Source organism: Diospyros lotus, chromosome 8 (assembly GCF_014633365.1).
Source record: "Diospyros lotus cultivar Yz01 chromosome 8, ASM1463336v1, whole genome shotgun sequence".
NCBI lineage: Eukaryota > Viridiplantae > Streptophyta > Magnoliopsida > Ericales > Ebenaceae > Diospyros > Diospyros lotus.
The window spans coordinates 30456063-30585849 of NC_068345.1; the positions used below are offsets into that span (position 1 = coordinate 30456063).

Consider the following 129787-nt stretch of genomic DNA (forward strand, 5'->3'; position numbering starts at 1 on the left):
GTTCTTCTTTACTGAAAATGAATAATATTATTCCTAAATTATAAAAAAAAAAAAAATTGAGCAAATAAAGGAATGAACAAAAAATTAAAATGATAATGATCAACGTGAGCACTTACTACACATTGATTCTTATTTATACACTAACAAACTAAAATATTAATTCAGCTAACAAACCAATAGCTTTGAATTATCCAAATAACAAACTAACAACTTTGAATTATTTTAGCAGAAGTTTTGTTGATTGATTAATTCAATCAACGCACTTAGACTTGATTCAATCAATTGTGCTGTTGATTCATGCTATATCTTCTTGGACTATCTTTTGGTTTGAATTTGCTCACTTCAAATCATTTTGATCACTCAAGTCTCAAACTCTCTCAACTAATTTTGAAATTATTGTGAGGATTCTCACAATTTCTATTGCTAACCTATATATGATGTATTGCTAGTAATTATAATTAACAAAAACCAAACACCAAAAAGTAAAAAGAAAAAATAATCTATCTTACGGACCATTTTCCATTTTTGAAAACATTGGGGTTTCGACACTTAATGTTTTTCACGAGAAAAACTCTATTGTCGATGAACAATGAGTGTCGAAACCCATCATTTCTAGCAATGATGGGTCCTAAGTCCAGAGCCAAAAAGAGAGAAAAGGAGGATGGTGATGATGATTTGAGGAATGGCTCAATTTGACCCTCAATTTGTTGAACCTATATTCGGCCATCAATTTTCACAAGTTTGTAAAGAATAAGAAATCAAACTAGCAGCAACTCTCTCTCTCTCTCTCTCTCACACAGACACACACACAAAGAAAAAAACAAAGAAAGAAAGAAGCAACAATGGCAATTTTGGCAATGGCTTTCACCACAAACAATGGGATCCAAAATCTTGCAGCTCTTCCAATGACTATTGTTGTTGTTGTGGTTCTTCTTCTTCTTCTTCTTTATCGAAACTTACCTATAGCTGGACCAATTAACTTCTAACAATACCATGGTGAGTTGCAAACCCATTGCTAAAAGATAATGGGTCCTTCTTCCCCACCCATCATTTTTAGTGAAGATTATTAGATTAATCAACTTAATTTAATTTATTTAGGGTTTAATAAACGTCATTTGTGATGAAAATGTGGTGAGCAAAGTATACAAAACACAAGGATCTCTAAAGTCATTTTTGAATCACTGAAATTATCGTGCAAATGACCTAAATAGAGGGAGTTTAGGTGCTATTTACCCTTTTTAAAAGTTTACAAATAAGTAAATTATACTAATCTCTCTCAAGTGAGTTGACTTCTGAGCTAAAATGACTTTGAGTCAAATCTGTTTTGTGAATTGATATTTTACAAATAAAAAATATTATACTAATCTATCTAGATATTAGGTCAAATTAAATGCACCTCTTCTTTATTTTGAAAATTTATAGTAATCTTTTTGTTATTAAAAAAATAATATATAAATTACACTAGACATACATAAAAGTTAACAAAAAAACACAAACATGTCCCATATTTGAAAAGTCACAAAAATCTCCCTTGTTATTAATTTATTGTATAATTTAACAAATTTATCTTAATTTTTAAATTTTCCCCTCTCTCTCTCTCTCTCGTAAAGAGACGGTGCCCTACCTCTCAATCCATTTTAAATCACACTCCTCTAACTTGTTATTTATTAATTGTCAAAATTTATAATCATAGTTGCAAATTAGATCACCACTCAAACTAATTGGGATTTCAATCACAATTGGAAGAACCTAGCAAATTATGTTTGATGCAATTTGATTTTGATTTAAAATTTAAATTTACCTTTATTAATGAACTATAAATAGGGTTAGACGTTGTTTTAAATGTCATTCTTATAAAAAATGAACGTGTCTCTCAATTTAAAAATATACAATATTAGTTGACTCTCTTAAAAATAGAAAAGATAAAATTTTGTTTTAACTCAAAAAATAGGACTAATTTAACATTCCATTCTTTTATATTTAATGAAGTATAGATATCGATAGAGCTATCTCAATTTAAAATTATGAAAACTCAATTAGCCTCTTATTAAGTGCCAATTTGACAATTAACCCAAATTAAGCATCTATTTTCTTTCAAATTTGTCTTAAGTGCAAACTTTAAAACACTTAAATCAAATACCCCCATTATCTTATGAAATTTATTTCTCTTTAAACTTTGACGATCCTTTAGTGCAAGAAAAACATATATTGGGTAAGTTATCACATTCAAAACTCTTATTACATATAACATAAAGTATTATTGGTTCCTTAGAGTATGGCCACTCAAGAAGAGGTGAATTAACAGATTAAATTTTTTCTTAATTTTAATAAATATTTTTAATTAATAATTTTATTGAAAATATATATTTGATAAAGATAATAAATTATATTTGAGATTAATAATAAAGGTAAGTCACGAGATATAACAAAAATAAATATAATGAGACACAATACAATTTATAGTGGTTCGGTGTCTTTAGACACATCTAGTCCACTCTCTCAATATCTAACCACCCTTGGGGTTCCATTAAAATAATTTCACCAAGATTTTTACACTACTCTCATCTTAAAAGTTAGATTACAACGGATTCTAGGCAACCACTACACCAATGTTTTATTCCTATCATACCTTGAAAACTAGATTCACTTAAATTTTAATGATTCTAGGAAATATATACAATCCACAATGGTAATTTAAATGTTAAAAATAATTTGTCCACACTTTGACACAAATAAGCAATTAAAAACAAATTATACAAATCAATAATATTTAAATAAATAAATAAATTTATAATCTCAAATGGAAAAGTTTGGATTTGTCGTAGAAAACTTGAAGAACTTTTATTCTGTTGCCTTGTGGCTTTTTGGTGGATGTGCAATAATATTTCAAAAATCTCGGATTATTTAGAAGTTTGGCTTGAGAGCTTTCAAGTGCTTTGGATATGCAATAGAAGCAGTTAGATACTCAAAAAATGAGTTTGAGGGGTATTTATAGGCATTTTGGACACTTTTCCAACAGTAAAAAATTTGACCGTTATAGGCAAAAAAAAGTTTAGTATAGCTTAAATTTAATATGTGCACACATTTAACTAAAGAAGTTTGTAGATCAACTAGCAAGGGAAAGTAATGATTAAGTAGAGGTCTTGGGTCAAATCCAAACCCATGCACTTAGTTATTAAAATATTTTTTAAGATATATATGTTATAAAAATATTATATAAATTAATTAAATTTTTAATAAAAAATAATATTTTTGATATTACATATGATGTATAAAAAATAGAGAGGAATTCATAATTATCCTATTTCAAATGTATAAAATCGTTTTTGTACTTTTTATAGAAAAAAAAATATTTTTGATTATTCAAACAAACTAATTACGCCCTATAACCACTTTTATGCAAGATACTAGAAATACCCTTAATGAGATTTTAAAATAGAAAACCCACATTGTCTTTAGCTTCATTTACCAAAATACCATTATCTTTTTCATATAACCTTTCTTCTCTCTCCTCTTCCAACATTCACGTTACTCTATTTCTCTCCATTATCAAACTATCAAAACTCAGTCATTTTTCATACATTCAATCTTTTTGTTGGTTGGGTCATTCAATCTTCTTCATCAATCGTAACGACCTTACTAAAGTCCCATTCAACAAATTTCTTTCTCTCTAACAAATAATTTCACTTAATCTCAAGATATAGATTTGATTTGTTTTTGTTTTGTTTTTTAAAATAATGTTTGTCTTCACATTGCTCATTAAGGCTATGTAAAATGATTGTGGTTGTGAGCAGAATATATTTTGATAGATACCATTCCAAATCTATACTAATTTGGGGGGGGAAAAAATTCGGAACTGCAAATCGTTATCGAGTTTTGTGGCCCACAAAGCCCGATCGGGTTTTGTTCCTTATTAAGCTCGATTGGGCTTTGAGAGCCACAAAATCTGATTGGGCTTTGCAAAAAAAAAGAAAAAAATCGGGCTTTCTAGGCCACAAAATTCGCCCATCGGGCTTTGTTGCCCATAAGGCCCGATCGGGGCTTTGTGGCCTACAAAGACCGAAAATAATTTTTTTAATTTTTCTTGATTTTTCCTTGAAATTATTGTGTTCCATTAGTACTAAAATAACTTTTTTTAATTTTATTGGGTTAATTGAATGTATATATCACAACAAATATCATTATCTTTCACTTTGTGTGAGGATGTCCATCCACTATCAACACAACCAATACATGATTAATTGTTCTAGTTAATATTTGATAAAACAAAGATAATGCTATGATAATAAATTTACTCAAGAATAAAAGTATAATTTCTTAACAATAATTTATTTTTTGAAACTACTAGTGGATAACTTGAAAAAATTCCATTGCAAAAAAAAAAAAAAAAAAATCAGGTTTTGTGGCCCACAAAGCCTGAAATTTTTTTCTTTTAATTTTTCTTGATTTTTCCTTCAAATTAATGTGTTTCATTAGCACTAAAAAGATGTTTTTCTACGTTTATTGGGTTAATTGAATGTATATATCACAACAAACATCAATATCTTTCACTTTGTGTGAGAATTTCCATCCAGTATCAACACAACTAATACATGATTAATTGTTTTAGCTAATATTGGACAAAACAAAGATAATGCTATGATAATAAACTTATTCAAGAATAAAAGTGTAATTTCTTAACAATAATTTATTTTTTGAGACTACTAATGGACAACTTAAAAAAATCTCATTGCAAAAAAAAAATAAAAAATCGGGCTTTGTGGCCCACAAAACCTCGCCATCGGGCTTTGTGGCCCACAAAGCCCGAAAATGAATTCTTTTTAATTTTTCTTGATTTTTCCTTCAAATTAGTGTGTTCCATTCGCATTAAAATAATATTTTTTACGTTTATTGGGTTAATTGAATGTATATATAACAACAAACATTATTATCATTCACTTTGTGTTAGGATATCCATCCACTATCAATACAACCAATACATAATTAATTGTTATAACTAATATTGAAAAAAACAAAGATAATGCTATGATAATAAACTTACTCAAGAATAAAAGTGTAATTTCTTAACAATAATTTATTTTTTGAGACGACTAGTAGGCAATTTGAAAAAATCCCATTGGAAAAAAAAAAAAAAAGGCTTTGTGGGCCACAAAACCCAGCCATTGGGCTTTGTTTTGTTGCCCACAAGACCCGATCGAGCTTTATGGCCCACAAAGCTCGCCATCGGGCTTTGTGGCCTAGAAAGTCCGCCATTAGGCCTTGTGGGCAACAAAGCCTGATGGTCAGGATTTGTGACCCACAAAGTTTGAAAATAATTTTTTTTAATTTTTCTTGATATTTTTTTCAAATTAATGTGTTCCATTAATAGTAAAATAATGTCTTTTTACATTTATTGGGTTATTTGAATGTATATATCACAACAAACATCATTATCTTTCACTTTGTATGAGGATGTTCATCTACTATTAACACAACCAATACATGATTAAGTGTTCTAGTTAATATTAGATAAAACAAAGATAATGTTATGATAATAAACTTACTCAAGAACAAAAGTGTAATTTCTTAATAATAATTTATTTTTTGAGGCTACTAGTGGGCAACTTGAAAAAATTCCATTCAAAAAAAAAAAAAAAAACGAGCTTTGTGGCCCACAAAACCCCGCCATCGGGCTTTGTGGCCCATAAAGTCCTTCATCAAGCTTTGTGGCCCACAAAGCCCGGAAATGAATTTTTTTAATTTTTCTTGATTTTTCTTTTAAATTAATGTGTTTCATTAGCACTAAAATGATGTTTTTTTATGTTTATTGGGTTAATTGAATATACATATCACAACAAACATCATTATCTTTCACTTTGTGTAAGGATATCCATCCACTATCAACATAACTAATACATGATTAATTGTTCTAATTAATATTAAACAAAACAAAGATAATGTTATGATAATAAACTTACTCAAGAATAAAAGTGTAATTTCTTAACAATAATTTATTTTTTGAGACTACTAGTGGACAACTTGAAAAAATCTCATTGCAAAAAAAAAAAAAAAAAAAAAAAAAAATCGGGCTTTGTGGCCCACAAAACCCACCCATCGCGCTTTGTTGCCCACAAAGTCCGCTATCGGGCTTTATGGCCCACAAAGCCTGGAAATATTTTTTTTTTAATTTTTCTTGATTTTTCCTTCAAATTAGTGTGTTCTATTAACACTAAAATGATGTTTTTTTACGTTTATTGGGTTAATTGAATGTATATATAACAACAAACATTATTATTTTTCACTTTGTGTGAGGATGTCCATCCGCTATCAACACAACCAATACATGATTAATTGTTCTAACTAATATTGGACAAAACAAAGATAATGCTATAATAATAAACTTATTCAAGAATAAAAGTGTAATTTCTTAACAATAATTTATTTTTTGAGACTATTAGTGGGCAACTTGAAAAAAATCCCATTGCAAAAAAAAAAAAAAAATCAAGTTTTGTGGCCCACAAAACTCGGCCATCAGGCTCTGTGGTTCACAAAGCCCGAAAATATATATATTTTTTATTTTTTCTTTATTTTTCCTTCAAATTAGTGTGTTTCATTAACACTAAAATGAGGTCTTTTTACGTTTATTGGGTTAATTGAAAGTATATATCACAATAAACGTTATTATCTTTCACTTTGTGTGAGGATGTCCATCCACTATTAACACAACCAATACATGATTAATTGTTCTAATTAATATTTGACAAAACAAGGATAATGCTATGATAATAAATTTATTCAAAAATAAAAGTGTAATTTCTTAACAATAATTTATTTTTTTAGACAACTAGTGGACAACTTGAAAAAATCTCACTGCCAAAAAAAAACCCGACCATTGAGCTTTGTTGCCGACAAGGCCCGATCGGGCTTTATGGCCCACAAAACTCGGCCATCCGGCTTTGTGGCCTACAAAACTCGAAAATGATTTTTTTTTTAATTTTTCTTGATTTTTTCTTCAAATTAGTGTATTCCATTAGCACTAAAATGATGTTTTTTTTTACGTTTATTGAGTTAATTGAATGTATATATCACAACAAATATCATTATCTTTCATTTTGTGTTAGGATGCCCATCCACTATCAACACAACCAATACATGATTAATTATTCTAATTAATATTAGACAAAATAAAGATAATGTTATGGTAATAAACTTACTCAAGAATAAAAGTGTAATTTCTTAACAATAATTTATTTTTTGAGACTACTAGTAGACAACTTGAAAAAAACCAAAAAAAAAAAAAAAGGGGCTTTATGGGCCACAAGACCCAGCTATTGGGTTTTGTTGCCCACAAGGCCCGATCAAGCTTTGTGGCCCACAAAGCCTAGAAATGAATGTTTTTAATTCTTCTTAATTTTTTTTTCGAATTAGTGTGTTCCATTAGCATTAAAAATTAAAAAAATAATAATTATTAAAAAATTATTTAGTAATAAATTATATTTTTAGGGGGAATCAAACGTGGTTCGAGACCCAACTAGTTATTAAATTACTAAAAAATAATAGTAATTATTAGAAAATAATAATAATTTAATAATTGAAAATTTATTATTATAATTATGATTTGCAATTATTGTTACAATTGAAAAATAAAATAATAATCATTGAATAACAATTTTTCAATTATTTATTTAATAATTCATATATATTTAAACATTTCAATTATTATTATTTATTTAATTTTATTTATATGTAATAATACATATATATTTAATAATAAAAAAGGGATGGGGGATTTCGTGGGTTCAAGACCCGCCCAGTATTAAATTATTAAAAATAAGAATTAGTATTGAGAAATAATAATAATACTCTAATAGTTAAAAATTTATTATTATAATTACGAGGGGTTTCTCGGATTTGATTGTGGGGTTAAATAAAAATTTAACCCTTTTGTTTGTTTTGTATTGAGGGTTATTTGGTAATTTATTGTCATTATTTTTATTCTTAGTTTTTAATTAAAGTGGGGTGTTAAAAAGTCAAAGGTTGGGGTGAAAAGTGATAAAGTGACTATGTTTTACAACTATTTGTTTGTAGGGGGTAAAAACGTTTTTTTGTCAAAAAGGTGCTAAAAACAAATTTTGTATTTGTGCAGAGTTGTTTTTTGCAATTTTCACTTTGCTTGTAGGGGGTAAAAATGTTTTTTTGTCAAAAAAAAAGGCTAAAAATGAATTTTGTATTTATGCGGGTTTGTTTTTTGCAATTTTCACTAAAGAATATTTAATAAATTAATATTAAAAATATATTTAAAAAATAGTTTTAATAGAAAATAATATTTTTGATTATGCATATGCTATGAAAATATTTAATAAATTAATCTAAAAAATATTTAAAAATATTTTTAACAGAAAATAATATTTTTGGTAATACATATGTTATGAAAAAAATATTTTATAAATTAATAAAAAATAATTTGATATTATAATTAATATATTTAAGAAAAATACTCTTTTTGTTAATCATTAAAAATACTATAATTTGTATATTAAAAATTATTTTTTATTAATCATTAAAACTTAATTAATATGAACAAATTGACTCAATAAGTATTAACATATCAATTATGACAACATAGTTGGTATTTTTTAATAATACACTTAGTACATGCACGGCCAAATAACAACCTTTAACTGAAATAAAGTTAAAAGTAAGGTACATTAGTATGAAAAATTTAAATTTTTTCACATTTTTATGATTTTATTTAAAAATTTTAATTTTGACAATAAAATTCCAATTTAATCAATTGATTGTAATTTTGTCTACAAGCCGAATCTGATTCAAGAAGCATCCATGACCCGCTGACATGCCGAATCTGATTCAAGAAGCATCCATGACCCGCTGACATGGCATGTCACCTGATATTTTAAAATATTTTAAGTGAATTTTACATGCACACATGTACAAAAAAATGATATTAAATATATATATATATATATGCACAAAGAGAATGAAGTAAGCTGAAGATAGCGACGATGACGATGACGGTGATGACGATGGTTATGATGGCAAACGACGATAGCCATGACTGATTTGGAAGCTAAAGGTGACAATCGATCTCGACTTTCTCCTACTCACAGTGACAACGACCGATTTGGAAGCTGGACTGGCCATCGATCGAGGCTTCCTCCTGCTCAAGGCCATCTCACAAAAAGTGACTGACAACCTTCTGCTCTTGCCGGTCGATGACGTCCTTTGCTGGTTGCCTCACCCTCATCATCGATAGCTTAAGTTGGCCCCATTGACGTCAATGATCGGCCATCAAGCTTCTAGATTCAACCTTCTTCCAGATCAGCCTCTATCGCCACCTCCAATTTCTAGATTGGTTGTCGCCTTTAGCCCCAGCATCGTCGCCTATAATCGTCTTTCGTTGTCGTCATCTGTGTCCTTCGTCTACCTTTTTTGTAAATATATCTATAACACACACACATATATATATATAATATGTATTTAATATTATTTTATTTTTTTTACATGTGTACATATGGAGCCCATTTAAAATGTTTTAAAATGTCAAGTGATATGCCCGTCAGCGAGTTTTGGACACCTCTTGAATCAATTTTGGATAGTGGATAAAATTACAACCAATTGATTAAATTGAGACTTTATTGTAAAAATTAAAATTTTTAGCTAAAATCACAAAAACACGAAAAATTTTAAATGTCTCATCTTAATAACCTTAAAAGTAATCATACAAATCACTTACTGTGTGGTCAAAATGATACAATAAACCACTACATATCCACAATTGTACTTTATAAAGTCAAGTGTCTTTTAACTTTATAAAAGCTGTAACATATTGTGCTTTCAAGAGAAGCTTCTATGTCTTCTTAAAGTTGATGAAGAATTGAAAGTAAGGGCCTATTTGATTGCCCTCATTTTCTATGGAAAATGAGTGATATTTTATTCTTGGTAATAAAATAGTTTCGATAATACTATATAAAAATCAATCTCTACTATATGGATTATATGAATGAGAAAATAAATTTGTAATATATGAATTTTGAAGCAAGGTATGAAAACCTATAGAAGAAATATTGAGTATAGTTGAGTGAGGTTTGTTTCAAAATATACTTTTGATAATCTCAACTTGCTTTCAAAAAGATCAAAATGAGGATTTGTTAAGTTTTCAATGTTTTCAAAAAGATAGTCGACTATGTGGTTTAATGCTGTTGACTATGCCTAAAAATAGTCGACTATGTTATAAGGATAGTCGACTATGCATAAGGATAGTCAACTATGCTAGTTTGATCTGTCGACTATTTAAGGCATTTATCGACTATTTTTGGATCTGTCGACTATCATATAAGGATAGTTGATTATGGCTTTTCATCTGTCGACTATTTTTTTTCTTAAAATTTAAAATCCTCTTCATATTTTTACATCTGTCGACTATGCATATGTATCTGTCGACTATGAGATTTTTGTGTTAGCAATAGTCGACTATCATTTTCAGTCTGTCGACTATGCTCAGCTTTATTTAATGAAATAGTCGACTAACCTATTTTCTTTGTCGACTATGTGTTTCACAGAAACTTATAACGACTAGTTTTTGGCGCATTAAATGCTCGCCCAACCACCCACAACGGTCCAAATTTTGAACTTGCCCACCATCAACTATAAATAGGTGGTTGAAGACGCATTGAAGGCTGGTGGAAAATATTAAATATCTTAAACTACCGTGCCTTCACTGTTACATCGAGCTTTTAACTTTTTCTCTCTGTATTTCCATTTAAGAGGCTTTGATATCTTACTGTTCTATTCTTTTAAGCCTCGATCATTTATTTAAAGAGAGAGCTTATAACTAAGAGTTGTACTCTTAGAATCTCTACTTCATTTTCTGTATTTTTCCTAGTAGTAGCTAGATGAGTCATTAAATTGGGAGGTTGTACACTGCCTAGTCAAGGACTAGAGGACCTGCTCATATTGAGTAGGGAGTTTGATAGTGAAATTGGTTTTAAAATCCATAGTGGATAGCTAAGGTAGTGGACTAAGCTTGGAAGGCTGAACCACTATAAATCTGTGTTTTCAATGCTCTTCATCTTTTCTCTTTTATGTTTGCATCCTTGCTCTATTGACTTTTCTTATTCATTGATAAGATTTCATTTTTTATTCTTCTTTATACGAAAGTATTTTTACTTCTCAAAAGAATATTTTTAATTACACCAATTCACCCCCGCTCTTGGTGTGTGCCATATCAGTTCAATTCTATCAATTGATATCAGAGTAAGGTTCCCTTGTTTTATCGGTTTAACAACCTAGGGAAAAAGATCTTGTTATATGGATCATTTTGCCTCATCATCTCAATCCGAGGGTCTAAGCACCACTCGTCCCCCATTCTTTGATGGAACTAACTATAACTACTGGAAAATAAGAATGCAGATTTATTTGATGCAGGACTCAAGTTTAATGCAAGCTGTTTATAAGGACATGAAGTTAGCTGACATGGAGAAAATTGAGACCTGGACACCAGAAGAAAGAAGAAATATGGAGATAAATGCTAAAGCCATGAATACTCTTATCTGTGCACTGAGCTTAGAGGAATTCAACAGAGTGTCAATGTGCAAAACAGCTAAGGAAATTTGGGACAAGTTAAAGGTAACACATGAAGGAACCAATCAAGTAAAAGAAACGAAAATCAATCTTCTTGTCCATGATTATGAGTTATTTTCTATGAAGGAAGACGAATCTATAAAGGATATGTACACTAGATTCAATGACATTGTTACTACTTTAGAAGCCTTAGGTAAAACATTTACAAATGGAGAAAGAGTTAGAAAAATTTTAAGAAGTTTACCCAGATCATGGGAATCCAAAGTCACTGCTATAATAGAAGCTAAGGACTTAGATACACTTCCATTTGACAACTTGCTAGGTTCTTTAATGACACATGAAATAATGATGAAAATAAATGAAGTTGATGATTCCAAGAAAAACAAAAATGTAGCATTTAAAATTGAGGAAGAAGATAAAAACTCTCAAAGTAAAGATGGTGATTTTGCACCGTTAGCTAGGAAATTTAGGAAATTTATGAAGAAAGGTAGTTTTAATCAAAGGAGAACATTTTGGAAAGAAAAAGATCAAAAAGAGTCTAATCCATCTAATGAGCTTTGATGTTTTGAATGTAAGAAGCTAGGTTACATTAGAAGTCACTGCCCTCAACTGAAAAAGATGGATCACAAGGAAAGAAAAATGAAGAAGAAGGCTCTAGCTGCATGGGGTGAATAAGAGCTCTCATCAAGTGATGAATCACAAGATGAAGAAGTTGCCAACATTTGTTTTATGGCCAATATTAAAGACGAGGTAAACTCTCAGCATCTTAACTCAATTTCTGAATTTACATTTGAAGAACTTCATGATGCATTCAATGAGTTGCTAGGTGAATGTGAGCATATGAATGAGAAAAATAGTGATTTAAAAAGAGAATTAAATTCTTTAGAAAATAAGATAAATGATCTGAAAAACAAAATAGGAATATTGGAAAATGAAAGAGACAGTCTAAGTACTGAAAAGGAAAATCTCTTGAAAGAAAACAAAGACATGAAGGAATCTTTAGAAAAATTAGTTAAATGTAAAAATAAACTAGAAATGATACTGGGAGCTCAAAGAAATTTTGGAAATAAACAAGGAATTGGATTTGACCCATTCCAAGCAAGCTCCAACAAAACAGTGTTTGTTAAAGCATCAAACCAAAAATTTATTCAAAGAATTCAAACCAAAGTTTTCAAAAAGAGGTATTACCTGTCACTAATGTGGAAAAGATGGTCACTTAGTCAACAAATGCTTCATACGAAAATTTTCTCAAAAATTCAAACAAGTTTGGGTTCCTAAGGATGTAGTATCTTCTAACAAGAATGGACCCAAGATGATGTGGGTACCAAAGGGAATAACGTGAATGATTTCTTGTGTAGGCTGCTTTGGTTTCAAATGATTCAAGGAGCAAGTGGTTCCTTGACAGTGGGTGCTCAAGGCACATGACAGGAGATCAAGATCTTCTCAACAACTTCGTTTTCAAGGAATGAGGTAAGGTTTTCTATGGTGACAACTCTCAAGGTAAGATCATAGGTATGGGCTCTATTTCTTTTGAAAATATTACATTATAAAATGTATTTCTTGTTGATGGTCTTAAACATAATTTGATTAGCATTAGTCAACTGTGTGATTTAAGTTATGAAGTTTGTTTTGATACTAATTCTTGTAAAGTTGTTTGCTCCAAGACAAAAGAAACAAAATTAAAAGGAAATAGAATAGGAAACATCTATCTCACATTTTTAGAATCACCAAAAATGGAGAACTGATTAGTTGCAAATTCATCTCAAAATTCCTGGTTGTGGCATAGTAGGTTAGGGCATGCTAGTATGAACCTAATAAACAAGTTAGTAAAACATGATCTTGTTATTGGATTGCCTAAGCTTAAATTTGAAAGAGATCACATTTGTGGCACTTGCATGAAAGGTAAGCAAATTAGTGTATCATTCAAACCAATAAATGAAGTATCAACATCTAGACCTCTAACACTACTTCACTTAGACTTGTTTGGTCCAATGAGAAGTCTAATCTTAGGAGGTAAACAATATGTTTTGGTAATAGTAGATGATTATTCTAGATTCACATGGGTCATTTTTCTTGCATCCAAAAATGAAACCTTTAAGTCATTTGAAATATTTAGTAAAAGAATTCAAAGAGAAAAAGGCTTTTGTATTTCAAAAATTAGAAATGATCATGGAGGAGAATTTGAAAATGAATTTTTCAAACTGTTTTGTGAAGAAAATGGAATAGATCATAACTTCTCTTGTGCTAGGACTCCCCAACAAAATGGTGTAGTAGAAAGAAAGAATAGATCCTAACAAGAAATGGCTAGAACAATACTTTGTGATAAAAATCTTCCTAAATACTTTTGGGCAGAAGCTGTGCATACTGCCTGCCATATTCTAAATAGAGTTTCAATGAGGCCATTATTGAAAAAGACTCCATATGAATTATTTAAAGGAAGAAAGCCTAACATAAGTCATTTCCATGTCTTTGGTAGCACTTGCTATATTCTCAATAATGGAAAAGAATCACTAGGTAAATTTGATGCTAAAAGTGATCAAGGTATATTTCTAGGATATTCATTTCAAAGTAAAGGTTATAGGGTATTCAACAAAAGAACCTTAGTAATAGAGGAAACAATTCAAGTAATAGTTGATGACATAAGCATTGAAACTCCAAAACTTAAGGAAGATGGTGAAAATGAAGTAACCCAAAATTTTGAAAAACTTTCAATAGAGCAAAATGAATCTAATACTCAAGAAAATGATCTGTTTGAAGGAGAACAAGAGCATCAAGTAGAAAGAGAACTAACATTTCCAAGAGAAAGGAAATATGTCAAAAAGAATGAAATCATAGGAGATCCATCCAAAGGCATTAGAACCAGATTTTCCATTAGAAATGAATGCCAATATGCTGCCTTCCTATCTCAAGTTGAACCTAAAAATATCAAAGAAGCTTTAGAAGATAAAAATTGGATTATAGCCATGCAAGAAGAATTAAATCAATTTGAATGAAATGGAGTTTGGAAATTAGTGCCAAGACCAAAAGATTATCCTATTATAGGCACAAAATGGGTATTTAGAAATAAGATGGATGAAAATGGAATTGTAACTAGAAACAAAGCAAGGCTAGTGGCTCAAGGTTATAGCTAAGAAAAAGGTATTGACTATGATGAAACCTATGCCCCTGTTGCTAGGTTAGAAGCAATAAGAATGTTGTTAGCATTTGCTTGTTACAAAAACTTCAAATTATATCAAATGGATGTTAAGAGTGCTTTCTTAAAAGGGTATATTAATGAAGAAGTCTATGTAGAACAACCCCCTGGTTTTGAAAATCACAAGTATGAAGATCATGTGTTCAAGTTGTCTAAAGCTTTATATGGTCTAAAACAAGCCCCTAGAGCATGGTATGAGAGACTTAGTAAGTTTCTCTTAGAAAAAGGATTTAAAAGAGGCCAAATAGATACAACCTTATTCATAAGAAGCCATGATAAGGACATCTTATTAGTTCAAATATATGTAGATGACATCATATTTGGATCTACAAATAAATCTCTATGTGATCAATTTGCAAATCTTATGCAAGGAGAATTTGAGGTGAGTATGATAGGTGAACTTAAGTACTTTCTAGGATTACAAATAAAACAAGAAAAAGAAGGTATATATATATATATATCTCAACAAAAATACATAAGAGATCTTCTCAAGAGGTTTGATGTTCAAGATTGTAAACCTATGGCTACACCTATGAGTAGTTCTCAAAGCCTAGATAAAGATGAATTAGGGAAGGCTGTAGATAACAAGCTTTATAGAAATATGATTGGCTCTTTGCTTTATTTAACAGCTAGTAGACCTGATATTATGTTTAGTGTGTGCTTATGTGCTAGGTTCCAATCTAATCTCAAAGAATCTCACTTGAAAGCAGTTAAAAGAATCTTGAGATACCTAAAAGGAACTACAAATCTAGAACTCTTTTATGCAAAATCAAATATTTTTGATCTAACAGTATACACTGATGCAGATTATGATGGATGTAAAATAGATAGAAAAAGTACAAGTGGTTCATGTCAATTATTAGAAAATTATTTGGTATCTTGGTCAAGTAAAAAGCAAAATATAGAGGCTCTATCATCTACTGAGGCAGAGTATGTAGCAGTTGGAAATTGTTGTGCTCAAATATTGTGGATGAAATACCGAGTAGAAGACTATGGCATAAGACTTCAAAACATCCCAATAAAATGTGACAATACTTATCATAAGAGAAAGTCGAATAAAAAGTTTAAGACCAACATTGGGGATTCTCATATGGAAATCACATTGATGCTAATCCGAGATCAGTTTAAAATTCCTTTAGATGGAGAGGATTATGCCTTTTGGACTCAAGATTTTGTTCAGGCCAGTAAAGAAGTCATAGGAGATGACTCTCTTACAACTAAAATATCTGACACATCAAGTATGGACTTGAACACTAGGATTCTTCATCTTATTTGTTGTAAGATGATTTACCCTAGAAATGGAAGTTTCTCTCTTGTTACGAGACTTGACTTGTGGCTACTCCAATGCATTAAGGCTAAGAAAAGGCCAAAACTATGTTTACTAATGATAAATCTGATGATAGACTCATTTTCAACCAAAACTAGGTCACTTCCCTATGGTATGGCAGTCAGTGTTTTACTGGATAGTCTGGTTGGGAATATGGACAGTGCTAGAAAAGTATATCTTAGTCTCTCTCAACACATAAATGACAAGACACCCATTAGAATTGGTTATGCAAATAAGGATGGGGAATGGGTTAAAGTAGACAAACCTGAAAACCCTAGAAAGAAGAGAAGATCAGAAGGACCATCTTCATCTCATGAAGACTTAGTGGTTCAAGGTATGACAGATCTAAAATTAGACATATCAAGAGTTGAAGCCAGTCTGCAAGAAGTCAGGTTAGATCTACAGAGTCTTTATCAGCAACAAGAAGATCTATCTTCTTAGATGGGGCATCTTATTCAGATGCTATCCTCTTAGTTTCCTCCACCTGCTGCATCTCCATCCATTCCATCAGTTGCCTCTCCTTCATCAGCTCAGTCTTCTCCTTCATCCATCTCTCCAGATGTTTAGATAATGCCCTCTGTAATACCCGGTATTACATGGTATTGAGAATAAATAATTTTTGATTATTTTGAAAGGAACTCGGGTGGTTCGGGAAGCCCAAGGATCGGTTTCGAGAAATTAATTAATAAAATTGTCGAATTGGCGGCAGGGAGTGCCTCGGGACTTGGATGTCTAGGGAAGAGGGCAAGAGATTGGTGAGCGTCTCAAGATGAGGATAGTGACACTGGCAGCGATCCGATCGAGAATAATTTTCGGAATAAATTCTATATGAGCCTGAGTGGGTGCCTATACCGAATAGTCAGAGGGGACTTTCTGGTAGCTGGGGGGACCCTAGGGGTGGTTCGGTTTTCTGAGTAAGGCAACCCTTAAGTGTTTTCAGGTCAAATAAAGGTCCCGGGCAGGCACAGGGATGAAATCGATATTCCCGAGTAAATGTCGATAATTAATTTTTGAGAAATTAAGTTATTATGTGGCTTTGATGATAAATAATTAAAACTTGGAGGGTCCAAGTGTAATTATAAAATTCCCCAAGTGCAATTATTAATTTCTAAAGTGGAGTTATGAGATATGTGGGGGTTAAATGTGTAATATAATTATATATATATATATATAAATAGGCGTGAGGAAGCTTCCTTGAAGCTTCGCGCCTCTGATATTGAAATGGTCGAAATAGTCAGCTCGTGTGAGGTGGAGAAGTGGCCGAGAGTTGAGATTAAAGAGGGGCAATTGAGGAATTTTGGAAATTGCTTAGATTTTTAAGGGGATGCCCGAGCTTGCTGGGCAAGCTTCCTCAGTACCCCTCCCTATGAAATTTTGAACCAGAGAGTGCGAGAAAGAGAGTGAGATCGAGAGAGAGTTTGATCGAGCATTTGAAAAAGGGAGATCGTGGGAGAGTGCTGGCCGAGGCATCGCGAGATTGAGAGATCGAGATCTAGAGAGATGAGGGCGGCTGGTCGCTAGCTGGTTTAAGGCGGCCATGGCTGATGCTACCGAAACAGCTGTGTTATGAAGCTGCAACAATGGCGACTGAGGGCGGCAGCGTTTGATGGCGGCGGAAGGCGGAAGCGGTCGAAGCTAGCCGAGTTGAGGCCGATGAAGGCCGAAGGCAGCAAAGGCGAGCGGCCATGGCAGCAGCTTCGCTGCTGTTCCAGCTGCTGGTTAGCGGTAGGGGATGCACGGAGGAGGCTGTGGCAGTCGCAAGGGCTCGAGAAAGCATCCGAGATGGCCGGAGGCGCGGCCATTACAGCGCGAAGCTGCTGTTGCAGCAGCTAGGCGCGGCCATGGCAGCGCACAGCAGCTGCAAATGGCGAGCAAAGGCAGTGGCTGGGGCACTCGAGGAGGCTGGTCAGGGGCAGCACGGTGCGGCTGGTGGTGGCCATTGAGGGCGGTGCTGCGAACGGTGGCTGGCGCGAGGCCAGGCGGCGGCTGGTGGGCAGTCGTGCGCAGCAGCTGGCGCGGCCCTGTATGTGCACGGGGAAGAAGCAGCCGCGGAGAGGAGAAATGGAGGAGAAGATGAACAGTGAAGAAGAAATAAAAAAAAAAAAAGAAATGAAAATCTGGAAAAAATAGGAAAAATAGCCGAAAAATCCAGAAAAATTGGGGGAAAGTCCTGGAAATTAATTTGGGACTCGAGGAGTGGGCCAGAGGTTCGGTATATGAATCCGAGGGCTTTATGGCGGTCCAATAGGCGATGCCAATGTGGGCGATAAGCCGATTTTCTCTTCCAGACTAACTGAGGTGAGTTAATTAACTCTTTTCAAAATACTTCCTTATGTGAGATATTAAATTGTGTAGAGTAATTAATTGTTGAATTAAACCTTGGGTCGGGGGTTGTTTGGAATTTATTGATGGCTGGCGTATGCCGTGGTTAGTATTGATGGTGATTTTGCGATGTGTGGTGAAATTGAGGGCATTGGGTTAATGCCGGATGTTAATGGGTTGGGTTTTTGTGTGTTTGTCCCTAGATTCGACCGGGAAGGCGATAATCCTAGAAGAGCTCGAAGTTCGGGCTGGCGTTCTCGCCGAGGCAGAGATAAGGCTTCGAGCCAGGTAAGGGATGGCCCCACGTGGAGGTGGCCTTGCAAGTTAGTAAATGTGCTTGATAATGTTTTTATGTTGCATTGGCATGTAGTGGTTATATCTTGTGTGATGCAAGCTCTAGTGGACCTGTGGCCATAAGGAGGACTAGTGTGGTGGGGGGCTGATAGGTTGATGCCTCAAACCCTAGTGGGTTGTGAGGATGAGTGGACCTAGCCTCATTAGCATGCATTGGCATACATAAACATGATTATATTCATATTTACATGCATTGCACCCTTACTGAGTCTTTATGACTCATGAGGTTTTACCTCATGTGTAGATGATGCAAGTCCGGATGCAAGCAGGGATGGCGCCGGGAGGCCGTTGTGGCAACTAGCTGAGTTGCCCGAGTTATGTATTTTTAATATTGCTTGTATGTAGCCAGGGGGCGTGGTGTATGTATACCCTTGTGAGTAAATGTCTGTGTTTTGAGCTTAAATGTATTTAATTGTGTAATCATCATAGTGTGATAGATGATTGTGAGATTGCTTGTTGAATGTGGCATAGTCGGTAAAGCCAAGTTTCGAACCGAGTCAAGATAAGCAAGGTATGTTCTCATAAATCCCCAATACTCAGCGAAGTGTTTGTATGCTAGCCTTGTGCCTGGGTCACCTCTGGCTTGCTATGGGGTGAGCTGAAGAGAGGTGAAGTTCACTCGGGTTTCGGGTCTTGGTCCGCTGGATTTTTTCTTATTTGAATTGGGACTGATTCCTGAGTGGAGCGAAGGGAAGGACGAAGCCTAGTTCCCACCTAGGGCGTTTCCTGTTGAAACATAGTCCAACCCTTCAGTTGAGGTTGTCGGGTGAGTAATCTGGTCGATTATTTACCGGTGGCGCCCGTAAGTGGGAGCGGGTCGTTACACCCTCATCATACATTCCATTTTACTTTTGCTTTATGTATGCTTATTTTGGCAGATTTACCTGTTGTTTTATGGTTTGTTGAACTCCAACATCTCTTGATGAATGACTGTTTTAGTATTGTCATTTTACTCTTATAAATGTATGCTTCAATCTGATTGCATGGTTTAGTTGAATTCTCTCTATGTACAACTTGGTTTCAGGGGGAGCCTCACTGTGTTTCAAAAATGGGGAGTATTAATCTTTTTGATTTTGACAAAAAGGGGGAGATAAAATGAATGAATTGATTTTCATATTTGTTTTTGTCATCATCAAAAAAGGGAGATTAATATTTTATTCTTAGTAATAAAATAGTTTTGATAATAACTATATGAAAATCAATCTCCACTATATGGATTATATGAATGAGAAAATAAATTTGTAATATATGAATTTTGAAGCAAGGTATGAAAACCTATAGAAGAAATATTGAGTATGCTTGAGTGATGTTTGTTTCAAAATATACTTTTGATAATCTCAACTTGCTTTCAAAAAGATCAAAATGAGGATTTGTTAAGTTTTCAATGTTTTCAAAAGGATAGTCGACTATGTGGTTTAATGCTGTTGACTATGCCTAAAAATAGTCGACTATGTTATAAGGATAGTCGACTATGCATAAGGATAGTCGACTATGCTGGTTTGATCTGTCGACTATTTAAGGCATCTGTCAACTATTTTTGGATCCGTCGACTATCATATAAGGATAGTCGACTATGGCTTTTCATCTGTCGACTATTTTTGTTCTTAAAATTTAAAACTCTCTTCATATTTTTACATCTGTCGACTATGCATATGTATCTGTCGACTATGGGATTTTTGTCTTAGCAATAGTCGACTATCATTTTTTGTCTGTTGACTATGCTCAGCTTTGTTTAATGAAATAATCGACTAACTTATTTTCTCTGTCGACTATGTGTTTCACAGAAACTTATAACGGCTAGTTTTTGGCGCATTAAATGCTCGCCCAACCACCCACAACAGTCCAAATTTTGAACTTGCCCACCATCAACTATAAATAGGTGGTTGAAGACGCATTGAAGGCTAGTGGAAAATATTAAATATCTTAAACTACCGTGCCTTCACTGTTACATCGAGCTTTTAACTTTTTCTCTCTGTATTTCCATTTAAGAGGCTTTGATATCTTATTGTTCTATTCTTTTAAGCCTCAATCATTCATTTAAAGAGAGAGCTTGTAACTAAGAGTTGTACTCTTAGAATCTCTACTTCATTTTCTGTATTTTTCCTAGCAGTAGCTAGAGGATCTATTAAATTGGGAGGTTGTACATTGCTTAGTCAAGGACTAGAGGACCTGCTCATATTGAGTAGGGGGTTTGATAGTGAAATTGGTTTTAAAATCCTTAGTGGATAGCTAAGGTAGTGGACTAAGCTTGGAAGGTTGAACCACTATAAATTTGTGTCTTCACTGCTATTCATCTTTTCTCTTTTATGTTTGCATCCTTGCTCTATTGACTTTGCTTATTCATTGATAAGATTTCATTTTTTATTCTTCTCCATACGAAAGTATTTTTACTTCCCAAAAGAATATTTTTAATTATACCAATTCACCATCCCTCTTGATGTGTGCCATATCAGTTCAATTCTATCAATGAGTATTTTTCATCCAACTTCTAACTTTGGCAGTGTTTGATTGCACTTATTTTCTAGGAAAATTAAGTTCCCATTTTCGGTCACGTGATGCTCTTTTCTAGCTTTTGCGGGAAATGATTTTCCTAGGAGGGGGGCTTGTTTTCCATTTCCAGACAATTCAATCATCGCGCGCACAACACATTTGCTTTTGTCCACCTCGATTTCTTTAGTTCCTCTCCCATTCGAGCATGCTTCATCCCCTTTCTCTTTGTTGCCATCCATCGCCAAAGTCGAGCCCCGACACGGGTTTCGTCGCCATCTCCGACTTCTTGTGAGTCGCCATCCACCGCCGAAGACGAGCTCTGTCTTGGGTTTCGTCGCCATCTCCACAGAAGAGAGAGAAAGAGAGAGACTCACAGTGACGATGACAATGTTGTGGCTGACCCAGATGGCGACGATGGGGTTGGAGGAGCCGATGGTGCAGAAGATCGACGATGGGGTTGGAGGAGCTGATGGTGTAGAAGATCAACGATGGGGTTGGAGGAGCAGATGGCGAGGATCTGGTTGTTGGCCATGGTCACGGGAGATCGACGCTTACCCAGAAGATTGACGTGGGGTTGTCGACCTGATCTTCTACACCTTCAGAAACGCCTAGCAACGGCGGTGGCGGGAGGGAGATGCGAGATGGAGACAAAGAGGGTGAGAAAGTGGGTTTGGGGGTGAGAGAAGGTGAGATCGTGGTTTTGTAATTTTTGGGTTTATTTTTATTTTATTTTATTGTTATATTTTATCATAAATTAATAAATAGAGTGTTTATTATTATTTTTAATTTTTTGTGATAAATAAAATGTATAGAAATGAAAAATAAAAATTATCAAATTCTATAGAAAATATTACCAATCAAACAACAAAAGATGGAAAATAACATCATTTTCTAAGTAAAAAATTATATCAATCAAATAGCTTAAACTCCTAATTTCTAGGAATTCATTTTTCCTACAATTCAATTATCTGGAATTCATTTTTTTTCACTTAAATTTCACCCTTACAATCAAATGCACCTAAGTATCTTTTTGGCTTTACAAGAGATATGGCATTTTTTTTGTTTTTTAAGGAGTTTTTTTAACCTTTTGAAATAAAATGTTGGTGGATGCTCACAATTGGTGTTTAGGTAAATTAGAGGTAGAGATTTCAAGTGGTTTGAGGGTAGTCCTGTGTAGATTTTATTTGGCTAAAAATAAGTTATTGTAGTTTTATTTGGTCAAATTATTAAAAAAAATATATAAATTTTGTCTCGTATATCAATTATAATAAATTTTAACTTTTATTAAATATATATTTAAACTTTTTATAACTATAACAATTACATAATATTGTCAATTTTAAATTAACGACACAACTTTTTGTCTAAAAAATTAAATTTTTATTTTTACAAAAATTTATTCAAAATAAGAAAAATGAGAAAATTCAAAAGAAGCAAAAGATACAGTATTTTTTTACAAAAATAATATTCTTTTTCCACATCTTGTATAATTTTCATTTGACTACAATTCATATCTAATTCCTCTCTCTCAACTTCCTCTTCCATTGTTAATTGTCAACAACCGTTACATGGACAAGCATAATCTATTTATCTCCTGGATAAATTTGAATTGTTTAAAATTAAAAAATTTAAAATACACAAAAAAATAAAATTAAAAAAAATTGATCAATCCAAGACAATACATAATTACTTTGTTTATATTACATTGCTTAGAAATTTTGATTTAGAACTTATATTATCTTAGAAATTAGAAATTTAGTATAAATGAGTTATGGTTTAAAATATTATTAATTAAGTTAAAAATGTAATTGTTTACAATAATAATTATCTGAATTTTTAAATGAATATTGTTTTCTTTTTTAGATAAAAAGAATACAATAGAGAAAGAAGAGAGAGAGAGAGGAAGTTAATTATCGACAAAAATGATTTTATTGTGTTTTTAATTTTTATTTTTTCTAATATCAACTTTAGATTTTTAATTTGTATTAAATATGTATTGTCACTAGTCTATTATTAAAAATATTTTTTAATTGTTAATGCATTTCTCTCAATTAAATGATATAGTTTTTAAAAGAATAAATTAGTCAATAAAGTGACTTGAAATGTAACATTGCTTTCCTCCAATTCTCTCACCAACTAAATAAAATACACTAAATTAGATAGATAGAGATATGTAAATTAAGAATTTGATACTTTCATCATAGTGAATATACGTCATATTAAGGATTATTAACTTTTTAGCCAACGATTTTGACAAAAGACATATAATGACACAAATTCGAAACAAATTAAAAGTGGTGCTAGTATTAAGAAGAATTAAAAAGGACTATATAATTGAAAACACAACAAAAATGGATATTTGTGGTAATTAACCCAAAAAAATGAAAGATATAGAAAACATAAAGAGGTGAATCATGTTTAATAAGAAATTAAACAAGAGATGAAGACATAAAATCTAAAAAAATAGAGTCGTTTGGCTGGAAGATTTTTCTCTTTTCTCTTATTCAGGTTTATATAAAATTAAAAAATATATCTTAATCATAGTGTAAGATGTGACGCTTATCACCGTATATGTTTGTGGGACTAAGGTGTCACATTCGTGACAATAATTATAACTCAAATTAAATTTTTTAATAATAAATAATCTTTATAATTATGTTTGGAAGTTGTTATATTAATCAGCTCACTTTCACTTTTTTCTCAAGGTAAAAAAAAAATAATAACCAAACCCCCCTTGCAAATCTTTCCTTGATGGGCATCCGCCACCACCTTGAGCGACTTTAATTCTAGGACTTGTTGATCACACAAACAACTGCTGGTAAATGGTAATGGAACAACTACTTGAACAAAGACATGATGATTAGACCTCATACCAAACTCCTCATAAGATACTAGTGCTTCTGTTTAAAACGAGTGTTACGTATTAGTCACCAACTTCCTAAGTTTAAAAACGGCAAATGACTAACCAGTCTACAAAATACCCTTTTAAGTGTCCTAAAATAAAATGGCACTCCACCCAGAGTAGACAGGCTTAAGGAAAATGTTAGAGAGCCCGACAAGTTTATTGACGGATTTATCGAAAGGGGATCATTTTGCCCCCACGCCCTGCTCTCCCCCTTCCCTCTCTGCGTGTCTCCCCTCCTTACTATGATCGTCGCTCGCTTCTCCCCTAGGCCTCGCTATAGTCGCTTGGCCTTGTCTCCGTCGTCTCGCCGACAGTCGTTGCATCGACTGTCGGCGAGGCAAGGCGGCGAGGCGACGGAGACGAGGTCGAGCGACTGCAGCGAGGCGTAGAGGAGAGGCGAGCGGCAGCCATGGCAGGCAGGGCAGACGCGTAGAGCGAGGGGGGCAGTGGCCTACTTTACAAATTTGTAAAGTGAGCAGGGGTAAAATCGTCTTTTTACCCCTTCTATATGAGCCGCTGGATAGACCCGTCGGGCCCTGTAGAACGACTCGAGACTTAAATATGTCTCATCGGTTTGAATTGGAGGGTAGCCTTTGGCAAGAGATTTTGACTGTCATTTGTTAAGTTTAAATCGGATTTAAGAAGAACGAGATTAATGATGTTTTAATTGATAATTATTTACAGTGATTTAAATGGCCTTTTTTATGCATAACGTGAGTAATCACGTGTTAGCCTGAGAACAAAACCTAAAGTCTTTTTTATACTAATTTAAATTAAATAGAATGCTTAACATTTATTTGCTTGCCCGAGTGGGCTTTTGATCTCGATGCAATCAATCAATTGTGTCAACTCACTAGAGTAAAATTATAATTTTATTCCCATTTGTTTTTTAAATAAATAAAAAATTCTTATTAATCAATATAATTAACTAATTTTGTTAGTAGTTATATGGAGATCTTTTATTAAGATGCATAGAAATTTAGCTAGCCGATTTAACCCTTTGTCAATCGAGTAGACATTTGTCGGTCGATACAATTGATTGATTATATTAACAGCTATATCGAGATTCTTTATCAAATAGATATCGACTGATTACGTTAGCAGCTATATCGAGGTCCTTATCAAACAGACGTGGAGATTCAGCTGAGCTAGTCCACCGATTGCCAACTGGATCGACCAAATAATCATTATCTATTTATATATATAAATATATATTTGGTAAGAAAATAAAATAAAAGAAAAAAAATAAAACAATAGTAGTGAGATCTGTACGAATATGACCATAAACCTTTCCTTTGCCCCACTGTATATATATATATAAATATATAAAATAATGCACGAATAAACGTATCAGTATCATATTCTTGCACTACAAGCACAGAAAGAGAAACAAACCGAGAAAGTTTCCTGAAAGTTTCTGCTTTTCCTTGGTTTCCTTCCGGTGGCCAGATGAAGAAGAGCAGAGAACTCTTCCCAATTTCAAATGCAACAAACCAGACTGAGGATTGCCCAGATTTCTGCGGTCCGCGCTGCCCATACGATTGCCCATACTTCTATGTCACGCCTCCGCCACCGTCGCCTCCATCTCCTCAGCCGCTTTCAGCAGGGCAAGCCCGGGTACTCTCACCGTACGCGATCATCGTCGCCACCGTACTCGCCAGCATCTTTCTTCTCGTCGGCTATTACGTGCTCGTCGTGAAGTACTGCTCCGGCTGGAACCCTTTCAGGGCACGGCCAAGGCAAGCAGATGGCCGAGATGAAGAAGACTTTGTGGATGAAAATCAGGGGCCCGCCATCGACCACCCGATCTGGTACATCAACACAGTCGGTCTCCAGCTGTCCGTCATCAACTCAATCACAGTCTTCAAGTACACGAAATCTGAGCCTCTGATCGATGGAAGCGATTGTGCGGTTTGTTTGAGTGAGTTTCAAGAAGGCGAGACTCTTCGGCTGTTGCCGAAATGCAGTCACGCGTTTCACATTCCTTGCATCGACACTTGGTTGAGATCACACACCACTTGCCCCATCTGCCGTGCCGGAATTTTGTCAAACACCTCGACTGCAACTCCTCCTCCTCCTCCTTCAAATGACCACAGTTCTTCCAATTCAACTCCGGCGGAGGAGACGCAGGCGAGGAATCCTGAGACCAATGGTCCATTAACCGACAACCGGGTCGGCGAAATTGAGGTTTCTGAAATAGAGGCTGAAGTTGAAGGCCAATTCCCGCATGCTTCTGAAACAAAGGATTGTGTGAATATGGTCATGGGGGATAAGAGACAACTGGTGAGGTCCGTTTCAATGGATTGTTGTTGTTCTTCTTCCTCTTCTTCTTCGGCTTTCCGTGTGGATGAACCGGAAGACAAATGGGTTAGTGTCAGAGAATATGGAGAATCCAGTTCGGGTAGTGTTGGATCAGGAGATTGTGGAAATTCAAGGATGAGTGCAGAGTGTGTGCAGAAGAGTTCCATGTCAATGAATAGATCATTCTCATGCCGTGGCAACTTTTTCATATCAAGGAATGGTCGGAGCTCAAGTTCTGTTTTTCCGCTGTAAATGTAATTCTCTGCAAATGCAAATGCAATGCTTTTAATAAAGAAGGTAGATAGTGGAGCACTCTTACATTTCCTGGGAATAAATGTCATTTCCAGGAAATTAGTGTAATGGGAGACAATAATCATAATAATAATACTTGAATAAAGACAAAATTGATAAGAAAAAGGTGCTTTTATGTCATATATTTCTTTTAAGCTACACTTTTAGCATTTAAACACACATTTATTAATTGATAAAATATTTCAATATACAATATATATATATATATATATATTTAATACTAACCAATAAACCAAATGGTAATGGACTTACTTTTTTTTATTATTTAAAATTTTTGATAACATAATTTAGTTTGTAAATCTTGAGAAATAAGGGGCTTACCCTTTGGTTTCAATTTGTGATATAAAAATGCCTTAAACCAAATCCTAAATTGTACTGTAGTGTATATTTAATATACTCTTTAGTCTTAGATAGAAATTATAAAATATATTAACTTTTTAAAATTATATTATCACACTAATTTACTACTTAACAATTGATTTTATTATTTGCTACAAGGGGGGCAAAAGTCAAAATTTTAATTATTTTGTAATTTTTTAATAAGTGGATTACATTTTTTTTTTCATCTTTTAGTGAAGTAAGAATAGAATTAAGCTAAAATTTAGCCTACAAATGAGAAAGTAAGAACAAGTTAGTTAGTATGGACTTGGGCTCAATTCAACTTAATCTCTGAGTCAGGGTCTAGATTTATTTATTTTGAGCACAAATTTAAAAAAAAGACTTTTATATTGACATTAACATTAAGTTTTTAAGGTAAAAATATAATTACCACCCCTAAATTTGGGTATAATTATAGAGACCTCTCTTTTATTTTGAAAAATTATAAAAATTTTATGTGAAGTTAAAATTTTTATTCATAATAATATTAACTTTTTATTTTTCGAATCATATTGGGATTCGTGATGAACTCGTGATAAGATTAATATTCATTGCGAACCTCAAAAATTCAGGTGACTAGAAGACAAAAAAAAAAATAAAAAAATAAATAAAGTTAATTTATTTATAATAATTAAAATAATCTCTGTAATTTCTAAAATTAGATAGAAAATCTGCGTAATTGTGGTAACCTCATCCTCAAGAGTTAGTATAGTTTACTTCCTCCTCTTAATTTCTTTATAAACATTTGCATCAAGAATAACGTACTCAAAAAGCAAAAAAACCTACCGATGCGGGGCCTTTATCACCTAAGCTCAAGTATACCGAGATTTGAATGTTCTTAGGATATTACTGGCTCCAGCCGACCAGTTTCAACTAGGTTGACCAATTGAAGTATGCCACGTCATCAATCTACTTAGAACGAGCACCTTCGACTTTCACTCAGTCCCTCCCCCCTCCTTAATTACGGACCTTAACCCTAAAATAAACAAAAATAAGTAATTCGTGAAATTGGGGCAGGGCCGCTCTGTTGCCGCCTCGTCACTTCTCGTTTCTCAGAGCCCGGCGACTTCCCGGCGGCGTCATCGATCAGGTACAACCACCACTACCACATACCACATACCACATATGCACGCATGCATATATATATATGTGTATATATATATATATCTGTTTGTATAATTTATTCGGCAATCGCATTTTACTCTCGGTTTCTGAATTTTATAGTTAGAACCGTGGATACGAACTCATGCATGGTTATGTATTGATACGTAGGCTTGTGAAATCTTACTATGTCAGGTAGGCGTTTATAGCAATTTTTAAAATCAAGAGTTTCCGGTTCTAGGGCTTTCGGCGCCTAGAACAACTGAGCGGTGCATTTGGGTTTCCTGCACTTGCTACCATTTTCGCAATCGATTTAATAAAAAACATCGCTGAATGATCTGCGAAGAATGCTATTATAACTTGGCCAGTATAATTTGCAATCTAAAGATTTATCAACTAGTTACAATTTTCTTCGTTGTCTCTGGAACCGTACGAGTGAAATGCTACACGTATTATTTCGCCCTTGGGACCAAAGCGTTTAGATTGAATTTGGCTATTGTTCTTAGATTTGATCTTTGGAGAAAGAGCCACATTTCATGCCATTTAACGGAAATCATGTGTTGGCATTCAAGATGATTTAAGCCCCATGATGTAAAAAAATATGCTTCCTTCGCATTACATTAGAGTTAATGGCTTTAGCTTATTATCTTTCATGATCATATAAACAAGAAATTACAAGCCTGCGAACCATTTATATTTGAATTTGATAACTAATCTTGTTTTTCATTTTCTTATGAACCCAGACCATGCAAGAATGCATACGAAAACATCTGAACTGGTGTAGGAATCTGTGGCAATCTGTTCAAACTTTAAGCACTGAATGTTAAACTTCTTAAAATTTGAGAAGAAGAGCAAGAAGAGGAAACTGAAGCTTAGGCATAAGAAGTCATACCCATAAAGACATGCATCATACAACACAGAAAACTGGTTCTAGGTACTCCTCCTAAGTAGTTTTAGGGTCCCTCTTTGTACAAAGTTTACTGCCTTTTGGCATTTTCTTTCTATATAGTTACTTATTGTGGGAAAAAAAGGGTCCCAATACTTTTTAATCTACATCAAAATATAACCACTGCATCATTTATATAAGTTGGTTAAAGTTGGCGGCAAGCAAACTTCATAACTAGATCTTCTTGCTGGCCAAAATAAGACATTGTTGCAACCAATGATTGTAGCAAAACTTGTCAGATCATGTGGTTGTGCATCCAAACAATAGCACTACAATGGCAACCTACTTTAGAGCTTGTAGGAGAGAAAGATCTCATTAAATATAATTAATCCAAAATCTATGATATTTAACGTTTTAAAACATCTTAATATAATAAAAAAGAGTTCATTTGTGGGTGCATTGCTTAATTAATGCAAATAAAAATAAACTAAAATAAGCACAATGAGAATGAAATAACTATGAAATTTGTGTTGTTGTTTCTAACATGTGGATTTTTTTCTTTTTATAAGTCTAAAATCCTTGAAGGTCAATATTCAACTTTTTTGGTTTTATTAGAATTCAGTTTAGAAGTTCATTTACCAGGAAGAAAAAGTGCAACCATCCAGTTTTAGTGGCTACAATGAGTTGTGCCAGTTATGATGTGCTGTATGTCACGATTTAGGCTAGTTACATTTTATTTTTATTTTTGCAAAATTGTATTAGTTAGTTATTTACAGATTAGAGATAGTTATGTAGTGTTTAGGAGCAGTTATTGGTAGTGGGGGAGTGGTAACTACCACAAATAACTGCTGGTCAGCTTCCTATATAAAGCTGTAACCTCTTTGCTAATTTTATTTTTTTTGAATGAATTAAAAGTTATTCCCTTCTCTCTGAAATTCTCCCTTTCTTTCTCAATTTCTCTCTAATTCTCCCCTTTCTCCCGTCTCTCTCTCTCTATTTTCCTATCTAATCCTCCATCTCTCTCTCAGTTATTCTCCCTTATTCTGTTTGATTCTTCCCCATTTCTCTCTATTTCTCCTATTCTCCTAATTCTATCTTCAAGATAATCACAAGTCAGGCTCAGGTTCCTGACAAATTGGTATCAGAGCCAGGTTCTTGGCTGGATCTAGGCATTTTCACTGAAGAATTTGCAGGAAGGAAGGAAAAGCTGGTTCTTGGAAGTAGTTCAAAGGCAGTGATTGGAATTTAGGGGTAGTTACGTTGGCTGTTCAGGGTGAAGTTGGAAGAAATTGATTGAGGAAATGGCAGAGGGAACCCACACAAAGCAAATAGAGGCAAGGCTGGAGGCTATGGAGATGGGTTTGTGACAGACTCAGGAAGAGTTGGGTCGTTGCCAGGAGGAGAACACCACCACCAATGCCGCCACCAGAGAGGTTGTGCAATTGCTGGAGAAGGAAGTAGCTAACATGGGCCACAGGTTGGATGGGATCTTGAGGATGTTTTCCAAGATGCCCCAAGCCAGCCTGTTGGAAAATTTTCGTCCAAGAGCCGTGTCAGAACCAATCTTGACACGAGTAGGCATTCTTCCTCATGCTTCCACGTCATAGAAGATGAGAAACAACCGGTAATAGACCCGGCATTCCAGGTAAGGGGATCCCACCCAAATCACCAACACACACTTCTACCTAGGTTGGAAATTCCCATATTTGAAGGTGTCGGACTCAGGTAGTGGGTTAGGAGGTGTGAGAGGTTTTTCCAATATTATAATGTGGCCGAGACTCAGAAGATTAACCTTGCAGCAGCTTACTTAAATGACATGGCTGATGCTTGGTTCCAAGGATGGAGCAAGGTGAGGGTGGAGGCAAACTGGACCCAATTTGTGGAAGACCTCTGTAACAGGTTTGGGGAGAAATCTAAGGCTTATACAATTGAGGAGTTCAATAAGTTGAAACAGAAAGGATTGGTATTAGACTACCAGGTCTGCTTTGAGGAACTGAGGTCCCTAATGTTGAATGCACAACCAACCTTGACAGAATAGTATTGCGTTTCCAGCTTTATGAGCGGTTTAAAAGATGAACTGAGGCCCACAGTTAAGATGATGCACAGCTTGCAACTGTTAAGCAGGTTGCCGAGAAGGCAATATTACAAGAAATGGCCTTGGAAGCAATCTTTAAAAGTCATCACATCCCAGTAGAAATTCAACCTTCAACAGATCAGCAGTTGGAAGAAAATCTGGGGACTGAAACATCAGGATGGAATACTAGGGTTAATACTTTAGCAAAATCCTTGGCCATGGATCAAAGGAGGCAGCAAGGGTTGTGCTATAGGTGTGGAGAGAAATTCAGTCTAGGCCACCAGTGCAAAAGGGAATTGCTGTATATGGAAGGATTGGATGAAGGTGAAGAAGAGAGAGATGCTGCTGGGATTGGATGATGCAGTGGGCTAGACGATGAGATTTCTTGGGGACAAGAAATCTTTAAGTGGGAGGGAATGTCATGGTTTAGGCAAGTTACATGTTATTTTTATTTCTGCAAAATTGTATTAGTTATTTAAAGATTAGAGATAGTTGTGTAGTGTTTAGGAGCAGTTATTGGTAGGGGGGGAGTGGTAACTACCACAAATAACTGTTGGTCAGCTTCCTATATAAAGCTGTAACCTCTTGGCTGATTTTATGTTTTTTGGATGAATTAAAAGTTATTCCCTTCTCTCTCAGTTTCTCTCTAATTCTTCCCTTTCTCCCGTCTCTCTCTCTCTCTCTCTCTCTCTCTCTCTCTCTCTGTTATTCTCCCTTATTCTGTTTGATTCTTCCCCATTTCTCTCTATTTCTCCTATTCTCCTGATTCTATCTTCAAGATAATCACAAGTCAGGCTCAGCCGCTCAAGTTCCTGACACTGTACCTTTGAAGTTTATGTAAATATTGAACAGTTGAATTTCTATAGACCCTGTGGAAAGATCATTCAGCTTATATATCTGTCTGATTCTCTTGTATTATCAAGTGGTTTTATATTTTTTTCTGATCCTCAAGGGGATCTATGACTTAACAGTTATTGGATGCTCCAAGAGATGGGATCAAGTGCTGGGATACTACTAGTAGCCAAATAGAATTACTGAAGGTGAGGTAGAGAGTAAAACTGTCTGAAAGAGAGTAACTAGAGAACACTTTGGCAGTGTGAAGGATGCTGAGTATTTACCATGCATCTCAGTAGTTTGTTCACCTTTTTATAGGTGATGAAGGAGATTCTAACAATCTTCTCGTGAGATGAGGGGAGGGTGGTTGTGCCATCTCATAAAATTTTGGAAGTGGTTAGAAAAGGTTCCAAATATGAAGAAAGGTCTTGATTTGGTGGCAAGGGCTCAAGGTTTACAGGACCTTGGACTCAAGAAGAAGGATCCAAATGATGAGGGAGATTGGGTTTAAGAATGGGGTTTCAACCTTGAAGGGCCTTAGGAGGGGAAGGCCCATGATTGAGAGGACTTGGGTTCTAGGAAAGATACTAAGGGGCTGTTTAGTTGTGGAAAACACCCCCAGTTTTCAAGAAAATTACTCCACAGAAAAAGGAAAATTAGAAAACTTGTTCAAATACAAAAACTTTCCAAATAGAAAATGGAGAATTGGAAAATGTAGTTTTTCAAAATTGAACTAAATTTGGAAAAATCCTAAAATGTGTATTCTAAGTTTTCCTTATTAAATTTGGAGAATTGGAAAATGCGGTTGTCACGTTCCTAGGGTTTACCTAGGACTGAGAATGGAATTATGGAATAAATTGGGAGTGAGTCTGGAGTGAGAGAATAGAAAGGGAGGGAGAAATCAAGAGGAAGAGGGAGAATTTAGAAGAATTGAGAGAGAGAAACAAAATTCAAATTCATTCATAAGCTGCCTAGTCTCTACTCTTTAGCCTATTTATAGGCTGTTTCATCCTTTCAGTTAGTGACAAACTGGAAGTACAATCCTATAACAGCCTAAGGTACAATAAAGAAAATTACATGTAAAAGAACAATTACTCCTAATGCCCTTAGGGTCGTGACAGTGGTTTTCCAAAATTTTTCCACAAATCATCTCCATCTCCTTCTCTAATACAATTTATATAAAGAAATTTAAATGTCTCTCCTATTTTTGAACATATGTTTCAATTTTTTAATTGGAAATTACTTTTCTATAGAAAATGAAAACTAGAGATTTTATAGAAAATTGGAGATAGAAAACTAGAAATCATTTTATACAACTAAATGGCCCCTAACATTTTGCCTATAAGTCCCCTAGGAAAAAAGAGACTATCATTTTGCCTATGTATGCATGTGCTTGTAATGATGATTGAACAAGTGATGCACATCTGGTCGAGGGTTCATTTTCCCAACCTTTCTTTTTTTTTTTTTTTAGTTTTTCCCAACCTTTCACACTCTTCATTTCTTTTCACACTCTTGATTTCTTGTGCTTTTCAAACCCTATAAAGGGGAATAAGGAGTTTTCACTTGTTGCAATCCACTTTTCCTTCCTTCAAGAGCTCACTCGAGATTGTTCTCATGCTTCAAGCCCCCACTAGGTAGTTTTTTTTAGTTTTATTTTTCTATTTTATTTACAATCGGTTTTTTCTTTGTGAGCAAGAGAATATGGCCCAAGGAACTGGTTTTGGCACCAGTGTGGCTTTGGCTGAGAGGAGCTGCTTCTAAAACAATTAAAGAGTAGCTTGGCTTGCATACAAGTAGCCATTAGATGGTTGAGTTGTCTTGAAGTCTGGTTCAGATGGGCTAATCCATATCAATGAGTACTTTGAACAAGCCCAAGTGATCAACCCTTCTGTTCACTCAATTCTAATAGATAAGACCCAGATGCGGGCTACCTGGGTGGTGATTTGGAATCTTTTTGTTTTGACCGATAGCGGGTTTTCTTCCATTGAATATCATCCAATATGGTTGCTTGACAGTCTGACTATGGCCAGGATATGCCACTTGATCACTTGAGTTATTTTTGTGTCCTCTGGAGGGTCACATGCCTGCACTTCTCAAATTGTGCAGCAAATGGGCTTCACATCTTCTGCTTGAGTGGCTGATGGACTCTTGCAGCCAAGATCATAGGTTCTGGACTTTTAGTTTTTCTAGCCATTTGTCAAAGGGATGTTTGAAGTGATTAAAGCACCCAGTGTTGAAGGATGACTAGCCTCTTTGCCTCACTAACAAAATAGGTTAGATGAAGATTAGGGGGTCTGCTTTTGAAATTCCAATCTACTTCACTTGATGGGGAACAAGGGTGGCCACCTTTGCAGGTCCTGTAATCTGATTTATTAGGTCATTTACAAATGAGTCTTGAGGAAGCTCACTCTATTACTAAGGCAAAGAGGATGAGGTTCTTTTGCCCAGACTGTTTTTTGGGCCAATTATGGCACACATGTGCTAACATTCTCGCTTGAGTTTTCTCACTCTCAGTTAATGAAGGTTACTTGACCTAGTGCTCAAGGCCACTGGAATAATCTTTCTGTGGAAAAGAAGAAGGATATTGCCTGTTTGTCTGAAGGCCTCCTTACCCTTAAGACACTGAAGCTGCAGTTTCTTGAAAACAAGATGCTCCTAAATATGGTTCACTCAATCAAGGGAGTGCTTAAGTTCTTCCTCCCTCATATGCAGCTGAGTGGAGTCCCCTATTGGCACTAAGGGTGTTGCTGGCTGAAGCACCCCCTGGGGCTGAAGGAATGGGGCCAGAGCCAAATCTGCCAGTATCTCCATGCCTCAAACCTCTAATGTTGCCCAAGAGGCTCTATCTCACGTCTCCTTAATTCCAACTGGCTTGGTTGGTGAAGACTGGAATGGCCTCCTTGCCACTCTTGAGTGCTTTGCCCCCACATGACGCTGATTTAAGTTTTAATGAAGTACAGGAAGTGTGGTGGAGGGTTCTTTGGTCCCTTGAGGAACTAAGTCAATGGCCTTCTTGCTGGATCTCTATGCATGGTGAAATGAACCTTTTCCTAGCCTTTGTGTTTCTGTAATGAGGTTGAGGGTAGTTGCCCTTTCTTAGCATATTAAGAATTTTGCTTGGAGTTTTTTGACTAGGTCATCCCAGGAGCTAATGGATCATGATTATAGATTGGCATACCACATATAAGCCTTGTCCATTGGCAACCCGAAAGTGACAATGAGCCTCAGGATGTGCTCTTGAGCATTGGCTCTCTTTCTATCAAATTTCATGAACTCAGGCACGGTAGGGTTCTCAAGATTTGGGTCGATTGTTGTTTCCATGCAGTATTACAGGTACAGGTTGAATTCCTCCTTGTGGATACCTTGTCCCTGCTCTAACAGGGCTGTGCCTTGCCCTGTACTTTGATCAAGTGTCCACAGGTTGCCTGGGGTTCAAATACTCCTTCCCAGCATGTGATAGCTCCAACTGCTCTGCCACTTGTAGTTGTGAAGGCAGGGACTTAGTTGCGATGGTGCTGGAGGCTCCTGGTTTTGTCAAAATGCCACTAGAGCATATCATAGTAGTTGCATGGTGGCCAAGTTTTTTGCAAACAATTACGTCATAGTAGCATACAGATTTCCACAGGGTCCTGAATTGTGACAGTACTCTTCCATCAATGGGTTGTTTGGCTGGTGGCATTAGCTGGTCCATCAGTCACAAGGTTACAACCATGGCCTTTTTTAAGGTGCTGTCGTGGAATAGAAGTATTAATCCCCTGTGCAGTAGATGATGGGTGGTACTCTCAGAAATGGGAATCAATTGCTCGATACTTGTATTTCCTATGCAGAACTACTAGAGGTGAGAAGGTATGGAGGAATGGAAACAGTTTGGAAGAGGGTTATCAGTTATGAGAGAGTTTGGGTAGAGTGATTAGTTCTGAATGCTCATCATGCATTGGTCTGTTCACCTATATATCGGTGATAAGAGGAGGTTCTATCAATCTTGTTAGATGGGAAAGGGTTGTCGCACCACTTATAAAATCCAAGAAGCTGTTAAAAAAAGGTTAAGAATGCCAGGTAGCACCCTGGGATGGTCTATTATGACCATGTGGGGTGATCACTGCCCTGGAATCTCTCTCTCTCTCTCTCTGATTGGTTGTGGGCCAAAACCCTCAACTGGGGGACAATACTCATGACAGATCTTCATCTCTTATCTCCAAACCATCGTGATTTCAAGGGTATTGGGAAATATCTCAAGGTTCTAGGGAACTTGGACCAGGGAAAATGGATCCCAAGGTCAAGGGACCTAGGGCTCAAGTAAAGGAATCCCCAAGGATGGGGCACCTTGGGTTCAAGGTGAAGGTCCTGAGATCAAGTGGTCTTGAATTTAAGAGAAGTAAACCAACAACAGTTTTGTCCAACTGACTTACATTTGCATTGCATACCATCTATGTAATACCTTAATTTAGTTGCACTGCTAGATGGAGAAGCTGGCAATGCATGTCTTGCAGTATTAGATTCAAATAATAGTCCTCTCATTTTCTTGGTGACTTAAGCACCGCATATCATGCTTGCTAATTTATGAGATCATGATTTTGTAGAAGTTTGATTCTTATGTCAACATTTATTTGTGCTACACGGTTAACACGTCAGTGATGGTGACATGTTTTCAATCAACCCGCCCATATGTCTCTTGTGTGACGGTGATCATGTTTTCAAGCTGTTATCCTCCATACAACATGATAATGGTTTGGAATTCCGGGCTTGCTCCTGTTTCTGTTTGAGTTCTTATTTTGTTGGTTCCTTTGTTTTCTTGTGCATGTGGTTGTGTATTTCAAATGATGAAATCTAAAAAATAAAAATGACAAGGACAGTTTTTGAGATTTTTAGTATATTTTAAGTTTCTAAATTTAAAGACCATGGTTACCTGCATGATCACTGAATAATGCGCAGGAATATCATTCAGATATAAAATCAGTAATGCATTTACAATCCGACCATATAGAGCTTCTGTATTTTGTAGGAAATTTAATCATATCTGCTGCCTGCCTCCTAAAAGAAGTGTCTGGACAGTGTGAGTTAATTGGGCTTGTCTAATTTGCTTGTGTAAACTTTTAATATATGACATTCTTACCATCGCCAATTACAATATAAATTATTTGATCAAAGGTGAAAATTGTGTTTATTCATTGTGCTCTGAACTTAAAGGTGTGCTGCAGTTGTCTCCTATGTGCAACGAACTGGTTTGTGGCAAAGATCATCCTCTCTGTTGGTTGTTCTTCCTGATTCAGTAGTTGCCTTTGTTGATATAGGTATATTTAACATTGTTCTTTTAGAAGTTTCTTCCCCATTTTTGACAATTTTTTTAATGGTAGATGGATGGTGAAGCCATTGAATGCCAACCCAAGCAGGAGCGTTTAAGGACCAGATGGACAGCACCACTTGATAAGATATTTGCAGACTTGGTGGTGGAGCAGATTCAACTGGGGAATAGGCCAAACAATGTTTTTGACAAGAAAACATGGAACCACATACGCGATGAATTCAACAAGCGCACAGATCTTAACTTCAACAACAACCAATTGAGGAAGCACTTGGATGTTTTACGGACACGATACTATAATGTGAAGTCTTCTTTTGATCAAAATGATTTTGTCATGGATGATTCTTGTTGCATTGGGTTTGACCTGTGGGAAGAAATTGGGGTAAAATTTCTTTCCTCCTAATTCTGTTCCTTATTAGTTGGCATTCATGTGACTTCTGGTGCATTTGCTTAGTGCAGGCACAAACTAAGCCTGAGACAACCAAGATCAAGGAATGTCCCATCTATGAGCAGCTATGCACAATATTTGCAGACTCGGGAGCTGATGGAAAGTATGCCCAATCTAGTCACTATGAAGAGTTGGACAGATCTCTTGGATTAGAGCCTGTGAAGTTTAAATGTATAGAAAGTGGAATTTCACCAGACAAATTTCCATCGTCCTCGAAAGTTTTGCTACAAGAGGCAACTTCAGCACAAAACACAAACAAGAATATGGGGGAGAAAAAGAGGAAGCGTTCTCTAGACACAGGCCCTGTTACAGGGCAAACCCGCAGGGAACAAGAAATGAACGAACTCATGGCAAATGCTATGTTCGATATGCTTGCTGCTTCAAGGTTGAGAGTTGTTGCAATGCAGAATCAAGAGGATAGATTCACTATAACTAACTGCATTAAAGCCTTGGATGAGATTGAAGCAGCAGAAGAGATTGGAAGTCATCTCTACTTTGCTGCCTTGGACCTCTTTGAGGATCCCAATCTAAGAGAGACCTTCATTTCTCTTAAAAGCAACAACATTAGGCTGGCATGGTTGCACGGGAAATGTGGTAATGCCAACTTTAACTTCAGCAGTTGACGTTTGAGCTACTTATGACCAGAGGATAATTTTTCAGCGCCAAGTTTTTGTTCCCAGTGAATGTTAGTTGGTTGTATAGAAACGGTCGTTGGCCAGAGCTGATAAGGAAAGATGTTTGGATAAACGAGAGGAACTAGATTTTGCTGGTTGCTGGTTTAGAGGATGACTTCGGAGCAGCCAACCGAATGCAATTACACAAACTTGTATAGGATGGTGCAATTTTTGGGAACTAAGTTAAGCTGACTGATGTTCGAACTAGTTCGGAACTGAGGGATCAAGGGCGGGCTTTAATGATTCTCTGGGCTGGAGAAGAGCTTGAGAACATGGCGCTGGTGATAATTACTCCTCTTCTTTTTGGCTCCCTTGTGTACATAATTTCATTACACATACCAGTTAGAGCAGTGGTCTTGTTTATTTGGTCCAAACTGCCTGGATCCGATCTGGATGCAACATGCATCTCTACTTTCTGATACTATAGTATAGTTAAGCCAGTAAGGACGAATATTAAACAAGTAAAACGGATGTAAAAAAAAAAATGGCCAAAATTCTGTCTTTCCCTGGCTAATATACAGACAGCAGTTGCCCAAAATCAATAAATAAAATATTAACATAGTCTTCCATTCCATTCCATTCCATTCCATTCAAGACTCAAGACCGCCCCATTTATTTTAACAGCGGACTTTCCACCTCATCATTAGAGTGACGCAGCGCAAAATATGGCAGGATACAAGATATTTTTCAACTTTCCCATACATCATCGGTAATCCTTAAAACATGTTAAATGCTGCAAAATTGGTTGCAAGACAACAAATTTCCCATTGAATGACGCTAATACACAACAACTATCTTTAATACTAGGCACTGGAAAACAATACAACAATAAATTTTTCTGAAATTTGCTCTATCCGATGCGATGGACCAAATAAGAAAAAAATGCTTCTGTTCCTTCTACTTTTCTCCTAGGGTATAGAAACCCAGCATTTCTTCTTCAACAGGATGAGTTTCACCTACTATTACAAGGCAATGTAGAGGAGAACCAAAGTCAACCAAGAGCAGTTGCTTCATCGATCCTGCAACTACCATCTGATCCTCGCTTCCCAGTCGAGCAAGACCAACACAAGAGGTATCTTCATTGTATGCTGCAAATTGCAAAAATGAGAACATATTATTCGCTCTGGAGTACTGCAGCAAGTAATTATAAATTCATCAACAATTGCACCTTACCCTAAATGAGTTAGGGTTGGTGGCACTGGATTCAAGACGTCAATTCACTTATGAATAGAGGAAAGAAAATTTCTGTAAGAGACCAAATTAAAATGCTACAATCTTCAGTATATTACAATGTGATATTGGTTTCCGGACAAGACAGAATCCCACACTTGATATATATGGAACACAAAGTTGAAATTGCCTATGCACAGCAACTGCCACCAAGATATCACATTGAAAATACACTTCAAATGGATGAGGCCAAACAGAAGAAATGAACCTATATTCTAAATGGGCAATTACTGGCCTTATGTGTTAATTAGATGACCATACATCCCAGAATCATGACATTAGTATACTAGCTGGTTAAATGAAATACATATATAAAATAGGAGCATCCATCCTTGGGACTGTTTGGGCCTTGATTTGAGAACAAATGTAATTAAAATGGGACGCTGCATAACTAATAGTCTCAACAAAATTGCTATAATGTTATGCAACATAGTTATACAAATTTCAATCCAGACTGTGGGGGATCAATTCAAATTGAAAGAAAGAAAAAAGAAAAAAAGATCCTTCTTGTAGGATCTTAATAGGATTGGTAAAGGATCGCATAACGAGCAGAATCAGGATCTTAAACAACCATACTTAACCCAAAATATTGGGATAAAACGTGACTTATAGATGATCCATTTTTTGGTTACCTTGTGGCCCCAATGGACCATTGCCCAACAACAATAACAACATAACAGATCCTAAATCCCACAGGTGAAGTCACATAGATTTTAGCTCACCAATCATCTGTATCAGTCTATCTATGACCATATCTTCTATAAGGTTATTATAATTTATGCTATGTTAGGAGTTTCTCCCCAAATTTTTCTTAACCTTTTTCTACCTCTTTTGCAATAAATTTCTTCCGTTTTCATCCACTCTCTTCACAAGAGCATTTACTGATCTTCATCTTACATAATCAAGCCATCTTAATTGTGTCTCACACGTCAAATTCTCAATAGGAGCTACTCTAATCTTATTATGGACGACACGATTTCTAATTTGTTCATGTTTTGTATGACCACATATCTGCTGTCACATTACCATTTTAATTACACTCATATCTTGCACATCTTAGAATTTTACTACCCACCACGATATATAATAGAGCTGGTCTTATAGTGATTCAAGGGATCATTGCTGAAATTAAGAAGATACAGAAAGTTATCTCTTTAAGCAAAATTCAAAGCCTTTGCCAAGCACCTCCCAACCAAGAGCAGCCCAAGTACATGGTGATACTTATATGGCCAAACAATGACTGTAATATCCTTATCTTAGTTAACCTTGCATTTGGCACATGTTAATACTTAATTGTCCAATATGCCATTTACAAAAATGGTCTTGTAGCAGCATAATAAAACATTTTTTAGTTTTAAAGGAATTTTATAATAGCATAAAATATAGGATACACTTCTACTTGAGCAGTCATGCCTTAATTCTATGAGTAACACGCTCAATAATCTCTCGTTCTTTTTGAACAATTGATCCAAGACATACTGACATTTTCTAAGAATATTTTGATCCTCAAATATCACAACAACATCATCCACACTTCTATTTCTACTAGCCTTATATTCTCTGTGCTCAATTTTTAGCTTGCTCAACTCAAATCCTTTGAATTTAAGGTGCCTCTCCATCATTCGAACTTGGTATTCATGCTTTCTTTTGTCTCATCTATCAAGATAATATCACCAAAACATAATGTATGCCAAAAAATATCTTCTTGGATCTCCTTTGTGATTTCATGCATTACAAGAACAAAGAGGTAAAAGTTTAGTGTGCAAATCCTTAGTATAACTCAAATGTAATTGGAAACATTTCAATATGCCCTCCACAAACCCTAACCTATGTTTTTGTGTGATGATACATCATGTTATTCACTTGGATATAAGTAATTCAAACTCTTCTTCTCTAAAATTCTTCACAACACTTCTTTTAGGGACTTCGTATCATAGGTTTTTTCCAAGTCTATAAACACCACAATACAAATCCTTTTACTTATCTCTAAATGTCTTCATTAGATACCTCATTAATTAGATAGTTTCCCTACCAAGCATGCATGAGTGATTTTCGCAGACCTTGGTTTCTCCTCTCAACCTTAGGTCAATCACCCTCTCTTTTAAGTTTCATAGTTTCGCTTATTAACTTGATCTCCCTATAAAATTCAGAACTTTGAACATTTCCTCTATTCCTATAAGTGGGCATTGGTGCTATTTTTTTCACTCATCAGGCATCATCTTTGATTTAAGGATCACGATAAATGATTGCATTAACTAAAATGCCATCTTTTATGCATTTCTATGTTTCTAAAAGGATAGACATTCTGAATGCAAGAGGCTTCCTGTTTTGCGAGGGGGATGGTTGTTTCTTGTATATAGCCCAACCCTTGCTTTGCACAAAAAGCTATTTTCACAACTCGAAACCATGACTTATCAAAAAGGAGCAACCTTATCATTGCTACCAAGTCTTGGCCTCATTCATTTTTATGCTTCTATAAGAATATTATTAAATCTAATTACTTTACATTCTTTTATCCTCTTTCATAACTTGCTTTACTTTGTTTTGGACAATTACATCTTTCAAGATGTCTCAAAATAATATTTATTTCTCCAAATTCATAACTTCGAAAAATTTCCACCTCTCCTTAATTGCCCCTCATTTATCAACACCTTTAGATTTTCATCTTTTATATATTTCACATGGCTCCCTTCTCGTTCTTTCTCTTTCTTTAGCCCACTCATATCTCTTTCTCAGCCTTTTTTGTGTTAAGTCGGAGGAACAAATTTTCATAAGCTTTTGACCTTGCTTCACTGGCTGCCTTCTAAGCTTTCTTTTTGCAAAAAAAAAATATACATCTTCATATTGTTTTCCATTATGGCACAATGAAGAGTCTTGTAACAAGCCCTCTTGGTTTTTATTATTTCTCGTACATCTTCACTGTAACACCATAACTCTTTTTGGTTTAGGACTTATCTATTTGTCAGCCAAAACAATTTTTGCTGTGTATAGCAGTATGTCAGAATTGAATCTGACAGAGGGGAATTCTCCTCGAAATTGGGGAGAATCAGGGAAAGGGGGAAAGAACAGAGAGGGAATTGAGAGGGGGAGAATTAGGGAAAGGGGGAAAGAACAGAGAGGTAATTGAGAGAGAGAGAGAGAGAATTAGATGGGAGAAATGGATCAGTTCTATTTCCAGGATGATCCTTAGGAGTGGCATCAGTCATTATTTATACTGATCTGACTCTCGAAAGGCACCAACTGCTGCCTCAAGTTCAATTGTTACAAATTATTTGAAAGTTGAAATAGGCCTAACTGCCTAACTGAAATTCCCGCCTACCTAACTCGCCAATTACAGCCATTGTACCATGACACAGTAACCATCTTAAGCTGATTTGTTGGAACATCTAATTAATTTATGGTAGTTCCAAGAAGGAAAATACTATTCTTACAGGACTGTGTCAGGAGCTTGTCCTGACCTAGGAAAAGAGAAAGAAGAGGGAGAAAAATAGATAAATTAGGGAGAAACATAGAGAATAGAGAGGGAGAATTGAAGAGAGGGACAGGAATTCAGATTCTAATTTCTCAACTCCTTCAATACAGTATTGAGTAGCTTTATTTAGCTACTCTTTATTCAGTTTTCAGTTACATGTTGTAACTGAAATAACTGAAAATTTACAGTTGTCCTGCAACTAATCAACTGAAATAACAGCTGCTAACTACTCCTGGGAATTAATCTGCTACAACTGGCTCTCCTCTAAGCCCAATACACCTGAGGTCTTGACAGACTGTTGTGCAGAAAACTTTATAAGAATAATGTGGCCAGATGCTGCTTTTACAAAATTATAAGCTCCATTGGTGGTGGGTATTTTCTTTTTAAGTGAAATGACTACATGACATGCCATCATTTCGTACAACATAAAGTTTTTTTTTTTTTCTGTAAATAAGAAATGTATTAAACAAAACCAGCACAAAAGCATCTACAACAATAGCCGGGGCATTCCCTGCGCAGAACAAAACAAAACAAAAAACCAATGAAACACTTCTGGAATACAGCACAGCAAGCAACAACTAAACAAGCCTCAAACAGACAAGGCAAATACACCAGCTGGCAAAAGAAGATGAATTTTAAGCAAAGCTAAAACCTCATTAAATGAGCTACAATCAAAAACAAAAATGACAAAAGTAAATACTCACCAGATTCTCCACGAATTTGTTCAACCTCCAGCAGCTGCTCAATTGCGGTCTTTATTGTCATATACCTTGGTGGCTCATACTGCTTTTTACCCCTGATGATATTGTTAGGGAAGACCAGTAAAATTAGTTTAAGCTGTAGCACTGAAGCCTCATACTAACGGAATGCACAAAATCAATCTGAATTCTGACCTGCACAAGGATTCCAGTGAGGGCTCCTTCACACGTATATCTGTGTTTTAAGATATTCCAATAAGTTATAAATATATAGGGATAAAAAGTAAGGAAAATTAAGGAATACCCAAAAATTATAATAATAATAAAAAAAATCTTCTTCACAATCTTTTATAGACAAGGCATGCCCATAAAGAATAAGATGCAGAATATAAAATTTCAGTGCAATAGAAAAAGGAAATGAAAATTCTTATTCTCTGACTAATGCACTGGAGGCACATATCAGTGATGTTAAGTTATACAATTCAATTCCTTAACTCAAATAGTTGCATTTCTACAAAGTAGGGAAGCAGAGATATTCTTGCAGTAAGAGAGGAACTAACTATCATTCTAATTTAAAGAGGTTCAAAATGAACCAAATCTCTTTAACTAAGATTCAAACCTACAGTTTCACTTGTCAGTCATTCTAGATAAAATCTTTAAATATTGGATTGATTCACAAAGGCGAGACTACATATTTTATCTTAAAAGTTTCTCACAGAAGAAACCGGAGTGTTGTGCATATATATGCCACATTATTCCTCATCCATCTGAAGTTAGTACGATGTTGAGCAAGCTAGAATGACATGCATTGCATTGTGTCCCTGTTGACTAAGAATCCTATCCATTGGTACTGCTATTCATCAGTCTGTTCGTCCTCAATACTCCATTCATGTTGACAATGTCTTATATCAATTTAAAACGAATAATTTGTGATTGCTTGAAAAGGCTCACATACAAAACATCAAGAAATAATTAACTGAAGCAAGAGATTTTATCAATTAGATTTAGAAGCTGAAATTCAGCTTGAACATCAATCTGTTCAGGAAGACCTACCATAACAAGACTCAATTAGGCCCATTGATTCATAATAATTTTGCAAGAGATTCAATTAACCAGACTCAGAAGCTGAAGTTCAAATCAGACCATCAGTCTGTTTAAGAAGACCGATCATAACATGAGTCAACTAGGCCCATTGATTTGTAAGCAATTTTCCTGTAGCCTTTTGGTATTATCAAACTCCCCTTGAAGTCTAAATTACCACTCTGAGCCCTTACAATACACATATATCTGTTCTTCCTAAAGTCTAAATTGCATTTCCTAAAATCTGTACATGCTGTTCATTAAACAATGAGAACTAACACAGACATATCACATTAGCATCTAACAGGTTTTTTAGTTGTGGAAATGTTTTCAGTTTTCTATCTCCATTTTTCTATAGAATCTCTAATTTTCATTTTCCATAAAAAATTTGAAAAAAGTTTCAAATGTTAGAAGTATGGAACACTAATGGGAATATATGTTCAAAAATGAGAGAGGAGGTTTTTCTTTTCTGTAACTTATGTTAGAGGAGGAGGTGGAGATGATTTGGGAAAATTTTGGTGGAGAATAACATTTTCCAAGTCTCCAAATTAGGAAGGAAAATTCGGAGAACTCATGTGAGGAATTTTTCAAGTCTAGTTCAATTTTGGAGAACTGAGTTTTCCAAATTTTATTTTCTATTTAGAAGATTTTTGTATTTGAATGATTTTTCTAATTTTTCATTTGTTGTGGAGTAATTTTCCAGAAAACTGGGGTTGTCTTCCAAAACTGAACAACCTCTAAATGTTTCCATAATGGTAACTATATAGCATAAGCACTGTCACTATGAAAACATATTTTTACCTAACAAGCATAGAGTGTGCAATCCAAGCTTGCGATTTCTTTGAATCTTCTCATAGAAACTGTCAGGCCTCCATGTTTCTGTAAAGAATGGTATGGAAACTGTCTCCCCATAACGGTAGAGCTGTAGACCACAAACTCCAATTGCATTCATCACTGATGCATTGTGTATAACCTTGACATCCACCTCTAATTTCTTTGCACGAACAACAAGATCAGTGTGTGTTGTAGCGCTACGATTTAGCATAGAACAAGAGATGGAAAGTAGAGATGGCAGTTAGCAAACTTAAAGAAGAACAACCACTCACTTCCTAGTGCTCCTAAAGAACATAATTCACCTACTTAAAGCATTCTCCCATGCTTCATAAATACAATAACTATATGACAATACACACTTCAAAAAATCAAATGCATAAGGGGGCGCAAACCCCAAATAGACTAACGCTAAGGCCCAAGTACACAGAGAAAACAATAGTAACAAATTAATCAACTGATCACGAATAAAAAAGCAGCATCATGATCAGATGTTTGGGCGCACATCACCTGTAGAAGCCAATTCAAGAAAATGAATAACAATGTCATTACCCAAAAGGATCTCCAACAACCAGGAAAGCAACATCGGCCTCACGAGCTTCCAACAAAACGTCGTCGATTTTTTCCTCCACAGTTTCTCGGTCTGCCAGCGTAACTGGCTTCCCATACAGTTTTTCCTGTACACAAATCGAAATATGCAGAGAACAAAAAGGAAAAAAAAAAAAACAAAAAAATGAAAACAATCGATACCCATTGAATTAAAACTCAAAAACTCATTTGTTTAGGAGATGATGATATTGAAGAAAAGGGTTCTGCAACATCAAACAGGTCAAAGTTCGGAAATTAGCGGGCTTCAAGTAGCGAAAATTGGAAGCCGGTCGGCGGAGAACGAACCAGAGTGGAGAGACCATCGGAAGAGAGGCCGAAAGAGAGGAGAGAAGTGTAGGCCTCCACGTACACTTTCTGACATTTCTTCACGGCTTCGAGGCCCCTCAAAGTAATGTCTTTCTCGTCTCCCAATCCCAGACCAATTATATACAACATTGCCACAATCTCTTTCTATATTCCTCTCGTACTGACGATCGAAAACCTCAAAATTATCAGGCTCCTGACCACTACCAGGATCAGCAAAACCCTACTTGGAGCCAGAGAGAGAGAGGGCGGGAAGTTAAACCCTAACGAAATGGTTAATCAAAAGAGATCAAAGAAACGATTTTGTGAAGCCCTCTCATGTGCAGTCGATATGTCCGAGTGGTTAAGGAGACAGACTTGAAATCTGTTGGGCTTCGCCCGCGCAGGTTCGAACCCTGCTGTCGACGCAAACCTTGTTTTCGTGTTTTGACACCGTGTTTTATGTGTTTACTTGCTCAATTTGATTTGCTTCGATATTCCTAAAGCAGTTGACCTTTTCCACCTTCAATGGATTGGTTAATTTAATTTTTTAAATTCAAAAAAAAAAAAAAAAAAACCCACCATTGTTTTTGTATTCTATAAGAGAGAAGGGCGATAACATGCTGTTTTATGAGATGCATGCTCATTTGGATGATCTTGCTTTGATCATACACCCAAAAGAATTGCAGCTACAAGGGAGAAGGCCCACTGTATTTACTTGATATCAGATTTTACATCAGAAGAAGCCCATGTTAAACAACTCGATGCATTACAAGATGTGCAATGAGAAAAGAAAGAAAAATTAGAATTAAACAAAGAAAAGGGGAGAGAAAAAAAAGATGTGCCCCTTGAACAAGCTATCAACTGCGTGCAGTCCAGGAACCATCATTACAGTCATCTTTGTCAACTCAGTCGTCGTCCTTGAATTCTCTGTTCAACACCAAAACACACTCCAACAATGAAGAATTCGAAACTCCTTCAAAGAAATCAATCAACAACACAAAAAGAACACTCGGCAACTAATTAACGGAACTGATTCAGCAAGAGGGTTGTAACTGTGCAAGTTCCATTTTTGTTGTGTGATTGTTCCATTATAATAGCAGGGTAATAATGTTCTGTTTTGCAGGAGTGGATACTGATACTCAAAGACAGTCGGACTGACTCTCTCGTATCAAATTATTTGGTGAACTGTCAGACGCTGGATCCAAATAGGTATCACAAGACAGGAGTCCTGGCACAAAGTCTCGTACCTGCGATCGAGGTAGCGGGGTTGGATGCCGGTGCCCTGACATGTGGTGCATGTCAAAGAGCCAGCACCGTCACAGTTGATGCATGCTGACACTTCTTTCTCGCCCCCACCAAGCTCTACGGTCACAGATCCTGACCCCAAGCAGAATCTGCACCTTTCTGGAGAGTAAAATTTTAGCATCATTATAGCGGGGATTTAATTTCACAATAAGCCTCTAATTCTAGCATCCTACTAGTAACCAAGTAGCCATAGTTCCAAAATTTACAAGTCCTGCACTTGGATAACTGCTCGAAAATCTGGAGGGGCATGATAATTCATCTAGTGGCTCTGGGAAGATAATTTGCTTTGAGTAGCATTTCAAGGAAAAGTAGTATATTTGGAAGATTTGATAAACCAATAATAAGCCATTATGGCATAGAATCTGTTAGGTAATCTAAAAAGATCAGGATTGAGAAAGCCAGCCCAACAGATAACTGACATTCACAAACCACTCTGAATTATTTTGTGCCAAAGCATTGACTTGAAGGACAAAAAAAATATGCATCAGTCCCACGGAGATAACATATTGAGTATGTCACTACTTTAAGTAGGTATGCGCTCATAAAATTGAATAACAAAGAGGAAAGAACCTGCTCTTGCTTCCTTGTCAACGATAACGACCAATAAAAGAACAAACTGTTTTCCTATGTAACCATGAGCAGACTCCTCTGCACCCAGAAAGAACGTCTGCTCACAGATTATCGAGATATTTAAAATATGCCATACAACACATAATTACAGGAGACGGGGCTGGAAAAACAAAGGCTTCCCTGTGCATAAAAAACTTAGTTACTGTGTAAATGGGTCCTCTATTTTATGCAATAGATTTCTTGAATCGGTATTGGATTAAAGCCTCAACTAAGAAATTAAGGGAGAACGCGTGGTAAAACTCCAGTTAAACTGAGTAATGCTACATCTAAATGATCAAATCATAAAGGGGAAGGGAATAATCAATCATTTGCTCACTGATAGATAGTGATAGTATAGTGCCTTTGCAGCAATTGGTTGGCACGCTACCAACCGAGATATTGGGTTTAAAAAAGAAACACTTGCTCGCTCAGCAAAAGAATAAACAACTAAATAACGAAGACATATCAAGCTTTTATCAATTATCATACCATGTGGAGTCGATCATTTTTGTCTGTGGCTTTGGCTTTATTTTTTGCAAACTTGAGTATCAATCAATTGGCACTGAAGCTTAAAGGCATGCAGGCTCCATTGACTAACAATATGAAGGGAAAGCATGAGAGGTGGAGAATCACTTACGAGCGCCTGAACCGCTGCAAGGGAAGCACGCCTGAGTGTTCTCTCGCTTTGCCTGCACCATATTTACTTTGGCCTTTTTAGCTGACCAATAAACTAAAACTCTTACTAAAAGAGCAAATTAATTACACTCACAGCTTACTAGTGTTTGAACCAAAAAGACATAGTTCCAGAGCAAGGTGCTAAACATACTAGAATAAAATAACAAAAATTCAGTAAGAATAAAGTAACAAAGCCGACAAATATCAGCACATGATCCCTCTGAACTCTAAAGCATCTTTTAGTTAAATTAGTGAGTGAAAATGAAATGCAAAAGCTCAGATTCAGCTCATGCTGCGACCTAATCTGTCTCGAATTCTGAAACAAAGTTACACTAATTTCATCCAAAATCACACGAGATAAAAGTAAAATTCGGTAAAGGAGGAGGAATTACGGCATTGTCAATCTGGGTTTCATAGAAAACCGGAATCCCAATCCCCACAGCAACGCTCACAAGCCCCACTGACACTGCCACCACCTGCAAATTCGGCCATTACCCACAAATATTGAAATAATAGATGAAAATAATCTTGCAAGGAAAAGATAGGATCTGCAAATGAAAAGAAGGAAGGAGAGAAAAAGGAATGGAGAAATATAAACTAGTATAGTTTACGGTGTTTTGATCAAGATCAATTGCTTTGATAGATGGATAAGACAGTGGGGAAGGGCGGTGGTTGAAGCGGGACTTGGGAGAGGAAGAAGAAGAGAGCTTGAGAGGGCAACAGAGGAATGGGGAGTGAAGCCGAGCAACTAGTGATGGCGCTGTTGACATTTCCTTCTCCTCCTCCTCCTGCTTCGTATATAATATGTGCTAATCTCTATCGCTGGCCTTCGTTTCTTTGATAGGATTCAACAGAGGTCTCTTTTACTCTGAGACTTTGCGAGAGAGACGAATCACCGATTCAGGACAGTTGATCCAACTGCTGCGGTGGCGTTGGATCGTGTGGGGTTAGAATCCGTATCAGCCACAGGAATTTGGTGGGTCAAATCTATCCGTTTTCAATAATTTTTGTTTTTTTTTTTAGGATGATAAGCCGCAATTATCATTACTGAATGTATTGGGAAAATGTATGAGAGCAAGAGAGAGGCAGTCACAGATTTCAAAGGGTTGAGAAGGAATTAAATTGTGACAGATATGTCTACTTATATATGTGTGGATAATAGCCCCAATCAAATAATTAGAGTTTTTCTCCTAATAGAATACCTTTAAGTAGTTACCTTAATTGGGGCTTAGCATGATCCTCTTAATTGTGATGAATTTACAAGTTGTTTGATGAAAAACCACTCTCTTGTTTTAGTTGTATAAGTAGTAAAGTATTATGTATGAATTTTTTTTATCATGGAAAAGATAATATATATCATGTGAGTTGACACAAAAAAGAAATACATTTCTAATTTCTTTTTATGAGACTAACTCCTAAAATCTTTATTTTCTTTTATTTTGTCTTTATTAAAAAACACTTTTCTTTGTCACATCCATCAGTTCATTAGGTTCACCTACAACATTTTCAGGGAATTAATTTGATTTCTCTTTCAAAGAGAAGGCGATTAAAGATAATCTAAGAGATGTATTATTAACTGTCTTCGTTTAATCTAATTCATACAGCTGCCGACTTGTCTAATTTTAAAGTTCTTTCTCTACCTTTGCTCACAAATCCAAGTTCCCATGCATAAACATAAGGTCTCGGGTTAGGTTGGATTGCAGTGTTGTATATATAATATGGATGACAACCATGAATGAGATGAGAAGAAGAAAGAAGGCCACTTGGGTAAGCTAGTAGGGAAGACGAACTGGAATTGAAATTGAGAGGACAATCCACCAAAAGCCATCATATAAATTAAAGCTGATGAAAATGGTGCCCGCATATGCCCTTTTAACAATGTCCACTTTTTACACATATTTCGCTCTCACAAACCAGAATCCAAGGTTTAACTAATTAGCAACAACCCATGTCCCGTAAACTCTCAAATACATGCTTGCTTGCTTCTCCTTCTTCTTCTTCTTCTTCTTTAGTTTTCACCTTTGATGGCTCTGTATCTTTATTCATTGTCACCCTTTTGGCCTCTCATCCCCATATTCCTTTGGTCACTGCTTTTGCAAGCATTTATTAGAAAGCTCATTCCGCAGAATATAATTGTGCCTTGTAACCTAAGCATCCCCTTGTTGAAGATGATGATGATCACCATGACCATGAATATCATGATCACCCAAAAAAAGGATAGATACTTATTGTGTTGATGAGAATCTTACGTTGATTTCGGGTGTGAGTTGAAAAGAGTTGTAATTCAAAAAGTAAGGGATATCTTCTGTTCTTTATTTGTTAGATCATTTTTAAGACAAAATAATATAATTTATGTTTATATACATTTTAAATTAAAATGAACAATATATTGCTTGCCTCCAATGGTTGATAAGAGAAAGAAACACAAGATTAGAGTCAAAAAGATTTATACTCAGAATTCAATTCTTTGCTCAAGCCCAGAGGTAATGCTTGCCAAAAACCTCTTGTCAACAGAAAAGAATGTTTAATAAGTTGGGCAATGCATTCAAACTTGCTGATGATTGATGTCAAATTTGGTAGAGTAGAGAACTTTGTAAGAAGTCCACCCACTTTCATTTATTGCCTTGTTAAGTTTTTAAAAGGTTTTTGACAGGGGGCTTTAAAATATTGCTAATTAGTTTGGTGGCCATAATTGGCCAGTGTACCCGAGTAAATTAAGGAGGGCGAGAGTGACGGCAAAGCAAAAGGGGAGGGGCTATCCTGAAGAACGTGGTTAGAAAACAAAGGAAGGATATAAAAATTGTAGAAAGGACAAAAGTTGGGGGCTGAAGTGTTATTATTTAAAATATTTAGGAATGAATTACAGGGACCTCTTCTGCAGACAGACGATGTTCATTATCTATCCATAACGATTTTGATTGATACTTTGCCCAATATTCGGCTCCCCCCTGATCCTTGCTGGCTACTTAACTTTTTATCACAAAGGCAGCGTTCCCGGCCGTCACCCTCCGTGACAGAGTAAAGTCACCAGAAACGCGATTTTGACCAAAATGACCTTCACTGGGGCGCCTCACTTCATCCGGTGTGGGGCCGAACCGAAAAATCCGACCCGGGGGGTGGGCGAGGAGCTACCTGTCTCCTCCTCGACGGGTTAGTAAATCATTTCTCGAAATTGTTTTCCACCACTTAAGGAACGTTAGCTAGGCCGTGATAAGGTACAACAGAAACACGTTGCGTCTGTTCTTAATTGGACGGATTGGGACACGTGGGATTTTGATCACGGTGATGATTCCCGGGTACCCACTGTATGAACGTGATCCGCGACCAGAGATCATCTCCTTATCCGTCACTACGGAACTCAAAGTCACATTTTACGATTGCGATTAAAACGCAGTAAACAAATCCGAAGGCAGAGAGAGAGAGAGAGAGAGAGAGAGAGAGAGAGGCGATTTTAAAAACGACACAAATCTGAGCTTCAGTCTTTTATCACACTCTCTCTCTCTCTCTTTACATTTTTCATTCTCTCCGCCGACCTAATAACGGTTCGCCGTCGTATGCCGGCGGCGCGGCTCTTCCGTACGCGGCCATCGTCTTGAACCTCTCGGCAGCCGCCGTGATCTCTGCGCTTCTTCGCTCATTTTCGCTTTATGCGAGTCTTCCCTCCTCTTTGTTGTTTCCACTAGAATAAGTGACGCGGTACTGATCGATTTCTCGCTCATTTTGTCAGTTTCTTGTGTATTTCTCTATTATTTTAAGCTTGAATTCGTTTGTGAGATTTATTTCGCTTACGGTGCAAAGGTTTTTCTCGGCGTTCTTTGGTTGGGATTGAGATTCGTAGGAAGATTGTTTTTAGGGCTTTTTTCTTTGTTTTTTTGCGGAGTTTTGCGTTGTTATCGGTAATCTTTTGAACTTCTTGGGTATGTTTTCAGTAAATTTAGGGCATTGTTTTGCCCTAGTTTCTTGTACTTGTAATGTGATGCCACTCAAATGATTTGATTTTTGTGGCTAGCTTTCCATGATATCTTTGTAACTCGTTTGGTTACTGAGAAAAAGAGGACAAGAATAAGTCAGCTATTTTGATTTTCTTTTTCTTTTTTTCATTTCATTTCTTTTTTCTTTTTGTTTTTCGGGTGAGGATTAGGTGACATATAATGTACTTCTGAGGGCAAAAAAAAAAGCGGCATTAAATGCTAGATTAGAGTTTGAGTTCCTTGTCTTATTTTTCCTCTGTTTTCTTGGCGGCCAGACGGCTTAATTTGCAATTTACACCCTTTCCCGTTATGCAGCAATTATAATTTGATTTACACCTAAATATTCTTGGTTTGAATTTAGAGATGGGAATTTTCTTAGCTAATTGTTTTCTTTTTGTGCTAGGCATACAAAAATGATTGGATCCTTTCTTACCCGAGGACTTGTGTATGTTGTCCATGAACATACCCATTTCATAAAGCTGCATCGCTCCGACCTTGTGATCGCAACTATTTAAAATGTTAATACTTCGTTTTGCAGGATGGTTTTTGGTTATGCCTATCCCGCATATGAATGCTACAAAACTGTGGAAAAGAATAAACCGGATATTGAGCAACTTCGTTTTTGGTGCCAGTATTGGTATTTACTTGGTGTAGTTTTTCTCATCAAGAGTATTCGAGCAAACTTGCCTAGTAAAAATGCGTTAATTTTGGATATTTCAGGATCTTAGTTGCTATTTTGACAGTTTGTGAAAGAGTTGGTGATACTTTTGTCTCATGGTAAGGAAATCCTTACTTGAGCACAAAAATATGGTTTATGTATTGATTGACTTTCTATTACATTAGGATAATTATCTTATTCTTCGCTGTGAAGGGTTCCAATGTACAGTGAAGCCAAGCTGGCATTCTTTATATATTTGTGGTACCCCAAAACTAAGGTATTAATCTTACTTCCTGTGACTCAAATTGAAAGTGTAGTTCTCTAACTGTGTTTATCTCCTTTGTATTAAATCTCTTCTTTCTCCTTAATTGTTTTAGGGAACAACATATGTCTACGATTCGTTCTTTAGACCATACATTGCAAAGCATGAGACAGAAATTGATCGGAACTTGTTGGAACTGAAGACAAGGGCTGGAGATATTGCAGTTTCGTATTGGCAAAGAGCTGCAAGCTATGGTCAGACCAGAATTTTTGAGATTCTGCAATATATTGCTGCACAATCCACACCAAGACCTCCTAAGGTATGCATTGCCACTATTTATCCCTTTATATGGGCCACCATGAAAATCATCTTAATTCTGGGTTTTTCAAGTTTGATTTAAGCGCATGCAACTGCATTGAAACATTAATGGGATATTAGTAATCTGATGAAGTTTTTATCCACAGGGCTGATGTATGAATTTTTTTAGGGAACCATGTTTGCTGGCCTTTTCAGGTCAATGAATTAAAACTGGTTGCTTTCTGTTAAAAAAAAATCATGCAATTTATAAAGAGTATACTTGGGATGGGAACCATATGTTTAACATGTAGCCAAAGTAACGCTGATTGTGATACAAATTCACATTCTAAAAATTGTACAACATTAACAATAATAATAACATATCAAACCATGATCCCGTTATGTGGAGTTGACTATTGACAACATAAATTCTAGCTGGTGAGCCATTTTAATCTATGGCCTCATATGAGGCCTTACATAACTCATATCATACGTAAGAGTCACATTCTAAATATTGTGATGCAATCAAAATCATGTCATGCTGCAATGTATGCCACACTTTCTTTTACACTTCTCCCGACGGTATCCTTCCCATCCCTTTATTAGGCTGGCTGGGCTTCCCAGCAGATGTCAGGCTAGCTCTTTATCAGATTGGGACCATTGTGTGGATGCACAATTGTGTCTCTCATCTTCCTTAATTAAATGCAGTATCGATTTTGTTAATTTTTTTACAGAAATGTCATTGGGACCAATTTTTTAATCTTCTGTCAATTAAGAACCTATGTCCATGGAGTAAAAATTCTGCAACCCCTCTGTGACACCCCCCGCCCCACCCCATAAAAAAAAAAGAAGAAAAATAGTTGATGATAGATATGTTGCATAGCCTTGGATGGGATTTGTTCACCGACATATATGCCCTATGCTTGAAAATTGTCGGCTTCATGTAAAAAAAGTATTACAGCATAAAGGAAAAACCTTTTTGAAAGGAAAGGGAGGGCCCAATTAGTGGCTGGAATAGTACTGCTCGTGTCCGAATTGTTGTGCATAATTGATGCTGCAATGACTGTCAATGTATCTGTATGTTATTTGCGCCCTTATTTTGTACTAATACTTAGCTTTTTCACCTCTATTTTGTGCATCAAACCAGAGGACAACCACCAAAACTCCTGCTTCTAGTGAAGAACCACCTTCTACTTCTAGCAAATCCTCAAGTGAGAATGAAAAAGAGGAAGCAGAAGAATTGGCTCCACAAGCACTTAAAGTAACCCCCACTGTGGCAGGCTTGAATGCACAAAAAGACACCTCAGTTCAACAGCCTGATGAAACCTCCAGCCAGTTAGATTCAAATGAATCTGAGGCAATGCAGATTGAATCAGCACCCATTGCAGCAGCAGCGAAAGAAAATGCGAGCCCTCCTGCCCAAGAGACGAACATCATGGGAGAAGTTGTTCGGGCTACGCGTGGCAGATTGAGGAAAACCCGTTCTACAGCAAGCCGTTAAATAATGGGGCCGGCACCTTCCCCAGGATAGCTATAGCTTGCAATATGTGAGTATTTAGGCAATAGGTGAAAATGCTGATTTGAATTCTTGACGTTGTGTACATTTGTCGTTTCTTATTCTATTGGTTCCTTTGTGTCCATGATTTCCATCAAGATGAGTTGAAGAAGGGAGGAGCTTTAACTCCCAGAGGGGAGGGGGGGGGGGGGGGTGTTTAAATGTAGCGAGACACTCTCAGAGTAAGCCTTGCTATCTGATGTGTGATCTTATAAGAAAATATGTCACGATTTAGAATAAAATTTGTACATTTGAGAGGCTTACAGAAGGTAATCTGATTAGAAAATTAGGATCCGGTTGATGCCTTGGAGAAAAGCCTCATTTAAATTTCATCAGTGACACTCTCGCAGCACTGACTGAAATCTTTTGCATGTTAGTTAACTTGCCCAGTCTTTCACAAACAGGCGCATCAGATTACCGTTAGCCTTTATTATGGGGGGGTCTGACAGTCCTTGCAATGTTGCCAAGAGCAATGAAATCATACAGCTGGTCGGGCCTTCGTAGTTAGTGGCAGTCGTTCGAGAACTGCCCCACGCTCATTTGATTTTTCAATGCCTTCCGGGACCCACACGCCTACTGAGCTAAAGAGGGAAGAAAGTAATTAGGAATGAGAATGGAGCTGACGGGCATTTGGGGGTAACTATGGAATAAGAATGGAGATTCTTTTTTAAATGGTCTCCTTAGCCATCTTATTCCTAGAGCTATATTGAGAAGATAAATTGCATGATATATCTGAATAATTAAGATGGTAAGTCTTGACATCACTGATGTCACTTTTAAGGTCCTTTCCTAAAAAAAAATATTATGCTTTCTTCAAAATCGAATACCCATTAAAAAATTTCAGACAAATTTTTAGTCTGTCTCTTTGTCACTTGGCTATGCTTGGAGGGCAAGAATGAACATTCTTATTTCATAGATCAATTGATAAAAGAAGAATTGCTAGGGTGTTGTTCTTTGGGCCCCAAGTTCCGTGTTCGAGCCCTGATCAGAAAATAGTTCTATAAGTAAAGAGCGATCTTGAAAATAAAAAATGCTTACCGCCCTCACGTTTGCAGTTGTGCTAGAGGTTGAAACTTGTATGCTGGGTTTCCTGATTTACCTCTTTTGCTAAAATCGTAGAATCGAACAACGGAGATCGTTCGTAATGATGCATTAACCAAAAAAGTACGGACATTCTCTCAAAAAAAAAAAAAAAATCGATGGAATTCTCATTCTATGAATCATACATAAGAACTGCCATCCATGGTCAGTGTTACTGTGTTTAAAATCAGATGTAAGTTAGTTAATTATAAGAAATTATATGAACTACTTTACTCACAAATATGAAATTATATGTATTTTTTAGTCTAAAAACTTAAATGGAATTTATCATAAAGTTCAAATAAATTTCATACACCAATCTTAAATTTCACACACCAATCTTAAGACTTGATGAAATGATATTGATCACCTTTAATTTTTGAAAAATAATTATGACTTCTTTTGTTTAAAAATAAGGATAAAAACTATTTTACCTCTTTTATTTTATCCTTTCCCTCATTTTCTCTCTCTCTAACTTTTCTCATCGTCGTATTGCCAAACAAACTCACTCAAACGAGATGTAGGTTATTCACTTTTGAAAATAAATGAACCTAGATTTGGGTCAATTTATCCTCATCTTGAATCCAAATAAATTCATTTATAAGATGAACAAAGCCATTTAAGTTAGAAATAATGGGAGGAGATAGAGAGAGACATTCTTGGAAGATGAACAAACCTTGTTTTGGATTTGTTCATCTTCATTTCAAATCTAGATTTAAGTTTGTTATCTTTCTCTTAAACTAGATAGGTTCATTTCTCATTGGGTTCATTCTATATTTTAAACTTAGATACTTTAGAGATATAATAGAGAGAAAGTTGGAAAATGAATGAACTTAGATGTAAGTTCAATCATCTTTATCTCAAATCTATATGGGTTCATTCATCTTGGGTTTAAGATGAACATCTCAAACCTAAATTTGAGCTCGAAGAAAAGATAGACAGAGAAAGTTATATTTTGTAGATGAATAAACCTTGATATCAATTTGTTCATTTTCCTCTTCAATCTAGATTTGGATTCTTTGAGAAATGAGAGAGACTTTGAAAATGAGTTAACCCATATTTGGGTTCGCTCATCTTCGTTTCAAACAAATCTAAGATGAAAGAGAAGATATATCTTAGATAGAGAAGAAAAAGAAAAAGATATGAAAAATATAAATATGAAGATATTTTTGGACATTTACAAAATATTAACAGCAATTTTCAAACAATATAAGAGAAATTGATGCAAGATCATAGAAGTCAATGAGCTTTCACGTAAAATCTCATATTTGATATTTACCTTAAACTTACATGAAATAATTAAATGAAATTTGTGGTAGATTTTATTATTAACATCAACAAATTAAAAATGAGTTTTTTTTTTTTTTAGTATGAAGGTATTTTCACCCTAGAGTTTTTTTTTTTTTTTTTAATTCAATTCCATCAAAATTCTTGTTTACCAAATATAATAATAAAATAAAATGATTATTTTACTACAAATCATAGTATAAATGACAATGGACCAATAGCATTTCTATTTTGTTCCAATTTTCAACAATTGGTGTGTGACTTAAACATTAAGAGTATACAAAAAACTAAGTCAAATAAAATAGAGATATAAAGATAATTTATATATATATAAGTCGTATCAAGACATCTAGCATAACTATTAAACCTAGATGAAGAGGGTGTTTGCTTTGAGTTCGCAAGTGAATTAAATTGTGTTTAGATATCACCACTCTAATTAGGTGTTTGGTAAACAAAAAAATGACTTTTATGTCTTTTTTAGTTATTTTATTATTTTAAATTAACTTAAATATTTATCAAATATTAACTTTTCAAACTCATTTCATCATATCTAATTTACTAAATCTACTTTGTTATATAATAATCAACTCATTTAAGGCTCGAATGGGCCCAACATAGAGGGGGTTGAGATTGTAAAAATCAGACACCAAGTTGATTCAATTCAAGAAAACGATTGAAGATATGCATAAATCAATTAACTCTTCAGGTCCTTTAAACCACTAATAATAATACAACTTATAAGCAACAAATATAAATAGAAAACAATTCATTAATCGATTATATCTACTTATAACTCTTTATTTTAACATATATTATCTTTATAATAATATTAAGGCTAAAATCTATTATTAACCCCTTTTAAAGTTTATAATTTAGGACTTTTAACCTTATTGTAATTTTATTTTTGACCAAAAACTCTATTTGACATAAATTTTTTCGATTTACATATAAAAAAAATCACCATAATGTCCCAATTAATTTTAAACAATTACACAATTCTACTACTATAAATTAATTAAAAATAAAACTACCAAACTCACCCTAAGTGGAGCAAAATTGTGTGAATTAATGATTTGAGATAAAATAGAGAAAAAAAAGTGAGAAATATAATCACTATTCACTAATCATAATTAGTTTCAAAATCCCAATTTATCTCCAAAGAAGTGTAAAAACCAATTAGTCCACAACCTAAACAATAATATCTAATTCATGTTTGAATCATAAAAACAAATTAGTTTACAGTTTATCTTTGAATCTTGAAAGCAAAATAATCTCTAAAAAAAATTAAAATTTCTTCTTGTTTTTTCTCCTCAGTAAACACGATTTCTATTTAATTTTTAAATACTATATTTGTGCTTTTAATTTCAAAAGTTAAAAAATTACTTTGTTTTTGCAATTTGAAAATAAATTGAATAATAATTTTTTTCCATAATTCAAAGATGAATTGTACTTCATTTAGATTATGTACTAAGTGACTTTTGTATTTTTTTTTTGAGATAAATTAAAATTTTGCTTAAATTTAGGAATTAATTAAGACTAGTAGTTACATTTTTTACTTTTTATTTTTATTTTTCCTTCCCAATCGTCAATTGGTGCCACTTTCCTCCATTTTAGGATAAATTTCATATTTTTATTTTTAATTAATTTATAATAATAAATTTTAATGTAATTATTTAAAATTAATTAAGACAAGATGATTATTTGTTTTTGGGCATGTAAATTTATTTATTTTTTTGGTTAAAAAATGTTGAATTGAGTTTTTGAAAAAAAAATAAAATTACAAAGGACTAATGTCCTAGGTTAAAAAATAAAAACATTTTAATTTTTATATTTTAAATGAGTTTGTGGTTGTGAAACTTAAACATTTAACGAGTAAATCATACTTTCATGTTATCTTAACATATTTTTGCCAAACACATGCTTAAGTTTTTTTTTTTTTTAAATATTAATAGTTACGCTTATACATTTATATATATATATATATAAATCTTTTAAATCAACAATTATAACATCGGCTAAAACAGTATTCTAGAAGTTTAAAAAAACTATCATATAAAGGATAAGGATAAGGACAAAAGAGCACGCACTTAGTCAAAGCTAAATAATAATATGAATTATCATTATCATCAGTGGCATCCGTGAAAAAAGCATAGAATATATATATATATATAGAGAGAGAGAGAGAGAGAAATTTTAACCGACAAATAATATTATTTATTTAAATTAAAAATAAATCTTCAAATAATATATTTTTATTAAATAATAAATAAATGCAACTATCTATGTATCTTTTTATTATCTAATAAAAAAATGAGTCATGCTACATGTACATCATTTTTGTACATCTTGGGCTACACAAGGTATATCAATGACAAAAATACCCTGCGACTCTCCATGCGCCTCACGCGCCTCTATGCGCCTCAAAGGGATATTTTTGTCATTGATACACCTTTGTGTAGCCCAAGGTGTACACAAAGATGTACCAATAGCATTTTCCTAAAAAAATATCACATACTAACATTACTTACTAATCCCACCACATAACACGATTGGTACCCGAATAACAGATTATAGACAAGAATGCAAGTTCAAGTTATAATAACAGAATATGAGAGTTTCATCCTCTTATGGAAGTAACTCCTTATGGACACTATACACTATATCTCTTGTCTCGAGAGTCATTGTGTACTGTAATTTATCATTTTTATATGCGTGAAATAGTGTGTAAAAGACTTTTAAAATAAAAGATTTCACCTTTGCAGACAAAACGACAGATATAAATTCACCCAATAGGCATGCATAGTGCATCAAATTTTCTTTGACCGTCGTTAAAGTTTTGTTTATTCTCTTTTCAAAGATAATAATCATCACTAAAGTTGACACTTAACGGCTACAAGTCTCTGTCTCATCCATTATTAAAGCAGTGTACCCCCCAATGCACATGATGCATGAACACTACCAACCCGCATAAAGACAACACGACCATCATTAGATTAACAACAGTCAATGGTAAAAAAACATAAAAATAAAAGCCATGGAATGGAGGACGTTTATTGATCAGATAGCTATTTATTTTGTTACTCAAATGAAATTTTCAGTTTACAATGACGCTGAATAAATAGCTGCTAGTATAGGTTACAACAGAGAGGCATATTTACCTGCCAAGAGAAGAAAACAAATAAATAAATAAAATAAAAGTTAAAGAAGTTTGGGTTCCGTACAGGCAAAAACATTCAGCAACAATTACTGCAATTGGCGATGTGGGTGGGGGGGCTCATTCCCCACATATCCTGGTGCCGCTTAGGATGTACCCACCAAATGCACTCATCTGCATTTGGGGATGGGTTCTGGATGGAAGGACCTGCATTTTGCCAAAGCCCAACAACGTCACTCCCTAAACTCCTTTATACCCAACCTATAAATTTTGATTACATCGTTGCCAAGAGAAAATCCATAAAGGAGGAGAGAGAGAGAGGGGAGGGGAGAGAGAAGATGAAAAACCAACCAATTCTTCATTAAATATTATCAAAATGATGAATTTCTAATTGTATCATAAACCTATTCATAGGTTGAAATCTTAACTAAACGATAACTAAGCTAACTACAATTATCTCCAGAAAATTAATAAAAGATAAAATTTAAGCAAAATAAGATAAAATCTAAATAACTAAATATCCTAATAATAAAAAACATGAAAATTTAATAATCCTACCCAATATTCCATACCATATAACACATTTGATCTTTTATAGTTGTCTGATAATTTTTCTTTTTTTGAACTTTAATGGGACTTTACTATCACATGACACGCCAAATGGGGAGAAAAGGTGAAAGAAGAAAAGGTAAATATAACAAAAATTCATTAGAAGATCTCACAAACCTGATATTCACGAAGCCAGGGTTCTGAAATTTGCAAACTAACTGCCATTTTCGCGAGTTGTAGATTGTGCATGCAAGTTGCAAGAGGCTGCATTTAAACAGAAGATGAATGGTGAGGGTATTTCTAACATTGAGTTCAACATATTGCACAGGGAATCTGTAGTTCAACAGTTAAAAAGCAACAAACGTAGGAAAGAACTAGTATGTTGCACAACCTCTAGCAATTCGGTAATTAGATAAGTTCCAATAACTTAAAAAAGATCTCGACATGTGGCGAAAGGAATAGAATTTGATTCTACTAATTTTAAACTACTTAAGTATATGATTGTCATCGATACAAACAAATTCACAAGTTCTGAAATAGAAACACACATAATTACCTAATTTGAATTTGTCTATCATTATAATAGCACAATTCAGAGTATCAAGATAACACTGTTATGCCACCTAAGTAACATAATTCCATACTTATTTCCTTTAATAGAGGAAATATGGTAGACAATAGACATCAGGGTTATTCAGTTGTAGAAACAACCCCTGTTTTCAGGAAAACTTTCTTAGAAAACAGAAAATTAGAAGATGAGTTCAAATGAAAAACATTCTCGTTTAGATAACAGAAACTCAACTTCTTTTTTTTCAAACTTACACTACCAACTGGAAGACACCAAAAAGTTGTTTTTTGATATTTTCTTCACAAAATTTGAGTGTGTTTTGTTCACGAACCCAGTTCTCCTTTTAGTACTTTCCTCCATTTAATACTGAGCATACCCCTCACTCAAAAGCCTATATCAATCTCTCTCACTCAAAAGCCTATCTCCTTTGGACTAATCTCTCTCTCTACTCCCTCCCACTGTTCCCTCTCCCTCTACATCATCATCATACTCCTAGATCCCTCATTCTGTGGTCCCTATTCTCATCTCCCTCTATGGCTCTATCACATCCCCTGCTCCTTGTTCTCACTACAGCAAATGAGCTCTTCCTTTTGTCTCCTTTTTATTGTGTTGTAAATCTGTTTCAAAACAAATCTTAGTTCACAACACCACAGAGCTCATAGTTGTGTACTTGTCAGTACGATTATGAAGGAGATATGCTTTTGATTAATCTATTAATTAAAAATTTATTGAACAGAAGTAAATTGGTAAATAACCAAATAATAATAGAGAACAGAAAACATTTGGAGAACAAGTCCTCTGAACAGATTTTCGCATTTTCCACATTTTGTGCACATTGGAAAATAATTTTCTTTATTTTACATTTGAACATGTTTTCTAAATTTTCAGTGGAAGAATGAAACGTAGAGACTTAATAGAAAATTGAAGATGGAAAATTAGAAAATATTTTCTCAAACCAAACAGCCTCTGAAAGTGGAAAACCCTCCATCCATCTACATATGAGAGAAAAACAAAAAATAATAAATATTAATAAATAAATAAAACCAAATGAACACAACCATATTTATTTAAGTATTTCAACCGAAATAGCATCTTTAACATAACTACTGAAGAACTATGCGTGCTGAAGAGTATTATACCCCTTCTGAAATTAGAAACTTAAAACTACTCAATGAGAATATATATGTGTATACATATGAAAATGAAAAAAAAAATGCCTAAAGCAATGCCTCATTAATAAAAGGCACTGTGACGCATCCAGCAATCAAAGTAACATCATCTAAGAGACATAAAGCAGCGAATATATGTATGAAGGGGACAAAAAATGAATAGAAGTTAGTTAAACCAATTGACCTGAATATATTGATGATAAATTGCAAATGGAGCTGAAAAAGATAGAAGAGGGAGGAGTTCTCTGACAATGTTCCAAGCATCCACATCTGGAGCAGCAATTATCAGGCTGCATATAGGAAGTGAGATAAAATTGTTAAATAAGTCAGCCTTTGTAAATTATAAACCAACCCATCTCTTAGATAGCAATCAACCTAGAAAAACCATTTTCTTTCCATATGTTTATGGCTTCTGACGATGCCTTCTCTCCGGCTTTTGGGGTTTTGCATGCTTTGAGAACTGGAGAAGTGGAAGTATTGGGGATAAGATCCAGCATCCCATTTTTAGAAGGGACCAAAGGTCCATCCATGCTTACTGAGCACTGAGATATCATTTCCTGCACAAAACGGTCAGTATACAGTTAGGCAACCATGCAACGATAAGCATGTAAATAATAAGGAAATGTTCCTTACATTTGACTGGCTTTCATGTGTAAATAATAAGGAAATGTTCCTTACATTTGACTGGCTTTCATGTGTAAATAATAAGGAAATGTTCCTTACATTTGACTGGCTTTCAGTGTCACAGACATCTCCAGACTGGCTATTTTGTATAGAAGTTCCATTTTGAGATGACCAAAGGTCAGTGAGTGAACAGCGAACGATCCTGGACCAGAAAGACTAGTAAGCACCTTGAAACCTAATTCAATGTAAACTACTAAGTACCCATGAGCTACTTTAGCAGATATGCAAAAAAGAGGAATGGCAACAACCCTCTCAAAGAGGAAATTGGAAGATCTTAAATAACTACACCTCCAAAAGTAAAAGGTCAAAACCCAACACACCTTCTGCAAGTTTCATTGTTGAAATTGAACATTCTTATTATATCCATAGGATATGGTGTATTTCCAATATATGAATTGCATACATAACCTGTACCTGTTGAGAAAGGCAACATAACCAGACAGTTATTCAGAGCATGCAATAATCAGTCTCTACTATATTTATAACACTTTTGAACATTAAGAACCTTGGGAAAAAGATGCATCTACACACCTAATATTAGGCCTAAACAATTGCCAGGACAGAAAAGACAGAAACAAAGAGTAGTCTCACTCAGGCTACTAAAACTAAACTATCTCAATACGTTGAAAATTTATTCCAGGGGAAAATAGCTCCAGTTTATGGTCATTACAATTACAGAATCAATGTCCATCAACTTTGTAATAAGTTCAGGGGTTGTAACGGGAAGCAACACTACTACAGAATCTACAATAAGAAAGGCCAAAACAGAGTGGAGAAGTATCACAAACAAGAATAAAGCCAACTGCTGAAGAGAGTTCTTTTCTTTGCTGGCTATGAATTGGCAACAACACTATTTGACCATGAACTCCACACACAATAAACCATTTGTGCGTGAAATCAAGATCTAGATGTGAAGTCTTTTATGTAACATGACATGATTTAAAAACTTGGATTGCTCTAAAAATTTTAAGCTTCTCAGCATTGGAATCAATTCCTTAATGGAAGTTGTTGATGGAAAAAAATAATAATATAAGAAGATCGGTTGAATCTCTAACTACCAGCTTAGCCTTTTAGATGAGATGATGGTTAACAATTCAACGTGGTACTAGAATATTTAAATATTTAAATAGTTGTACGTGTTTGGACTAGTTACATCATGAAGCTTGGCCACACGTTAAGGGGAGTATTGAGAGTAAAAATAATAATATAAAAAGATAAATTAACCCTATATCTACCAACTTAAACTTTTAGAAGAGATGGTGGTTAACAATTCAACAAAACCTTCCCAACTACTCAAGCAAAGTGAGATAAATTTTGAACACACACTTTAACAGAACTTCAAGTTGTGCCAACCAAAACATAGCATCATTTGAAAGAGAAATAAGGGTCACTGCTAATAAAACCAAATAACAGACCTCCCAAACGTTCAGCCACAGCACCAGTAAGAATCCCACCAACCATATCCACCACAAGGACATCAGAATGCGCGCTGACATTTGCCATAGAAAGAAGAAGAGATAACGCATCCATCCGCAAGAACCTGAGAATGAAAATTAGAAAATTAGGTAACCTGCAGATTTCAAGATATATCAACAAGCAACCCTGTGCCTAATCAAAAAGGAAATGTATATTTTAATCCAAATACAGGAAACCAATTTTAAGTTTTAATCCATATGTTCATATGAAATTATAATTTAATAATCATCAGACAGAAAATTAACAAAAAATGAACCCTAAAAAAGGATCTGCTGCTTTTCATCAGGAGGACACCTATTTTTTTTATTTTCACTTGGGAAAAACCCCTGCATCCTGAACAGAAGACTCTCTATAAATTAGCTTGGTGCCTCAATTATTAGCTAGAAATACAACCGTCAGACCTGATGCAGGCTTGACCAAATCAACTCCAAAAATATTTCCACCAGACAAACATACATAAATGGAACTGTACAACTGAACATCTGAAAGGAAATAACAGCATTACAAGCAACCAGAACCATCAGTTTTGCAGCCAAATATGTAGCTTGAGGATCAACCTGATTGCAGTATGATGCATAAGCAGTGAACGTAAGCAGCCACACAAAAAGGATGTAAAATGACTCCTTAACTGTGGAGGTGGTTGCAAGTAAGCACAATACAAAAAAAAGTAAGCCAACTTCGAGGGTTAGATTGAAGGTCTAATCAACTAGAATAAGCAGGAAAAAGGGAGAAACAGAGAGAGCAGAGACAGAGAGTACACAAGCACTAATATTTAGATTAAATATGTGCACTATGGAACAATGCAAATTCAATAAGGCCTTTTTTGAAACATAATGAACAAAGGGCAATACACACACACACACACACATGGAGATGATGATAATGCATAGACAAAAAACATGCATCAATATCAGCCAATGCAAATAAAAGTTCAAAGGGAGAGGCACATCCACAATCCCATTAAAAGATAATTCTTCATAGGATCATTTCCACTTACAGGAAAATCTTAAAATTACCATTTATGAAGAAATGAAAGATGTATAAAATAACAAGTGGTGGTATTGTTACCCAATTCTGGCAGGATACTTCTTGAAGTATGCCTCGCATATACTGAAAGGAATAACATACAGCAAGTTAGTGTATAGAAAACAGAAGCACCAAAGAAATTACAGCAATAATTACAGAATAAGTCATCTATCTATAACCCTTCCACTTTTCATCCACAAAAACATTAGTTTTACAAGCTTCTAATGACCTAAAACAAACATTAACTTAATTGTCTACTTCAGGTATTTCCAAAGTGCTACCCTGCATTATCCAAAACATGCAATGTTCATAAAGGTAGCCGTGAGACATGAGGTACCATTATGATTCACAACTCAGCAGATACATTTTTTTATGCCACCAAATCTTTTATCAAAATAATAGGGCGCAGGTCCTAGCAACTATTATAATGTTCTGTAGCCTTCTTTCTATGGAATTCCTAAATAATCATTCAAAAAATTGCCAAGATGGCTGCATATTACCTTCTTGTAAAAGGGCGCCTCAAAAGTACCTTGGGTGCATATTTCTTTTGCTTCTTTAGTCTATATTTCTCCTGCAGCAACAAGATTTCAGTATACATTTACATAGACATTTTCTCCTAGACAAGTTTCAAAGAGAGCCTCACTTGTGAGAATGATGTTTTCTTTTCAAAAGTAGCACTGTTAGCAATGAGAGCTTGAACAATTTCATCCCCACTGATGCCCTTCCTGCCATAAAGCCATATATTAACAAACTTTTTTGTGCAGAAACATATAAGGAAAATAAGATAAAAGATGCATAGCAGAATAATAAAAATATTTATTTATGCATGTGGCTTTTAGCAGGTTGCATGTGGTTTTCAAACATCATTTATGATCTGGTTGAGCCATTTCTGAATCTCATATCTTCCCTAAAATATTTGAAAGCAATCTCAGCAATCTCAGCAATTTTAATGGCAAAGTTGATAGGATACCAGATAGCAAATCCAAACAACAATCAAATATCAATAGTTTCCAATACTTTTCAGCAGAAAACAAGAACAAACCAGGGCATTCGAGAGGCCCTTACTCTCCCAATTCTTCTATCCAAAAACTAGCTACCCTCTCCCTCTTCTTCTCAGCTCTTTATACTGCTCCTCTGCCCCTCTCTAACTGAATTCCCTTGCACATGCAGATTATTCCCTCAGCCTATGGATTACAAAACTACCCCCCATGCGCACATGCTGGTTGTAACAACCTGCATGTGCTAATTCCCTATTCTCCCCTTCATGCTTGCTGGTCTTTGGTAGGTCCGGTACACCGGTGGCCTATCAAAAGTCTCCTCTTCCCATTGAAAACTACAAATAAAAAGATACAACAAGAAGCAGCAAATAAGTAACATATCATTCTTGTCCATAGATACTAGAACTTCAAGATTAAAATATGGGACACAGCAACATTTATATGCGATTCAGAAATGGAGGAAATTGATCCATTACTAGCATATGTGATATATCCTCTTCCTGCTAAGATTTCCAATTTATACAAATACAACAACATATCAAGCCTTAACCCATATAGTAGGATTAAATAAAAATCTTAAGCTCCAAAACTTTACACTTTACACAAATACCTAAATAAAAATCTACTTTTCACCATATCTCTCTGAAGGACAATGCTAATTAATCCAAATATTCCAATCTTCTAAAACATTCACAGCATGTCTTCCAAAATCTTTATATTATCTAAGAAGCATGGTAACCTCTACAAAGGTCACATATCAACGTATCAGACACCCACATTGAACATTGACACTCATCCCTCACTTCCAAGTGTGTGTTATAAACATTTGTCCAAATGTGTCCTTCTCTTTCTATTTCTATTACCCAATTCATAAATATTTAGGTGACACTCATGTTCTAAGAAGCACAAACACTTCCACACTTGTGTTGGACAACACAATCAAACACAACACTCGTCAGGCCCTTCTAAATGCTAACTGTACGCTGGTCCAAACATGTTGGGCATTTTGCAAACACTTGTTGGACTCCTATGCCCATCACAAAATTTTGTGTGCCCCATCAGTTAAACAAATTCAAACCCCTATTATAAGTTTAAAATTATAAGTTGGAATCACTATAGAATAAAAAAAAAAACATATTTATATTAATTAGTCCTCCCTTTTAAGAATCTTATTTACACGTACAATTTATTATTTGATGTCCCTAACTTGTCATGTCCTACTTTTTATATTAAAAAAAAAAAATGGTGCCTGTGTGTCTATCTCATCTACAAACCACATCTTGTGTTGGTATCTGTGCTACTTGGCACGTGTTCGTCGTGGGATCTTAGAACTACTTTATAAGGTTAAAAATATAAGTTAAACATCAATTATTAAGTCCATCTCCAAGGCATGCCCAAAATTCTCGCCAAGCCAAAAAATGAGGAAAATGCTGAAATTCATCTCCAACCCACCTCTTTATCTGTCTTGTCACTCCCCAAAATTTGGCAGAGCTTCAAATGGCACCCTAGAGATGAGGAGCCAAAATTTGCACCCTATTGCATTTTGTATGTATTGAAGTATTGGGTGAATTATATTTTGTGTATTTGATTATTAATTTTTTATATACGTGTATTTGATTATACATTTCTTTATATGCAAATATTTGATTATTTTGTGTATTTGATTATATATTTTGTGTATGCATGTATTTAATTATTTTATGTACTTGATTATTCATTTTGCGCGTATTTAATTATTAATTATCTGTATGTGTGTATCTCATTATTTTAATGTAATGTGTGTGTGTATCTGTTTATATGTGTATGTGTGTATTTGATTATTAATTATGTGTATTTGATTCATTTTGTGTATCATCTTTTTCTACATGTTTCAATATAATGTTTTGAAACTGATCCTAAAAACGAATGTCAAAGTTACTCAATTAGATTATTTAATGTTGTATTTAAAATAATAATTATTGTATCACAAGGAGAGTATTTATTTTTGTGATTTTTTAGGCAATTTGACCAATTAAATTTTGAATTATGGAAATATTTCAAATAATTTTGTTAAATAATCGCTTTTAAAACATATTAGTAAATTTATTTACAAATACATTAAATATTATAAAAAGTCTAATACCGTCATATTTATTATTAAATTATCAAATAAATAATAAATTTTTATAGTAATAAAAATTATAAGTGAGATAAATTAAATAGAGTTGAAATTTCTTAATAAATAAGTAGGATAGGGAGTGAAATAGAGAGGAGAATAAAGCGTGTGTATGGAGCACGCACAGTTTTTTAAACAAAATCAAAATAAGGGAGTGAATTGTTTAAAATATAATAGGGAGTGAGATAGAGAGGAGGGTTGGAGATGGCCTAAGACAAACAATCTACCTCACTTAAATTTGTCACTTCAAAATCTTAATTCCAAAACTTTTTATTATAAAGTTCTTTGGACATATACTAAGATTTGTCATCACAATTATTCCCAATATATTGCAGAATCCATTATTTTTTATGTGTATGTGTAATATGTATAATTTATTAATTAAATGTTCCCTGCCTTTATCCACATCTATGCTTCTTAGCATATTATCCCTCTTAGGTGTAGAACCCTAGTATGGATGTCCTTCATTGTTGCAAGCAAATATAAGAGTAAAAAAACAAATGGAAAGCCAAACAACCATTCTCATGTGTTTCCACGCTTGGATCAATTATAAATTAATATATTATGATGCAGTCAAACACCATCCCACAAGTACTATATATAAAATGCAAGAAACACAGAATCCAATCATATAGCATGCCATCCAGTTGGCATTAACAAAATTTTTCATTGTTTCTGACTTCTACAGATGATTCCATAACTGAAATTACAACTGAGGTGTCCTCATAATGATCTCCTCACTGTTAAATAAGATATGGATTAGATAATGTGCGACTCTAAATGCTTGTATAAATTGTGATGTTCAAAACCATCAATAATGTATCTTACTCAACGACAACAAAAACATCAATAACACAAATGACATATGCCAGCAAAACCACCAGTGATATATTTGTAAATTTCCAAATCTTTAGGTTTGTATAAAATGTGATGTCAAAAATGTGATCATCAATTGAAAATGGTGGATAACATTCTAACCTTCGTAATTCATCTATATCTTCACCAGTAAGACTTTGGGCGGTATTATTATCAACTAACACTCGGTTGTCTTTGGACTCTTCTTTTATTTGGCAATCCTCTTTTTCTTGAGTGCCATTGCCTGATAAAGAAAATTCAGCTAAAATTAGATCACACATTTGGCAAATATCTTGTGAATAAGAAAGAGGATCACTACTCACGACTACACAATAAAATTGTCCATTTACAAAAGTAACAATCGAAATGATGCTTAAGGGAAAAAAAGAAATGCAAAGTAAACATACGTCTAATGTTGAAGCCCAACATATCAAATCCTGGCATTAAATTTGAAATACAAAAAAAAAAAATATGCGTAACTTTACAGAATCTCAATTACAAGAGCATGACATGTGAATTGCTTCTTCCATAATTATGACGATACGAGTGACAGTACCAGGCCTGGCCCTGAACAGGGGCAGTCAATGCAATTGCCCTGAGCCCATTATTCAGGGGGGCCCAAAATATTTTCAGTAAGTATTATATTATATTATTATAATTATTAATTGATTTAATATTTAAAAAAAAAAAAGACCATGTTCTGCTCCTCAAGAAGAAGGCCCTGAAGTCCATTTAGTGCACTGTTGGGCAGACTTCAAGTCCACTGAAGGCCAGCAGACTTCAAGTCCACTCAGTGCTAGGCGGACTCTACAACTCCGCTGATCTAAAATTCTAAGTTGATTCTTCTGCTTAGTGCCAGTCCTAAATTTTTTAGGGCCCAAGGCAAAAGTAAAAATTAGGTCCCCATATATATATATATTTAAACTTAGTGATAAACTCACTCTTATTTTTCAACCAAGATCTAACCTGTCCAAATTAATTAAAAATTTAACATTCAAGCCAAATAAATTGTATCGATTCAAACTTCAATATATTAAAATTTAGAATAAAAGGCTACAATATATAAATAAGATAAATACTTATAACAATTCAATAAGTTCTTTTTCATCTAGCAAAAAAAAAAAATTCTCTACGTGCTGAATAGCTGAAACAAAACAACATTAATCTATTTGAAATCCCTTTGCATCATTAGCGTTAGCAACCAGCAAAACAAAAATGTCTTTACATCCTCAATAGCCAAAGCAAACTGCAGCAGCTTACTTGAATCTCTTTGCATCCTTAGCAACCAGCAAAACAAAAATGTATTTTCTTCCTCAATAGCCAAAGCAAACAACAGCAGCCTACTTGAAATCCCTTTGCATCCTTAGCAATCGGCAAAATATCATCACCACTTGCAAGATAAGGTGAAAAACAACAAAATCACAACTAAAAAAGTATTATTTAAATAATTTTCTTCTTGCATTTTGAGAAGCAAAATCCTCAATGATGCTTTCAAATTCAAGCTTTTCTAACATCTCCTTTTCAATGGATAATATTGCTAGCCCATTTAGCCTTTCTTGCGACATGGTAGACCTTAAGTAAGATTTCAATAATTTTAATTTAGAAAAGCTTTTTTCTACAGATGCTACAGTCACAGGTACAGTCAATAGTATTCTATAGGCAATCAAAACATTTGGAAAATAGTCCATATCTTTTACAAACTCTACAATTTCAAGTGTTGTGTTTACTGCTGATGGTAAAAGATATTACAGTACCTGTAACTCTGAAAACAAATCACTTGCATCAACATCAAAAGACTCGCCATTTCTTAAAGTAGTTTCAAGCATTCACACAACAATTTTTCAATTCCTCGTCGCCCAATGAAGTTAACTTCTTAGAATTAAACAAGAACCCAAAAATACCATCATATGTTTGCAATTGTTCAAATTTACTCCTTAATGAAAAAAGAGTCATTTCCATTACACAGATGAAATAATTGACTCTAAATGATTCTTCAACTGATTGTACTGTCTCATCATTGGCATTCTCATCAAATTGTTTCTTTCTATGACTTTGACGTTTTTTAGGAAATTCAAGTTCAATCCCCATATCACAAGCAATAGTTTTAGCTTCAATCATAGCATATGCAAATCCATTTTCTTTATAATTCTCAAAAAAAGAAATGAGCCCTTCCAAATTTTTAAAAGCAGCATCAATGCAAATATCTTTAGATTGTAACTTTTTACTGACTAAGTTAATTTTCAACAAAATATCATGCCAAATAGCCATGCCTAATAAAAACTCAAAATTTTTCAGTTCAAGTGTTGCTAAACTTTCAGCTTCGTTTTTTGTTTTAACATCTTCACTAGTTTCTGCTACTTTAAATAAAGCTTCTTTTATTTGAGCAGCTTGGGATCTTATTGCTTTAACACTCTCTACACGACTTTCCCAATGTATAGTTGACAATGTTTTGAGAGTTAAACCATCTACATGATCTTGTAAAATTTTCCAACGCTTTGTAGAATTAGCAAAAACACAATAAATGCGTTAAACCACCCCAATAAAGGATTTCACTTTCACACAACAGTTTGCCATATCACATAATGTTAAATTAAGAGAATGACAACCACATGGCATGAACAAAGCTCTAGGATTTATTTCAAGTAATCTTCTTTGTACACCTTGATGTTTTCCTTTCATATTAGAGCCATTATCATAACCCTGTCCTCTAACATCATCAATTTTAAGACTAAGGGACTCTAGGACAAATTGCCATTCATTAAAAAGTCTTAATCTTGATGTATCTTTCACAATTAAAAACTCTAAAAAGTACTCTTCTATTTTCACTAGACTCCTTAACACATCCACACACTGTATTATCAAAGTCATTTGTTCCTTGTGACTTGAATCAGGAGTGCAATCAAGTATCACTGAAAAATATTTTGCTTGTTTGATTTTCTCAATGATTGCACTTCTGACTTTTGAAGCCAGCAAAGCTATCAGCCCATTTTGAATCTTATGGCTTAGATAGTGATAGTGAATCTCATCATTTTGAATTCGTCGAAAATGTTCTCGCATTATTGGATCAAATTTAGCAACCATTTCCAATATACCTAAAAAATTACCATTATTTTCTTCATAAATTCTCTCTTTTGTTCCAAGGAATACAATATTATTTTTAGCAAGACATTTGACAATAGAAATTATTCTTACCAAAACATGTTTCTAGTGTTCCTTCTCTCTCCTAATTTGTTCTTGTATGCCTTTATCAATTGTTTCATTTTTTTTCAATCTGTTATGTAATTCAATCTAAGAACTCATGTTAGTTATGTGTTCAATGTAGTTTTCATGTTGTTTAAGCCTCTCACTAAGATGTTTCTAATCTCTAAGTCCTTCGTTTGCTAATTGGCTTATACAACACATTGTCTTAATCAACTTAAAGCAAAAACAAAATACTTTATCCAATTCCTTTGAGTATACTAGCCATTTTCTGTCATGAGTCTCTCCATTTGATAACTTTCTCATGTAATAAGTTGAGGAAAAATGTCTAAAGTTTTCATCCTTGGGAAATTTGATATTATTATCTCTTGCAGGACCTTTTTCCACAAGTAAAGCTCTCATTTTTTTATCTAAATTATCCCAAATTCTAAGATAAAAAATGTTTAAAGGAAAACTTGGTTCTACACCCTCAGGTTCAGTGTCTTCATTATTACAAAAATGATCAAAATCTTCATTCTCAACATGTTCATCTTCACCTACCTGTGCATTAAAATCATTCTCGATTCCTACCAATTCTTCCACATGATTTTGTTGTTCAGATTCATTGACTAAATCATTATCAACTCCTACAATTCTTCAACATGATTTTGCTGCTTAGATTCATTGACTAAATCTTCAGTTGAGTTATCAAGTGAACTACTTGTTTTGTTTTGAAAAAATTTATCTAGAGCTCCCTTTTGAGATTGAGTTAATTCTTCTCTCTGTCTTTTTCTTTTTTGACTTCCAGATGGGTGTTTCTTACTAAGCATTGTTACTTGAAAATAGAAACAATACAAGGAAAGCCAATGCAATTTTAATACTTTAAAGAATAAACAAAAGAACAACATAACATGGAATTTGAGAAATCCCCCTCCACAGAAAGTTCACAAAGATCAACTTAGAATCTTAGATCAACGGACCTGAAGAATGAAGAGTCTGCCCAGCAGTAAGCGGACTTGAAGTCCGTTGGCCTTCAGTGGACTTGAAGTCCGCCTAGCACTGCTGGGCGTTCTTCTTCTTGAGGAGCGAAACAGGGTCTTTTTAAAAAAAAATATTAAATCAATTAATAATTATAATAATATAATATAATACTTACTGAAAATATTTTGGGCCCCCCTGAATAATGGCCCAGGGCAATCGCACTGACTGCCCCTGTTCAGGGCCAGGCCTAGTGCTGGGCAGACTCTTCATTCTTCAAATCCGTTGATCTAAGATTCTAAGTTGATCCTTGTGAACTTTCTGTGGAGGGGGATTTCTCAAAGGGAATTTCTCAAATTCCAGGTTATGTTGTTCTTTGTTTATTCTTTGAAATATTAAAATTGCATTGGCTTTCCTTGTATTGCTTCTGTTATCAAGTAACAATGCTTAGTAAGAAACACTCATTTGGAAGTCAAAAAAGAAAAAGAAAAAGACAAAGAGAATAATTAACTCAATCTCAAAAGAGAGCTCTGGATAATTTTTTTCAAAACAAAACAAATAGTTCACTTGATAACTCAACTAAAGATTTAGTCAATGGATCTGAGCAGCAAAATCCTGTTGAAGAATTTGTAGGAATTGATAATGATTTAGTCAATGAATCTGAACAACAAAATCATGTGGAAGAATTAGTAGGAATTGAGAATGATTTTAATGCATAGGTAGGTGACTTAGGTGAAGATGAACATGTTGAGAATGAAAATTTTAATCATCTTTGTAATAATGAAGACACTGAACCTGGGGGTGTAGAACAAAGTTTTCCTTTAAACATTTTTTATCCTAGAATTTGGGATAATCTAGATGAAAAAATGAGAGCTTTACTTGTGGAAAAAGGTCCTACAAGAGATAATAATATCAAATTTCCCAGAGATGAAAGCTTTAGACATTTTTCCTCAACTTATTACATGAGAAAGTTACCAAATGGAGAGACTCATGATAGAAAATGGCTAGTATTACTCAAAGGAATTGGATAAGGTATTTTGTTTTTGCTGTAAGTTATTTAACACTAGTGAACTAAAACGCGACTTAGGCGGCCACTGGCCGCCACGATTATGGCCAAATCGGCCACCTTAGGCGCCAGCCTGGCTAATCGATACCGGGCGGCGCCTAGGCGGCCAAGGCGGAAGCCTAGCCGGGTGAACCGCCTGGCCGATTATATTCGACCGCCTGGCCGATTATATTCGACCGCCTAGGCCGCATGAATCGATTTAGTATAAATTTATTAGGGTTTTTGTTTCCCCTTACCTGTTACCCCTTCTCTCTCGTCAATTTCCCCTTGTCTCTCGCGCGCACCGCCACTGTCTCTTGCAGTTGCAGAGTCGCCTTTCTCGTGCTCCTGCACCGCCACTGATTTCCCCTTCTCTCGTGCTGCTTGTTGTTGCGTGTTGCCTCTTTTGTTTTCTTTTTGTTTTTTAATTTAGGATTTATGTTAATATTTGATTATTTGTTATTCACTTATTTAAATATTTATTAATTATTATTATTAATGTTTTAAAAAATTTAATGTCATTCCATTATTGTTGTATTATTGGTTTATGTTGCATTATTGATACTTTTCAACTTTGATTTAATTGAAAATAACATCAAATTACATCACAAAATTAAAAAAAAAAAAAAAAACAGTTTTCCTAGGCCCCGCCTAGGCGCTAGGCCCCAGCCTAGCGCTCAACTAGCGCCTAGCGCCTAGCGCCTTTTAGAACACTGTTTAAGACAATGTGTCGTAGAAGCCAATTAGCAAACGAAGGACTTAGAGATTGGAAACATCTTAGTGCGAGGCTTAAACAACATGAAAACAGCATTGAACACATAACTAACATGAGTTCTTGGATTGAATTACATAACAGATTGAAAAAAAATGAAACCATTGATAAAGGCATACAAGAACAAATTAGGAGAGAGAAGGAACACTGGAAACATATTTTGGTAAGAATAATTTATGTTGTCAAATGTCTTGCTAAAAATAATATTGTACTCCGTGGAACAAAAGAGAGAATTTATAAAGAAAATAATGGTAATTTTTTAGGTATATTGGAAATAGTTGTTAAATTTGATCCAATAATGCGAAAACATTTTCGACGAATTCAAAATAATGAGATTCACTATCACTATCTAAGCCATAAAATTCAAAATGAGCTGATAGCTTTGCAGGCTTCAAAAGTCAAGAGTGCAATCATTGAGAAAATCAAACAAGCAAAATATTTTTCAGTGATACTTGATTGCACTCCTGATTCAAGTTACAAAAAACCAATGACTTTGATAATACGGTGTGTGGATGTGTCAAGGAGTCTAGTGAAAATAGAAGAGTACTTTTTAGAGTTTTTAGTTGTGAAAGATACATCAGGATTAAGACTTTTTAATGAATTGCAATCTGTCCTAGAGTCCCTTAGTCTTAAAATTGATGATGTTAGAGGACAGGGTTATGATAATGGCTCTAATATGAAAGGAAAACATCAAGGTGTACAAAGAAGATTACTTGAAATAAATCCTAGAGCTTTGTTCATGCCATGTGGTTGTCATTTTCTTAATTTAACACTATGTGATATGGCAAACTGTTGTGTGAAAGTGAAATCCATTATTGGGGTGGTTTAACGCATTTATTGTGCTTTTGCTAATTCTACAAAGCGTTGAAAAATTTTACAAGATTATGTAGATGGTTTAACTCTCAAAACATTGTTAATTACACGTTGGGAGAGTCGTGTAGAGAGTGTTAAAGCAATAAGATCCCAAGCTGCTCAAATAAAAGAAGCTTTATTTAAAGTAGCAGAAACTCATGAAGATGCTAAAACAAAAAGTGAAGCTGAAAGTTTAGCAACACAAGAACTGGAAAATTTTGAGTTTTTATTAGGCATGGTTATTTGGCATGATATTTTGTTGAAAATTAACTTAGTCAGCAAAAAGTTACAATCTAAAGATATGTGCATGGATGCTGCTTTAAAAAATTTGGAAGGGCTCATTTCTTTTTTTTAGAATTATAGAGAAAATGGATTTGCAACTACTATGATTGAAGCTAAAACTATTGCTTGTGATATGGGGATTGAACCTGAATTTCCTAAAAAACGTCAAAGTCATAGAAAGAAACAATTTGATGAGAATGTCAATGATGAGACAGTACAATCAGTTGAAGAATCATATAGAGTCAATTATTTCATCTGTGCAGTGGATATGGCTCTTTCTTCATTAAGCAGTAGATTTGAACAAATGCAAACATATGATGGTATTTTTGGGTTCTTGTTTAATTCAAAGAAGTTAACTTCATTGGGCAATGAGGAATTGAAAAACTGTTGTGTGAAGCTTGAAACTACTTTAAGAAATAGCGAGTCTTCTAATGTTGATGCAAGTGATTTGTTTTCAGAGTTACAGGTGTTGCAATATTTTTTAGCATCAGCAGTAAACACAACACTTGAAATTGTAGAGTTTGTAAAAGATATGGACTGTTTTCCAAATGTTTTGATTGCCTACAGAATACTATTGAGTGTATTTGTGACTGTAGCATCTGCAGAAAAAAAATTTCTAAATTAAAATTATTGAAATCTTACTTAAGGTCTACCATGTCACAAGAAAGGCTAAATGGGCTAGCAATACTATCCATTGAAAAGGAGATGTTAGAAAAGCTTGAATTTGAAAGCATCATTGAGGATTTTGCTTCTCAAAATGCAAGAAGAAAATCATTTAAATAATACTTTTTTAGTTGTGATTTTGTTGTTTTTCACCTTATCTTGCAAGTGGTGATGATATTTTGTCGATTGCTAAGTATGCAAAGGGATTTCAAGTAGGCTGTTGTTGTTTGCTTTGGCTATTGAGGAAGAAAATACATTTTTGTTTTGCTGGTTGCTGAGGATGCAAAGAGATTCAAGTAAGCTGCTGCAGTTTGCTTTGGCTATTGAGGATGTAAAGACATTTTTGTTTTGCTGCTTACTAACGCTAAGGATGCAAAGGGATTTCAAATAGATTGATGTTGTTTTGCTTCAGCTATTCAGCATGTCGAGAATTTTTTTTTTTTTTTTTTTGCTAGATGAAAAGGAATTTATCTTGCTGGATGAAAAAGAATTTATTGAATTATTATAAGTATTTATCTTGTTTATATATTGTAGCCTTTTATTCTAAATTTTAATATATTGAAGTTTGAATCGATACAATTTATTTGACTTGAATGTTAAAGTTTTAGTTAATTTGGACAGGTTAGATCTTGGTTGAAAAATAAGAGTGAGTTCATCACTAAGTTTAAATATATATATATATGGGGCGTAATTTTTACTTTTGCCCTGAGCCCTAAAAAATTCAGGACCAACACTGCACAGTACAAAATGAAAGAACACTAACTTGCATGACTAACATTGATAATATGTCCAATAGACGTAAAGGCTCCATCTTTTTTTTTAGCATAAACCAATAGGAAGAGCGCTTAAATCACTACTTTCCGTGCTCAAAATCAACTCTTTTCCGAAGTGGCATAACAGTGGACAAGCAAAGCAACGAAAAGAAAGCAGGAAGTGAAGAATGAAACAGACCTTCAGTAGTCGGAAGAACTCGAGACAAGTACGGGCCTTCCTCTCCGTTCTCAACTTGAAATAGAGAACCGAAAGGACAACCAATCAGTGGCTGAAGAGAACACTTATTCTTACCAATCTGCAAAGTCCTGCAATTACGTTCAGTATTTCAATCTTAAACTACTGGGCTCCTATATACGTACATACATACACGTTTAGAGATACTCACGAGGCGGGGGTGAGACGTGCGAAAACCAGCCGATCGCCATCATTGACGTCAAGCAATACACTGCAACCTTCCCAGGTAATCCTAGGGTTCCGATTCGAGTCTTCTTCTTCGAGTTTGCAGTTCTGTAGCATCTCTGATTTTTCCTTGCTTGGTCGCTTCGAAACAGAAAATCAAATAACTTTACTCTCTGTGCGTGTGCGTGTTAACATAAACCCGATTGAGAAAGAAGTTAATGAAAGAGCACGAGTAAGGAAAAACCCTTGAAAAGCCCTAAATCGGAACAGAGCAGGGAGAGAGTCTTAGTGGGCGGGTCTGAAGGAAACCCGAAGGTCCAGTCCACATTTTTTGACTTATCCGTGGGTCTCAGCCCGCGAAAATGAAAATGGGCCGAACCCAGCCCATTCTATTTATGGAAAAATAGAATGGATTTGGAATGTGTGTCCTTGCAAACCCAAGAATCCCACCGTGGTCGTGCTCACAAGCTTTAGTTTTACAGTTAAATGCTTGTTGGGTTGGGGGCAGTGGAATTGTTTTAATAATACCAATAGCAAGGGCGGATCCAGGAATTTAGGTTTGGGAGGAGAGGTGAAATTTAAAAAATTAATGTAATAAAATTTTTATATAATCAAAAAGTCAGTATAATAAATTTTTATTAAACTTGTGCTCGACGAGATTTTAAAACAAAAAATTCATTAAACTTATGCTAAATTGATTTTGCTCAATATGAATTGAAATACTTTCACGAGTGTGATGATCTCTCTTTCTTAAAAAAGATAATAATATTTTTTCTTTCTTATTGTTTCATTCTAAATTCTAAGGATACACAAACAAAAAATAGCACAATTTAATAATCCAACAAATAAAATATTTAATTCAAAATTTGAGGCAAATGAAAGTCTGATACAACAACTGTATTTCTAGAGATTAAACAAGAGAAGGCAAAAGTATGGTCCATTCAAATATTCAATTCAAATATTCAATAACAAATTCACAATAACAAATTTTAGACTTTCAATAACAAATTTCAGACTTCCAGCCACGCTAATTTCTAAGTTCCTAACTATATGCAGTAGTCAAATAGGTAAGCAGACACAAAGTTAGCAGAAAATCACTTACTTAAAACTTGAAAAAAGGGAGCGATTTCAACAACAAATCAAGCATAAACAGGAAAAAAAAAATATGGGTGAAAAATAAAAGAACTATCTACATTTAGCTATCAATCGAGAGAATCAAACAACTGAAAGAATAGAAAACATACCTGGGCAGCTGGGCTCGAATGAAGCAAATCTGTAAGGTTGGGGGGGATAAAACGAAGGCCTGAATCAGAGAGGGCAGCGAACAAAAGGGCGAAGCCGACTGGCTGAGCGAGCGTTGGGGTGAGAGCGAGGGTGAGCGAAAGCAAGAGAGAGGCAATCAGGCAGAGAGCGAGGGCGAGAGGCAGTGAGGGCGGGCGAGATCGAGAGCAAGAGAAAGGCAGCGAGAGTCGGAGGGCGAGCGAGAGCAAAAGAGGCAGAGAGCGAAGGCGAGTGACAGTAAGAGAAGCGGAGAACGAGGGCGAGCGAGAGCAAGAGAGAGACAGAGAGCGAGGGCGAGCACGAGCGGACGTGCAAGAGAAGAGGAGGTAGAGAGCGAGAGACAGCGAGGGTGAGCCGTGAGCGAGAGGGAGGTCGAGAGAAGAAGGAGAAGAGAGGTCGAGCGAGGCCGTGGCTTGCAGGCAAGTGGGTGGGCTGGGAAAAATTAGGGTGGGCTGGGCTAAGTTTGGGCTGGGTTAATACTAAATAATTAAAAAATTTACTCTACAAATAGATCCGCCCCTCGGCAATAGCAATAGCAATAGCAATAGCAATGATGAGAGAAAGGGGAGGATGATAGTGCGAGTGATTGGATCAGATAGAGAACTGGTTTGGTACCAAAACAAAGGAGGAGGGGACAAGGGAACACCGCTCGCTTCTTTGTTTTGTTTACTGAATGAACGGTTGGCCAAACCAAACCCATATCTGCACTGCATTTCTAACTACTCCCATCAAGATCAAGATGCAAATGCGAGATGTCCCTTTTTAATATATAACGCATAAATTCTACGTTTGGATCCCAAACCAACAGTCTGCATATATATGCAGTTGACTTTGGACAGCGAGTTTACAAACACACAGATGCCAGTGTTATCTTCTCTTATATATAATAATAATAATAATTAATAAGGGTCGTGTTATTTGGTATAAAAAGTTCATATTTATGCAAAGAAACACACTGTTCTCTACAATTGTGGCTTAAACTTATTATTAAGTGGCGATCCATCTTAAACAATACAGGAGATTCAACGAAAATACAGATATCTTTAATGTACCTTATAATTTAGGTTTATAATAACCTTGTGGGTTCACATCAATATATATATATATATATATAAGAACTCATCAAGGAAACATTTCATAGTTGTTAAAATATAAATATTCAAAGAGATATTTGTAGAATGTAGAGTTTGGGAGTGAGTAGAGTGGTTGATGATACAAATGAATGGGTGGTGCAGTGGTAGTGGAAGATGCAGATTGGGGTGGGCATATATATATATATATATGCAGTCAGTTGTTTGTGCTGTGAGTGGGATTTGGATTATGATGACTAGTGTTTGGCTTTTTTCACTTTTCCTTTTCCTACCTCTTGGAATCTGATATCCCCACCACTTGTTTTTGAGGCTCCAAGTGCCTAACAGCATTCTGCATAATTATTTTATTTTATTTTTTTAAGATTTTTTCTAAATTTTTACTTCCCCCCTCCCCCCAACGGACACACAGACAGACACTGGCAAAAGAAATTGTTGTAATACAAGCAATATTTGTGTTGTGACATAGCCTCAAAGAAGAGTCCTGTCAAAATAGCCAGTAGGTCAATAATTCTAGAAGGAGCTATCCTTCGGGGAAGACTTTCTTAGGACATGAGCAATTCCCCTAGAAACCACCATCCATTTGGGACCAACTTCTCAAACCTACATGTTTCAATTTCCACCTGATTGAGCCAAGCTCTCATGAGAAATTTAGGGGGGGACACACATCTCCCACGCTAACCCCACATTGTTTTGTAACAATATAACTATTTATTCTAAGTCTTTTAGGAAATCTTTTTCCATGATAGAAGAATAGGAGATTTTTCTAAAGACTTTTTTTTCGATCTTAATCACGGGACAACACCGCACTTTCGCACATGCATGTCACGTGTCCCTGTCATGCTCAGTGCCTATAAATAGCCATCAACCCCCTAACTTTTAGAAGCAAGCAAACAAGTTAGCAACATCAAACACCTCTATCGACCACCATATCTCTCCATCTCTCTTACACAACATTTTCACATTTAACTAATGTTAATTCTATATTTTGCACTACATCAAGGCCTTATCTAATTTAAGCATTGGAGGGCCTAAGGGGGAGAAATCTCGGTGTGCCTTTTGACTGCTTTTTATCTTACAAACATATTCTTGAGATGGAGAACCTCCCAAATCATCGTAGTATTCTTCATTCTTTCAGTTCCTCTACAGCTTTCCTAGTTAACGAATCAAACTCTTTTTTAGAATTTTCTAACTTTCTTAGCTAGCAGATTGAGCCCACCTCGAACTGTTTCCTCCCTTCTCGGTGATGGCAAGCCCGACAAGAAGACTATAGAGAAATGTTAGTTATTGTAATCCAACAACAACGATATGTGATCATAAAAGGAGCACACACATTAAATTAGGTTAACAAAAGAAGTCCTCCATAATCTTTTTTTTTATATAAATATTTTAGTGTTGTTTATGAGCCTAACAATGTCTCGTGTTAGGATTCAGTTATAACATTATTAGCCTTTTGACCTTAAACACGAGACAAGTAATTTACAACGAGCAACCATCCAATTAAGTTTAGAAGGACAAAACAAAATTACATATTAAAAACTTGAAACCTCTCTCAAAACATGTGTTAACTTCCCACGTTAATTTGAAATATCAGCCAATGACAAATAAATGATGATCCACTCTAGCAAGAGAGAAGAGATCAGGAAGAGCTAAGAACAAAAGAGTAACTCCAAGGAAAGGTTCCCATCCCATGCATGTTGCTGTGCCCGTGGTGTAGAGCCAAAGCCAACCAACCCATGAGCCGTCCGTCCAAACAGCAAGCACTCCACATGCCTGGTTCCCGAATCTTCTGATCTTTGCACGCTTCTTCTTAATTAATCCAATTAGTAGGGACAAACCCACCTCAATGAGACCCTCCTAACCACTTGATTAACCCACCCAGCTCGCTTTGACCGAGCCAATAAACAATTCCAAACCAGATTATTATATATGAACCAATCCCCTTAATTAATTACAGTACTTGAGACAACACACGACGTCCCACCTTTTATTTAGCTACCTAATTCAAGAGGCAAAGCGGCAAAATACGATAATAAACAGAAGGGCCAATCTCATAAATGTTGTTTAATGTCTACCCAAATTAACACATATAATTAAAAATATTAATAAAGAATATTAGAGGGTGTTTAATAATAATAAGCAAATTTAATATAGTAGTAGGCATACTAAATTTGGTGTTTGGAGGGTAATAGAATAGATAGATATATCACTTTCAAATGTTATAAATTCAAGAGCACAAATTATTTAGACACATAATTTTAGGATTAAATGTGACATTCATTCAATATTAATGATCATTTTTTTTATAATTATTTATAAACAATTACCGGCAGTTTAGTGAATAATCATTAATAATTTCTAACCATTAACTAATACATTAAAATTATGTATCCAAACATTATTTTTTATTCAAATTTGTTGTAATGATATTTTTTATTCTAAGATTTGTTATAATGATGTCCATTTACAAAAAGAGAAATAATAGGAGAGGGGTATCCGTATCATTATCTCTTAAACAAAAGTGCAAAAAGACTGTGAGACGGGCCACCACCAACTTGGCCTCCTTATTTCCATCTCTCTCCCTCTCTCTCCGTTAAAGAACCAAACACTCTCATCAAAAGCCTATCTCGCTCGCTCGCTTTCTCTCTCAGCTTGCTCATCTTTTCATGGCTCTTCTCGCTTCAGCACCGGAGGCCTCAGCGGCCGGAGCCAAGAAACAGCCGTCCAAGCGCAAGAAAAAGCTTGCCCAGAAGCCGCCATCTTGCTCATGGGACCAAATCAAGAACCTGCTCAGCTGCAAGCAGATCGAAGCCTCCGGAGTCCACGACCCCTCCAAGCCCAGCGCCGCTCTCGCCTACTCCAAGCTGGGCTCCTGCAGCTCCATCTGCAGCTTCCGTGACGTCGTCCATGGCAACACCAGCAGGGTCGTCCACCGAGCCGACAACTCGCCGGAGAGCAGCTCCCTCGGCCAAGAAACCCGCCTGCTCAGCCGCAAAGCCGTCTCAGCTGGGCCGCCCTCCTCCCGCTCCTTGCCCGCCCCTTCTTCCAGAGCCATGCAATTCAGGAAGCTTTCAGGTTGCTACGAATGCCACACCATCGCCGACCCTAGTAGGTGAGAATTGTGGTAATAATTATGTCACGAATGCATCTTAAACGTTTTATTATATATTATTACTATTCAAAAAAAGAGAGGAATTAAGGAGCTAGGAGAAGAGAATCATCCCTTAATTAGACTCCAATCCGTCTTGATGATAATTCTGATCATTATACATATATAATAATTGTAGATCGAATTGCTAGTATTTACAAGGAGTGAAGTAATTAAGTAGTTTTTTTGCATTGAAAATGGAAGGTACCCATCTCCGAGAAGTACAATCCGTGCTTGCTCAAAGTGTGGAGAGGTCTTCCCAACGACTGAGAGCTTGGACCTCCATCAAGCTGTTAGGCACGCCGGTATGTATTTACTCTGATTAATTTATAGTAAATTTTTTTATTTATTTATTAAAGTTACCATAATAATGGGGATCCTATGTCTCTGTACAACTGCGGTCCAAGATGAAGATGTTCAAGCATAATCTCACCCCATCAATCAAATCGGTCAAATAAAAGTGTGATTTTTTGACCAATGATTATCCTTCTCTCCCCATTTTTGGGGGCTGGTGAAATTGCCTAGCAAGCTGTCCCCCCCCCCCCCCCCCCCCCCCACCCCCCAAACTAGCTAGACGTTAAAATTAAAAACTTAGAATTAGAATCTTACAATTTTATGGAAAAAGAAGTACAACAGATACAATTATCAAGAATTTTGTATTATCATTTTCTCTTCCATTTTGGGCCTATGAACTGTTGAGTTCCAGCTGTCTCTTCAATGGGAATGGTACCCTCCGGGATGCTGAGTTGCCATCCGGTGGGTCAGATCGTAAAGATGCATCCAACGGCAATCGTTGGCATCATCAATGATCGGACCCCACTGACAGAGAATGAATTAAACGGCCGGAAGGAAATTAAATTATTCACGTTTCTCACAATTGATGAATGATGGATGGATGGTGCTGATGCGGTGCAGTTTCGGAGCTGGGTCCGGAGGATTCGGGTCGGAACATAGTGGAGATCATCTTCAAATCGAGTTGGCTCAAGAAGGACAACCCGGTCTGCAAGATCGAACGGATATTAAAGGTCCACAACACCAGCCGCACGATCCAACGGTTCGAGGAGTGCCGGGATGCCGTGAAGATCCGCGCCAAGAAGAGTCCCAGGTGCGCCGCCGACGGCAACGAGCTGCTTAGGTTCCATTGCACCACGCTGGCCTGCTCCCTCGGCGCGCGCGGCTCGTCCAGCCTGTGCGCCGCGGTGCCCGGCTGCGGCGTGTGCACCATCATCAGGCACGGCTTCCAACGCCAGCCGTCGGATCATGGGAAAGGAGTCCGGACGACGGCGAGCAGCGGCCGGGCCCACGACTGCCACGGCGGATCCGACGGTCGAAGGGCGATGCTAGTGTGCCGCGTGATCGCGGGACGGGTGAGGCGCATGGCTGATGATGCGCCGGCGGAGGAGGATAGCGTGTCGGGCGGGTCGTACGACTCCGTAGCCGGGTACGCGGGGATCTACTCGAATCTGGAGGAGCTCTACGTGTCTAATCCTAGGGCTATCCTGCCTTGTTTCGTGGTGATATACAAAGCCCTCGAATCCTAGCCGTTCAATCGGATGAGATTTGCTGATCCGGCTCTGCGCCTTGTGTATATATTAATTAATATTATCTTCTGGCTTGTTTTGCACCAAATCCAGGTTTGTTTTGTGAGTCTTATTTTTAAGTAAAAAAGGGTAAAATTATGGATTTGATTGTGGAGAGATATTAGACATTTATCATTTAACTTAGTTTTAGGTTAATATTTGGAGGGCGATAATAATTTTTATTTAATTGATTACATGGTAGCCAACTAACCATTCAAGAGATTGATCCCATCCAATTAATTCCAATCCATGACTATGTTAATGTTATGCACCTTCTCCAAACAAACAAATGAAAACTAGACTCACTTGCACATGGATTCATTGAATGAAACATCACTCCTCAAAACTGTATTGAAACACAGTTTATTCCATTGGTTTCTTCCAATCAGTTAGTACATCTGGTTCAATTAATAATAATAACAATATATATGATAAGATATTAAACTAATTGTACAATATATAATTGCCAACACAAATACATGGATGCATGAACCTAGCTGCTACATTGCTTGATCTGGAAATCCTATTCCTACCAGTAGTGTGTGATATAATATAATATATGATTTTTTATAAAACCCATTCAGATTATTGCTTTTATTAGCCAAAATGGAGTTCTCATTGGGCAAAGTATTAAAAGGGGTAATTTGGAGGGTTCCAGCAAGCATGATGCAAGCTGTAAAAATATATATAATTTATGTTTGGTCGTCGTCTGTGGCTGTGGGCTGCCAATTAAATCTAAATGAATTGAGAAATAATGGTGGATTAATTATGAGCACTAGTTTGCTTGGAAGCTACGTCTTGTCAGCAAACAAATCTCACTTGTGCATTTGGTGATGTGACTAAGATTCTAGTCTCACATATTTAGGTTTCTGTTGAGTGTTGACTTAAATCATTTGGCTGTACCATGCTAAGGTACAAAAATAACTGTTTCACATAAAAGCATGATATTGATATTGATAATCTTATTGAATTTGGGCTAGCCTAGCTATGATCATTAATTATCAAAGAAGAGAGGCCTCTAATTGAGGCCCACCTCTTGGATGACCAAAAAAAGCCCAATAGCCGCACTTTAAGTGTCCTCCTAATCTTGGCTCTATATATGGGCTTCCGTTATTGTAATGGCCTCCATATATATATATATATATATATAATAAATCAAGTGCCAACTGCCAGGTAAGTATTTTCAATCATATGAATCCTATTGTTAATTGTGCAGTTTGTTTGTTTGACTAGTGGTAGGGGAGGGTGTGTTGGTGCAGGACAGTAGTGGTTAAAGCATCATAATTATATCACTTGGGGGGTTTGTTCCGGGGGGGGAATGTGGAATGTTAATAAGACATGACATAATTATAGTGCTTCTAACCAAAATCATTATCTCAAGCCACCTCTGTCATCACCCCTTCTTTCTTAATGAACTCTTTGCATCATTAATTAAGGGCTCATTCTCTTCCAATTTATTATTATTATTGTACTAATTAATTAATATGTCCAAAAGCATTTCTTCACGTACCCAATACTTGTAATTTCCTGCTAAATTTGGTCTTCTCGCAATCCATCGAAACATCATAGCGAATGCGAATGGGGGTAATTAATGAACTTAAAGATGACACTAACAAAATTAGCAGTATTGGTCAATGAGCTTTGACTGATGATCGATCATCAATGGCAATGAAGGTTGCTGCTGGCTGCTTCAATTCAAAGTACAAAGCTGCTGCTGCTTCTGCTTTATTCTTGGCCTTGATTAAAAAATGAATCCAAATGATGCAAATGAAATGATCCCATCATGTTTCGAGCCTTATAAAAGCACCTCTCTCTCTCTCTCTGTCTGTCTACTCTACTCAGTACTCACCCTTAAAGCTGAAGCCATTCGAAACAAATGCTTAATTAAATTAACTTTGCAAATCATCATGCTTAATTAGTTTTATGTTGATGGGGGGATTCACTTAGCTACCCGCTTTTGTCCTTTTCTGTTCTGTGGATCGAATATTAATTAATAATTGCTTCCTTGTAAAAATTAAAAAAAAAATGAATATATTTTTTTAATTTCAAAATTAAGGGAAATGCCTCATCATACTAGCTAGCTATAAAATTGTTCGTTGATTGAATTAATTTAGATTTTATATTAAATCAAACTTGGACTAATCATAATCTGGGGGTGCCAATTTAGAATAAGAATTCATTAATCACAAAGTAAATTAAAATTGAACCACCCACATTATAATTTAATAGAATTTGAGTAATTGGATTCTGTTCCAAAATTAATTAATGGAATAACATCAGTTAGGTTGATTTAAAAAGTAAATTTGAGAAGACTTGACGCCGTGGTCCGTGGAGATTGTCGATTGAGGAGAGGAAAGGAAGATTAGAAATGTAGTTTTAATTTTTAGGGTTTAATTAGGACAATTTAGCCTTGAGATGATGGAATTTTAATTTCATTGTCTTAACTTTTAATACATTTATATTTTATTTATAAGTATTAGATTGAGTCGGGTCTCTAGGCGCAATTAACTGTTTAACTCAAACCATCAAGTCGAACAAAAAAAATAATAATAACCCAAAATCCAACTAATTAATTGGAAAAACCACAAATTTTCACCTTCAACCAACTCTCAAATCACATTTATTTGGATTAGTTGATAGGTTTAGTTAGCCACCCCAGTAGACACACCTAGATAGCTACTAAACTGGATCATAATAAAAGAACTTAGATTTTTATGGATGAACTGGAGTGAGTGAACTTATCTGCACCCTAATTTTCATGCAAAATAGAAATGGAAATGGAAATGGAATGAGAACAATATATATATTGTTGTTTCATTTAAGTATCAACACAGCTATGCCGTTTTGGAAACTAAGGGGTGAAGGGCCAAATGGCAACTGCTCATTGATTATTTCAAAACGTTTCATTTTGGAGCCCATGAATTTGGAGGACCAAAACAATAATCTCCCTCGTCGTTTTTTCAATTGGCACATTTGTTTTGTCATTTTGCCTGCTACACTAAGAGCTATTGATCTGAGCTTATAATCGTTGCTTTGCCTATTTAAACCTCTCATTTTCTTGGGATTCGAGCAAAGCAGTTGATCATTTTGTTAATTAAGGTTTCATTCTGTCTTCTCTATTTTGTTCTTCTCTGTACATGTTCTTCGTTTTCTCTCTAATTTCCTATAGGGTTTTGTCTCTAATCTTTATTTTTTGGTTATGAGACATTTTTGTTAGCAAATCTGTAAGTGTACAGTGAATGTGTGAGATATGCATATAGAGACTGTAATCGATTTTACTGATTAGTGTAGTGAACTTTTTTTTGTCAGAGTTCAATGTGAATATAACTTTATTTAAAAAGTGAACCACAGTAAAAAAAAAAAAAATCACTGTGTACCATTTATATTCTTTCAAATTTCTATTTTCGGTCTAAGTGTTTTAAGGTGGTCAAGTCTTGTCCTTGTCCCAACATATATATATATATATATATAGGTAGCCTCTCCAAAACAATGACATTAGGGCGCAAAACACACCTTATACCACACACTTAAAACACTCAAAGGAGTACGTGCCATATTTCAAAATACAGCTGCTTAGGTTTGAAGATAAAATCATCCACAGAAAACCACCCAATAAACTATGCTGAATATTTGCTAAGACAAGAGAAGCCCCATGCAAATGATTTGTTCACATGGTTTCTGAATAATATTTCTCATTGAGTTTGAGTTCTCTCTCTCTCTCTCTCTCTCTCTCTCTCTATATATATATATATATCAGCCTGCAGCTTCATCTCTTTTGATATATATATATATACACCTCACCAGACCAAAATCATAACACTTCACTTCCCGGAGATTGGTACAGAGAGAAATGTTCATGAGGCCTCAAAGAGAGAGCTTCATCATTCAAATAAACTCGTCGTCGGAATTCCAAGCTAGGGTTTCTCATCCTCGGTCAAAGCCCGTCAACTTCTCCGCCATGAAGCTCTTCCACCGCTTCCGGAAGATCCTGCTGCGCCTGGTCTTCTCTTCTCTTCCGCCCAGAGCTTCTCCGGAAGGGGCGGCTCCGACAAGACGATCGTGCGATGTTAAGATTGACCCTCCGAAGACTTCTTGCAGTTCCTATTACTACTCTTCCAGTTCCCATTACAACGAAGCCATTGCCGACTGTATCGAGTTCTTCAACAAGTCGGCGCAAGAGGGGGTTTTCTGGGGCAGGAAATCGGACGTGATGGTTTGAGAGGAGGTCGATCATGGGCTGTCCGTAACATTTCTTATTTTTATTATTTGGATGAATTCTTGATGCATGCATATATATGCAGTGGGTCGGGTGGAGATGGAAGAAGACGTAACGAGGGGTGTGTTGGTGAATTTGAAAGCTTATCTATCTCCGACTGTGCGCTTAATTAAGAAATGTATACTGAGAATATATAATAACGAAAATAAATGTTATTTTTACCTGAATTTTAATTACCAAGAACATTTTATTATTATTATTATTATTATTATTATGGAATTTTTGAAAACATATATAATTATGGATTATTTCTTTTAAAAATTAAGAGGGATTTCCAAACTCATTTCTCTTAAAAATATATTGTTTGTGTCTGTTGAGATTAATTGTCTTAATATTAATTTATATTTGGATTAAAGTATACTAATTAAATAATGTTAGAATTCAAAACCAATTGAGTTACGTACGTAGCAAAGAAGAAGAAGAAGAAGAAGAGAAGAAAACAAGTGGGTTTTCATAATCTCTTCATAAACAGAGCTGATTAATTAGATTATGTGAGAGGCATTAATTAAAGCCCAAAACATTATATATATCAGTCACTAAACAAAAGAGCCTCTCCGCCCACCTTGGGCCATTATTAATTAATTATATAAGATTTTCACGAAATGTAAATTAACAGCTAATTATTAATATTTAAAGCAAAACGTAATTTCCTTCCTTCCTTCCTTCCCAACTCAATCATCACTTTCAGGCTTGTGGTGGTGCCACGTCAGAGCTCCGTTTCTTCCTGGAGAAAATCGCACCCACCATCAGTGGGATCATCAATGGCTTCTTCATCTTCTTCTCCTTCTCCTTCTTCTGTTGCTGCTGTCTCAGAGAAGGGTTCCTCTCCAGCTCCGCATCTCCCTGTGGCTGTGGTACCACGACTTTAGCCAGCGATATTGGAGGATTCGCAAAACTAACATATCTCTTCTTCTGTAACTCGTTGCTGCAGGTCGCCGCTCTCCCTGGCTTGCCATTAAAGGCGGCTTTGTCGTCGTCTTCCACATGGAACTTGAGATCCTCGATGTCTATCTCTCTCTCCATTGCCGGTTTTTCTAGCTCCTTTTCCTTGAGCTGCCGGAGCTCAAGCTTTGTCCTTTCCAGCTCATCTTGAAGAGAAGAGAGGCACGTCGCCATTAGCAAGCTCTCTTCTCTTTCCCTCTCCAGGCTCTGCTTTGTCTCCTCTAGCTCTGCCGTCACCGTCCCAAGCTTGTTTTCGCCATACCCATCATATCCATTCCCTTCCTGCATCTACCACCAACCACGAGACCATAAGCCTTTGTGAGTTTATGTTCTTTAGATTCCCCAATATTAATTAATATTTGGTTGGTTATATAAATTTTAGTTTAGTATATTTATTTTTAATTATTTATGATATTATATATATATTTTATAAAAATTTTACTTTTATTTATTTTCATATTTTGTATATAATGGAGATATATGGTGATATTAATTATTTTAAAGAAAATATCAGTAAAATAATAAGTGATATATATATAGATATATTTATAATTTATAAGTTAAGTTTTGTTTAGAAAAGGTATAGTGATCATGTGAATGGGCATCTCTTGGAGGGAACCAAAGCAATCGATTCTCTATTAAAGCTTACAACTAGATTGTTATTGTTTAACAATTTATTAATTCATTCTTTTTGTTTATTATTATGGATGTAACTTTATTCCGCAGAGCTTGGCTATATATTATTTAAAGAAAATATATAATTAAACAAGGGAAAGAAAGAAAGAAAGAAAAGGAAAAAGAGGTTCCATCTAGGAAATGGTTATGTACTGTCCAGCTACATAAATATATACTTAAATTCATGTTTAAGTAAACACAAACACTTTCTTTGTTTGTTCTAGAATCTACAGTACTAACTATAATTGCATGCATGAGGAGGAACAATATTAATCCAACGTAAAATTACATCTTTCTCTTCAAGTAATATTATTTTTTGGGTAAGTATAGTATTCATGTAACATTAATAATAATCGTCAATAGAGTTGAACTATCTAATATATATATATATATATATATAGGTACCAATTAATCGAAGAATTCTGAGCATTTAATGGGTGAAAATAGTATCATAGTATTAACACCATGGACAAAGAAACTTGCTCCTGCAGCTAAACATTACACTATATATGTTTCATGAAAATGTTAATCTAATTACTAATACATACATACATTCATAAAGACAGACAGACAGACGTACATATATATAGATAGATGGATGGATAAATGATGATCTGAACCAAACGATTATCCGATTTATTTAAGAATTAATATTCTAACATTAAGAATTTAAAAAATTAAATACCAATTTCACACCATTGTGCGTACTAGCTAGTATTTAAAAAGGATATAGAAAGGTCATTTTGCAAATATAAACTCGCCGAGATTATTATACGTACGTAATGGGGGAATAGATAAACTGGCCTGGGCGGCCAGGAATTGGATACCTCTTTGAGCTTGGTGGAGTAGACCTCCCCGGCGAGAACTCTCTCTCCGAACAACAAAATAGCCTCCTTCACCGACCGGAACGGCGCCCTCGTGTCTATCTCCGCCCTCCTCATCACCGCATGATCAGCTCCGCCGTCATCCATGGCAACTCAGCTCCTCCTCGATCGATCGTTAATATTAATTAGTAATTATATAGCTCTCTCTCTCTCTCTTAAGACAGAGGGAAGAAGGAAGTTCAAAGGAGCAGGGGAGGAGAGAATTAGGGTAATATTATTATTTATGAGAGAGGGGAGAGGAAGGGAGGAGCTTCGTTACTTGGTGTCCACTTCACTGGAATTCTTTCTGTTACCTTGCTCAGATATATATATATATATATATTTATATATAGAGTCTTCAGTACTCCAAATGGAAATGAAATTTATTGTACCTATAGGGCCTTTAGTGATAAAGCCTAAAAGTTCGAGCCATCAAGGAGAGAACATAGAGCCCAAAAGAAAAGCAGGCCTAGCATAATGGAGTCTCCGAGAGACTCAAGCAAAAGAGAAGTAAGATATTTCTACCGGGGATGACTCAGGTCTCTAGGGAGAGTCTACACGGTTCCTGAACACCCTCTTCTAAGGCAGCTTTTATGGAAATAACGTACAAACGAATATCCGTGATTCCCTCCAATGACCGTGTGTAACTGAAGATTAATAACAACTTTGCAAAATGCAGAAGCTTCCATAGCTGACGACTCATTTTTCTAGGCACGCTATTTTACTCGAGTATTTGCATAAGAAATGTCCTATGTCTTCTTATTTTTTTTTTTAATGGCAGAATTCTTGAAACTCCTAGATGACTTTTCCCAAAAAATAAATATATTGCTGTGTATGAGTGACCACAATTGGCGGATTTGTTAGAAGTCAATCAAAAGTCCTAACATGCATGTTCACCAAACCCTTACCAAAAAAACCTTCAGAATGGTTCAAACAAGGTCACAAGTAGCTGGGAGTATGGTGACAAAAAAAAAAAAAAAATTGTAACTAGTCCCTTGAATCCATTAAGATATTGAGAGACCCTCTCGTTGGGGAATCCAAGAGCCTCTGAGACCATTCCACAAATAGTTCTTGTGAGTGAGTATGAAGATTTTTGGAGGTAGCATAAGAAGAGCACTAAAGCTCTCCAAGAGAGCGGTCTTTCAATAAAATGTTATGCCTCATACTCCATTACCCCTAACTCTATATAGACCTACGCAATAAGTGGGCAGAATGACCAAATAAGTAAGACCCAGTGAGAAACCATGTGAGAAAGTGTTTGGGAGAGCTAGCGAGATAACCTACTCCTCCTATAGACCCACCAAGAGAATTAAGGATGCTCTGGAGACCCTCTCGAAACCTATTCGACAGAAGGGAAAGGAATGCCGAAACTAGAGCGGCTAGAGCTGGCGAAGCAAGGATTGTCTAGCTGCGAGATGAAGGGGAGCACAAATATTAGCGTCCCATGAAAAAATTAGTCAAGGAAAGTGTTAAAAGCTGATACTCAGATAGTTTTAAGCGCACGAGAGGCAACTGATATAATGCAAATGATCGAGCAAATTTTGGAACAAAAGAAACTACTACCATTAGAAGAAGATCAACAGAGGAGGCGAATCCCCTTCACTTTTAAGATCATGGAGAAACCTCTCTCGTCCAAGTTCAAAATGCCAAGTTGGCTACGTACTCAAGCAAAAAGACTCTCGTGATCATATTCAAAATTATTACTCAATGATGTTGCTTTATAGATGATCAAAGGATAAGATAACGTGCCAAACTTTCTCTTTGACTATAGCGCGCGCCCCATTTTTATAGGCGTGTTATAACTTAAGATAATTTTGAAATAATAAATTTTTTTTCTATTCAAATTACTGTTGAACTATATCATTCCTCATATCCATCCCAAAATTTTCATTCATCTATTAATTCAAATGAAAATCATCATAACATCAAATTCAGAAACTAGAATCGAACCTTAACTTTAACATTAACCATAAATAAGGTTATACATCATCATTCTTCAAAACGTTCAAAATTCAAAATAGCAAAACATAAATACATTATCTATATAACATTCAATCAATGCATCATGCACTTTGCTAAGTGTCATTTCATGTTCCATTCATCCTCGTTTTTGCTACAGTCTCCATTTGGAACGTTTGAATATTTTAGGGGCAAAGCCCAGGTTAGATGATGAATCATCTAAATAAAAGTACAATAATCATATTTTGTGTATAGATGTAATATGCAAAATGTCATTTCGTTTTCCTTTCAGTTTGAACCAACCGTACCTTAATGTTATTCCCCATTTTTATGATTTTCTGACCATACCGAGATGTATAGATGCACCCTTGGTAGAACAGCGGTACCTATAATATCCCAAATTTTCTAAAGAGCTCAAGAGTAATTTAAACTTGGGTTATAGGTGAAATTATCAAAAAATTAGGGGTTTAAGTATAATATTTTACATTTATAAGTACCGAATCGACTGTAGGAAATATCCCAGAGTGTAAATGTCTAAGAAAAATGATATGGTCTCAATGAGTGTCCCGAGATAAGATTTATAGTATTAAAAGAAATTGAAATTGAAACGATTTTCGGTATTACTAAAATACAGCTTTGATTCAGGGTAAAAAATCGAATCATCATATGAGACTTTCAGAAAATAAACGGAACCTTGAAGAGGCTCCGGTTTCTTGTAAGGATCAAACCTGAGGTGGTTTCAAGATGAATCAATAGCCTGGTGAGGACACTAGGGGAAATCGTTATTATCGAGTAAGTTATGAATTATTAATTTTATATTTTCATTATCGTAATGCAAATTAATTGGAAGTTAAAGGGTGTAATTGTAATTTGAGAAATTATCAAGTGTAATTAAGATAAATTATGGGAATCAAATGTGTGAAATATATATTATATATATATAATATATGCATGTGGGGTTGGCTCTTTAATTGAGTATTTTTGTGAAAGAAATTGCAAAAGGAGTAATTTTCACCGAATGAAATTGCAAAATGAGCAATTTCCACCGAAAGAGTGCAGAGAAATCGAGAGTTTGGTCGGGGTGATTGGCCAAGGCAAGGCTTGGGGCTACTGCAGGTTTTCTATAAATAGGGAAGGAGAATGAAAGTGGAAGTAGTGCCCAATTCTTGAAATTTAAATAAAGAGAGAACGCTCGTGAGAGCTTTGGCCGAGGGAAAGTAGAGAAGAGAGAATGAAAGCAGAAGGATCGAGAGAGTGTGATCGGCCGAGGGGTGGACGGCCATCAAGCAGCGGCTGGTGGCAATCTGAAGCGGCAGCAGGCGTGCTACCATGGGTGGCTGAAAGCGGCTACAGCACGAGAGAGACCGAGCGGAGTTGGAGTAGCTGTGCGCGGTGGTGTAGGGGCAGCCAGTGGTGGCCACGGTGACTAGCGGTGTCGGCGGTTGCCGCTGACGATGGCTCAAGCAAGCGAGGCAGTCATGGCCAACGCGAAACGTAGCTGGGCAATAGCAGGTACACGACGATGAGGTTGGCGTGGGGGTGTCTCGTGGTGGCGCGAAGTCTGGCGGAGTAGACGTCGACCGTTGGTGGCGAAGCAGCCTGCAAGAGGTGGCCAAGGGGCTGCGCGTAGGCGCTATTCACGCACCAGGAGCAAGTTTGCTAGGAAGAAGAAGGATGGAGGAGAAAGAAAGGAAGAAGAAAGAAAAAAGAAAAGAAGAAAAATAGAAGACAAATTATGGAAAAAATGGAGAAAATTGTAGAAAATTCCTAAAAAAATCTAGGAATTAATTTAGGCTTAGGGAGCATGCCCGGAACCAAAAAATTGATCAGGCACGCGTTTTGAGATTATGACACGCATATCGAGGAAGCCTTACAGGCTAAGTTAAGGTGAGTAAAATTTCTTAAAAAATTTTAAAAATTCAAGAATTTTATTTTATGAATTCTTATAGTGAAATATTTGAAAAATATTTAGTTGGATTTATTAAGGAAAAAATAGGAAGAAATAGAGAGAAAAATAAAGAAAATGCAAGAAATTATGAAAAAATAGGTTTTAATACTTATTTAAATAAATATGATGATTATGGTACTTTGAGGCTTAAGTTGAAGTGACTTGTGCAAATTTTAAGATTGGCACGCAAATCGAGATGATACACGTATTTCGCGATAATGTTCGAATATCGAGGTAGCCCGATAAGCTTGAGAATGTAAGTGGTTCGACTCATAAAACCTGAGTTTAAGTAAATAATTTTATCATGTTGTCATGCATTGATGTGAATATGTTCATGTAGATTGCATTTACATGTATTGATGATGAAATATGCATATGTGCACGATGATATTATTGATCATGCATTCGCATAAGGGTTTGAGAGTACGGGCCGGGACCATTGCTCTACCAAGGATGCACCCATACACCTTAGCCTAGAAAGGAGACTGTAAAAATGGAAAGTAGCAATAAGGTACAATTGGCTCAAATCGAAATGAAACAGAAAAGAACATTTTGTATCTATGCACGAAATATGTTTATTGTTCCTTTACTTAGATGATTCATCATCTAACTTGAAATATTCAAATGTTCCAGATGGAGATTATAGTAGAAACGAGGATGAATTAGGCATGAAATGGCACTTAGCAAAGTGCATGATGAATTGAATGTATATTATGTAACTAGTGTATTTAAGTTCTGCTACTTTTGAATTTTGAACGTTTTGAGGAATGATGATGTATAACCTCATTTATGGTTAATGATGATGTATAATTTTATTTGTGAATAATGTTAAAAGATTAGGTTCGATTCTAACTTTCGCATTTGATGTTTATGATAATTCTCTTTTGAAATAGATATATAAAAATTTTGGGATGGATATGAGGAATGATATGGTTTAGCAATAATTTTTAAGAAAAAAAAATTATTATTTCAGAATTGTCCTAATTTATAACACGCTTGAGAAAGTGGAGTGTTACAGTACCGATTCGTACTCTCAAACCCTTATGCGATGTATAGTCAATAATATCATCGTGTACATATGTACATTTCATCATAGCATGTAATGCAATCTACATAACATATTCACATTAAGAAATGACAACATAATAAAATCATTTACATAAAATCGGGTTTAGTGTTAAACCACTTGCCTCAAACGTATCTCAGAATATCTTGATTCACGTACCAGACTTTTAATATACTCAATTCGGAACTTCAACATACCTTGACCATCATATTTATTTAGAAATATCAATATTCCATTTTTCCTAATTTCCTCATAATTTTTCTTTATTTCTTCCTATTTTTCTCAATAAATTGAAACTAAATATTTTTCAAATATTTTCTCAACTATTTCTCTATAACAATTCATAAAATAATTTTCCTGATTTTCTAGAATTTTTTGAAAAATTTTACCCACCTTAACTTAGTCTTTCAGGCTTCTTTAGTATGCTTGTCGTGATCTCGAAATACGTGTCCAAATAATTTTTTGGCCTCAAGCATGCTCCTCAAACCCTAAATTAATTATTTAGAATTTTCAGAAACTTTCCCTTATTTTTTCCTTATTTTTTTCATTTTCTTTTATTTTTTTATTTTTCTTTTCTTCTCTTCTTCTTCTTCTTCCCCCCTGCCCCCTGCCCCCTGCGCACGAATTGCCATGCCTGCTAGCCCCCTGCTCCACCGGCCACCTTCGTGCCCGCCGCTATAACCAGCCACCGCGGGCTACTTTTGCCGCCGAGCGACCATCACCACGCGCCATCACCTCAGCTACCTTCGTGTGCATCTTCGCCGGCCATATCCGTGCGGTTACACGCGGCCATCGCTGTCGCTGCTGCGGTAGCCTCTGACCACTGATTGGTCAGCTTCAGCTGGCCACCGTCGCCCATCTCCCTCTTGAAGCTCACTGCTTCTTTCTTCTCTGCCCAAGCTTTCTTCCCTCTTCCCCATTTATAGCCAAAGCACCACCTATCCTCACTGCCTAGGCCATCACCCTACGCATCTACTAGCAGCATGGAGCTTGCAAGGAATGGCTATCAACTTTGCAGATGAATGGGCATTGCGTGCACAGACACGCATATATATATAATTATATATATTACACTATAATAATAAAAAAAACTTACATTTAAATCCAAAATTTTGTCTCTATTTCACTTGGGCAATTCTCTAATTGCAATTACACTCTCAAATATCAAATTAATTTGTATTACGACACTAAAAATTCACATTTAATAACTCACTAGAGCCACTTTAGGATTGATTTTTGCAAAAAAACGGAGCTCCTTTAAGGTTCCGTTGACTTCCCGAAAGTCCCCTACGAAGATTCAGTTTTTCAGCCTGAATCGAAATTGTACCGAAAACTATTTCAATTTTGATTTCTTTTAATACCATAAATCCTATATCGGGATGCTTGTCAATACCATATTCTTTTCCTTAGATATCCAAGCTCCAGACACCCTGCAGTCGATTCGATACTAATAACTGTAAAAAATTATACTTAAATCTATAATCTTTTGATAATTTCACCTATGATTCAAGTTTAAATTACTCTTGAACCCTTTTTAAAATCTAAACATTCTTTCATTTTTAAAAAAAAATTCGTTCTCAAAATTTACCATATATTCTAAATCTCAAAATTTTATTCTCGAAATTAGCACTTGACTGATCAAATAACTAGGGAAGAACATAACTCATTACTTTATTTCAAATAATCCTGTTGTAGCTCTTCACAGGTGATCAAATATCCTAAGAAAAACTATATTGTCTATAATCATCTCTTAATCACAAGACTTTTGACACGTATATCCTATTCAAAACTTGAGAATACTATCGCACATCTCAAAATTAGAACCTTTGGGTAGACCATGCATGCTCATCAATCCATAGACAAGTACACTTGCCAACCACACATGCCTTTCAAATTTCTCTTTCAAAGCCCATAACCACATAATTCCGTCCTTGGGCCACGAGTCTCAACTCAAGTTCACATCTAAGTCGGTACATACATCATCATAATGAGCCCGCGACTCTCATATCCACATCATGAATTTTCAATTTGCTTTTCACCAGATTATCCAATCGTTATCATTATACATGTCACTTCTCTATTGTCGATTTTCCACGACGTCATTTATCATGCTTTGATATTTTTTTAATCTTAACATAAAAGTCAATCTCAATACATCTTGACTTCTATCGAATTAATCCCCCAAAAAATATCAAACTATTTCATGTATCCTTTGAACCTCAAACGTCACAAATATGTATCATTACATATCTTGTCATCACTAGGTTGTTTCATAGGCTTTCAGACTGGCACAACAAGTCAGTGGTCCTACCGCATCACCTTGGTTATCACATGTCCTCGATGATTTTTATTCTCGAAACTAGCTATGCCTCACCTTAAGTCATTTCAACTTAATCATTGTTTGATCTTTACTTGTGTTAGTCTATTCGAGACTTCTTAAAAATTGTTGTTTCCTTATTCTTGTAGGTATTCATCACCCGTTATAACCTCAAGTTTCTGTCAATTGTCCACAATTATCTTCTAATCATATCATATAACTATTTCATCAGGAAATCTTTATTGATAGATTCTATCTCTGTCCAAATCCTCATTTCGTAATTTAACTTTTAATATCAAACAAAATCAAATAACGTCTTCCAAATCTAGGAATACTAATATTCTTATATCGTTTGCACATAACATTTGTTACTTAGCAGTCATAGTACAAAAAATCCATAATTTAGTGACGGATTTAGCGACGAATTTTTTTTATTGCTAATTAGAGACTTCTCAATTATGGACATTCCATCGCTAAATTTCTTAATTTTTTTAAAATTTTGCGACCGAATATTTGATCACTAAATAATTTTTAATATTTTTTATTAAATTAATATTAAAATTATTTAGGAAAGAAATATTTCGTCGCTAAATAATTAAAAATTTTAAATTAAATTAAAATTATTTAGAGACAAAATATTCTTTAGTTAAATAATTAAAAATTTTAATTTATTTTTATTTTTTAGCGACTGGTGGGACCGTCTCTAAAATTTATATTTTTTATTTAATTTATTTTTATTTTTTAGTGATAAGTAAGGCCCCGTCGTTAAATTTTAATTTTTTATTTAATTTATTTTTTATTTTTTAGTGACGGAGTTATCTTGTCGATAAATTTTATATTTTTTATTTAATTAAATTAAAATTATTTAGTGACAAAATATTTCATCTCTAAATAATTAAAAAATAATAATTTATTTTTATTTTTTAGTGTCTGGTAAGACTCGTCACTAAATTTTAAATTTTTTTATTTAATTTATTTTTATTTTTAGCGACGGCTATGGCCTTGTCGCTAAATTTTAATTTTTATTTAATTTATTTTTTATATTTTAGCGATGGGGTTATCCTGTCATTAAATTTTATATTTTTTATTTAATTAAATTAAAATTATTTAGCCACGGAATATTTTGTCACTAAATAATAAAAAAATAAATTTAAATTAAATATATTTACCAACAAAATATTTTGTTGCTAAATAATTAAAAAATTAAATTAATAATTAGGAACTTTAGCGACAGTACTAATCTGTCGTTAAAAAGCAAAAAAATAAATTAAAACAATAAAATTTATTAATTATGTATTAAATAAAGATTAGATAAATATTAACATTTATTCACAATGGGAGGTACTCCTCGCCAAATAGTTGAAAAAATTAAATAAAAAATAATTTTTTTAATATTAAATACATATTTTATGTATTTTATTTACAAACCAAAATATGTAAATTGATATGTATTAAACTTAATCAAGTAAAACTTAAATATTTAAGAGATTAATTAATTACAACATTTAAGTGGTACATTAGTTGAGTTAAAAATTTATAATATCTATTTTTTTAAGTATTAATTTATGAATTTAAAAGATTTAAAATTTAAAATCTTAATTTAAAATAAAATTAAAACGGCTGGCAACTAAATGTAGTATATGATTAATATGTGCAGTGTATGTGTTAAGAAGGATCGCAGCTCGAACGGTCGCGTGCATGTGCACACGGAGGACTAGGGATCGAAATTGAGAAGGGGAAGAGGAGTGTGCTAGGAAAATACACGTGGTGGCTTAAGGGGGTGCCACTTGGCGTGTAGAGGCAAAGCCATTTGTCGCCTGCAAGGCCCACGCACACGTTCGCCTGACATGTGCAATGATCATTTTAATTTTTTTAAAATAAAAGTCAGTGATGGAAACGCCCGTCGCTGATTAGCAACGGAACTGTTTCTGTTACTAATTCTAATTTATTTTAATTTTTTTAATATTTAATTTTTTTAATTGTGTATTAGCGACGAAAAACTTTTTGTCGTTGAATAGCGACGAAATTTTCCGTCGCTAAAATAATTTTTAATTTTTAAATATTTTTTATTTTTTATTTTTTTAATCAGCGAAGGAAATTTCCGTCGCTGATTTGTGCCATCGCCAAATTCCGTCGCTAAAATTTATTGACGCCATTTTTAGCGACGGGAAGCTGCTCGTGGCTAAATCCGTCGCTAATTTTTTTAGTAAAGAATTTTGATATTTTGGTGACGGATATTTCCGTCACTAAATGTCTTTTTTCTTATAGTGTCGTACTAATACTTATTCACTCATATACCCATGACTCTAATAAGTCCTCATAATTTCTGAAGTGATCATCAAATAATATTTTATATCATTAGATTAACCATTTGATCCTCAAATTGCTTGAATTAATTATCGAGTGATAACATTTTATATCAATTGACTCTAGCCATGCTCGATCCTTAAGGCACTATCTCATGCTAATTGACTATAATCATATTTTACCATATGGAAATCATCTGATTTCTTTTGTCGGAATTGACCATACTTCACAAGATCTATTATCCTGATTCGATCATGACTTAATTATACATGTGATCACTGGCTCTTTTGACTTATAGTAAATCATAGCATAGGTTCACTTGCCAACTTGCAATCTCCCGATTACTCAACTAGACTTGTTCCTCAACTTCAAGTGTCTAATCGTCTTGACAATAGTGCTATTAACTTTATTCGTACTATTATAGCCTCTTAGTCCACACAATCTATGTCGTCATTATTATCTAAACAAAATCTTGTGACCTTATTAGACGTTTATTTAACCTCAAGCATCACAATGAAGACCCATTCATCCCTCATCTAGAGCCACATATGACCTTAATATTATAGCAACGGTCTATTTTACTCCTCGATCATCAGTACATGAACGGTGGCTTAGTTCACCATTGCTATGGCTAATACACGACCAATCTTCTTCTTTTCCAATCCTAATTTAATAGCTAGATCATTCTGACCTTCATTCATGTCTTACCAACTATCCTCTACTCGTAATTCTATCAATCGTTTTGAATAATTGTCAACTGTTCTATCACATAATATATAGATTTTAGTTAACAACCTTGAACCAACAATTCCTAAGTTTTCTTTCATTGATCCCCATGCATCTCCATATCCGAGTACACCAGTATATCATCAATAAACATAATCGCTAATGTGACTTTAATGCAACTGGTGCATTGGTCAAACCATAAGGCAACATCAAATCACAACATAAATGTTGTTCTAGAAATGTCTCATTCCCTTGCTCTCGATCGCGCATCAATCTTATAAAATATCCTAGCCTCTTGCAGTTGGTTAATAATTCATCAATTTGAGGTAAGAAATATTGATTCTCAATTATCATCTCTTTTAAAGCCTGATAATTTAATACCCTCAGTCAAGCTACACGTAACTAAGCATCCAATAACTCAACTTTTCCTATTACGACCTGTCATCCTGACATATCTGCCATCACCTATTTCTCTCAAGCACGTCAAAGATTCACACAATCACAAAAGTAACAATCCATAACTACACCATTAGCTATAACAAGTAGGTACTTATGTCTCTTATGGTACTCCAGTCTTTGTTGGATTCCTTCTTAAAAAACTCTGAAGTTTTTACCACAAATCCTTAGGTTCTCTATAGCCCTTAAAATCAATCCTTAAGGAAATTCCTCAGTAATCCCAAACCAATTTATCTATGAAGATCTTAGTTCAAATCACGTTACCTGGTTCCAACTATTTTTTGTGAACAACCAAACCTCAGAACCTCCAAGGATTCTTTACCTAAGTATACCTTGAATCTCATTAATGATTCAGGTCCTCATGCGAATGCACAAGGCATAACTTATTCGTGTGACCCTTCTCGCAGACTTCCAAATCCTTAAGCTCACTTGGCACACTGAACCATAGTCACAAGCTTTGTTGACTAGGTCTCTCATTATTACTTTTATGGTCGAAATAGCTTAACAAGCAACTCTTGTGGTTTAGGTACACAAACTCTAATTTGAAATGAGATTACTATCTCACAATTCATTGTCAAGGCTTTGGACTAGCCATGCTTTACTAACCAAAATCTCATTCCCGAGATTTCATTGCCTCTCGTATTTCGTTCTTTAGATCCAATTGACTATTGACATGTGATCATCAAATTAGTTTCTTCTAGGCATTACACTTATCGTCAGTTAGCACACAAGTTGTCACCCTAATCTTAGTCACATAGTAGGCTTACTCCTACACCAAGCATTGACCCCCATATGGGCATGCCCCGGGTGAAACTACACGGTCTCGTCATAGTCTTTCAGGAACTATCAGTCACTGTCATTGCCACATGTCGAACTCCTACTACAAAAACATATGCCTTAGGCCCTCATTGCCAGTGATCACATCACTGAACAGGTAGTGCCTATAAGGCTCACGAGCATGCATCAAATCTACCATGTCCACTTTATACAATGGATAGCTTTTTCCATGCAACCCAACTCTTTCCTAAAGGCATATGCTAAAAATGACCCATCCTATGATCCTACTAGCATGCCGCACTAGACACCGAGGTTAATCTACCCTTCGAGCCTCACAATGCTCGTCTCAACCAACTCACAAGATGACCACGAACCCAGATGCAATTCTTTAAATAGGACACACAGTCCACATCCAAGACATTACTTGCTTCTTTCTCCTTAGATCGTGTCTTCACAATACGATCCATCTTATTTGGGGTTGATTCCTTAGGCTTCCAGCCTTGTTCAACAAGCTAGTGGCATACCTCACACCCTAGTCCATTGGGACTTGGACCCATTATCTTAGCCAGTGTTATTTTCCTATCCTTAGAATATAAATATCTTAGTATATCATCATATCTTTTTGCCTTGACCCAAACTCTAGGGTTCTCGATCTACACATTTCATTTTCAGAATCGCTAATTTATCCTTACATTTGAATCTCGATGATTCATATTATCCATTCCTGAACCTAATCTTGACAGCTAGGTTACTAACCTTCTATGACTCGATCATTTCGATAACTACCAGTTACCCCTTCATTCGGTGTAAGAATTTTGACTAGTGATCTCAAATCAACTGACCTCAAATCAACAGTCTTCTAATCTCATGAGTCCGTAATCATAGTTATCGAATCAATCTTGCATTTGAACCATAGCATCGGACCCTAACTTTAATAGCTAAATCATTTCAACCAACTGTACTCTGAATATCCTCACATCAATATCCTTTAAGACTTCAATTGACAATCCCCGAGCCTCTAAGTAGGGACTTCATTCTACGAACCATCTATGATTCGACCATTCTTGATAACTATCAGTTACCCTATCATTCATCATAAGTACTTTAACTAATAATCTTAAATTGACAAATGAATCCTCCAATTCCTATCATTTCCTTCCTTAAGATTTGTTCTAAATCAACAATCTCTAAACCATCAACAATCCCTAAGTCGCCAAATAAAATTTTGCTCTAATACCAATTGTAACACCCCATTTTCCCAGCGTGTTATAACTTAGGACAGTTTTAGGATAATAAATTTTTTTCTATTCAAATTACGGTTAAACCATATGTTGGGATTACATAGATCTTATCATATGCGTAGCGAAAATTAAAATTTAGTTTACAGGTATCCCGTTTTTCAGAAATTATGGTTTAACTAATTGGAAACAAAAACGAAAGGTTACCTCTTTTGATGAAATCCGATTTCACCGTTAGATTTCTCGCCGTTAATCCTCCAAATGTAGGATGCCAAGTCAGTCCACCCAAAATCACTTCTATCCAAGAATTTCAAAGAGAATGATAAGTAAAGAAATTTTTCAAAAAAATTTCTAACTTACCTCTTTGGATTCAAGAACACTTCTTCAAAACTCTCTCAACCTTCAAATGATTCAAGAAGACTCAAATGAAGTAAAATGAAGAGATTAAGAGCTTATATATACATTAAATGGGTTGGGCTTCTCAAGCCCATTCCATTTAATGTAATTGGGCCAAGCCCAAATCATTTAAGTTAACTTGAATCCAATAGTCCTATTGGACCAAGCCTAATGTGCTAGCAAAAGGCCCAACCCAATTAATGATTAAACAATTATATTCATAATATAATTATTTAATTATTCTTATTTATCTTATAAATAAATACACTATTATTAGTAATTATAAAATTACTAATTTATCTATTTACTCATTGAAAGTGATTTCTTTTTGGGTGGGACTTTCTGGGTTCACAAATAAATTGGCAACAAGAATAATCAACAATTAATTCTTGTAAATCACGAGTGACATCTAGCAATATGTCATGATTACTGTAACGCCCTGTTTTCCCACAACGAGCGTTAACTCGAGATTTCGGGAATATTTTTTTTTTTTCAACATCGAACACACAACATAAGTCTCTCAATACATATACCTTCGTCATAATCATTTCCCGTCAATCCCGATCGTACCTTCTTAGCATATCAAAATTTAATAATAAATAAACTAAGACAGGTATCAACAATCACATCAGCGGAAGCAAGATCGAAACCTCAATGATATATAACCGACAATTCCTTTACAATAACCAAATCGATGTTTCACATGAAAATATCAAAATATTACATAACCTCTGAACATCGTAATCATGGACAAAACCTACGAAAACTAAACATAGCCGCTACATCTCGATGATATTCTTTCCCTTGGCGCCACCGCTTTCACCTGGAACGTTTGAATATTCCAGGGACATAGTCCAAATTAGATGCTGAATCATCTAAGTGAGAGTTCAAAAACGTTTTCATGCAGATATGAAAAATCATATACAAAATCGATAAATCCCGACATGCACCAGCCTAAGAGAATCCCGCATAGCACTTAACCCTAACTGGGGAAAATGCAATCTCTCTAAAGGCGACACAACCACTTCGGCCCATTGGCAAAACAATCCTGCTTAAGAGGGACAACCTCGACATATGAACCCGGGAATCACCCCATTGTCATTGTTAGGCTTTACGCTCCAACTCAAAAGCATTCCAAAACCCAACGCAACCCTAGCCCCAAGAGTGTCACACCAGCACTATCCTCGGAATCGACGTCACCTCGGCATTAATGCTATTGCTCAAAGGAACCTGGGGTGGTGTCCACTTGCAGCCCCGCCACTTGAGCCAACAACCGGGGTGGTGTCCACTCTCAGCCCCGCCACTTGGGTCCCGTAGGGTGAAGTCCGTCTCAGCCCCGTCCCAAGTGGGTCACCTAGCATTAATCCTAGGTACGCATCCCGAGTGCTGTCACTCTGGGCTACGTCACAAGTTACCAACCCACGTCCCACATGGACGACACAAAACAAGCCAATGTCGAAAAATCATAACATGCATAAAAATCAACATCTCAATGTATGCAATTTACTGTACGAAATTCAATGCATGTGTAAATAACTGTTTGGACAGCCATAATACACCAGGCCATAGGGATGAGCATTCACAGTAAACCATTCACATGTCACTCAAGGTCCCTTCGGGTAGAACCACTCATAAGTCAAAACAAAGTTGGGGGCGAACACTCACAATAACCATTCATATACCATAAACGAGTTTTTCGATAGAACTACTCACCTCGAAATGGGTGCCTGATCGACCTCGATTCTTGTGCCCGACGCTCTTATAATTCAACCTCGAACTTCAATGATACCCTAGACATCACATTTGTTCAATTCCATATCAATATCTATTTTTTTTTCCAAATTTTTCATAATTTCTTCCTATTTCCTCTATATTTTCCTCAAAAATTCTGATAAATGCCTACTCAAGATTTTTCCTTGATTTCTCTTCATAACAATTCATAAATAATTAATTTCTAACTCCCAAAATTTTCTAAGGATTTTCCAATACCTCTTCCTATTTTTTATAAGCCTTATTTACTTTGAAAATTACAAAATGACTATTTTCTCCAACATTTTTTCAAATTTTCTTGCATCATAATTCATAATTTATTTTTCTTAAAATAAATAAAAAAATTTTGAAATTACTTGAAACCTCACGCGCCCTCACGCGCTTGCGCGTGGCTGATGCGCGTGGCAGCCGCGCGTGCACAGCACGCGCCCTTTCTTCTCCGTCGAGATGGTCGCCGGCCGGCAACCGTAATTTGGTGCCGATCACACCTCTTGGAAGCTTACTTCAAGTCGATCCCGATGCTACCATTTTTAGACCGAAAGACCTCCGGCAAGGCCCTCGATCGGGCCGTTTTAGGTGCGGTATGACCGACCGCCTCCCTTTTCCGATCTGTTCCAAAGCACCTTCAAACCACTTCCAAAATTCACGAAAATTTCCAGAAAAGCTCCTCTCGCCTCAAGGATCAAAAGCCCCTTATTGGCTTTCCTTGATTCGCTCTCAAACTTGAGCGATTTGGTGCTTCAATTCGGCCGAAACCCTTGGCTATTTATAGCCAAATCCGACCCCCACGTGGCCGATCTCCGGCCAAACCTTTCTCCACACGCTTCCTAGACTAGCCTAGACCATTCCCTGATGGTCCTAGGCTGTCAAATGGCCGGATTTTCCGGCCACAAATCGCGGCCAATCTGCCATGCCAGAGCAATTTTATGAAAATTGCACTTTAGCCCCTTGAAATTTTTCCTTTGCATTTTGGTCCTTATCCTCAAGCCCCTGATCTTTCTAATACCCTCACTAAGACCCTCAAAATTAGAACTTCTCATTTTTCCCTTGAAGTTTTCAAAAATTTACCGTTTTGACCTCCCTCGGGCATTTTTAGAAAATTACACTTAGGCCCGACTGATTTATTTGACCTCAAATCCACTCGATTCAACTTGAAACCTCTTAAGGGTTGTTCTATACATTGAATACTAGTCCTTGATACTCTCCATTGACTTTTTGGATGTCGTTTACAGCAATTCGGTAATACAACCTAATTGGCAGCTGTATTTTTACTGTACCGAAAACTGTTTCTGATCTCATTTCTTTCATCACTAAAAATCATAATTTTAATTGCTCGTCGGTACTATACCATTTTCCTTGACTATTGATTAGTGGTTAATTTTATAAAAATTTTGTTATAATTATACCCTTCTTTTGATCTTAAAAATAGTTTAAATTAGATATTAATATATATTTTATGGTTATATGCAAGTTTAAATTGAAAAATGAATGAAATGAAATTTTAAAGTAAAATTTAATAATAATAATAATAATATATAAAATTATATATAATACATATACATCATTATATGCATGCATGTAATATATATATAATATAATATAATATATATATGTGCCATGTGTAATACATATATATAATATATAATTTATTAATAACATTAAATTATTTTTATTTTTTTAGGCATGAAGAATTCAAGTCCATGAAGACTTAAAGTCCATGAAGAATTCAAGTCCATGAAGAAATCAAGCCCATGAAAAATTAAAGTCCATGAAGAATTCAAGCCCATGAAGAATTAAGGCCCAATTTGAGCAACCCATGGAAGATATTATTTGGAGAAGGCCCAAGGATTATTTTTAATCCTAATGAAGATTAAAAACCAATTTATAGAAATCTATTTTTATTTTTTATGTGAGAGCTTTATTAGGTGTGTTTTTTAGCTAAAATCCACTTAACTATTAGGTGGATATTATAGCTAAAATCCATTTAACTTTATGAATGCTTTATTAGGTATGTATTTTAGCTAAAATCCATTTAATATTAGGTGTGTATTATAGCTAAAATCCATTTAACTTTAAGTGTGTGAGTGCCCATTAGATATAATTATGTCTAGTTGAATAATTGAAATTGTGTGGTTTGTATTGCATCTTGTGGCCTATAAATAGATCACTTGATTGCATTTGTAAGTGTGATTATTATTCTTGAATCAAAGTTTAGTTGTTTCCTTATAATTCTCTCTTTGAGAATTGTTCTTGTTCTTTCCCCTTTTCTTTAGTATTCTCTCTTGTGATCTTACTTCCTTCCTTTCTTCTTTTAAATTCTTATGTCATTTATTATTACTTTATTATTCACCGCCTAAATGGCCGGTTAATTTGTGCCTTTAAATTTCTGCAATTTTCATTCTTGTCATTTAATTGTTCACCGCCTAAATGGACGGTTAGTTTATGCCTTTAAATTCTTGCAATTTTAATTCTTGTATTTTAATTATCTACCGCCTAAATGGCCGGTTAGTTTCTTCTATTTTAATTCCTGTCATTTAAATTCTGTTATTTAAATTATGTCATTTAAATTGCTGTCAATTAATTTAATAGAGATGAGTAGCTAAATCTAATCTTGGGTTAAGGCAAGGACAGTGTCTAACGCCAATGATTCCCAAAGAAAGCTACGCTTTAAATGAGTAACATTGGTTTAAACTTCAATATGAGTGTGTTTTGATTATTGAAAAATCACTAGGTTTGGATTGGAGCGTAAGCCTAACTTAGAGCTTTCATGTCACGCATGAGAGTTACTAGAACTGGAAACGCTATCATACCCAAACCCGGATGATTAATTTAGTTGTTTTGTGTATTAATTGTAATTGAATTTATGGTAGTTTCTTAAATTAGAATCCCGCATATCATGTATGGGGATTGCTTAAACTAGAGCTATCATTATCTTTAATTGCATTTAATAACAAATCCTCATATCTGAAATTAAATTAATGTTGCTAATCTTTTATGCTAATATTTGGGAATCAACGGGTTGGCACTGAAATTGTCTTAACTCAAGTACTTTCCAATTTCATATTCTCACGTTTAGTATTTATTTCAACTTCTGTCTTGCTTTATTTTCTAGTATTTGTTATCTAAAAAAATCATAAAAAAATCATGTTATCAATCCATCTAAATGCGTGTGCATGTGTGTGACATTCTTTTTTTTCTTTTGCCATAAATAAATCTCTCAGTGGACGACCTGGACTCATTCAGAAAATATAAATTTAAATTTGGACTACAACTGCACTCGTACACTGACGAGTATAAACCTCTCACCTAAACAAAGAAAAAAATATAAAATTTTTATTGTGTTTTGTTTTGTGTTTTAATTGCAGGGTGGGAGTGCAGTCAACTATCTAGAGTCTGAGATACTCCCTCTGATTAATTCGGTCGTCCAAAGCTGTGTTAGTGTGCCCTATAGTCTTATTTTCCCAAAATTCCAATTATGCCCTTTATCAAACATCATTTTTATCCTCAAAATTATTCTCGGGTGTTACAATTACCCAATTTATTGTGAAATGGGTATTATGAACCTTTTACTACGTTATCATGCAATACGGTCCCTCTATCATCCTATATCCCGACAAGATATGAGATCATGGTCAGTAGGTTAAATCTCTTAATCTCGTCATATGACCAAATTCAAAATCAATCTTGACTAATTATGACACAACCCATATGGAACAAATTCCATCGTCATATTACCTCGGCCAAGGATTTATCGTCAAGTGATTATTGGATCGCATAAGATATCTTCCTCATAAATCTCGAGGTGATAGATTCCATGTCTGATGCACACATACCTCATGTATCACTGAATCAGGCACATAGATACGTATGATTATCCTTGATTAGAATAACCACATAATATCGCTAATATCCTAATCCACCAATACACAGATATCCATGTCATCTCAGGTCTAAGGACTAGTTGCAAAAATCACAGCTAACATTCAATCACTGACCCGTGAGAAATAACCCATGTGATTTAATGTTAACAGTCTCGTTCAGTGAACTCGTTCTTATAACGAGCACCCACTCATCTTCCTTTTATATCTCATATAGAATGGTACGAGACTCACCAACCTTATCTTTCAGTATCTCACACTGAATAAGGAAAAAGACGATATGCTGGCCTTTACGAGTTGTTATTATCCAGATTATGAATTTTTCGGCCAGGAACATGTTTATAGTATAACGAACTGTGGATTATCTGGCAAGAATGGTATCCACTCCTTATTATACTAATGGATGTATGTTTTATAATTTAAACCATATTGCAATTTAAATAAAACATAAACTTGTCATTTAAATAATATTTAAAGAATTACAAAATCGAGTCCCTTTTTGTCACTAGAATTGGTTTTTAGGGCTCATATCTAACACCATATCATTCCTCATATCCATCCCAAAATTTTCATTCATCTATTTCAAATGAAAATCATCATAACATCAAATGCGGAAGCTAGAATCGAACCTTAAATTTAACATTAATCATAAATAAGGTTATACATTATCATTCCTTAAAACGTTCAGAATTCAAAGTAGCATAACTTAAATACATGGGCTACATAACATTCAATCAATACATCATACACTTTGCTAAGTGCCATTTCATGCCTCATTCATCATCGTTTTTACTATAATCTCTATCTGAAACGTTTGAATATTCTAGGGGCAAAACCCATGTTAGATAATGAATCTTCTAAGGGTACAATAATCATATTTTGTGCATGGATGCAATATCCAAAATGTCATTTCCTTTTCTTTTCGGTTTGAGCTGACCGTACCTTAATACTACTCCTTATTTTTACGACTTTTTGACCATGTCAAGGTGTATGGGTGCATCCTTGGTAGAGCAACGGTAGCGGCCTATACTCTCAAACCCTTATGCGATATATGATCAATAATATCATCGTGTATATATACACATTTCATCATAGCATGTAATGCAATCTACATGACATATTCGTATCAAGGCATGACAACATAATAAAATAATTTACATAAAATCGAGTTTAGCGTCAGACCACTTGCCTCAAATGTATCTCAAAATATATTGATTCGCATGCCAGGCTTTTAATATACTCAATTCGGAACCTCAGCATATAGTATAAGCAAAGATGCCGTATTTTACTTATACTGTTATCTTCTTAAAACACACAATGGGGAATAAGGAGGTGGTGATTCTTTTGTGAAAGAAGGGTTCAATAATTTTAAAAAGAAAGATAGACTTCAAGTTCATATTAATTGGAGATGCCAATAATGCACACAATCAAGCTCGAAGTAACTGTGAAGCCTTAATGTATTAAGAACAAAATATTGAGACAATTTTCTTTAGACAATTAGAACAAATACGGTGTGATTATCGAATTTGTCTGAATACATCAATTGATTGTGTTCAACTTCTTCTACGGTAAGGACTAGCATTTCGTGGTCATGACGAGTTTGAAGATTCAAATAATCAAGGTAACTTTCTTGAACTATTGCAATTTCTAGCCAATCATAATAAGGAGATTAAGGTTGTTAACTTTGAAAAATGCTCCTAAAAATCTAACATCACCTGATGTTCAGAAAAATATTGTAAAAGCTGCTGCTATTGAAACAATTGATCTTATCATAAAAGATGTTAGTAATGCATTCTTTTCAATTCTAATTGATGAATCTCGAGATATCTCAATAAAGGAACATATGTCTACTATTTTGCATTTTGTTAATAAAACGAGACATGTAGATGAACGGTTTATTGGGATTGAACATGTTTCCAATACTACTGTCTTATCACTTAAGGTTGCTATAGATAAATTATTTTCTAGATATGGGTCGAGTATATCTAGATTGCGGGGTAAGGTTATGATGGCGCTAGTCTCAAAGAACTTATTTTGAAAGAGAACCCGTGTGTTTTCTATGTTCATTGTTTTGCTCATCAACTTCAATTGCCATTTGTAGATGTAGCAAAGAAGCATGTGCAAGTTACTTCGCTCTTTAATTTGGTTTCTAGAGTGGTGAATATTGTTGGAGCATCATCGAAACGTTGTGATCTTTTGCGAGAGAAACAAGAAGCCATAATTTTTGAAGCACTCCATAATGGTGGGATTTCAAGTGGTTGAGATCTTAATCAACAAAGTACCATTATGCGTTTTGGTGATACTCGTTGGGGATCGCATTATGGTACTTTGATTAGTTTGATTTCTATGTTCTCGCCTATAGTTGATGTTCTTGAAATGATTGTTGATGATGGATCTATTGAACAAAAGTGTGAGGCAGATGATTTATTGGACTCAATACAATTATTGGAATTTGCATTTAATCTACATCTCATGAGAACCATCTTAGCAATTTCAAATGAATTGTCCAAGTCATTACAAAGGAAAGATCAAGGTATTGTAAATACCATTACTTTAGTGAAAATATGTAAACAAAGACTCCAAGTGATAGAGACAATAAGTGGTATTTGTTTTTGAAAGCAGTTTTTTTTTTTTTGTGAAAAGCAGAATATTGATGTTCCCGACATGGATGGTATTTTTATACACTGAGGTCGCTCATGGCATAACACTGAAAAAATTACGAATTTGCATCACTTTCGTGTGGACTTGTTCTATGCTATCATTGATATGCAACTTCAAGAGATTAGTACTGAGTTATTTTTTTGTATAACTTGTTTATGCCCAAATGATTCATTTTTTGCTTTTGACAAAGAAAAATTAATTTGTTTTGCTGAGTATTATCCTGAAAATTTTTCAAGAGTAGAGTTCATAACACTTAATGATCAGTTTCAAACTTATATTTTTTATATGCACTCTAACAAAGAGCATAACCTTGGACAGAACTTGGTTGTGATGAGAAAAAAAAAAATAGTGTACCTATTAGTTATAAGCTTGTGATTTCGGCATTAACTCTTTTAGTTGTTATTGTTACAATTAAAAGAGTATTTTTTACAATAAATATCGTAAAAAATCTAATATATATGTAGTAAGATTGGAGACTAATGGATGAATGATAATTTAATTATGTATATTAAAAATAATATATTTAATAAAATTGATAATGAGATCATTATGTAGCGTTATCAAAAAATGAAAAGCTACAAACAACAATTGTAAAAAATAATATATATATATATATTTTAATAATAATATTATTATTATCTTATTTTAAAAATTATATTTTTTATATTTAAATTCGTTCTTAAATGAAAATCTTAATTCCGCCCTTGTTAAGCGTTAACGCGTACATGTTAATGGAGAATTGAAGACTTTTATAATCTATACCAAAACGCCCTATCCAAGATGTGACCAGATATGATCCAGACATGAGTTCAAGAGTTCAAACCATGGTTCATTAATTGCGAAGGGCTTCATGTTCACCACCACGTGAGTTTTAGGTTGTGACAGGCTTTTTGCTATTCTCGCGTCATGTCTCACTCGTCCTGCTCCTTTCAATTCTCATAATTTTCCGGTATGATATGAAGGTTAACCGTAACTTACTAAAAAATAAAATAAATAAAAGACCACCCAACCAAGCAAAGATGCCTAGTTTGAGCATCCATCGGATCGTCCGCCACTGCCCCCTCCTCACTGTCTCTGTCTCCGTCCGTCAACTCAACTTTGGTATTTACAATAAATAAATAAATGAATAAAAGAAAAACAAAAAATAGCGCCAAAAATTGGTCGCTGGATAACGTTGCTTCTTGGTGACGACTGACGAGCCCAACAGTTAGTTAGGTACGTTCCCAATCCAACTACTGTTTTTATTTTCTTATCTTTTCTTTTATTTCTAATTCACATAATTTTTAATATTTTCCTTACATTAATTTAAGGTTACTTAATAATATTTATAATTATATCTATAAGCACATATACGATATGTAGTAACGTTTTATACTTAAATTAAAACACGACCGTTGAACAGAAAGTTTTAGTGTCACGTTCTGTTCTGGCTGCTCACTCGCTTCTCAACGACTCCCTTTGCGCACTTTCCTTCTTACTCTGATCTCACCGTCCACCGACTATGTCGGTCTCCGCCAGCCCGCCGGCCCTCCGATCTCTCCGCCTGCCCCGACATCCGGCTGCAGTTCCGCGGTTTACGATGGCCGTTCGATCGTCGGTCATCTCCTCCGTGGGCCCGATCTTGACCAAGTTGAAGCAAGACTGCGCTACGCCTTTGCCAATCCTCCGCCACGTGGCCGACGCCATGGCCGCCGACATGCGCTCTGGGCTCGAGGCCGACGGCGGCGGCGATCTCCCCATGATACTCAGCTTCGTCGATAGTTTGCCAACTGGGTACTCCAATTTCTTCTTTTTTGTCCAGTTCTTTGACATTCTTGACTTTGGTGGTCCATTTTGGTTTCTCTGAACTAGTTCTTGGTGCTTTGAACATGTTAATTTTACTCCTTTTGAGTTCTGTCTCTCTCTCTCTCTCTCTACACTTTTCTTTTTCTTTTTCTTCCCCGGCTTCTGAGAGTAAATCAAGGATATATTTCTAATCAAAGAGCAAGTGGATGTGGTTGGAATTCCGATTGATGTTCTAGATTCTAGAGTGCCTCCTCAAGCTATCTGACACTCCCCTTTGCCTGTGATCCCTATTACTTTAAAATTTTTAATGTTGCGAGAATTATTTATACAAAAAGCACTATTGTAACATCAATGTAGGTCTATTGAAATTGAACCACTCTAAATTTCTGTCTTTTATTTTCTATTGATGTTTGTATGTGATCTGATCCTAGCAATCGAAACAGAAAAAAAAAAAAAAACAAAAAAAACAGCGGCCAAATCATATGAAAGAGATAAAAGAGTTTTTTAAGTGGGATACAGTGCTAAAGGATTTCCCTCTAATTTAAATTTTTGGTTAAAGGTATTTTTTTTTTGGCTTCTCATCTGTAGCAAAAGTTATGATAATTCTCCTTTACAACCCAAAAAAGAAAAAAAAAATGGTTTTTGCTCTCATATAATACTGTTTTTTAAATTGGCCAAACAACTCAAGAACACACAAGAACGCTTTTATCTACTCAAAATCACTTTTCTTCTAGCTGCAGGGAAAAGAGTGCATAAAAGACAAGAATAATTGGAGAGTTTACCATATTTGAATCCAAATCTTCTCAACCAGAGCTCTTTTGGATATATTAGAAGCTTTTGGGGCTAGTTTTGCTCTTAAGAATGTACTAGTCAAAAGATGGGACAAGAAACATGGTTTCTTTGAGAATCAAGGGATGTTTATATTGATAGAGGTACAAAAGGAAACAATTACTTGTTTGGTTCAGTCACTGAGCAAAGTTATCTAGAGAACCTATTTTAGCTTTCCTTCTGTTTCACGTCTTTTCAAGATTAATTGAACTCACTCAAATCTATTTGCTCTGTAAGGAATGAGAAAGGATTGTTTTATGCATTGGATCTTGGAGGAACCAACTTCCGGGTGCTGAGAGTGCAATTAGGAGGAATAGGCGAACGTGTAATTGCAACTGAATTTGAACAAGTGTCCATCCCGCAAGAGCTTATGTTTGGCACCTCTGAGGTCCATTTATTCATCATGTTCGCATAGTGCTTATGTCAGTTCTCTTTGTTTTTATTTTATTGTTTATTGATATAACTTTTTAATGCTTTTAGGAGCTTTTTGATTTTATTGCTTCGATGCTGTCAAAATTTGTGGGGAAAGAAGGTGGACAATTTTCCCTGCCTGATGGAAGGAAAAGGGAAATTGGTTTCACGTTTTCTTTCCCAGTAAAGCAGACATCTATCGATTCTGGCATACTGATCAAATGGACAAAGGGTTTTGCAGTCTCTGGAACGGTTGGTACTTATAATTTCCATAAATACATCAGATTGCTTTTTGGTCAAGAGTCATGAAATTGCTCTCATCTTTGTACTTCTATATGTAGAGCCCTGTAACATTGCAAAAACTCGAATGAAGAGTTGTTGTTTCAACAATTCATACATACATGTATAAAGCACAAAGCAGAAACAGAGCTAATTCCCTTTTGCTTCTGATTTAGTCCTTCAACATTGAGATCTATACTGTTTTCTCCTCATACAATCATTGGAGAATTTGAATGTTGTACAGGCCGGAAAGGATGTAGTAGCTTGTCTGAATCAAGCTATGGAAAGGCAGGGACTGGACATGCGGGTTTCTGCCCTGGTATGCTTTAGTCGAGCTAGCTTCATGTTTTTTAGAAAGGTTCTAGAATGAAATTGAACAATGACAGACTTGCAGTTTTCTGGTACATTGAAGATTTTTTTGTTAATGTTGGCACAAATTAGGTCAATGACACTGTGGGAACACTAGCAGGAGCAAGATACTGGGATGATGACGTCATGGTTGCCGTTATTCTGGGAACTGGAACCAATGCATGCTATGTAGAACGAGTAGATGCTATACCTAAGCTACAGGGCCACAATTCTACATCAGGAAGAACAGTTTGTAAAATTTCTATACACTTCAGTTGTTGTGGTTTTGTTTTAAAGTTATGTTTTGATGAACGTTCTGCATTCAGATTATCAATCTGGAATGGGGAGCATTTTCAAATGGCCTTCCATTAACTCAGTTTGATAGGGAAATGGATGCTCAAAGTATCAATCCTGGGGAGCAGGTGAACTCTTGTTTCTGCATAATGCTTGGTTTCTATACGTTAATACAAGTAATTTAGTTGTGTAAACCATCTAAATATCAAGTAGTCCTTTTCATTCATGCAACAGATATTTGAGAAGACAATCTCTGGTATGTACCTTGGTGAAATTGTAAGACAAGTACTTGTAAAGATGGATGAAGTTGGTGCCTTATTTGGCTCATCTCTTCATGAGAAGTTAAACACTCCATTTATGCTCAGGTATAGAGTTTTCTTGTCTTTTGAACATACGAGAGAAATTCGAAAGGTTTGAAAGCCAAACTTCTAGGAGTGAATTGTGATGCTTATCTGCTCTTTGTTGACAATCCCATTTCTGCACTGTGGCTCATGTGCTTTAGTTATTAGTTTACATGCTTAAGCTCTTTGCTGGATGAATCACACTATTGATATCTGTAATCCTATGGCTTGGTAGTGCCATCTTTACCTGACGATGCAAGGCCAACCTCCTGGATCAGTAAATTATTTGGATGAATTTCCCTCTGTTAACGTCAACCCTCCCCCAACCTGTAAGAAAAACTATTGTATGCAAATCCTGAAATCTGCATATAATTTATTTCGTAAAAGCATTTCTTGGTGCAAAACTAGGACAATCTTCTTCACTGATCTGTAAGTGCATTCCTCGGGATGAAAAACTGATATAGCAAATACCTCAAATATTGAATAACAAATGAAGGCAATATGGACCCCAGCAGTTGTTTGATTTCTTGGAAAGGAAACAAGAGTGTCATTTTTATGGAATGTTGACCCCGATAGTGGAAGGCATCTAAAAATGCATCACAATTACCTTCATTGCTATCAAGATCAAAAGCAACTGCCATTCTTAAGTCTCCTTTTGCTTTGTTAACAACCTGATGAGGGGAATGCTTTCGGGCTCATAATTACCCCAATACCCTGGGAAAACAACCAATAAAAGCAAAGACACGTGTTCGCTAGAGAACCAAGCCAAGGTCGCCATTTAGCCTAAGTCCGGGATGGATACATGGCATATACGTCTTAACTAATCGACTAAGAATCTTAGCCTTTTGCTCAATGAGAATTCCCCAAATTCCTCAGCCTCAATCATCATTCCAAAGATCATGGAGATAGGGATTATCTCGAGTCCTTCAGAAACCGATTACCAGATCCATGCCATCAAGATCATGGCTCCGCAAAGGACGGGATCCGGATCCCGGAAGTTCGAAAAGAGAATTCTTATATTGACAAGTGGATAAAAAGAGGCAACCAGGATGAGTAAGAGGATTTTTCTTTTTCCTTAAGTTTTCAACTACATACTTTAGCTTTGACAACCTGGCGAACTGACTTGAACGTCGGAGTAATCACAGGGGAACAAGTCCCCAACTCCGTTTGCAGGTACTTGGTCCGAGACAGAAGAGGGTGATCGGCTCTGCATCATCATTTGACGCCCACCGTGGGGCTCGGACCCACGACCACAAGGTTAAGAGCCTTGACGGTCAATCGAGCTCGCAAACCGAACCTTATTGCATGGCCTAAAGGCCTGCGTGGATAAAGTGGATGGATGAATTACCAAGTATCTTATGGTCTTACTGAACCATGGTGAAGGTATCTACAGGCGAGACTTCATTTAACTTATGTTATGGTTCAGAAGCTCTGATCCCGATGGAGATAGGAGGTGCCGACCCTCAGAGTGGAGCTTTTTAGCCTAGAGTCCAATGAGCAGAATCTAAGAAACAACTTGGACCTCCTGGATGAACTTTATGATCAGGCGAGGGTTCGACAGGTTGCTTACAATTGACGTATTGAGAGGTATTATAACCGAAGGGTTAAGGCTCGGAGCTTCCTTCTTGGAGATTGGGTATTACGGCGAGCAGACGTTCGAAGCACTCAGAAGGCAAACAAGTTGACACCTAATTGGGAGGGCTCATACAGAGTAGTGGAAACCCTCAGTTCTATCGCTTATAAACTCGAAACCGCGGAGGGCACACCCGTAAAATATACTTGGAATGTACAAAATTTGAGGAAATTTTATCAATAATGTTCCTTCCTATTATGACTCTCGAATTAAATTTATTTTCTCCTAACAGTCCAGTTCCTCACAATAGAAAATTCCAGGGGGCCACCAATAAAAAAAGAGAGAGAAGGATCAGACGTGATCCTCGGGGGCCTCGAACCCCCGATAAAGAGAAAAAGGATCAGACATGATCCTTAGGGGTTTAGAACCCCTGACCAAACAAATTAGTATGATCCCTAGGGGATCGCCCTAATAAAGATCAGATTATTTCGGAGGATTATCCTCCGAGCATAAAGGGGGTTAGATGTAACCTCCCAGTTCTAAGAACAACCTCTAGTGAGGGCTGAAGATTCAAAACCTACAGAGTCACTATGCAAAAAGTTGTTCCTGACAATGATAGAGCCCATTCGGGTGCATGTAAACAGTTAAGGTGGAGACACCTAACTCTCTCTCTCGAAGAGTGGTTAATTAGCGCTGGTAACATTTAGTCTTCATGAAGAAATGCAGAAATTTTGTAAGATTTTGAAAAACAAGCAAACAAAGAAAGAAGAAAATGCCAACGTTGAATTTTATTGAGATGTTGTGTTTATAAATACAAAGGCATTTATTCCAAAGAAGATAAAGAAGCCGAGACATCGAAAGCGATGGAGTCCACGTTCAAGTTCGGGAAGCACTCCTTCACGAGTTTCTTCATATGCTCGAATCCACCCCGAAGTGTTAGCCTCGGAATTTCGGAACTCCTCGCGACCATTTTGAAAAGCCACGTGGGTATCTTCAAGGGTGGATCGAAGCTTCGCGTTAGCTGCTTGGAGATCTTCCTTGCACTGGGAATAGGACTTCATTGTTTCAACTTGACTATTTTTGTTCTCTTTTAGCTCTGAGGATAGCCTCTTTACATTTTTCCTGAGCTTCTCATTCGCGGCCTTCACAACATCTAGCTCCTCCTCAAGCCTAGAGTTGGCCTAATGAGCTTCCAGCATCCCATTCTGTGCCAGCTCTAGGTCCTGGTGAGCTTGAGTCTCGGCCTCGTTGGCCAGCTTTGCCTCCTCCCGAGCCAATTCAATAGATTTATTGAGAACCCGTACGTTGTGCTCGAGGTCAGCCAGCTTAGACGAAAGAGCCTCGGACTCTCGAAGCCTTCGGACTTCAGAATCCAAAGCCGCAATGCGAGCCAGGTGGTTTGACTCTCATTGGGCTACTGAATTCTTGAAGGCCGAGAGACACTGCCGAAAAACACAAGAAGAGTATTATTATCGGAGCCTGCTGGCATAAGCAAGAAAAAAACTGAAGAGGAAAATCAGATGGTTAATACTACCTTCAAGGCCTCGCCATAGTATTCCATGTCACTAGGGACGGGCAAAAGGCTGGAAACAACTAGGTGCGAAGGGTCCACTCCAGGCTCAGTAGCAGAAGTTGGGGAGGAGGAAGTTGGAGCCGTCAGGACGCTAGCAGAAGCTTCGGCCACCTTGGGGGTTTACTTATTTCAACCGAAGAAAAAGTGGGGGCATTCTCAACTCTTCGCTGCTTTGCTCTTCGGGCTAGAATTTCCTTAGGAGATAGCACCGAGGTTTCCTCCAATGAAGCTCTCCCTGTTAATTCTGGGTGGTCCTCCGGTGATAGGGACATTTGTATGTGCCTAAAAAGAGAGGGAATTGGAACGGCACGGTGTACTAAGGTTGGCCCCATACCTGCAGACGGCTGACTCCTTAGAGCCTCCGCTCCAGTCACCTCAAGCACCTGGGCGATAGTTTCATTATCACCTTTGGATGGATCTTGGGATGAAGCGGGGGGTGTTGTCGATTGGTGGAAAGGTTGGGAGTCCCTCTTATTCTTCGGAGCTCGGGGTCTAGAGGAAGGGCTCCTCGGGGGAGCCTCAGCGCTGCCTTTCGAGGCCTCTTGGAAAGTCCTCAGATCTTCCTCGGTTGTTTTCTTTAACATAGAGGTAGCTGGAGGTCCTTTACCTTGAGAAGATTTAGGACCATTCTCAACTACTTTCTTCAGCTTTGTAAGGGCTGAAGGCCCCTTGCTTTCAGGGAAATCCAGAATCATCCCCTTGGTAGTAGGGTATCTCCCAGGGGTCTTTAACTGCGTAGGAAAAATAAAGGAATCAATATCTGGTAATGGTGAAAAGAATAAGAGAGTAGGGAAGAAGGATAAGAGCTTACACTTACAGGTCCCACCATCCAGGCCCACCTCGGCAAGCATCGAATTTGTAAGCCATTCCTCTTTCCAGTCCCTGCTTATACCCAGGATCCTACTGGCTGACTCTTTAATAGCATCGACGCTTGGACACTTGCGTTTGGTGTCCAAAGTCCACCAGTTGCACACGGACCATATCCCTTGCGCAAAGCCGGAACCCCGAGGGCAGATGAAGACATAACGCTCTTTCCAGTCGTCTAAATCCTTAAATCCCCCGGAGAACATGAGAGACGTGGATGTAGCCTTAGTTCTAGGACGCTCCTTGGACACAAGAAGGCAGCCTTCCTTCACGACCCTTGGCGAGATAGAAATCCAACCTCCAGGGTTGCAGTTGGTGGTGAAGAAATAATCGAACATCTCCTCCAAGGGCTCTACTCGGCTGATGCTGCAGATGACGACAAAACCCATCAAATTCCTCCATCCAAAAGGCGATAGTTGGGTTGGAACGATGGTGAGGTGTTGAAGGAGTGACATGACCCTTTCTCGGGGAGGGGGGGGTAGGCGAAAGCCCCTATCGAAGGCACATTTGTAGACTCAGAGGCGGCCGGAAACGGGATGGCATGCCCTCAAATGTGTGTTGAACTCGACCTCCTAGTCTTCAGGAATATTGTACTTCTCCTTGAAATGCCGGCATTCCGACTCGCTCATCCATTGGCTGGGAATGGAAGAAGCAGGGTGGGTTTCCCACTTGATTAACTTTGTGCCAGCCGAGTTGAGTCGGGGGGGTAGGCGAAAGCCCCTGTCGAAGGCACATTTGTAGACTCAGAGGCGGCCGGAAACGGGATGGCATGCCCTCAAATGTGTGTTGAACTCGACCTCCTAGTCTTCAGGAATATTGTACTTCTCCTTGAAATGCCGGCATTCCGACTCGCTCATCCATTGGCTGGGAATGGAAGAAGCAGGGTGGGTTTCCCACTTGATTAACTTTGTGCCAGCCGAGTTGAGTCGGGGGGGTAGGCGAAAGCCCCTATCGAAGGCACATTTGTAGACTCAGAGGCGGCCGGAAACGGGATGGCATGCCCTCAAATGTGTGTTGAACTCGACCTCCTAGTCTTCAGGAATATTGTACTTCTCCTTGAAATGCCGGCATTCCGACTCGCTCATCCATTAGCTAGGAATGGAAGAAGCAGGGTGTGTTTCCCACTTGATTAACTTTGTGCCAGCCGAGTTGAGTCTTCCAGATCCGGTAATCACCATGGAAAGAGAAGTCTGAGGAGAAGACGAGAAAGGAGCAAAAAGGGAAGGAAACATTACAATGTAGTAGCAATTTAGCCAAAAATAGATTGGGGAGAACAAATGAACAAAAGGGCGAAAGTCACGTGTCGGAGCCTTATAGGCGAAGAGTAAAGAGGCGGGTAATGATGAGCATTAATTGCCTTGGATTGTGCGTCTCGAGAGAGAAAATTTGGACAACACGAAAATTGACGTTGGCCTCAAGGAAAATTAATAGCGATTTTATGGAAAGACAAAACTCCTCGACTCCCCGTTAGAATTCAGCCTTCAGGGAAAAAGGAAGCTCGCCCTCGAAGATAATCGACGCGCTATGCTCGAGCCCTCTGAGAAAACTTTAGGGATAGTGCGGAAGTCAAGTTCCTTCGGGATGATAGGCCTAGGCACTTCCCAAGCACAAGCTGACTCCTACACTCCTTGAGCCATTGAAACTGAATAACCCGAGGAATGGGGGGGAAAATGATGAGGGGAATGCCTTCGGGCTCATAATTATCCCAATACCCCGGGAAAACAACCAATAAAAGCAAAGACACGTGTTTACCAAAGAACCAAGCCAAGGTCGCCATTTAGCCCAAGTCCGGGATGGACACGTGGTAGATACATCTCAACTAACTGACTAGGAATCTTAGCCTTTTGCTCAACGAGGATTCCCCGAATTCCTTGGCCTCAATCATCATTCCAAAGACCATAGAGGTAGGGATTATCCCAAGCCCCTCGAAAACCGATTACCAGATCCATGCCATCAAGATCATGGCTCCGCAAAGGACGGGATCCGGATCCCAGAAGTTCAAAAAGGGAATTCTTATCTTGACAAGAGGATAAGAAGAGGCAACCAAGACGAGTAAGAGGATTTTTCTTTTTCCTTAAGTTTTCAACTACATACTTTAGCTTTGACAACCCGGTGAACTGACTTGAATGTCGAAGTAATCACGGGAAAGCGAGTCCCCGACTCCGTTTGCAGGTATTTGGTCTGAGATAGAAGAGAGTGATCGGCTCTGCATCGTCACAACCCCAAACTAAATGTTATATTCTCTACTTCAACACTTATCATGTGCATCGTCACAACCCCAAACTAAATGTTATATTCTCTACTTCAACACTTATCATGTGCTCTGATTAGTACAAATGACAATTCGTCCACTATAAAACTCATCGGATAAAACAGCATGGATAAATGACAAATCATTGCTGCTGTTGATAATTCATCCATGGCACAATTGAGTCCCTAATCTTGAAGGGTAAAGAGTGGAAGGCTTCTATTATTGATTGAGTGAGTAGAGTAGAGGGGATCCTGGTATTATACTGTTACACTTTCACTCATCACAGTATTCTCTCTTTTGATCCACGTAGTAGCATTGCCGCATTGGAATGACTAAATTCTTCTAAATTACTCTTCAATTAAAGCATGCAATTTTGTCAACTTTCTTTGAGACTTCCTTCTTTTTCTCTTGAGATTTCCTCCTTTTTCTGTGGATTATTTATTATGTAATTACTTGAAAGTTTCTAATATATATTCTAATTAAACCCTATTCCCTATTCTGAGTTGTTCTTTCAGGACCCCAGATATATGTGCTATGCAGCAAGACAGTTCCCAAGATCTCGAAGCTGTTGAATCGATCTTACATGATGTGGCTGGGGTAAATTAAACATTAAGATACCCTTATATCTGGCATATCTACATCCAAATAATGAATTTAGGATCCATCAGTGATTGCCCCTATGAGTATAAATGTGTGTTCATATAGGCTAAATAAATACAGTAACACATCAAGCCTTTACTTCATTATATGGGGTCACCTTCATGAATTTTAGCTTGCCAATCGTTTCTATCTTAGCTCATAAGACCATGTACTGAATAAACGTATCAAAAAATTATTCACAAGCGCATCTTGAGAAGAAATATCTGCCTCTGGGTAACAACTTCCCCCTCTTACACATAAAGATTGAAAAGCTCCAAATTATTAAGAATGATGGTTTTAAGTATTATGGCTACTGATGCATACATATTTTGAAGCTCTTGGTTACAATGATGTTAATTTCACTGCATCCATGATACCAGGTAAAATCTGATTTAAATGCTAGGAAGATAGTGTTGGAAGTTTGTGACACTATCGTAAAGAGGGGCGGTCGATTGGCTGGTGCCGGCATTACAGGGATACTTCAAAAGATGGAGGAGGATACACAGGGACTTATCTTTGGGAAGAGGACAGTGGTGGCCATGGATGGAGGCTTGTATGAGCATTATCCCCAGTATCGAAGATACCTCCAAGATGCAGTCACCGAGCTTCTAGGACTAGGGAGGTCGAAGAACATAGTCATAGAACATTCCAAAGATGGGTCCGGGATTGGAGCTGCTCTCTTGGCTGCTACAAACTCCATGTATGGACAGGAATATTAGAAACCAAATGTTCACTTCATCACGAATAAAGGATGCAATGTTTGCTACATTTTTCTCCTACTGTTTGGAGCCGTTTTGGAGAGAATTAGCTTAGATCTAAGGTCTAAGGCAGTTTGGATCACAAACTCTGGGTTGAGAATAAAGGGAAATCATGGGAATTCTTTCAAAGTTTTGTAATTTAGAAGAATCTGTCTGTGATTCAGGTTTATTAATTAATGTGCACTGATCTCACATCTTTTGTCTTGTAATATATATATATATATATATATACACTTGCGTATACCCATGCTTAAAGGCACGGTGTAAATAATATTAAGATTAAAATACAATTATAATTTATATGTATTATGTTAAAATTTGTGAAAAAATTATAACAATTTTACTTTTATTAAACACTCTACAAAACTCAAATAATAAGCAAACATATAAAATTTAAATTTATGTAATAAAACACATCAGTAAGTACTCCATAATTTGAATAAATTAAATTAAAAATTAAATATCAAAAATTACATACCAACTTGTATTTTACAATTCCAAACAAATGAAATATATTAGAAGAATTATAATATATTTACACACCGTCTTTGTTGTGTTGCATTCAATGGCTTGACTAATTCTAGTAGAATTATTCTTATTCTTATTCTATCAACTGAATCATACATTAAAGATGATTTACTAGTTTGGTACAAACGCGTGCATACATACATCAGCAATTGAGTTGGAAATCTCCATGCACTTGACATTCATTCTAATGTGCAGAATGATACAAGAGAAAGAGAAGTACTACGGCGTCCATATACCGATCATAGCATTAACTGCACATACAATACTTGAAGTTAAGAAAACAAAGAGGATAAAGCAGGCTGGGATGGATTTCCAGTTGGCTAAACCATTAGACCAGGGTCAGCTTATGGAAGTTATTGTATACATCAATAATAGCAATCAAATAACATACATTGATACTTGATCGTGTTTATCTCTCGTGTTCCCCCTACCAACCTTGTGCACTTTATTTTTTTTTATATCTATATTTGGATACCATTTGATCATTTGAACATCTTCCTCATAGCAATAATCATATATACGATCAAACTCAAACACCAAAGTAACCAAAAGGAAAAACAATGCTCTCTTATTTCTGTAAGCCAGTCTCAAATACAAAGGTAGCTTCCACACACATTCCTGGAGTACAATTTAAGCTAAAAGCATATAAAAAGCTACTTCCTCCGCTTCTTTGGCTTCACCAGAACCTTTATTTAAGTATCAAAGATTCAACAATAAAAATATTAAATTTTAAATTAAGTTTCCTATTTTGATATCATTATTTGAATAAAGTTTTATACTAAAAATAACATTTGATCATCATAAAAAAGAGATTTTTATTTCTTTTGAAATTGAATCATTCATGATTTAAAAAATAATAATTCTAAATGTCAAATTCAGGGAAAAACATAGATGTCATGGCCCAAACATAGCCATCAACAAAAACATAGGGAAAGGAAGAGAGACAAAAGCAAGTTCAGAGTTCGAGTCTACCAAACTTAAGTAACAATTGACCCAAAAAATACACAGTAGAAAATAATGGCCACATGCAGCATAATTGAAGGTGAAAGATAGGAAAATAGCAACAACAGGCACCTAGATCAAAAACCCAGTAAAAGAAATCATAACCCAGCCAAGATTAAAGAAACCCAGAACACTAAAACCACAAATTCATAGAAAACTATCGCTCAACAGTACATATGTGAATGTGAGTGTAAGCTAGAAGATGCAGAGATCAAACCTACCTGTGGCCGAGCCCATGCACATATTTCCGTGATTTGCGGGCTATTTCATGTCCTCGGTGAATTTACTCAGTGAATACCCAAAGAGTAATAGCTGCGAGATTTTCACAGTAAAAAAAAAAAAAAAAAACACAGGAAAAAAGAAAAAGAGCGAAGCATCCATGGAAGCTTACAAGGAAAGTAGAGTTTATTCTGGGGATCTAGACTAAGCCTGCGCCTAGCGGGGAGAAGGGACTTGGCCGTGGACAAAACTATCTTGGAAGAATGAAGATTGGACTGATCCAAAACTTGGTTGTGTTGGTGAACTCTTTGCAAATAAGAAGAGGAAACGATGTGTGTGTATATGTGTATGTGTGTGTGCCGCCACCGGCCGCGATGAGAGTAAGAGGGTGTGTGTGTATATGTGTATATGTATATGTGCCTATGTGTGTATGTAAGTACAGAGAGAAATGAGAAGAGAAAAACAGAGATGTCGCGGCCCAAAAACAGAGAGAAAGGAGGAGAGACAGAAGCAAAAACAAACAATTTACTGAGCAACCGAAGTGATTATCAGAAAAATACTCCGTCATCCCTCTGTTCTTCTTCCTCTCAGATCCACCGCACCAGACTCCTCTAGCCGCCATCGGACGCGATCTTCATCTCTTCCAGCCACAACCTTCGCCCATCTGGGTTTCCGACGACAATGCCTATCTCAGATCTGTGTGTGTGTATATACTACAAAGATCGAGAACATGTTGAAACTTCAAACAATACCCACCCCCACCTAAGAAAAGAATCAAAGA

General features: G+C 35.8%; 10 protein-coding genes and 1 non-coding gene across 16 annotated transcripts; 7 read left to right on the plus strand and 4 right to left on the minus strand.

The window, feature by feature from the left end:
• Positions 1-25487: 25487 nt before the first annotated feature.
• LOC127808164 (RING-H2 finger protein ATL54-like) lies at positions 25488-26884 on the plus strand. The gene has a single exon (XM_052346574.1). The coding sequence runs from the start codon at positions 25621-25623 to the stop codon at positions 26722-26724; it is 1104 nt and encodes a 367-aa protein (XP_052202534.1). The 5' UTR covers positions 25488-25620; the 3' UTR covers positions 26725-26884.
• Positions 26885-28174: 1290 nt separating this feature from the next.
• LOC127807799 (L10-interacting MYB domain-containing protein-like) lies at positions 28175-38983 on the plus strand. The gene is made up of 4 exons (XM_052345916.1): positions 28175-28252; positions 37245-37279; positions 37412-37741; positions 37819-38983. The coding sequence occupies exons 2-4, from the start codon at positions 37265-37267 to the stop codon at positions 38428-38430; spliced, it is 957 nt and encodes a 318-aa protein (XP_052201876.1). The 5' UTR covers positions 28175-28252; positions 37245-37264; the 3' UTR covers positions 38431-38983.
• A 239-nt stretch (positions 38984-39222) lies between these two features.
• On the minus strand, positions 39223-47240 carry LOC127807800 (probable diphthine methyl ester synthase). Its single transcript, XM_052345917.1, has 6 exons — positions 46687-47240; positions 46345-46469; positions 45763-45992; positions 44077-44116; positions 43888-43979; positions 39223-39569 (listed from the first exon to the last, which is right to left on the minus strand). Exons 1-6 carry the CDS (start codon positions 46834-46836, stop codon positions 39379-39381), a joined length of 828 nt encoding a protein of 275 aa, XP_052201877.1. The 5' UTR covers positions 46837-47240; the 3' UTR covers positions 39223-39378.
• TRNAS-UGA (transfer RNA serine (anticodon UGA)) lies at positions 47030-47111 on the plus strand. The gene has a single exon. It is a non-coding gene; the product is annotated as a tRNA-Ser (tRNA).
• Positions 47241-47366: 126 nt separating the features above from the next.
• On the minus strand, positions 47367-50201 carry LOC127807801 (protein SPA, chloroplastic). Its single transcript, XM_052345918.1, has 5 exons — positions 49887-50201; positions 49668-49751; positions 49238-49289; positions 47934-48090; positions 47367-47613 (listed from the first exon to the last, which is right to left on the minus strand). The coding sequence occupies exons 1-5, from the start codon at positions 50043-50045 to the stop codon at positions 47592-47594; spliced, it is 474 nt and encodes a 157-aa protein (XP_052201878.1). The 5' UTR covers positions 50046-50201; the 3' UTR covers positions 47367-47591.
• A 2454-nt stretch (positions 50202-52655) lies between these two features.
• Positions 52656-56101, plus strand: LOC127807082 (putative HVA22-like protein g). The gene is made up of 7 exons (XM_052344694.1): positions 52656-52971; positions 53650-53691; positions 53785-53883; positions 53967-54023; positions 54118-54181; positions 54282-54485; positions 55611-56101. The coding sequence occupies exons 2-7, from the start codon at positions 53660-53662 to the stop codon at positions 55962-55964; spliced, it is 810 nt and encodes a 269-aa protein (XP_052200654.1). The 5' UTR covers positions 52656-52971; positions 53650-53659; the 3' UTR covers positions 55965-56101.
• A 5304-nt stretch (positions 56102-61405) lies between these two features.
• On the minus strand, positions 61406-80196 carry LOC127808093 (uncharacterized). Of its 4 annotated transcripts, none has more exons than XM_052346454.1 (13): positions 79948-80196; positions 79740-79867; positions 71143-71263; positions 67655-67736; positions 67512-67582; positions 67054-67095; positions 65925-66049; positions 64830-64923; positions 64459-64651; positions 64201-64382; positions 64010-64115; positions 62266-62352; positions 61406-61746 (listed from the first exon to the last, which is right to left on the minus strand). In XM_052346454.1, the coding sequence occupies exons 1-13, from the start codon at positions 80076-80078 to the stop codon at positions 61660-61662; spliced, it is 1449 nt and encodes a 482-aa protein (XP_052202414.1). In that variant the 5' UTR covers positions 80079-80196; the 3' UTR covers positions 61406-61659. The 4 variants fall into 4 exon arrangements, with proteins under 4 accessions (XP_052202414.1, XP_052202415.1, XP_052202417.1 ...); XM_052346455.1 differs by having other exon boundaries at positions 64504-64651; positions 79948-80195; XM_052346457.1 differs by having other exon boundaries at positions 64549-64651; positions 79948-80194.
• Positions 80197-84891: 4695 nt separating this feature from the next.
• LOC127807208 (uncharacterized) lies at positions 84892-87164 on the plus strand. The gene is made up of 3 exons (XM_052344883.1): positions 84892-85442; positions 85683-85783; positions 86394-87164. Exons 1-3 carry the CDS (start codon positions 84997-84999, stop codon positions 87017-87019), a joined length of 1173 nt encoding a protein of 390 aa, XP_052200843.1. The 5' UTR covers positions 84892-84996; the 3' UTR covers positions 87020-87164.
• Positions 87165-90894: 3730 nt separating this feature from the next.
• LOC127807125 (uncharacterized) lies at positions 90895-91456 on the plus strand. Its single transcript, XM_052344766.1, has one exon. The coding sequence runs from the start codon at positions 90909-90911 to the stop codon at positions 91275-91277; it is 369 nt and encodes a 122-aa protein (XP_052200726.1). The 5' UTR covers positions 90895-90908; the 3' UTR covers positions 91278-91456.
• A 309-nt stretch (positions 91457-91765) lies between these two features.
• Positions 91766-94098, minus strand: LOC127808326 (WEB family protein At1g75720). Of its 2 annotated transcripts, none has more exons than XM_052346828.1 (2): positions 93779-94098; positions 91766-92558 (listed from the first exon to the last, which is right to left on the minus strand). In XM_052346828.1, exons 1-2 carry the CDS (start codon positions 93920-93922, stop codon positions 92019-92021), a joined length of 684 nt encoding a protein of 227 aa, XP_052202788.1. In that variant the 5' UTR covers positions 93923-94098; the 3' UTR covers positions 91766-92018. The 2 variants fall into 2 exon arrangements, with proteins under 2 accessions (XP_052202788.1, XP_052202787.1); XM_052346827.1 differs by having other exon boundaries at positions 91766-92564.
• A 22605-nt stretch (positions 94099-116703) lies between these two features.
• LOC127808067 (hexokinase-2, chloroplastic) lies at positions 116704-127386 on the plus strand. Of its 2 annotated transcripts, none has more exons than XM_052346407.1 (9): positions 116704-117086; positions 118164-118314; positions 118407-118589; positions 118861-118935; positions 119058-119213; positions 119291-119386; positions 119472-119623; positions 126376-126457; positions 126880-127386. In XM_052346407.1, exons 1-9 carry the CDS (start codon positions 116815-116817, stop codon positions 127216-127218), a joined length of 1506 nt encoding a protein of 501 aa, XP_052202367.1. In that variant the 5' UTR covers positions 116704-116814; the 3' UTR covers positions 127219-127386. The 2 variants fall into 2 exon arrangements, with proteins under 2 accessions (XP_052202367.1, XP_052202368.1); XM_052346408.1 differs by having other exon boundaries at positions 116706-117086; positions 119493-119623.
• The last annotated feature ends 2401 nt before the right edge of the window (positions 127387-129787 follow it).

Bases quoted from the DNA above. Each gene is read 5' to 3' on its own strand.
- LOC127807125 (XM_052344766.1), top strand. From the start codon at position 90,909: ATGTTCATGAGGCCTCAAAGAGAGAGCTTCATCATTCAAATAAACTCG.
- LOC127807082 (XM_052344694.1), top strand. From the start codon at position 53,660: ATGATTGGATCCTTTCTTACCCGAGGACTTGT. The intron at 53,692-53,784 runs GTATGTTGTCCA...TTCGTTTTGCAG, and splicing joins TTTCTTACCCGAGGACTTGT to GATGGTTTTTGGTTATGCCT. The intron at 54,024-54,117 runs GTAAGGAAATCC...TTCGCTGTGAAG, and splicing joins GGTGATACTTTTGTCTCATG to GGTTCCAATGTACAGTGAAG.
- LOC127808067 (XM_052346407.1), top strand. From the start codon at position 116,815: ATGTCGGTCTCCGCCAGCCCGCCGGCCCTCCGATCTCTCCGCCTGCCC. The intron at 118,936-119,057 runs GTATGCTTTAGT...GGCACAAATTAG, and splicing joins ACATGCGGGTTTCTGCCCTG to GTCAATGACACTGTGGGAAC. The intron at 119,624-126,375 runs GTATAGAGTTTT...TTGTTCTTTCAG, and splicing joins AACACTCCATTTATGCTCAG to GACCCCAGATATATGTGCTA.
- LOC127807800 (XM_052345917.1), bottom strand. From the start codon at position 46,836: ATGTTGTATATAATTGGTCTGGGATTGGGAGACGAGAAAGACATTACT. The intron at 43,980-44,076 runs GTCAGAATTCAG...CAATATCATCAG, and splicing joins TCACTGGAATCCTTGTGCAG to GGGTAAAAAGCAGTATGAGC. The intron at 39,570-43,887 runs GTGAGTATTTAC...TGCAATTTGCAG, and splicing joins ACAAATTCGTGGAGAATCTG to CATACAATGAAGATACCTCT.
- LOC127808164 (XM_052346574.1), top strand. From the start codon at position 25,621: ATGAAGAAGAGCAGAGAACTCTTCCCAATTTCAAATGCAACAAACCAG.
- LOC127808093 (XM_052346454.1), bottom strand. From the start codon at position 80,078: ATGCTACAGAACTGCAAACTCGAAGAAGAAGACTCGAATCGGAACCCT. The intron at 64,924-65,924 runs GTCTGTTATTTG...CTTTCTCAACAG, and splicing joins TGTGGCTGAACGTTTGGGAG to GTACAGGTTATGTATGCAAT. The intron at 61,747-62,265 runs GTTTGTGAGATC...GGCAAAATGCAG, and splicing joins CCTGGCTTCGTGAATATCAG to GTCCTTCCATCCAGAACCCA.
- LOC127807799 (XM_052345916.1), top strand. The intron at 37,742-37,818 runs GTAAAATTTCTT...TGCTTAGTGCAG, and splicing joins ACCTGTGGGAAGAAATTGGG to GCACAAACTAAGCCTGAGAC.
- LOC127807208 (XM_052344883.1), top strand. From the start codon at position 84,997: ATGGCTCTTCTCGCTTCAGCACCGGAGGCCTCAGCGGCCGGAGCCAAG. The intron at 85,443-85,682 runs GTGAGAATTGTG...TGAAAATGGAAG, and splicing joins ACCATCGCCGACCCTAGTAG to GTACCCATCTCCGAGAAGTA. The intron at 85,784-86,393 runs GTATGTATTTAC...GATGCGGTGCAG, and splicing joins TCAAGCTGTTAGGCACGCCG to TTTCGGAGCTGGGTCCGGAG.
- LOC127808326 (XM_052346827.1), bottom strand. From the start codon at position 93,922: ATGGATGACGGCGGAGCTGATCATGCGGTGATGAGGAGGGCGGAGATA. The intron at 92,565-93,778 runs GTATCCAATTCC...GGTTGGTGGTAG, and splicing joins ACTCCACCAAGCTCAAAGAG to ATGCAGGAAGGGAATGGATA.
- LOC127807801 (XM_052345918.1), bottom strand. From the start codon at position 50,045: ATGTCAACAGCGCCATCACTAGTTGCTCGGCTTCACTCCCCATTCCTC. The intron at 49,290-49,667 runs GTAATTCCTCCT...AATATGGTGCAG, and splicing joins AAACCCAGATTGACAATGCC to GCAAAGCGAGAGAACACTCA. The intron at 48,091-49,237 runs GTAAGTGATTCT...TTTACTCTCCAG, and splicing joins TTGCAGCGGTTCAGGCGCTC to AAAGGTGCAGATTCTGCTTG.